At 44.0% G+C, this 144,179-nt stretch overlaps 3 protein-coding genes across 3 annotated transcripts; 2 read left to right on the top strand and 1 right to left on the bottom strand.

The window, feature by feature from the left end:
* Positions 1-36,440: 36,440 nt before the first annotated feature.
* On the top strand, positions 36,441-37,067 carry LOC132869231 (GTP-binding protein Rhes-like). The gene has a single exon (XM_060902572.1). The coding sequence runs from the start codon at positions 36,441-36,443 to the stop codon at positions 37,065-37,067; it is 627 nt and encodes a 208-aa protein (XP_060758555.1).
* Positions 37,068-40,152: 3,085 nt separating this feature from the next.
* LOC132868529 (phosphoribosyl pyrophosphate synthase-associated protein 1) lies at positions 40,153-106,279 on the bottom strand. The gene is made up of 10 exons (XM_060901474.1): positions 105,923-106,279; positions 63,495-63,547; positions 63,259-63,325; positions 62,247-62,419; positions 59,922-60,037; positions 59,786-59,841; positions 54,679-54,824; positions 48,266-48,336; positions 47,531-47,677; positions 40,153-43,767 (listed from the first exon to the last, which is right to left on the bottom strand). Exons 1-10 carry the CDS (start codon positions 106,003-106,005, stop codon positions 43,609-43,611), a joined length of 1,071 nt encoding a protein of 356 aa, XP_060757457.1. The 5' UTR covers positions 106,006-106,279; the 3' UTR covers positions 40,153-43,608.
* On the top strand, positions 83,163-89,203 carry LOC132868527 (uncharacterized). The gene is made up of 2 exons (XM_060901473.1): positions 83,163-88,701; positions 88,916-89,203. Exon 1 carries the CDS (start codon positions 83,191-83,193, stop codon positions 88,237-88,239), a length of 5,049 nt encoding a protein of 1,682 aa, XP_060757456.1. The 5' UTR covers positions 83,163-83,190; the 3' UTR covers positions 88,240-88,701; positions 88,916-89,203.
* Positions 106,280-144,179: the final 37,900 nt, after the last annotated feature.

Here is a 144,179-nt window from a genome sequence, read left to right as displayed (position 1 = left end):
GGCCCCATGAGGACAGTTGAGGGTTATACCTGTTAAAACTGTTAATATTATAGTCAGGCTGTCTGTTGTTGCCCAAATGAGGATGGGTTCCCTTTTGAGTCTGGTTCCTCTCGAGGTTTCTTCCTCATGTCGTCTGAGGGAGTTTTTCCTTGCCACCGTCGCCACAGGCTTGCTCATTGGGGATAGATTAGGGATAAAATTAGCTCATGTTTTAAGTCGTTCAAATTCTGTAAAGCTGCTTTGCGACAATGTTTATTGTTAAAAGCGCTGTACAAATAAACTTGATTTGAAAATTAAACAAAACAGCTCAAGAAAGCAAAAAACTCCAAACTGATTTTCAGGTTCAAAGTCACTCACTGAAATATTTCCAGTCCTCAAAAAATCAAAACACAGGTTCCAAACAGGTTTTCATATTCCAAAAGGCCACTCATAGATCAGAATAACCTCCACAGGCAAAAGTCCAGGAACAGATATAAGCAGAAGCAAGGTCAGCTGCTCATAATAGACAGGGACATAAATGAGGGGCGGAGCAGACACCCAAAAGCACATGGTACTTAAGTCTAGGTCACAACCAGACATACGATTTTTTTGGGCGTGCGATTTTTTTTTGTTCGTGGAGAAAGACGTGCGTTGGCTGTAAGTTTGTCTTGCAACCTGAAAAAAACCGTAAGCGCCCATAGAGTTTGTTTGACATGACAAAGAACCTCTGCAGCCAGTCTGCGGCCAGTCTACGGCTCGAAAATCAGCACGTCACACACGCGCCCTCCGTACGTTTCTTGCGTTTTTTGCACGTAGACTGGCCGTAGGAGCACATACAGCCAGTTGTGACCTAGGCTTTAAAAACAAACACCAGCACTACAGCAGCCACCCACGACAACCAAAATTACTAAGAGTTATACTTTTATTATTATGTCTGTAAACATGTGACTACCATCTTATTACAGCCCCAACATAGTTTTAAAAAGAGAAAGTGTTAATACTCACATTCACTCAGCAACCGCTGAGCTGTATTCGTCCGTGCTTGCGCTGACTGGTTGTTAGCATAATTAGCATGCTTGGAGGAAAAGTGCGGTTTGATGTTATATTCCTTTAAAACTGCAACGGTTTCTTTGCAAATAAGGCATACAGCTTTTGATCGGACTTCAGCAAAAAAATATTTAGTTGTCCATTCTTTATTGAACACCCTGCACTCACTGTCCACTTTTCTTTTTTTAGGACCACTCATTGTAAAGTTTTATCCTGTGTTCTCGAGATCATCAGTGGCACGGGCGCCAGAATGACTTCCATGGCACGCGCTGCACCACTCTGCAAATGTAATCTCGAGTGAATACGACTGATTGGAAAGACGGATCTCTAGAACACCTGTCTACGTGATAACACTGACGCTTATAGTTTATAGATCTGCTCAATCGCGTTTATATGATTGTCTTCAGCGGGCCGGATTAAAAACGCCAACGGGCCGGATGTGGCCCGCGGGCCGTAGTTTGCCCACCTCTGTTCTAGAGCAACATATGCTCCCATCCAGACGACATCTTTTTCAGGGAAGACCTTGCATTTTCCAACATGACAATGCCAAACCACATACTGCATCAATTACAGCATCATGGCTGCGTAGAAGAAGGGTCCAGGTACTGAACTGGCCAGCCTGCAGTCCAGATCTTTCACCCATAGAAAACATTTGGCGCATCATAAAACGGAAGATACGACAAAAAAGACCTAAGACAGTTGAGCAACTAGAATCCTACATTAGACAAGAATGGGTTAACATTCCTATCCCTAAACTTGAGCAACTTGTTACAATGTTGCAATTATTATAATGTTTTCAAAACTTAATAAGAACTACCTGTATATTTTACAGCAGTGGCACAGTGGTGTAGTGGTTAGCACTGTCGCCTCACAGCAAGAAGGTTCTGGGTTCAAGCCCAGCGGCCAATGGGGGCCTTTCTGTGTGGAGTTTGCATGTTCTCCCTGTGTCTGCGTGGGTTTTCACTGTGTGCTCCGGTTTCCCCCACAGTCCAAAGACATGCAGGTTAAGCTAATTGGTGGCTCTAAATTGACTGTAGATGTGAATGGTTGTTTGTCTCTATGTGTTAGCCCTGTGATGACCTGGCGACTTGTCCAGGGTGTCTCTTGCCCATAGTCAGCTGGGATAGGCTCCAGCTTGCCTGCAATGACCTGGTGACTTGTCCAGGGTGTACCCCATCTCTTGCCCATAGTCAGCTGGGATAGGCTTGCCTGCAACCCTGCACAGGACAAGCAGCTACAGATAATGGATGGATGTATATTTTACAGCTTAACTTTGTAGGAACCTGTCAAATACATTTCAGATTGTACTAAAATTCTCAACTGAGTTGACAGAGAAATAATTTATTGAATTATTTTGTCCAATGGACAAAACATATTATTCTCTTTCAGGAAATTTATTTCCCCAGGAGTCTAAACCACTAAACCTAATTAGCAATAGTAAAATACTCAGCATGAAACTAGGACTTTATATTAGAAACCTGCACAAAATGCACAGCTCTGCAGGCTGTCCTTTATAAGGGCTATATTGAACATGCTGCTCAGTGGGTTTTTTTTTTTTTTTCATTTTCGAGCTGCACTGAAAACAGAAGTAAATTTTACTCTTTACACCCAGGCCCTCTTGGATGGACATCTCTGTCTTCTTTTTCTGATAAAATAATACAAAGCATAAACAAGCAGGCAATATCAAACCCAAGTAAGAAATAATTGTGTGAATGGAAGCAATGGAAAAAAAAAACCTCAGCAACAACAAATAAAATCTAATTTTACTTCACCTCACTCTTACTTGCACAGTTTTCGGTTTATAACGGAATGCATTAAACTCCCACAATCCAGTGTCTGATTCTGCTCAAGGTTTCTTTTTTATTCAGTGCTGAGCAGTTTAATCTTTCCACTGTCTGTCTAGTTATGGATTTCTGTATACTGCTTTGTGACCATGTCTAGTGTTAAAACTGATATACAAATAAAATTATATTGAATAAACTGGATTGCAAACTACAATCACGCATGCTGTGCCAACTGTTTTACTTTCCTCATGTCTTTACGCCATGTAATTCAGCATGGCTACAGAAGGAGGCATAATCGAGTTATATTAAGAAAGTTTTTTGAACAAGGGCTATTAGTTAAATGTTCAAAGTAAAAGAGTGGATTAGTTTATGTATTTGAACAAGTTGTATGATTACAAATTTGTAAGAGGAATAAAATGTCAGGGTCATTCTTTTTTAATAAAAAAAATCAATCAAATGAATCACCGATTTTGAAAAAATGAATCAATCCAATTCCTGAGACATCTAAAATTCTATCAATCACCACAAGACATTGTAAGCACAATGCATTTCAGACTAAATAAATCAGTTATTATTGCACATAATGGCAATTTATTTGTTTTTCTAAAAATAAAAAATAAAAAGTTTTGCTGAACTCTGCCGAGTTCTGTCAGTGATGAGAAGGTGATTAGAGCAGATTTAGGGGTCTGAGATCACACTGAAAATCTGGAAAGAGACAGAAAGTTTTAGATTATTATGTATACTGAAAAGCATCTGATTTTCTTTGAGTCATACCCCTTCTTTTGAATCATGGAAACCCCATGGATTTGGTTTAACATGGATCATCAGGTTTTACACAAACGTTTGGAGTCCATGCCAGCTCATATTGTACTTTTTATTCAAGATGATGCTCATAATATAATTTTTCATTTGTATTAAATTAGCAATAAATGCAAAATGGAAGCATTTTCACTAGTGGTATATGACTTTTGGACCTCACTGTCCAAAAGTCTCATCTCATTATCTCTAGCCGCTTTATCCTTCTACAGGGTTGCAGGCAAGCTGGAGCCTATCCCAGCTGACTACGGGCGAAAGGCGGGGTACACCCTGGACAAGTCGCCAGGTCATCACAGGGCTGACACATAGACAACCATTCACACCTACGGTGAATTTAGAGTCACCAGTTAACCTAACCTGCATGTCTTTGGACTGTGGGGGAAACCGGAGCACCCGGAGGAAACCCACGCGGACAACATGCAAACTCCGCACAGAAAGGCCCTCACCGGCCCCAGGGCTCGAACCCAGGACCTTCTTGCTGTGAGGCGACAGCGCTAACCACTACACCACCGTGCCGCCCCTGTCCAAAAGTCTTATACCATATATCACTTTTTTACCATATACTTTTGGATCTATAACCTGTATATAATTTGTATGTTTAAACTGCAGTTCAGAAAATCTGCTCATTATCTTCAGTAAATCCTGTTTAGGAGTCAACTCATAATGCAACATGTACCCTACTAGCATGCACTAGTTTTCTCAGCCCTTTTTCTGGGTGAAGATTTGCTATTTGGTGCAGTCATGACAATATGCACATCTTCTGTGCAGTTGATACGATGAAAATCATTCTGACAATTAGTTTTGTACAAGGATTTGATTATCCAAGCCAAAATCCAGCAGTATGCATGAGATGCAGGAGTACATGTTGATACATACAAACCATAGAATGCACTGTAAAGGTGAATGATTCAGTAGGAACCAACAACATGGAGATAAAGGAGTGTGTCTACAAAGACTGCGCTTCTGCATACTGAGCCCATGTTGCCATGGCTCCCAAAGCCTCTCACTCACATGGAAATGTTGAAAGGTGTGTGTGTGTGTGTGTGTGTGTGTGTGTGTGTGTGTGTGTGTGTGTGTATAATGGGGTGCTGTGGATTTGTGTGCCTGCTACACAGTAAGGCTGATTAGCTTGAGTTACTCTATTCTTTCCAAATGCACACTAATTAGCGAGACACAGCTGTATTGAAAAAAAAACAGCACAGAAATCACATCTGTTTTTCTGTGGAGACAAATAATGGTTACAACACTACAATGAGTTGCAGTGGCACCTGTACTAAAGACTCTCTGAAACCAAGATTTAGAAGATTTAGGTTTTTGTGGTGATTGAGAATAGGCTAAAAACTATACATTCAGTGACCCCTGATCTCCATCTATTGGCCATTTTTCCAGATCATCCTATCAAAAAAGGTATAAATTTACTGTGTAGCACATCTGTTGCTATTCATAATGTGTTACTACCCTCTTTGACATACATCAATGGTCAAGTACCACCAAAGGACCACCACTGACCACACTTCTCAGCGCAACATTAACACTGACATGGTCGTGGCATGTTAATGTGTATGGTGTTGGTACGAATGCATTGTGCACCATAGTGGTGTCACATTTTTAAATACCGTTATGTCACTGCTGATTTGAGAATGGTCCACCAACAAAAGATATCCAGCCTACAGCATTCCTGAAAATGAGTAGTAATTGTCCCACCAGCCCAGGACAGTATTGCTCCTCACCATTTCCTTCTTCTTCCTGCTCATTTCCTGTTTTCTGTCTGCTTTCTGGTTTACACTTTATGTAAGAACATGTATTTCAGTCATTTGTTGTGAAGCCTTGCTAGTCTCTTGAGTCATGCAAGTTCTGAGTTGTGTTTTCCTCACTGCTTCTTCTGTGTATTGACATTTGTCATCCCATTTTTAACTATTCTTTGGATTACCATTTCTGTCTTTGATGATTGATGCCAACACTGTGTTTGACCATTGCCTTCTTTGTGACTCATTGTGGATTATGAGTTAATAAACTCTGCACAATGGTCCTACCTCTCGTTTTGTGTCCAGACCATTACACTAATGAAGGGTAGAGCGCAATTTACATACATTATATATGGAAAAATATGAGCTGTCTCAAGCTGTTTACCCAAAGGGAATCAATGCTGACCAGTTCTCCATTAAAGTCATTTCATTGCCAGTGATTCCCAATGAAATGAAAAGGTCCTCTGCCTCAATTGGTAAAAAGTATTATTCAGTTTTACCCACAAAATTAAATCTTTTTTTTTTTTAAGTTTTTTGGGGGGCTTTTTTCACCTTTATTATTGGATAGGACAGTGTAGAGACAGGAAATGAGCGGGAGAGAGAGACGGGGAGGGATCGGGAAATGACCTCGGGCCGGAATCGAACCCGGATTCACGGCACGGCGTGAATCCGGAAAATAAAATTAAATACAAATTAAATACAAAATTAAATCTGACCTTAACTTATTTATATAGGAATCGAGGATGACAAGAAAAATGTTGCCTGAAATGTCTGAGGTTAGCTGCATATAATTTGGCAGAACAATGCAACTCGTTTTGACCAAGGACATGAAAAGAGCTCTTTTAATTATGCACAAAACATCAGATTATTGAAATAATCCAATAATCTTAGTGTTAAGACAAATGTGTCAAGTTGTTGTTTAAGATTTGCATTAATGACTTTATTGGTTTTAATTATCCAACACTAATGTTTATGAATGTACAAAAGTATTATATTGTTCCTTGATGCACGATGTACTGTATAAAAACAACACAGTGCTTGTCAATAGTGCTACCTGCGCATCACAAACAGATGCAACTTAATTTTTTTTTTAAATGCACACATTTGAGATGCAATGTGACACAACTGGAAGCAGCTAATTAACCCCAAGTCCTTCAGGATGGCATCATTAATGGATTTGGGCTCATATGCATGAAAACCCTCTCCAGATATTGGTATTCTACTTCTACTACTTCTACTTGAGTCACTTCGACTAAAAGTGACCCTCTAATCTTTTGGCTCACAGGTGAAAGTACAGTATATCTGAAGCTTTGTACTTTTTGGATCAAACTGAGAAGCTCAGAGTGCTGAATATACTGCGAAAAGAAAAACAAACTTTTCACCACCCTCTTATTTCAAATATTGATTCCCTGCAGATTTGACTTTGTATATTTAAAATTATTAAAACAATTTTTGATGCGTCTGAAAATGTAACACAGCAAATGCCAAAGTAGCAGAGGAGATTTATTCTCTCCACTTGCACACCGCTATTTACAGAGCTCTTGAAAAGCCTTGTCCTCACAAAAAGCACATTACCCTGAACTCTTTTACTCACACAGTTCAACAAAAACAGTACAGTTTCTCTTGTGCATTAACCCAGACATAATCATTGCTGCCGTCATCATCATCACATAATAATGATAATAAAATAGCTAAAAGTATACAGTTTATGTCCACTAACCATACATTTAACAGTTATTCCACAAAATTGAGTTGCACATGAGCTGATAGCTGACAAGGCGCATAGCGCCAAGTCAGCTATAAGCCAGATACAACAAGATTTAGTGGAATAATTGTTTAATTCTATCCACATTCACTGGATTTTGAGAAACAGAGCATTTTTATTTTTTGCAAATTCAACAAATAAAAACTTTATACAAAATATCCAACAAAATAATTTCCACTTAGAATGTAAACAAAGTGGTGAAATGACTATCACTTTGTAAAAAATAATAATTCTTAAAAAATAAAAAAGCTAAGTTCTGACCATCAAATACTTTCATTCCATATTTTGCTGCTTTTTTTTTTTTGCATTTTTGGGAGTTTTGTTTTCAAGTAGAGTTTTTATTTCATCCTAAGTTGGTTCAGCAATATGCCCCGCCATTTTGTTTTTCTCTACTCAAGGTATATGAGCTGATAGCCTAGTAGTAGAGTAGCCAATCAGAACATGCGATTGCTTATATCCAGTGAATGTGGATAGAATAAAAATAAATAACCATACAGTGCCATGAAAAACAAACAGTTCCAATAAGTGGATCTCAGTCTTTCATATTACTGTGGAGGAATTTTGAACCATTTGTAAAGTTGCTTCCCCATGCTATCACATTACCTCCACCATGTTTGACTGTTATAATAATGTGCTAAATTTGTGCACTGCTGTGTTAGCGTTACACCAGAAGTAACAGGGCAAACGTCTGCCAAAAAGTTCCAAAAAAGCTTGAAGATCTGAAACAATTAATTGTGACAAATGTGCAAAAATAGAAGAAATCCCAAAGGGGGCAAATAACTCTTTTTACAGAACTGTATACCAGAACCATACATCAACATTTTTGTAAAATAAATTAGAGAATAACAGAGTTTTTCAAAAGGGAAGCAAAGTGCTGCTGAAATTGTAAGATAATTCTACAGAATCATAAGAACAAAAAATACATCAAACCAGAAAAGACAACAGGAAATTCAGAACACCAACAGCTAATTTGGGCGGCATGGTGGTGTAGTGGTTAGCGCTGTCACCTTACAGCAGGAAGGTTCTGGGTTCAAGCCCAGTGACTGATAGGGGGTCTTTCTGTGTGGAGTTTGCATGTTCTCCCCATGTCTTGGGCAAATTATCAAGAACAATTCAATTTTATATCACTGCTATGCAGATGATACCCAAATTTATCTTGCTCTATCCTGAGTCTTTCATCTTTTTTTCCAAATAGAATTACTTCTGTTTTATCTGTGTTCAGCTGAAGAAAATTTTGTGACATTCAGTTGTTGATTTGATCGATACACTGGTAGAGACATTCAAGGGGGGCCCTTGAATGTCTCTACCAGTGTATCGATCAAATCAACAACTGAATGTCACAAAATTTTCTTCAGCTGAACACAGATAAAACAGAAGTAATTCTATTTGGAAAAAAAGATGAAAGACTCAGGATTACCACTATTCTTGACACAAAGGGGATTAAAACAAAAGAAATGGTTAAAAATATTGGTGTTTTCATTGACAGCTAGCTAAACTTTGAGAGGCATATGAAAGCAATCACTAAAACGGCATTTTATCACCTAAAAAACATTTCCAAACTAAGAGGACTTATGTCAAAAAATTATCTGGAAAAACTTATACATGCCTTCATCTCTAGTAGGGTTGATTACTGCAATGGCCTTTTCACAGGCCTGCCAAAAAAAAACGTCAAACGACTTCAGCTGGTTCAAAATGCAGTAGCTAGGGTTCTCACACGAACAAAAAGAACAGAACACATTACTCCAATTCTAAGGTCCCTTCACTGGCTTCCAGTAAGCTACAGAATTGACTTTAAAGCATTGCTGCTGGTGTACAAATCTCTAAATGGTACAGGGCCCAATTACCTCTCTGATATGTTGCAGCGGCCTAACCCAATCAGATCTACCAGATCACAGCAGAAAAATTTACTGTTAAAACCTGTTGTTAAAACAAAGTGTGGTGAAGCAGCTTTTAGCTACTATGCAGTACAGCTATGGAACCAACTGCCAGAGGACATCAAAAATGCTCCTGCTGTTGGCAGCTTCAAATCTAGACTAAAGACCAAGCTGTTTTCAGATGCTTTCTGCTAAATTATTGATATTGCCATCTCTACATGTTTTAAACTCTTTACTTTTACAGTCTCTCCATGTTTTAAATTCTACTTAACTTTTATTCTATTTTATTCTGCTGTTTTTTTTAATTGAACTTTTATCTCATTTTATTATTTTATTTCTACTATTGTTTAATTCTTATTAATTTTCTTCCCCATTTATTTTATGTAATTTTATTTTCTATTGTTTACTGTTTTGCTTTTACTTCTGTAAAGCACATTGAACTGCCACTGTGTATGAAATGTGCTATATAAATAAACTTGCCTTGCCTTGCCTTGCATGGGTTTCCCCCACCGTTCAAAGACATGCGCAAGGCACCTAACCCCCAACTGCTTCCCGGCCACTGTGGCATAGCTGCCCACTGCTCTGGGTATGTGTTTGTGTGTTCACTGCTTCAGATGGGTTAAATGCAGAGGATGAATTTCACTGTGCTTGAGTATCTTCTTCTTCTTTTGGCTGCTCCCAGTTAGGGGTCATCACAGCGGATCTTTCGTCTCCATTGCTCCCTGTCTTCCACATCCTTCTCTACCACACCTGCCACTTTCATGTCCTCTCTCACCACATCCATGTATCTCCTCTTTGGCCTTCCTCGGTTTCGTTTGCCTGGCAGCTCCATCCTCAACATTCTCCTTCCAACATGCTCTGTATCACTTCTCAGGATGTGCCCATACCATCTCAGTCTCATCTCTCTTAGCTTAATTCCCAAGCTCTCCACATGTGCTGTCCCTCTGATGTGCTCGTTCCTTATCCTGTCCAACCTTGTCACTCCCATCGCAAACCTTAACATCCTCAACTCCACCACCTCCAACTTTGCCTACTGTCTCTTCGTTAAGGGTACGGTCTCCAATCCATACATCACAGCTGGTCTCACTACTGTCTTATACATCTTACCTTTCACTTTTGCTGGGACTTTCCTATCACAAATTACTCCCAAAATCCTTCTCCAACTGCTCCACCCTGCCTCTTTCTCACCTCACTAACGCAGTCCCCATTTTCCTGCACAGTTGACCCCAGGTACTTGAATTCACCAACTTTCTTTACGTCTATTCCTTGCATCTTCACTACACTCTCATCCCCATTCTCATTGATGCACATGTATTCTGTTTTGCTACTGCTCACCTTCATTCCTCTTCGTTCCAATGCATACCTCCATCTCTCCAAACCCAACTCAACCTCCTTTCTACTTTCACCACATATCACAATATCATCCACAAACATCATGTTCCATGGTGACTCTTGCCTCACTTCATCCATCAAGCTATCCATCACTATGGCAAACAAGAAAGGACTCAAAGCAGATCCTTGATGGGGTCCCACCTCCACCTTGAACCATTCAGTTGTTCCAACTGCACACCTCACTGCTGTTTCACTGTTTTCATACATGTCTTGCACCACTCTAATATACTTCTCATTCACTCCACTCTTTCTCATACAACCCCGATTCCAAAAAAGTTGGGACAAAGTACAAATTGTAAATAAAAACGGAATGCAATGATGTGGATGTTTCAAAATTCCATATTTTATTCAGAATAGAACATAGATGACATATCAAATGTTTAAACTGAGAAAATGTATCATTTAAAGAGAAAAATTAGGTGATTTTAAATTTCATGACAACAACACATCTCAAAAAAGTTGGGACAAGGCCATGTTTACCACTGTGAGACATCGCCTTTTCTCTTTACAACAGTCTGTAAATGTCTGGGGACTGAGGAGACAAGTTGCTCAAGTTTAGGGATAGGAATGTTAACCCATTCTTGTCTAATGTAGGATTCTAGTTGCTCAACTGTCTTAGGTCTTTTTTGTCGTATCTTTTGTTTTATGATGCGCCGAATGTTTTCTATGGGTGAAAGATCTGGACTGCAGGCTGGCCAGTTCAGTACCCGGACCCTTCTTCTACGCAGCCATGATGCTGTAATTGATGCATTATGTGGTTTGGCATTGTCATGTTGGAAAATTCAAGGTCTTCCCCGAAAGAGACGTCGTCTGGATGGGAGCATATGTTGCTCTAGAACCTGTATATACCTTTCAGCATTGATGGTGTCTTTCCAGATGTGTAAGCTGCCCATGCCACACGCACTAATGCAACCCCATACCATCAGAGATGCAGGCTTCTGAACTGAGCGCTGATAACAACTTGGGTCGTCCTTCTCCTCTTTAGTCCGAATGACACGGCGTCTCTGATTTCCATAAAGAACTTCAAATTTTGATTCGTCTGACCACAGAACAGTTTTCCACTTTGCCACAGTCCATTTTAAATGAGCCTTGGCCCAGAGAAGACGTCTGCGCTTCTGGATCGTGTTTAGATACAGCTTCTTCTTTGAACTATAGAGTTTTAGCTGGCAACGGCGGATGGCACAGTGAATTGTGTTCACAGATAATGTTCTCTGGAAATATTCCTGAGCCCATTTTGTGATTTCCAATACAGAAGCATGCCTGTATGTGATGCAGTGCCGTCTAAGGGCCCGAAGATCACGGGCACCCAGTATGGTTTTCCGGCCTTGACCCTTACGCACAGAGATTCTTCCAGATTCTCTGAATCTTTTGATGATATTATGCACTGTAGATGATGATATGTTCAAACTCTTTGCAATTTTACACTGTCGAACTCCTTTCTGATATTGCTCCACTATTTGTCGGTGCAGAATTAGGGGGATTGGTGATCCTCTTCCCATCTTTACTTCTGAGAGCCCCTGCCACTCCAAGATGCTCTTTTTATACCCAGTCATGTTAATGACCTATTGCCAATTGACCTAATGAGTTGCAATTTGGTCCTCCAGCTGTTCCTTTTTTGTACCTTTAACTTTTCCAGCCTCTTATTGCCCCTGTCCCAACTTTTTTGAGATGTGTTGCTGTCATGAAATTTCAAATGAGCCAATATTTGGCATGAAATTTCAAAATGTCTCACTTTCGACATTTGATATGTTGTCTATGTTCTATTATGAATACAATATCAGTTTTTGAGATTTGTAAATTATTACCTTCCGTTTTTATTTACAATTTGTACTTTGTCCCAACTTTTTTGGAATCGGGGTTGTACAATACCATAACTCATCTCTTGGCACTCTATCGTATGCCTTCTCCAGGTCTACAAACACACAATGTAGCTTTCTCTGGCCTTCTCTGTACTTCTCCATTAACATTCTTAAAGCAAAAATTGCATCCGACATGCTCTTCCTTGGCATAAATCCGTAGTGCTGTTCACAGATTGCTACCTCTCTTCTCAATCTCGCCTCCAATACGCTTTCCCATAGCTTCATGGTGTGGCTCATCAATTTTATCCCTCTGTAATCACTGCAGCTCTGTACATCTCCCTTATTTTTGTATATTGGGACTAGCACACTCTTTCTACATTCATTTGGCATTTTCTCATTCTCTAGGATCTTATTAAACAATCTCATTAGGAACTCCACAGCCGTCTCACCCAAAAATCTCCAAGCCTCAATCGGGATACCATCTGGTCCGACTCTTTTCCCAGTCTTCATTCTTTTCATGGCTGCCCTCACCTCATCCTTACTAACCAATTCTGCTTCCTGATTTGCTGTCTCCAATGAATCTAACCTTTTCTCTCTTGGATTCTCCTCATTTAATAAATCCTCAAAGTACTCTTTCCACCTTCTTAATACATTCTCTTTGTTTGTCAGCACATTTCCATTTACATCTTTCATCACTCTTACCTGCTGTACATCCCTTGCTTCCCTGTTTCTCTGCCTAGCTAGTCTGTACAGGTCTTTCTCTCCTTCTTTGGTCTCCAGTCTTTTGTACAACTCCTGGTATGCATCTGCTTTCGCCTTTGCTACCACTCTTGTTGCCTTCTGATTTGTCTCTCTGTATAACCACCCGCTTTCCTCATCTCTCTGATTGTCTCAATTCTTCTTTGCTAACCTCTTCTCTTTTATAATTTCCTGCACTTCTTTGTTCCATCACTATGTCCCCTTGTCTTCCTTCCTCCTTCCCGATGACCACCCTAGCACCTTCCTTGCTGCCTCTCTTACTAGTACAGCAGTAGTCTTCCAATCTTCTGGCAGACTTCCATGACCACTCAATGCTTGTCTCATTTCTTCCCTAAACTCCTTCTGATATTCAACATCTTTTAGTTTCCACCACTTAATCTTTGGCACCACTATTTCATGCTTCTTCTTTTTCACTTTCAAGCTCATCCTGCACACGACCACTTGATGTTGTCTAGCTACACCCTCCTGTGGCAGCGGGGGCGTGGTCAAGTGCCGGTCTGTGACAGGAGGGCGGAGTTGGGGAAGGTAAGTGGCAGAATCGCTACACCTGAGTGTGATTAACCTATGTTTTGTGTGTGTTCTCCCCAGTAAACCGCGCCCTACTTAAGGAGGGAGAGTGAGAGCGGAGGGGAGCATTGAGAGGAGACTACAGTCTGCGTGTGCGCGAGTCAGTCTCCGGATGTTTAAATTAAATGTTAGACTGAAAAGTTTGGCAATAAAAAGCCGTTGTGCATCCTGATCTCTGTCCTGCCATCTTCTGTGCTCCACCCACACATTGAACTCGCAACAGTGGTGCCGAAACCCGGGAAGGTGGAGCACCGGTCCTGCAGCCCCATGGAATCCTCCCCATTCGCGGACTTGGTCCACGCCCTCGCCACGGCTCAGCAGAGCCAGCACCAGGCACTCGTCATGCTCCGGAAGGAGCAGGAGTGCCACTTCGAAGCCCTGGTGCTGGCTCAGCAGGAAGACCGAGAGGCGTTCCGGCGCCTCCTCGCATTGGCGGGGTCCACCAGCGCCCCGGCCGCAGGCCCATCTCCCATCACCTTAACTAAGATGGGCCCGCAGGACGATCCCGAGGAATTCATCGCGTTATTCGAGCAGGTCACCGAAGCCTCGGGGTGGCCGATGGAGCAGCGCGTGGCGCGCCTCCTGCCCCTCCTGATGGGAGAGGCGCAGTTAGCCGCACTACAGCTCCCCGCTGACCACCGGCTGGCCTACGCCGACCTTCGCCGGGCTGTCCTCCAGCGCGTGGGGCGCACGCCGGAGCAGCAGCGCCAGCGCTTCCGCGCGCTGCGGATGGAGGAAGTCGGCAGCCCGTTCGCGTTCGGCCAGCAGCTCCGGGACGCCTGCTGGCGGTGGCTGAGGGCCGAAGATCGCGACGCCGAGGGAATCATCGACCAGGTGGCGCTGGAACAGTTCATCGCCCGCCTGCCCGCCGGAACCGTGGAGTGGGTCCAGTGCCACCGCCCGGCGTCGCTGGATCAGGCCGTAGGACTGGCGGAGGATCATCTGGCGGCTGTCCCGGCGGCAGGACAACGGATGGCAACATCATCTCTCTCCTCTTCTCTCTCTCTCTCTCTTCCCCCTCCTCCCGTGTCCCGTCCTCGCCCCATTCCCCCACCATGGAGGCGGGGGCCGGCTCCACCCCAGCCGGCCCGCCGCATCCGTGGTGCCCTCCCATTTCTCCCTTCTGTGTTTGTCTCTCCCCCCCCTCAGGTGAGTGACCCTCAATCCACAGCTGCAGAGGGGAGGCCCGGGCCGGTTTGCTGGCGCTGCGGGGAACCGGGCCACCTGCAGCAACAGTGTGCCGCGATGCAGGTGGGGGCGGTGGTGTGGATCCCCGACGCGCCAGAGGCTGCCCTCGATCAGGCCGGAGCGTATCACATACCGGTAAGTGTACAAGGGGCGACATATCAGGCGTTGGTGGATTCGGGCTGCAATCAGACCTCGATCCGCCAAAGCCTGGTGCAAGACGAGGCATTGGGGGGAGCACAAGGGGTGAAGGTGTTGTGTGTGCACGGGGATATTCACTACTACCCGTTGGTGTCGGTCCACATACGTTTCAGAGGGGACAAATCCATAGTGAAGGTGGCGGTTAATCCTCGCCTTACCCACTCTTTGATCTTGGGGACTGATTGGCCGGGATTTCAAGGGTTGATGGCACGCCTAGTAAAGAGTGGGTCCTGCCGGTTATCAGGGGAGGGTCCCGGTGTCGCTTTGGCTGGAGCTGCGGTCGCAGAGCCGTCTACGTCATCTCCGCGACAGAGTGAGGAGCCCCCGGCCCCTCCTCTTTCTATTGGGGAATCCCTCGCGGATTTCCCACTGGAACAATCGCGAGACGAAACTCTGCGACACGCGTTTGACCAAGTGAGAGTAATTGATGGTCAAACGCTCCAGCCGAACGCCACCCCGCCCTTCCCCTATTTTTCCATTTTAAAGGATAGGTTATAATGAGTGACGCAGGACACTCAGACGAAGGAGCATGTCACCCAGTTGTTAATTCCAAAGAGCCACCGGGAATTGGTATTCCAGCTGGCTCACTTTAATCCCATGGCGGGACACCTCGGGCAGGATAAAACACTCGCCCGGATAATGGCCCGATTCTATTGGCCGGGGATTCGCGGCGACGTCCGTAAGTGGTGTATGGCGTGCCGCGAATGCCAGTTGGTAAATCCAGCGGCCATTCCAAAAGCGCCCTTGCACCCCCTACCATTAATCGAGACCCCGTTTGAAAGAATTGGGATGGATCTCGTCGGGCCATTAGATCGGTCAACACGAGGGTACCGCTTTATATTGGTTCTGGTGGACTATGCAATGCGATACCCGGAAGCAGTGCCTCTTTGCAATATCTCCGCACGTAGTATTGCAGAGGCCCTCTTCCACGTCATCTCCCGGGTCGGAATCCCGAAAGAGATTCTGACTGACCAAGGCACCTCGTTTATGTCACGAACACTGGCCGAACTGTATGGGCTACTGGGTATTAAGCCGATCCGCACCAGCGTGTATCACCCACAGACGGACAGTTTAGTCGAACGGTTCAATCGCACCCTCAAGAATATTATCAAAAAATTCGTAAGTGAGGACGCACGTAACTGGGATAAGTGGCTCGAACCCTTGTTGTTTGCAGTGCGAGAGGTCCCCCAAGCCTCCACGGGGTTCTCCCCATTTTAATTATTGTATGGGCGTAAGCCGCGCGGCATCTTAGATGTACTGCGGGAAAATTGGGAAGAGGGACCTTCACAGAGCAAAAATGAAATTCAATACGTTATGGATCTGCGCGCAAAACTCCACACGCTCACCCACCTAACTCAGGAGAATTTGCGGCAGGCCCAGGAACGGCAAACCCGCCTGTACAACAAGGGCACGCGCCTTAGAGAGTTCACTCCGGGAGATAAGGTACTCGTCCTGTTGCCCACGTCGAGCTCCAAATTAATCGCCAAGTGGCAAGGGCCCTTTGAGGTCACATGGCGAGTCGGGGACGTCGACTATGAGGTTAGGCGACCGGACAGGGAGGGGGCGCTACAGATCTACCACCTCAATCTGCTAAAGCTCTGGAACGAGGAGGTCCCCGTGGCGTTGGTGTCGGTAGTTCCGGAGAAGGCGGAGCTGGGGCCGGAGGTCCAAAAAGGGTCATTGGCATCTCGCACCTCTCCGGTCCCCTGTGGAGACCACCTCTCCCCGACCCAACTCACGGAGGTCGCCCAGTTGCAGGCCGAGTTTTCGGATGTGTTCTCGCCCCTGCCCGGTCGCACCAACGTCATAGAACACCACATAGAGACGCCCCCGGGGGTGGTAGTGCGTAGCCGTCCTTATAGATTACCCGAACACAAAAAAAAGGTGGTTCGGGAAGAACTTCAGGCCATGCTCGAAATGGGCATCGTCGAGGAGTCCCACAGTGACTGGAGCAGCCCGGTGGTCTTGGTTCCCAAGGCCGACGGCTCGGTCCGGTTCTGTGTGGACTATAGAAAAGTCAACGCGGTGTCTAAATTTGACGCGTACCCAATGCCTCGTATTGACGAGCTGCTCGATCGACTAGGCACTGCTCGCTTTTACTCGACACTGGATTTGACGAAGGGATATTGGCAGATCCCCTTGACTCCATTATCCCGGGAAAAAACGGCCTTTTCCACACTGTTTGGCTTACACCAGTTCGTCACACTTCCGTTTGGGCTGTTTGGGGCGCCCGCTACGTTTCAGCGGCTGATGGACCGGGTCCTCCGGCCCCACGCCACCTATGCGGCCGCGTACTTAGACGACATCATCATTTATAGTAATGACTGGCAGCGGCACCTGCAACACCTGAGGGCCGTCCTTAGGTCGCTGAGGCGGGTGGGGCTCACTGCCAACCCGAAGAAGTGTGCGATTGGGCGGGTGGAAGTACGGTATCTGGGCTTCCACTTGGGTAACGGGGGCAGGTGCGTCCCCAAATTAATAAGACAGCAGCGATTGCGGCCTGCCCGAGGCCCAAGACCAAAAAGGGGGTGAGACAGTTCCTGGGGCTGGCTGGCTATTATCGTAGGTTTATACCTAATTATTCGGACGTCACCAGCCCGCTGATTGATCTCACTTAAAAGGGGGCGCCAGATCCGGTCCAGTGGACGGAGCAGTGCCAGCGGGCTTTCTCTGAGGTAAAGGCTGCACTGTGTGGGGGGCCACTTTTGCACTCCCCTGACTTCTCTCTCCCCTTTTTGTTACAGACGGATGCGTCGGACAGAGGGCTGGGGGCCGTTTTGTCCCAGCAGGTGGGGGGAGAGGATCGCCCAGTATTATACATCAGCTGAAAGCTGTCAGTGCGTGAGGGGCGCTACAGCACCATCGAGAAAGAGTGCTTGGCGATCAAGTGGGTGGTCCTCGCCCTCCGTTACTACCTGCTGGGGCGCTCTTTCACCCTCTGTTCGGACCACACGCCCCTCCAGTGGCTCCACCGCATGAAGGATGCCAACGTGCGGATCACCCGTTGGTATCTAGCGCTCCAACCTTTCAACTTCAAGGTGGTCCACAGGCCGGGGGCGCAGATGGTCGTGGTGGACTTCCTCTCCTGTCAAGGGGGGGGGAGGAGTCGGCTGCGGGCCGGACGGGCGCCCGGCCTGAGTCGGGCGGTGGGGGTATGTGGCAGCGGGGGCGTGGTCAAGCGCCGGTCTGTGACAGGAGGGCGGAGTTGGGGAAGGTAAGTGGCAGAATCGCTACACCTGAGTGTGATTAACCTATGTTTTGTGTGTGTTCTCCCCAGTAAACCGCGCCCTACTTAAGGAGGGAGAGTGAGAGCTGAGGGGAGCATTGAGAGGAGACTACAGTCTGCGTGTGCGCGAGTCAGTCTCCGGATGTTTAAATTAAATGTTAGACTGAAAAGTTTGGCAATAAAAAGCCGTTGTGCATCCTGATCTCTGTCCTGCCATCTTCTGTGCTCCACCCACACATTGAACTCGCTACACCTCCCCTGCCATCACTTTACAGTGTCCAATCTCCTTCAGGTTACCCCTTCTGCAGAGTATGTAGTCCACCTGTGTAGATCTTCCTCCACTCTTAAACATCACCCTGTGCTGCTCTTTCTTCTCAGAGTATGTATTGACTATTGCCAAATTCATCCTCTTTGAAAAATCAACCACCATTTGCCCTTCCATATTTCTCTCTCTTACACCATATCTGCCCATCACGCCCTCATCTCCTCGGTTTCCCTCGCCAACATGTCCGTTGAAATCTGCTCCTATCAGCATGCGCTCCTCCCTCGGTATACTTTCTACCACTTCATCCATCTTTTCCCAGAAAGACTCTTTCTCTTCATTCTCACATCCAACCTGTGGGGCATATGCACACACCACATTGATTACCACTCCTTGAATCTCCAACTTCATGCCTATCACTCTATCTGACACCCTCTTCACATCAATCACACTGTTGACCAACTCTCCCCTCAAAACAATACCAACACCATTTCTCTTTCCATCAACTCCATAATAAAACAACTTGCATCCATCTCCAATGTTCTTGGCCTTACTTCCTTTCCACCTTGTCTCCTGCACACACAAAATGTCCAACTTCCTTCTTTCCATCATACCTGCTAACTCTCTCACTCTGCCAGTCAATGTTCCCACATTCAGTGTTCCTACCCTCAATTCTAAGCTCCTTCCCTTCCATCTTTCACGCTCTCTCCTAACACGCCTCCCCCCTCTCTTTCTCATTCTCCATTTTGGCGCAACAGTAGCACACTTTCCACCGACACCCTGCTGACCAACAGTACCAGAGGCGGTTGTTGTTAACCCGGGCCCCAACCGATCTGGTATGGTATTTCTCTTTTCATTCTGCATGTTAGATTTGGCACAGTTTTATGCCGGATGCCCTTCCTGACGCAACCTTCTCCAATTTATCCGGGCTTGGGACAGGCACCAAGAGTATGCTTGTGCACCCCCAGTGGCTGGGTTACTGTGCTTGAGTATGCATGTGACAAATAAAGGCTTCTTCTTCTAATTTGGACATACATCTAAATTAACTCAAATCAGAAAGTCTAGGTCCTTCACTACAAAAACTAGGTATTAAAAAGTGGAAATACCTTGAATACAGTAAAATGTTTCTAGTATTTCTTATTAAACATTACAATAAACCAAATATAAGGTTTTACATTTACCAATTTCTAGCTTGAAATACTGTTGTTCTATTTGCAGATAGTTTTGCTCATTTTCAGCATTTATTTCTGCAACAAAGCAAAATTACATGCCACCAACTTTCCAACCATCATCTACACACCAGGGTTGTAGGTGAGCTGGAGCCAATCCCAGCTGACTTCAGGTGAGAGGCAGGGTACACCTGGGACAGGTCACCAAACAATCACAGGGCTAGTACAGAGATAAACAACCATACACAATCACACGGACAATTTAGAGTAGCCAGTTGATCTAATCCCCATGTCTTTGGGAGAAAACCCATGCAGACAAGGGGATTAGATCATGCAAACTTTATACCGAAAGGCCACAGTCATCCAAGAGAATCAAACCCAGAACCTTCTTGCTGTGAGGCAACAGTGCTAACAATTACACCACTGTGCCACTCTTGCCAAAGACTAAAAGAATATAATTCAAAGTGAATAAAAAAGTCTATCAATTGATTTTGTAAACTGATATAAACACAATTATTGTGTTTTCTTATTTGATGTTGTTTTTTGGGGGGCGGGGAGTGTTTGTTGTATTAATTTTTTTTGGGGGGGAGAGGCGTTTGGGGGTTTTTTTGTTTGTTTTTGTTGTGCATTTTTTTTTTTATTTGCTGTTGTGTATTTGGTTTGAAACTATAAGCTCAGTAGTTACCATTACAGCTCACAACATGGCCCATTTTTACGGCACATTACATGTTCAAACACATCATGGATTCTCAAACCCAAACACAGAGCCAGTACTGTCTACAACTGCATGTTTGCAATGACGCAAAAGCAAGGTAATGGGAACCTCCTCTTCAACCAGAGTGTCTGTTTGCTTTGGTGCTGTACGCACACCATGTGGGTCAGTCAGGTGGGTTTACTACGTGACTCAAATGTTTCAAAGGATCTTAACAGTAAATCTATAAGATCTGAAAAATATGTTCTAGTTCCCTGGATATAGATGTAGACTGATTTTATTATAATTTATACCATCAATAAAGCTTCTATTGAAAAGGCTTAAATAAATTATTTCATATTACACAATATTACAATGAACAGCAAATAATATATTGCATGAAATATAAAATAAATTATTATATTGCATTAAAATATTGCAAATTTTAGCCTTTACAAAAATAAGTAGATGGAACACTGACCATTTATAGCTCTTAATTTCATGATAAGGATATTCAAGGATAAATTACACTGGCAATATGCTTAAGATACATAAACACTGCAAGATCTGCAAGTACTAGAGATTATTTTTGATCAAGAAAATATAGTGATCAAAATAAATCTGGACAAACAACATGGTCCTACAGTGGTAGTTTTATGACCTCTATTAAAACATTTTCTGAAGTATTTTAAGGAATTCTAATCAAATTTGTATGAAATCTAATCAAACATTTTTGCTCATTAAAATGTATATGCATTTTGTTAAAACTATTCAATATGGTATAAAAATGAAGAAATAGGGATTAGTGTCTATTTTATAATATTACAAATTTAATATCAATACAGAAAATGTTCAGAAAATCAGAAATTAATGTATTTCTGATACATCAAGTGCATCTATCCATACAAATCAGCTTGAAAGTCTATAATGGAGAGTGAACAGCATGCCACAGTAAAGGCAGTGTGTGTGTGTCTGGGAGAAAAAGAGACAGAAAGAGTAAGTGTATATGCGAGTGATCGCACATTAGTGTCTAATATGACTCTTGCTCTGTCAATAAATTAGATAAGAAAAGATCTATCTGTGGTCTCCATGGTGATGGAGCATATAGGGATGAGTGGAGGGAAGTAAACACAGCCATTATGACCCAGCCAGCTACAGTGGTGCCTGAAAGTTTGTGAACCCTTTAGAATTTTCTATATTTCTGCATAAATATGATCTAAAACATCATCAGATTTTCACACAAGCCCTAAAAGTAGATAAAGAGAACCCGCTTAAACAAATGAGACAAAAGTATTTTTTTCGTCATTTATTTATTGAGGAAAATGATCCAATATTACATATCTGTGAGTGGCAAAAGTATGTGAACATCTAGGATTAGCAGTTAATTTGAAGGTGAAATTAGAGTCAGTTGTTTTCAATCAGTGAGATGACAATCAGGTGTGAGTGGGCACCCTGTCTTATTTAAAGAACAGGGATCTATCAAAGTCTGATCTTCACAGCACATGTTTGTGGAAGTGTATCATGGCATGAACAAAGGAGATTTCTGAGAACCTCAGAAAAAGCATTCTTGATGCTCATCAGTCTGGAAAAGGTTACAAAACCATCTCTAAATAGTTTGGACTCCACCAATCGACAGGCAAACAGACTGTGTACAAATGGAGGAAATTCAAGACCATTGTTACCCTCCCCAGGAGTGGTTGACCAACAAAGATCACTCCAAGAGTTAGTTAGTTAGTTAGTTAGTTAGTTAGTTAGTTAGTTAGTTAGTTAGTTAAACCCTTCGCCCCAAGTGGGGCATAAGTCGCTGATGAGAGAACGCCACTTCATCCTGTCCTGGGCCACCATTTCCAATTGTCCCCACGAATAACCCACCTGTTGTGCTTCTTGGACAGTTGATCTCCTCCATGTTGTTCTAGGCCTGCCTCGCTTTCTTTTCCCTTGTGGGTTCCACTTCAGGGCTTGGCGTGTGATGTTAGGTTTTTTTTTTTGTGTGTGTGATGTTAGTTACTGTCTTCCTCAAGGTATGACCAAGCCAACCCCACCCCTTAGCGGATCGCTATCTTGTTGTGGTTGAGGGGCTTGCGTGTCTCCTTGACCCGGAGAGCTATGCTGGCGGGAGCCTTGTGCTCCTGGTAGGGCCACCCATGCCAGACAGGTCAAAGGGTAGAGGCCAGACGAAGCGCGATCCACCTCTCCAGGAGGTTAAAAGGGTTGTCATAGGGCTAACTACCCCATACATAAAAACAAAAAAGTTACAGAAATGCTAAGAGGGAATACTTATGGAAACCAGGTTCTGGGAGAAGTAGGCAATCCGGCAGGATTGAATATGAAGCATGCTAGTGAAAGCCATCAGGAAGCTGGTTCGCGGACGACCCTTCTTTCGCCCAGGACAACGTCACAGATAGGCACATGGAACATCAGGACTATGTATGAAGCTGGCAAGACGGCCCAGGTGGCAGCTGAAATGAGACATTACAACATTGCAGTGCTGGGCCTGTGTGAAACCAGGTGGACGCAGGCAGGGCAGCTTCGACTTTCCACTGGAAAGTTGCTCATGTATTCAGGACATCCGGAGGACAATGCACCTCACTCTGAAGGTGTAGGGATGATGTTGAACCCAGCTTTGGCAAGATCATTGATGGAGTGGAATGCGGTCTCATCAAGAATCATTACAGCAAGATTCTTTGCAAAACCACGCAAAATTTTCAGTCACTCCAAGAGCAAGGCATGTAATAGTCGGTGAGGTCACAAAGGACCCCAGGGTAACTTCTAAGCAACTGAAGGCCTCTCTCACATTGGCTAATGTTAATGTTTATGAGTCCACCATCAGGAGAACACTGAACAACAATGGTGTGCATGGCAGGGTTGCAAGGAGAAAGCCACTGCTCTCCAAAAAGAACATTGCTGCTCATCTGCAGTTTGCTAAAGATCACATGGACAAGCCAGAAGGCTATTGGAAAAATGTTTTGTGGATGGATGAGACCAAAATAGAACTTTTTGGTTTAAATGAGAAGCATTATGTTTGGAGAAAGGAAAACACTGCATTCCAGCATAAGAACCTTATCCCATCTGTGAAACATGGTGGTGGTAGTATCATGGTTTGGGCCTGTTTTGCTACATCTGGGCCAGGATTGCTTGCCATCATTGATGGAACAATGAATTCTGAATTGTGCCAGCAAATTATAAAGGAAAATGTCAGGACATCTGTCCATGAACTGAATCTCAAGAGACCCTAAGCACACAAGTCGTTCTACCAAAGAATGGTTAAAGAAGAATAAAGTTAATGTTTTGGATTGGCCAAGTCAAAGTCATGACCTTAATCCAATCGAAATGTTGGGGAAGGAGCAGTTCATGTGAGGAAACTCACCAACATCCCAGAGTTGAAGCTGTTCTGTACGGAGGAATGGCCTAAAATTCCTCCAAGCGGGTGTGCAAGGCTTATCAACAGTTACTGGAAACGTTTAGTTGCAGTTATTGCTGCACAAGGGGGTCACACCAGATACTGAAAGCAAAGGTTCACATACTTTTGCCACTCATAGATATGTAATATTGGATCATTTTCCTCAATAAATAAATCTCCTCTCTCTCTCATTATCTCTAGCCGCTTTATCCTTCTACAGGGTCGCAAGCAAGCTGGAGCCTATCCCAGCTGACTATGGGCGAAAGGCAGGGTACACCCTGGACAAGTCGCCAGGTCATCACAGGGCTGACACATAGACACAGACAACCATTCACACTCACATTCACACCTACGGTCAATTTAGAGTCACCAGTTAACCTAACCTGCATGTCTTTGGACTGTGGGGGAAACCGGAGCACCCGGAGGAAGCCCACGCGGACACGGGGAGAACATGCAAACTCCGCACAGAAAGGCCCTCACCGGCTCGAACCCAGGACCTTCTTGCTGTGAGGCGACAGCACTAACCACTACACCACCGTGCCGCCTCAATAAATAAATGACCAAGTATAATATTTTTGTCTCATTTGTTTAACTGGGTTCTCTTTATCTACTTTTAGGACTTGTGTGAAAATCTGATGATGTTTTAGATCATATTTATGCAGAAATATAGAAAATTCTAAAGGGTTCACAAACTTTCAAGCACCACTGTCATGCCTATTTCATAGTTAACCTTTATTTAACCTGACCAAGAATTCATAGGTACCAGAAACAGTTAGAATACAACAATCCTTTATTATAAAGAAAAAAAATTACCATGACTTTAGATAGGCAGCACGGTGGTGTAGTGGTTAGCACTGTCGCCTCACAGCAAGAAGGTCCAGGTTCGAGCCCCGTGGCCGGCGAGGGCCTTTCTGTGTGCAGTTTGCATGTTCTCCCCGTGTTCGCGTGGGTTTCCTCCGGGTGCTCCGGTTTCCCCCCACAGTCCAAAGACATGCAGGTTAGGTTAACTGGTGACTCTAAATTGACCATAGGTGTGAATGTGAGTGCGAATGGTTGTCTGTGTCTGTGTCAGCCCTGTGATGACCTGGCGACTTGTCCAGGGTGTACCCCGCCTTTCGCCCATAGTCAGCTGGGATAGGCTCCAGCTTGCCTGCGACCCTGTAGAAGGATAAAGCGGCTAGAGATAATGAGATGAGATGAGATGACTTTAGATTCATTGTAACAGGTTTCTGAATTTGTAGTTCACAGTCAGCAGGCTCCTCCAGTTTCAACGAACAGAATTTTCAGTCAGAACCTTTGGCATAATTATAAGCACATGCCTTTGAATCATATCCTTGGACTATTATAAGCCGTGCAGACACAGTTTCATACTTTTTTCTGCTACTGTGCCAAATGTCTGCCTGACAGTAACCAAAGCCAACCATATGAAAGACCAAAGCATCTTGTTTCATTTAAATGGGTTCATAATGACTGTCAGAAGTGAATCTTTAAAAGTCAAATGAACATGGATTACTCTGACAGACATAGATAATGGATGCTGTTATGTTGTTAATTTATTCATTCACTCATCTTCAGTAATCACTTTATCCTGGTCATGATGGATCCAGAGTGTGTTTTAGGAATACTGAGTGAAAAGCAGCAATACACCTTGGGCATGACACACACACAATTCAATTCAATTCTTTAAAATTTATTTATTTATTTTTAACTGCAGAATCACCACACAGCATGGTCCCAATATGAGTGTCTGAGGGAGGAAAGGAGAGGATAAGTTGAGATTTATATGACCTCACCAAGAAAGTGGGTAGACAGAGAGAAAAGGACCAAATCATATGGTTGACTGTCAAATGTTGCTGAAAGGTCGAGAAGGATGGAGATTGATGGCAATTTGGCGATGAAATCACAAAGATTTTTTTAATACTTAAAATGTATTATAATTCAAAACACTTCCTCAGGAGTTAGATTAGTTAGATTTAACATCAAAACACTTTCTCCTGGGCGGCACGGTGGTGTAGTGGTTAGCGCTGTCGCCTCACAGCAAGAAGGTCCGGGTTCGGGCCCCGTGGCCAGAGAGGGCCTTTCTGTGTGGAGTTTGCATGTTCTCCCCGTGTCCGCGTGGGTTTCCTCCGGGTGCTCCGGTTTCCCCCACAGTCCAAAGACATGCAGGTTAGGTTAACTGGTGACTCTAAATTGACCGTTGGTGTGAATGGTTGTCTGTGTCTATGTGTCAGCCCTGTGATGACCTGGCGACTTGTCCAGGGTGTACCCCGCCTTTCGCCCGTAGTCAGCTGGGATAGGCTCCAGCTCGCCTGTGACCCTGTAGAACAGGATAAAGCAGCTACAGATAATGAGATGAGATGAGACACTTTCTCCTCCTTCTCCACTTCTTACTAGAATTAATATAATGATAGCATTGATAGCAATGTTCCATCCAAGGTTTGAAAGCTTTAATGGGAAGGTTGTCCACATAGCTATCAGGTCCCTCATAACTTAGGTGTTTTGAGAATTCAGGGCCTGTTATTTTCAGGTTACAATGTAAAATTTACATTTAAAAAAAGTGTGGATTTTTTTTCTCTGTGGAGGTTTCTAAGGATCAGGTAAAAGGTCATGTGGAATAAAGTCTCAGTAAGCCACACATTATCATTATCTACAGTATAATTACATTTGTTTTTCTCTTCTACCGAACATTCAAAATAAAGCACTGAACCACAGAGTTTCTGTTCATTATTCATGTCAAGGTTTCAACAAGAACCTTTTCTACAAAATTTTGTACTCTTCGATACAAAAATGTCATTTTGGGACCCATACTACAAACACTAATGTGTCCTAAATACAACAGGTATCTTATGGGTAAGATTCTGCACTTTAAATAGGTTTTATAGGTAAATTATGCTCAGTTTTCCAGATGAGTAAAATGTACAAATATGTACCTGAAAGGTAATCATTTGCAGCAGTAGCACTGGTATAAGAAACCTGTAATCTGGGGGGGAAAAAAAGATCTAATTCATAAAAATGTTGTTAACTATCCAAGGAAAAGCTGAGATATGCCTCATAGTCTCTCTCTCATTCATTTATATAATGAGAGAGAGAAAATCAGCCAACTGCTGATTTTCAAATCATATAAAATCAGCCGGGCGGCACAGTGGTGTAGTGGTTAGCGCTGTCGCCTCACAGCAAGAAGGTCCTGGGTTCGAGCCCCGGGGCCAGCGAGGGCCTTTCTGTGTGGAGTTTGCATGTTCTCCCCGTGTCTGCGTGGGTTTCCTCCGGGTGCTCCGGTTTCCCCCACAGTCCAAAGACATGCAGGTTAGGTTAACTGGTGACTCTAAATTGACCGTAGGTGTGAATGTGAGTGTGAATGGTTGTCTGTGTCTATGTGTCAGCCCTGTGATGACCTGGCGACTTGTCCAGGGTGTACCCCGCCCTTCGCCCGTAGTCAGCTGGGATAGGCTCCAGCTTGCCTGCGACCCTGTAGAAGGATAAAGTGGCTAGAGATAATGAGATGAGATAAAATCAGCCAACTGCTGGTTCGATATAACCTATTACCTGATGAATTTTTGCCAATACTAATGCAATACTAAGTTTTCCATACATAATTTCTGACGTTTCCCTACAGAGCCATGCATTGTCCAAATGCAATATTATAATACATGTCATCCACTCCCTTTTATTATTCATGCTTCAATATTGTGTGTGCTTGTAACACTGAACCCATAACCTGGAGACAACTGATAAGGAATTAGTGGCTCAACATTGGAAAAAAAAATACCCCACAGAAACATCACAGGTTGGCTTTAGGAGATTCTCCTAAAACTATATACACCCTTCAAGTGGGAGACTTGACCTTGGTCATCATCAAAAAAACCAGACATGTTTTATATTCATCTATTTATACTTGCTGTTTTATGGTGAACTTGGTTTCATCTAGCTCAACTCATGTAGTTTCAATTATCCACCCAAGAATGCTTCATATATCAGAATTATAAAACATGCCATTTCAGTGGTTCCCGTTTAGTAATTTGATACAGAACAATAAAATGTTTATAATGCTTTGGTGAGCTGCAGTCCTAATGTCATTATTGTTTTATTTTAAAAACAATAATTCAAAAGTAATAATAGCAGTGAGATTCTGGTGTAAAATCAACAGAACCACAGCAAGTGCAGTGAGAGAAATCTGTGAGGAAAAAAATACGTAAAGTCTTCAACAAAAAATTAGTTACTTGGTAAAAATTTATTTGCAAGTAACTTGGATATAATCATCTGTTTCACACTGAGGTTTAAGCAGGTGCCTTTTTGTAGAATGTATGATGCAATCATTTGTGATTTTTATGCAATTAGAAAATATCTGTGAAAAATCTATATAGTCTCCTCATAAATTAGATCAGTATAACCTGCTGTCTTACAGGAATGCAATGTGCAACAAGCTTACAACACAGTATTGTGTTTTATATCATCCTAGTCTATTTTTCAATAGCGGTTGTATGCAAATGCATGGGCACCCTGCCCAAATTACAGATTTTGTTGAATTTTGTTGATTTTTTAAATAAATACAACTACTATAGCAAACTATTTTAAAACAAATAATTTTGCTCAAATATTAATGCACAGTTACTTTGTATTTGATTAACTTTTAAAAAATGTAATTGTGTCATGTACAAAAGTTTGGGCACCTCTTTTTGCAGATATCACAGCTTGCAAATGGTTTTATAGCTAGCTAGGACTCTTTCTAGTCGTCTTTAATGAATTTTCACCCGATATTCCTTGCCAAAATCTCCTAGTTCTGAGATATTCCAGGGCCATCTTGTTTGCATTCAGCTGGATAGCTTTAGCTTGTGTTTCGTGAAGTAGTGTATGGTGGATTTTGAGTTATGTTTTGGGATCAGTGTCCTGTTATAGAAGCCAGTCTCTCTTTTCAGCTTCAGTTTCTTGACTGACTATGTCACGTTTGCTTCTGGACTTTGCTGATATTGGAATTGCATAGTAGAATCCATTCTTGCATCTACCTGGGCAATGTTTCCTGTGCTTCTGGCTACCAAAAAAAAAAGCTAAAACAATCAATCCACTTCCATGCTTAAAACTTGGCAAGGTGCTTTTCATCAAATGTTGCACCTTTGTTTCTCCCAAGTTCAAATTTTAGTTCATTGGTTCACCCCACTCATTTCTAAAATGGCTCTGGCTTATCTAGATCTTGTTTTGTCTACTATCAGATGTCGACTATTGTGATGCATTTGCAGGTAAGATTTCCTTCTGATGACACTTTCATGCAGATCATGTTTGAGCAAGCAATGCCGCGGAGTAGATTGGTGGTACACAATCTGTGTCAGCTAAAACTTCCTGCATGTTTTGGTGTCATGTTTGGGTTTTGCATTGCTGTGAGCTGGCCTAGTGATTAGCATGTCCACCTCGTGACCAGGAGCTCATGAATTCTACTCACAGTCGGGTCATAAAAATGGTACCTACTGCCATCTGGCGAGGCACACTGCAATACAGATGTGAGTAAGGAACCAAACTCTTGTGGTTACCAGAGGAACAGCCCCTTACTGTAACCCCAGCTACATAATAGGTGAGAGGCTGAGGGCTATGGAAACAGAGATCAGCATGGGAAGGACTCTGATTATGGCCAGTATACAGGTAGTTCTAACTGAAAGTTTTCTTTAGTCTTCCAGATATTGCCTTAGCTTCTACAGTTCCCCTAGACTGCTATTGTTTAATGATATAGTTTTATCAGAGTGTTTTTTACCAATATGTATAAGATTAAATGAGCATGGTATTGGGCAGATACCCAATACAAGTATCTATGCAACCCTAGTGGAACAAACATTAAAAAATACTTGAAGCCCACAAAAGACTTAACGTTGTTGAAGAGACCAAAGAAAGAGTGATTCTTTTCATCAGAGGAAGAGAAAGACAGAAAATTGGGCAATTTTCATAGACATTCATAAACAATATGAGGTGTGTGTGTAGGTTGTGTAAGGGGGTGCAAAGACTACCTTAGCAGTGACTCACAAGAAATTGGTTGCGTGAAAAAGCACCAACACTGCAAACAGGCAATATGCCACGACTGTCATTTTCTGTAATAAATTTGAATTTTCTTTTCCATCATAACATCCAGTCTACACAAAGCACTAATAACAATTTCACTTACCAAAGAGTATCTGATCAGTATTTTATCTGGCCATCAAGAGATTGAGTATTGCAGTTAGTCAGATTGTTCTCATCATACTGTGTAAGCTCGACTTAAGCCAACTCCCTACTAGGAACCCACTGGATACACATTCCACAACAGGTTTGCTGGATATTACTCATTAATGAGCCACCTAATTAGTGAATGAATAAAACTGTTCAGCAAAACTGTTCAGCAAGAAAAAAAATTAAAATCCTTCTGGATCTGTTCTCCTTCCTATCTTCTGTACATTTCTTTCCCCAACACTGTGAAGCTTTACACAGGAACTAACATGACAAGATGAACCACTGATGCTATTTGATGCCAAATGCCAGGAGGAGATTGATTTCACACATGGTGTGGAACAGATCTTAGTTCCCTTGGAGCAAAACTCAGAACACCATTTTTCAAGCAGAATAGAGATTTGCCTTCTTTTAAACTGCAAACATGTTCGATACAAACAGCCTCAGGGTCAGACAAAAAACTCAAGTGAGTTAAATCAAATTGTTTGAACCCCCAAAATTCCACTCTCTTCTTTTTTTTTTGCTTGAATGTTCAAGACCTAAATTTCAAAGTGGTGAATTTTATTTGAATATATTCAGATATGATCTAAAACTAAACCACTAAACCTTGATAGTAAATACTGACATTTCAAACTAGGACCATAGGACTGGACACACCTGTATTACCCCCCCACACACAGACAAGTCTCAAGTACAACCCCGATTCAAAAAAAGTTGGAACAAAATACAAATTGTAAATAAAAACAGAATGCAATGATGTGGCAGTTTCAAAATTCCATATTTTATTCAGAATAGAACATAGATGACACATCAAATGTTTAAACTGAGAAAATGTATCATTTAAAGAGGAAAAATTAGGTGATTTTAAATTTCATGACAACACCACATCTCGGCAGCATGGTGGTGTAGTGGTTAGCGCTGTCGCCTCACAGCAAGAAGGTCCTGGGTTCGGGGGCCGGCGAGGGCCTTTCTGTGCGGAGTTTGCATGTTCTCCCCGTGTCCGCGTGGGTTTCCTCCGGGTGCTCCGGTTTCCCCCACAGTCCAAAGACATGCAGGTTAGGTTAACTGGTGACTCTAAATTGAGTGTGAATGGTTGTCTGTGTCTATGTGTCAGCCCTGTGATGACCTGGCGACTTGTCCAGGGTGTACCCTGCCTTTTGCCCATAGTCAGCTAGGATAGGCTCCAGCTTGCCTGCGACCCTGTAGAAGGATAAAGCGGCTAGAGATAATGAGATGAGGCAACACATCTCAAAAAAGTTGGGACAAGGCCATGTTTACCACTGCGAGACATCCCCTTTTCTCTTTACAACAGTCTGTAAACATCTGGGGACTGAGGAGACAAGTTGCTCAAGTTTAGGGACAGGCATGTTAACCCATTCTTGTCTAATGTAGGATTCTAGTTACTCAACTGTCTGAGGTCTTTTTTGTCGTATCTTCCGTTTTATGATGCGCCAAATGTTTTCTATGGGTGAACGATCTGGACTGCAGGCTGGCCAGTTCAGTACCTGGACCCTTCTTCTACGCAGCCATGATGCTGTAATTGATGCAGTATGTGGTTTGGCATTGTCATGTTGGAAAATGTAAGGTCTTCCCTGAAAGAGACGTCATCTGGATGGGAGCATATGTTGCTCTAGAACCTGGATATACCTTTCAGCATCAATGGTGTCTTTCCAGATGTGTAAGCTGCCCATGCCACACGCACTAATGCAACCCCATACCATCAGAGATGCAGGCTTCTGAACTGAGCGCTGATAATTTGGGTAATCATCCTTCTCTTTAGTCTGAATGACACGGTGTCCCTGATTTCCATAAAGAACTTCAAATTTTGATTAGTTTTCCACTTTGCCACAGTCCATTTTAAATGAGCCATGGCCCAGAGAAGACGTCTGCGCTTCTGGATCATGTTTAGATACGGCTTCTTCTTTGAACTATAGAGTTTTAGCTGGCAACGGCGGATGGCACGGTGAATTGTGTTCACAGTTAATGTTCTCTGGAAATATTCCTGAGGTTTTCCAGCCTTGACCCTTACGCACAGAGATTCTTCCAGATTCTCTGAATCTTTTGATGATATTATGCACTGTAGATGATATGTTCAAACTCTTTGCAATATTACACTGTCGAACTCCTTTCTGATATTGCTCCACTATTTGTCGGCACAGAATTAGGGGAATTGCTGATCCTCTTCCCATCTTTACTTCTGAGAGCCGCTGCCACTCCAAGATGCTCCTTTTATACCCAGTCATGTTAATGAACTATTGCCAATTGACCTAATGAGTTGCAATTTGGTCCTCCAGCTGTTCCTTTTTTGTACCTTTAACTTTTCCAGCCTCTTATTGCCCCTGTCCCAGCTTTTTTGAGATGTGTTGCTGTCATGAAATTTCAAAATGTCTCACTTTCGACATTTGATATGTTGTCTATGTTCTATTGTGAATACAATCTCAGTTTTTGAGATTTGTAAATTATTGCATTCCATTTTTATTTACAATTTGTACTTTGTCCCAACTTTTTTGGAATCGGGGTTGTATAAACTAAATGGCTGGAGTCTGAATTGTTAACTAATTTTAGCAGCTCTTTTGTTGCAAACTATACAAAGAATTGCATGAGGCTTTTTAACCTTCTACTGAAGCTCGTGAATTTCTATCAAATCCAGCTAAAGTTGCCTATATTAAAGTTATTGCCATAGATCCTCTCTCTATCTAGATTTATCTAGAAGCACTGAACTGTAAAATATATCTACTTTTATCATAATGTACATGTAATTTTGGAAAGCCTAGCTTCTTATATTTAACTTGTTCTGCTCCCATTTGTCTTTGGACTTGATAGGTTCAACCCTGTTATTCAGCAATTCATGAGCACTAGCTTCTCATGTGCTTAATTTTAATCTTAATCTCAACTGTACTCCAAGAAAGTAATTAGTAATAAAAATCACTATGTAATAAAGTTTAGGGTAAAGTCTCAAATCCAAAATTATCTGTCAGTCAAACAGAACATATCCAAATCAAATCAAGTTTATTTGTACAGCGCTTTTAACAATAAACATTGTCGCAAAGCAGCTTTACAGAATTTGAACGACTTAAAACATGAGCTAATTTTATCCCTAATCTATCCCCAATGAGCAAGCCTGTGGCGACGGTGGCAAGGAAAAACTCCCTCAGACGACATGAGGAAGAAACCTCGAGAGGAACCAGACTCAAAAGGGAACCCATCCTCATTTGGGCAACAACAGACAGCCTGACTATAATATTAACAGTTTTAACAGGTATAACCCTCGACTGTCCTCATGGGGCCGTCTTTCACAGGAGTGGGGCGATAAAACTCTGACCAGACACAGGGCACCAGGATGGATCAAGCAGGTCCGAGGGGCAGAAGAGGCCAGCATCTCAATCCCAGGATCAACATGCAACTCAGAGGGACAGATGGGGGGGGGGGGGGGGGGGGGGAAGAGAGAGAGAAAGAAAACACGTTGTTAGGTATGCCCTAAAAATGACAAGTATTAAATCTGTGTGGTAGGCTCGCAGAGACGAGAGTCTTTACATCAGGCATAACACACAATGGCATGTTAATATGGTAAAAAATATATCATGACCTGCTCTGGCTGGATGCTTGATTGGGTGATGGGAGCACACTCCTCAGCAATGATGAGATGCAGATGGGACCCTTAGGCCTGGCCAAGACAATTCAGTTACATTCACCGGGTCTGGGACATGCGACAGAATGTCTGACGGCCGATTCCCTGCAGGCTACGATAGCCAGTCGAGGTCCCCACTGTCTCCACCAAAAGATTTCCTGTTGACTCCATGTAACTCAGAGGGACAGATTTGGGGTGGGGGGGAGGGAAAGAAAACACAGGTGGTTAGGTATGCCCAATGTCACCTGAATAAGTAGGAACAGTATACATATTGCACCGAGTACAAGCAGGGACTCTGGCAACTAACTATGACAGCATAACTAAAAGGAGAGAGCCAGAAGGTAACACAGGCATGAGGGAGCCCCGGGACATAAAGCAGCCAGCCACTACACCGTCAACAAACTCGAGTGAGCAAGCGAGTGGGGACTGACAGCATCCATACATCCCAGTTTACCAAAACACTCTATGTCTGAGGACCTTCCAGATCTACTCCTTTACCTCATAAACACCATTAACAAAAGGCTTGACTAAACAGATATGTTTTCAGCCTAGACTTAAATGCTGAGACTGTGTCTGATTCCCGAACATTACTTGGAAGGCTGTTCCATAACAGTGGGGCTTTGTAAGAAAAGGCTCTGCCCCCTGACGTAGCCTTCACTATACGAGGTATCAGCAGATAGCCTGCACCTTTTGATCTAAGTAGGTGTGGCGGGTCGTAGAGGAGCAGAAGTTCATTCAGGTACTGTGGTGCGAGACCATTTAGTGCTTTAAAGGTCAATAGTAGTATTTTATAATCAATACGAAATTTGATTGGGAGCCAATGCAGTGTGGATAAGACAGGCGTGATGTGGTCATATTTTCTAGTTCTAGTAAGGACTCTTGCTGCTGCATTTTGAACTAACTGGAGCTTGTTTATGCACTTATTGGAACATCCAGACAGTAAGGCATTACAATAATCCAACCTGGAGGTAACAAAAGCATGGACTAGTTTTTCTGCATCATGCAATGACATTAAATTTCTTATCTTTGCAATATTTCTGAGATGAAAGAAAGCTATCCGGGTGATGTTATCAATGTGAGTTTCGAATGAAAGACTGGGGTCAATAATCACTCCGAGGTCTTTTACTGCTGCACGTGAAGAAACAGAAAGGCCATCCAGAGTTACTGTGTAATCAGAAAACTTACTTCTAGCTGTATGTGGTCCTAGCACAAGTACTTCAGTCTTGTCAGAGTTAAGCAGAAGGAAATTTATAAGCATCCAGTGTCTAATGTCCTTAACACATTCCTCAATTCTATTAAGCTGGTGTCTCTCATCAGGTTTTGCAGAGACATACAACTGTGTGTCATCAGCATAACAGTGGAAACTAATACAATGTTTACGAATAATATCGCCCAGAGGTAACATATATAGAGAAAAAAGCAGTGGACCCAAGACAGAACCTTGTGGAACACCAAACTTTACCTCGGTACATCTAGAAATATCACCATTTATATCAACATACTGATAACGATCAGTTAGATAAGACCTGAGCCAGGAGAGGGCCATTCCCTTAACTCCCACAACATTTTCTAGTCTATCCAGAAGAATGGAATGATCAATGGTATCAAATGCTGCACTAAGGTCAAGCAACACAAGTAGCGAGACACAGCCCTGATCAGACGCCAACAGTAGGTCGTTTACTACTTTAACCAGTGCTGTCTCTGTGCTATGATGAGGTCTAAATCCTGACTGATACATTTCATGGATGTTATTCCTATGTAAATATGAGCATAACTGCTGTGCCACAGCTTTTTCAAGGATCTTGGAGATAAAGGGGAGGTTTGATATTGGCCGATAATTGGACAGCTGACAGGGATCAAGGTCAGGTTTTTTAATCAGGGGTTTGATAACTGCTAGTTTAAAGGATTTGGGTACATAGCCAATCATAAGAGAAGAATTTATTATTTTTAGAAGCGGTTCAATTACTCCAGGCATTATCTGTTTGAATAGATGTGTCGGTAAGGGATCTAGTACGCAAGTTGAGGCTTTTGATGTAGAGATTAATGAAAGTAATTCAGTTTCTTTTAGGGGAGTAAAACATTCTAACTGATGATCTGATACAGTTATATTGTTAACTACAAGGTCACTTTCATTGTCTAACCTTAAATTAGTAGTTTGAATTTTTTGTCGGATATTCTCAATTTTGTCATTAAAAAAATTCATGAAGTCGTTGCTACTACATACTGCAGATGTGCATGTGTTGATAGTGGACTTATTCCTGGTTAATTTTGCTACAGTATTAAATAGGAATCTAGGATTATTTTTGTTATCTTCTATTAGGGAGGAGAAATATGTTGATCTCGCAGCACTAAGAGCTTTTCTATACTTCAGGAAGCTCTCCTTCCAAGCTAATTTGAACACTACCAATTTTGTTTGACGCCATTTACGTTCCAATTTTCGAGCGGTCTGTTTTAATGTGCGAGTGTCATCATTATACCAGGGTGCTAATTTTTTCCTGTCCATATCCTGTCCATATTGTTTTCTTTGAATTGTATGTCATGGCACAGCAACTTAAGTACAGAATCTGAAGCACCAAAACGCATCTAGAACTCGTCACTCGCACCACTCCTGATTTGAGCATATTAATAACATTTTTCATTTGCATACTACTTTCAATTGGTGACAAAGTAAATGATGAGGATCCCTGCTGTAAAGTAATTGGCTGAGAGCTCAGGAGGAGCACAGAACCATGATTGAGAAAATCTATAAATAGAACACAGACACCCACAGACACAGAAGCACCTGTCAGCTGTGTGCCATGCATGACTGCAGCACATCTCAGTGTGTTTAATTTAGCAAAAACTGCTAAACAGAAATTGATGAAGAGCTCTACAAGCTTCTAAACACTTCAACTTATTTGATGAGGTTCGAACTAAATACTTGCAGGAACTATCCAGTTCATTAAGATAAAAGCAGCATTCAGAAAGCATGTCTCTAGATGTAAAGGAAAAGAAAGAGGTACGTCTGGTGTTCATGGGAGCTGCTGGTGTGGGCAAAACAGCTCTAATCCAGCGCTTCTTGCAGGATCGGTTCGAACCAAAGCACCGGCGCACTGTGGAGGAGCTCCACAGCATGGAGTACGAGGTGGCTGGCATCAAGGTGACTGTGCACATCATGGATACGAGCGGCAGCTACTCATTCCCCGCAATGCGCAAGCTCTCCATTCAGAATGGCGATGTCTTTGCCCTGGTCTACTCCGTGGATGACCCAGTGTCACTCGAAGCCATAAAAAGTCTGCATAAGGAGATCCTGGAGATCAAGAAGGACAGGTTCACACCGGTGGTGGTGGTGGGGAACAAAACAGATTGTAAGGGCAACAGAAGGGTAAATGCCGAAGATGTTGTTGCCACCATGGAGCTGGATTGGAACAACTGCTTCTTGGAAGCCTCAGCTAAAGAGAACGACAACGTGCTGGAGGTGTTCAGAGAGCTGCTGCAGCAGGCCAACGTGCCAAGTCACCTGAGCCCGGCACTGAGGCGTCGCCGAGAGACCTTCCCCAAGAACACAGGAGCACGGCCACCCATGAACAAGACCAACAGCTGCACCATGTCCTAAAATTCACAGGACAAAGGAGGAGGATCTACTGCAAACTCTTCACAACATTTTAAACCTTTCAAATACAGCATCATCATCATCTCAGTACTGACAATGGACAGGATGGAAACTGTTGAAAAGAAAGGAAAGGGAGGTGAAGAAAAAAACCTCAACCCTCAAATCGTGAAGGAAAGGCAGGAACTGTTGATCATTTGAAAAGAATGTTAAATTTCATGGCAATTCTTTTCAAACGTAAGTTGCACTGAACTTCTGAAGCTCTGATAAAATCTCACTGTCAAGTGTTAACCTGATGCAAGTGGACTCTGGTGGACAAGCCTTTAAAAAAAATATATCAATAAAAACTATAAGCAGGTTGTGTGGACTGTAGTGTAAGCATAAAATCCATTCAAATGCATTTTGTTTTGAAGTATGTTTGTATAATTTTTTTTTAATTAAAAAAAGTGCATTGGTTTATACGACATCATTACAACAATGTATTGAGCCATGTCCTTGGATAAGTATACAGCTCATAAAAAATATCCAGAAATGTCACGAAACTCATGTACTTTTGATATTCTAGATTTACTTGTGTCACATTTTTGTTTTGTTACTGTATGAAAATAAATATTTAAAATGATCAGATGTCTGACTGATGACTTAAAATCAATGAAACCTCACTGAAAAACATTATACTATTACTGTATATATACACTTTTATGCAATAATTTATTTTGTTTTGATAGAATATACAGTAGCAGTCAAAAGTTTGGACACACCTAGTTCAATGTTTTTTTTTCTTTATTTTTATTAATTAAGTGTCACTTCATGTCTTAAAGTGATGTCATTTTTCTTAGTTGAGCGGTTCTTGACATAATATGGATTACTACTATGTAAACTATGTTTCATATGCTATTCCATAGTTTTGATGTCTTCATTATTGTTTTACAGTGTAGAAAATTGTCAGAATACAGAAACACATATGCATGAGTAGGTGTCCAAATGTTTCACTGCTACTATACACATACATAGTCATGATGGGAACTTGAGATTATGTCCATCCATCCACTATACCACTTTTCTTACCATTTTCTAAACCTCTTTTCCATCCCCGCTGACTTTGAGCAAGAGGCAAGGTACACCATGGACAGGTCACGAATCCATTGCAGAGCCAACACAAAGACAGACGGCCACTCACATTCTCACCTATGGGCAATTTAGAGTAGCTAGTTGACCTAATCCGCATGTCTTTGGACTGTGGGAGGAAACCGGAGCACCCAGAGGAAACCCACACAAGAACAAGGAGAACATGGAAACACCACACTGAAAGGCCCCAGGCAACCACAAGGTTCAAACCCAGAACCTGTTTTCTGTGAGGCAACAGCACTAACCACTGCATCACTGTGTCACCCACTAAATTAGTTTTAATAACATTTCCAAAAGTATCATACATCAGCATTATAACCTAATTAACAGACAATGTCTGAAATCAATCCCTAGGCTAGTAGAATTTTCAGGATGAATTGCAGATTTCACATTTAAAGTTTTGCAATACATCAAAAAAGCCATTCTATTATCATATTACTAATACCAAGAGAAGAAAAGGAGAAAATACTAGTCAACTGATACTAGAAATCTTCACAAAGTTCTTGACCATACCGAATATGCTGAAATTATGAGAGAAGATATCTAGCAGTCTACTACCATCTAGTGGAAATTCATCCTCTTTGCATCTTCTCAGCTTGTGCTATGAATAAAGCTCTAATTGTTTTGTTAAAGCAGAAATAAAATGACAGGAAGGTCATGGTCTGTTAACCAAATGCCAACTTTCTCTTCTCCTATTCATAAAGGATGTTGTTTGGTTCCTATTGCTATTCTATACAGAATTACCTTTCAAATAAATTAATCTGCCAGTGGATTTTTTTTCCAAGGGAATTCTTATCCAGACAGACTTGGACATTGTAAAGTTTAATCATGTTCAATGCATTCAGACACACACGGACAGGTCAGGATGATAAATTTAGCATATCATTATTCACATACCAGTTTCCTTATAAACAAGTTGAGATAGCATGTACTACTGCTTTACTTCTGTAGTCACTAAAGCAACACTGCATCTTGTCCTTGCCGATGTGGTCAGATCCAGACAGACTGAGAAGACTGTCCACCTTCTGTATATATAAAAGTATATATTACTCTATACATTTACAAATATTCTACACAGTGTGCGCATGCTCTCACACTCTCACACACACACACACACACACACACACACTTCCCCTTTCCGAGACAAGATGTATTGTTCCCCCGAGCCAAAACAGGAAGTAATATTAATGTCAGTACTCTACTTCCTCTTAAAAGTCTGGTTAAAACACAGCTGGCTATCTGGTTTACCTGGGTCAGTTTGCATTTTGTGACCCGGACAGCTTGAGCCTACCACGCACAGGTGAGTCTTAAACATGGAGACAAAATCAGTTGCTGATTAGCAAGAACCTGAAAAATGTGATGTTAACATTGTCATTTTGACCCTGAATTCTTTAAATGGGTTTGAAAGAATATCAGGATTGTTGTAAACCTTGACCAGTTGTTAACCCAATATATCTGACTTAACATGTTGAGTTGAACTGTGTGTTGAAGAGTAACAAGAGATTCACCTTTCTGTTTTAGAATTGTTGTAAGGTAGCCAATGGCCTGCAAAATGTATACAAGTTGCTGTCTTTGCCCCTTGACTTGGTCTAAGCTCCTCAGTGTCCCCAGAGTTACCCTGAGGAGTTCTGAGCAAGTAAAGGGTCTGTGACTAAATCATATAGCAAGATCCCATCAGTGTCTAACAAGAGTGAGTGAATGAATTCGTTCAAAGTCTTAAAGGAGATTACACAGAATCAAGCACAAAATGTAAAACTTATACTATACGAAAAAAAATTACTGAGGTTGTACTGGAGAACAAATGAGTGAGGAATGTGATCTGTGAATCTGTTCCTGATGACTAGGATTATTCTGAACGGTTATGTGGCGATAATTCATTTGGGATTGCGTTACAGATCATATTTCTGAGCAAACATGTTTTTGACTCACATTTAATTCAATAAAGACAGTGATGCACTACAAATTCAAGCATTTTCTTTATTTACAAAAATATGGTTATAAAATCATGTACAGTGACATAACTTCACAAAAAAAAAATCATCTGTTCTGTATAGTTGGAATGCAGGCCAGATGAGTTGGGGAAACTGACAGATAAAGTACAACAAGGAACCAACTTTGAATATGGTTGCCAAAGCAACTGCTGTCTCTCTCACAGGGTCACACTCACTCACCACCTGCCTGAATGCCATCCAATAGGAATTAGTTCTGAACAGGAAGTGGAAGTGATGGGTGAGACATTGCAAATAATACTGTGAAAAGTGAGTAATGTAAAGAATTGTATTGTAAAAGATTAATTATAGCAACATTATGATCACATCAGTATAAACTATTAATGTTTGTAAAGTCTGAAAATGGCTCTACCCCACTTCCAAGATGCAAAATATAGGAACACAACAATAAACTATGTGACTTGGATTCAGAGATATGCAAGGTTTTTTCCTTGCAAATCAAACAAAACCCAAAAATAAATGCCGTTTGCAGATCACGGCAAGTGCCCTGATGTGCCCTCCGCGCATTTAAAAATTATAAATAAACCTTTATAAAATAACAGTGTATCCATTTTAAAAGTTACGATATTGCTAAAAAAATAGGCTTACCTGGCCGCAACCATTTGCACTGAAAACAGACACTTGTGATGTAACCAGTTCACTAATACACCACTGTCTTCGTTACACAGAGCCATCAAATAAAGGCTTCTAATTCAATTTAAAAACTAATAATAATAGCCAGGTGCCACTGCTCTCCCTCTGTGTCTGTGTTCGCTGCTTCAGATGGAGAAGAAAGAACTTCACTGTGCTGTAATGTACATATGACAAAGACTTCTCATTCTAAAAATCTAATCAGAAGTTTTCTGTAACCATGTGATTTTTGCTGTCAACAAAATACACAAGTCAACAGACTTCACTTTTATGAAGTTTATATCTCGCTTGGCTAGATAACATATATGCAGTACTGACACGGGTACTAGTAAACAGTGGTCACTGTCATAGCAACACAATTCTTGTCATCTAAAAAGATCGCTTTTCTCAGTGAATGAAAACAAGCAAAAGCATGTCACATAAAATGATCAATGTTCAGGCTTATTTTCACACCCAAATGCTTGACACTCGGCATCTTTAGGTTTGTTTACAACAATTTAGAAGTGATGTGTCCATGACCTCCACTAGCCTCCGTATGTCATGTAGGGTGTAGGTGACTTCACGATTTGTACTCCAAGCGCGATATTTGAACCTCAGAGAGAGAAAGAGGGCAACGCCCAGAGACATTGTTTTTCTTTTAAAATAAAATCTGTACATAGTATGCCGGCACAAATATGAACAAGTGTACACTAACACGTCTTGTATGGATATTATCTGTCAGTATAAAGGAGTTTAATTTTGGGTTTTGTTAATCTTTACATTTTTGGAATTAAGACTTAACCATTCTTAATAAACAAATCAGCATAGAGCATATGGATAGTTTTTACAGTTAGTTTTAGGTCATATTGGCTTTAGCATTAATATTGGACAATTTTATTAAAGAGCTTTCTGAAATCAACCAATACTCAAACTACAAACTGTTTTTAGCAAAACAGATTCTGAGCACATTCCTTTTTTGACAGACTACTTCAGCAAGCAAAAGATCATCATTCAAGACTCTTGCATATATGTATCAGGTATTGCTGCAGCCGTTTAGAGCTATATAGCTTCCAGTAGTGCACAAATGTAAGAGAGACTGCCTTCATATTGCAACAACTGTCGGTTCCTTAAATGCAAGTTAAATTTGTACTTCATCTGGCCTCAAACCGTTTGTTTCATACACAGACCGGCTCATAAGTGACAATTTTTTACTATTTTGCCTCTGTATACTACCACAATGGATTTGAAATGAAGTAATCAAGATGTGACCGAAGTGTAGAATTTCAACTTTAATTCAAGACATTTAATAAAATTATTGCATCAACCCTTTAGGAATTACAGCTATTTTTACATCGTCCTTCCATTTTCACAATAAGAAGGCTAAAAGGTCTGGAGTTCATTCAAAGTGTTGAATTTGCATTTGGTAGCTGTTCATGAGAACTTTCAATATGCAGTCCAAAGAGGTGTTGATGAAAATGAAGGAGGCTGTCATTAGGCTAAAAAACAAAAACACACATTCTTGTCAGAGAGATAGCAGAAACTTTATGAGTAGCCAAATCAACAATTTAGTACATTCTTAAAAAGAAGGAATGCACTGACAAGCTGAGCAACACCAAAAGGCCTGGAAGACCACAGAAGACAACTAAAGTTGATGTTTGTTGAATTCATTCCTTGGTGAAGTAAAATCCCTTCACAACCCCTAGCTAAGTCAAGAACACCTCTAGAGAAGGTAGGGCTATCCTTGTCAAAGTATACAATCGAGTGATGCCTTCATGAATGTAAAAACAAAGGGTTTACCTCAAGATGCAAACCACTGGTAACACTCAAGGATAGAAAGACCAGATTAGACTTTGCTAGAAATCTTAAGCAGCTCTGGAACAAAAAAGTCTTTGGATAAATGAAGCCATGATTAACTTGTACCAGAATGGCAAGAGAAGAGTATGGAAGAGGAAAGCAAGGGCTCATGATCCAAAGCACAGGTACATCTGTCAAGTACGTCTGCCAATGGAACTAGATCACTGGCGTTTACTGCTGACAGAAGTAGTAGGATGAATCCTGAAGTATATAGAGCTATACAACCTACACAGATTCAGTCAGATGTTGCAAAACTGATAAAACAGTGCTTCACAGTAAAGATGGATAATGACCCAAAACATACAGCTAAAGCAACCCAAGAGTTTCTTAAGGCAAAGAAATGGAATGTTCTTAAATGGCTGAGTCAGTCAACCCAAGTTAGCATGCTTTTCACTTACTGAAGACAGAAAGACCCACAAACGAGCAGAAACTGAAGGCGGCTGCAATAAAGACGGAGCAAAGCAGCTAAAGGGAGGAAACTCAGCATTTGGTGATTTGTGGAACCCACGGACTTCATGTGGTCACTGACTGCAAAGTATAAGCATCCAAGTATTAAAAATGATGCACATAATTGTTAGTTTATCCAATTATTTTTGAGTCTGTGTAGGCACTATGTAAAAAATGGCTGTAATTCCTAATTGGTTAATGAAATATATTTTTATTAAATACACTGAATTAAAGCTAAAATTCTATCACATCACTTCAATCACATCTTTGTTTTATTTCAAATCCATTGTGTTGGTGTACAGAGGCAAAATCATGAAAAATCACATCACTGTCCAAATACTTATGGACATGACTGTATATTTAAATAAACTAATATTATTGGTTTAAAGGCCCTTTTTTTTTTAGAAAATCATGGCACTCCTAGCACATGCACAAGAGGAGGAATCGCCTGCTCAATTCTTTGTAAAGACTTCCCTTCCACAGTAAGGTCAAAGCTAAGCCTAATCATCGACAGTGATGTTGCGGAAAAGGTAGGCCATGGACTCGCCATTGTGGATACGGCGGATGGCCTCGGCCAGGATCATGCTCACATCCACTGTCTTGATCTTTGGGCACTGCAGCTTCTGCACCTCATGTGGGACTGTGTTTGTCACCACCACCTATGAAAAATGGACATACACGACAGATTTTCAAACCAATTACAGTAGAAAATAGCATTACAAGTGATATTTTCAGCTCAAACATACAGGAACATACAGTTAACGCATTGTGATGCCTACCCTGATTCAAATAACAGAACTAAGTTTCTGCCTATAATGTCTAATAAGGTTGCAGATGATTGTAAAAGGATCCTAGTCCACTTCTCTATGCAGAACATTTTAAGTTTACATTCTTAGGTTTGTGGACTTCTGCCTTCAATTCAGACCACACATTTTCCACAGGAGTCCAGAGACTGACATGTCATTGCAAACTCTGACATCGTGTTTCTTTACACATTTGTGTTCAAGCATGTTTGGCTCACCATCCTGTTGAAAGCTATCCATTGCCATGTTTGAACTTCTTGGCAGAAGCAACCATGTTTCAATTCTGGTACTTAGCAGAATTTATCATCATCAATCTTCACAAGATCCAATGAACCTCCAGGCAGAAATCAGCCCCAAAGCTCCATCTCAATAGTTTAAGGTGCTTTTCCTTGTATAAACAAGTTTGATTTTGGTGTGTATGCCCAACTAGTTTTATTTTTGTCTCATCTGACATTAGCAATCATCTGACATGATTGCTCATGTCAATCATGGACAACACCTCTCACCCTCTACACAAAACTGTTGGTGCTCTGAGCAGCTGCTTCAGCAGCAGACTGTGCAGCTAAGCTCACAAAATGTGCTGACTGTAATTCTAATGGTGCTTGGCTCAGGTGCTGCACTTTGTGAGTTGCTTTCCAGAAGTGCTTCTTTCTTGCAATATTTCCAAACAACTGCTTGATATGAAAGTGATTCTGTAAATTCCAATCCAGGACTCTCAGGACCAAGGAAAAAGAAAAACAATTAAATATGCAAACTACCCAGTGTTGCTGATTAACCTAGAACAGCTTTCAGATGTTTGGAAAAAGGACAAGTACAGTGTCTTGCAAAAGTATTCATCCCCCTTGGTGTTTGTCCTGTTTTGTCACATTACAAGCTGGAAATAATTAATTTGGGGGGGTTAGCACCATTTGATTTACACAACATGCCTGCCACTTTAAAGATGATTTTTTTTTTTTGTGACAAACAATAAGATGAAAAAAACAGAAATCTGGAGTGTACATAGGTATTCACCCCCAAAGTAAATACTTTGTAGAGCCAGCTTTTACTACAATTACAGCTGCAAGTCTCTTGGGGTATGTCTCTATTAGCTTAGCACATCTAGCCACTGGGGTTTTTGCCCATTCCTCAAGGCAAAACTGCTCCAACTCCTTTAAGTTAGATGGGTTTCGTTGGCATACAGCAATCTTCAAGTTATGCCACAGATTCTCAATTGACCTGAGGTTTGGGCTTTGATTAGGCCATTCCAAGACTTTTAAATGTTTCCCTTTAAACCACTCCAGTGTAGCTTTAGCAGTACGTTTAGGGTCATTGTCCAGCTTGAATGTGAATCTTTGTCCCAGTCTCAAACCTCTGACCAACTCAAAACAGGTGTTCCTCCAAAATTCCCCTGTATTTAGCACCATCCATCTTTCCTTCAATCCTGACCAATTTTCCTGCCCCTGCATATGAAAAACATCCCCACAGCAGGATACTGCCATCATCATGCTTCATTGTAGGAATGGTGTTCTCAAGGCTGCTGGGCCATAGAAGATTCACGCTGCACGCTGCATGCTGCACGCTACACGTTCACGTGAAGAACCGGACCCTGGGCCATTAAACTTCATGCTTGGATGTTCACGTGTTGCGTCTGTTCTACTTTGACCGAGTAATACAACAATAACCAACAATATGGACTCTTCGGATGACGACGATTGCCTCATTCTGCTTTTACTGAGACAGAGGAAGAGAAAAAGGAACAGAATTTGGAGCCGAGAACACTTCCTTCTGAGAGAAACCCGTGGTGAATTTCACCGAACATTCTATAATCTGCTTGACAATCCCGATGAAGAACTATTTTTCAATTATACCATTCAATTATATTTTTTCTGAAGTTTTCCCCTGAAAGCATAGAGTTATCTCCCTAGACCCGTTCTGATTGGCTGGCGCGGCGGTGACCGCATGCATTGACTGGAATTTCCATCTTCACGCCTAGAAAAAAGTGTGCATGTTCATTTCTCGCTTCACGCGTGAAGTGTGCAGCGTGAACGCCGTTCTATGGCCCAGAGCAAGTCATGCTACGTTTGTCCACTTTTCTTTACACGCGTGTAGCGTGTAGTGTGCAGCATGCAGCGTGCACCTTCTATGGCCCAGCAGCCCAAGGTGATGGGAAGTGTTGGGTTTGCACCACACATGGAGTTTCCCATGATAACCAAAAAGATCAGTTTTAGTTTCATCTGACCAGAGAATCATCTTCCCTGTGTTTGGGGAGTCTGCCACATGCTGTTGGGCATACTCCAAAATATGTTTTCTTATTTGTTTTCCTTAAGCAATGGCTTTTTTCTGGCCACTCTTCCATAAAGCCCTGCTCTGTGGAGTGTGGCTTAAAGTGGTCCTGTGAACAGATACTCCCATCTCCGTTGTGGATCTTCGCAGCTCCTTCAGTGTTATCTTTGGTGTCTTTGTTGCATCGCTGATTACTGCCCTCCTTGCCCAGTCTGTGAGCTTTGGTGGGCGGCCTTCTCGTCAGGTTTGTAGTGGTGCCATATTCTTTCCATTTTGCTTTCATGGATTTAATGGTGCTCTGTGGGATATTTAAAGTTTGGGATATTTTTTTTTTTATAACCCAACCCTGATCTATACTTCTTCACAACTTTGTCTCTGACATGTTTGGATTGCTCCTTGGTTTTCATGTTGCTTGCTTAGTCATGTTGCAGAGTCAGGGTCCTTCCAGAACAGGTTCATTTATAGACATCATATGACAGATCATTATGGCACTTTGATTGCACACAAGTGGATCTTAATCAACTAATTATGTGACTTGTGAAGTTACTTGGTTGGACTAGCTCTTATTTAGGTGTTTCATACAAAAGGGGGTTTTGCACACTCCAGATTTCTGGTTTTTTTCTTCATCTTAATTATTGTTTGTCACAATAAATAAATAAATAAATAAAATAAATAACAGCACGGCACAGTGGTGTAGTGGTTAGTGCTGTCGCCTCACAGCAAGAAGGTCCGGGTTTGAGCCCTGTGGCCGGCGAGGGCCTTTCGGTGTGGAGTTTGCATGTTCTCCCCGTGTCCGTGTGGATTTCCTCCAGGTGCTCTGGTTTCCCCCACAGTCCAAAGACATGCAGGTTAGGTTAATTGGTGACTCTAAATTGACCGTAGGTGCGAATGTGTGTGTGAATGGTTGTCTGTGTCTATGTGTCAGGCCTGCGATGACCTGGTGACTTGTCCAGGGTGTACCCCACCTTTCGCCCATAGTTAGCTGGGATAGGCTCCAGCTTGCCTGCGCCCCTGTAGAACAGGATAAAGTGGCTAGAGATGAGATGAGAAAAAAAAAAAACCCACCCACCAGTTTGCACCTTTAAAATGTTGTAGGCATGTGTGCCAACCCCCCCAAAAAAATCAATTTTAATTCCAGCTTGTAATGCGAGAAAACAGGACAAACACCAAGGGGGATAAATAAAAGACACTGTATAAAGTTATCCCTTATAGAAATGCTCTCAATCAATTTCCATCTGCTGGCAGATTTTTCTCTTACAGGTAGTCTGACTCAGTTCACATGTAACTTGGTTATATGGGGAAATGACAACTTCTAAAAGTGAGCATAATGTTAAAAAACAGGGGAAAAAAAAGTGACCTCATCTATGGCAGACTCCTCAATGAGGCGTGGCGCATCGGCAGACAGCAGGCCATGGGTGGCCATGATATAAATCTTATAGGCTCCTCTCTCCTTCAGGATCTCTGCTGATGCCACAAAGTCTTCTACATCATCAATGATGTCATCCTAGATGAGGGTTTAAAACAAATACATTATACATTTACTTACACACGCATGGATCCAAACTATATCCAGACATGTCTACGGATCCAGGATTTTTTTTGTGTCTGTTCCCAACATCTGGATATATGCACTAAGATATGGTGCACTATCATACTGGATGTGACCAGTGTCTTTAACCGAGTGTGGATTAACTTGGTCTTCTGCAATGTCTTCTGCAACACCATGCCATTTACAAGTTCTTCAATGGTAATGATAACCATTTGAGAAACAGCAGAAGGCCAGGCCACAAATAATATGCCATATTTAATTTCTGCACATTCAAACAGTACAAAGAACATTAATGCTTGAAAAACTGGTTTGCCTGCTTTATCCCACACACCCCCATCATGTGACCTATAAATTGTTGCAATGTGTAATATGTGTGAAGGCTGACGTTGTTGCTAATAAACTGGCACATCAATGATGCACATTTGTAAAGCCTTCATCTCAGCTTTGGCCATGAAAAAGATCAGCAATGTCTGATAGTGGCATTAATTTGATATCAATAGTATAGTAAATACTCTAAACGATAATTAAGAAGGTGTATCTTACAACAATGATGGCGATGCGTCCTCCAACATCTCCTACCACTGTAATGGGTGGTTTCTCCTTGGCCATCATTACTAGAAAAAGAAATTTCAGCAGGTTTTCATTTCCATACTCAAAACAGGAGGTGGTGGAGAGGGATACCATCAAATGAAAAATGCAACCAAGTCGGTGTAGACGGAGTACGATGGATTCAAGCATGTATAACATTTGAACAGTAAATGGCTAAACTCATCCCTGAAATGTTCTTATACCACAGAGCTGTTGAACTCTTGAATCTGATTGGCCAGAAGGTATTAAATGTTATTATAACTGCATGATTCTGACAGTAGTGCCAGCTGTAACTCAAATGGCAATTTTATATTAATTGTTATTCTAATAAGTTATCGTTTCTATCCCTGTGTTTCAGGTGATGTACTATATAACTGCTGCCATTTTGAACACCAAATACAGGACTGCCCATGTTATTGTGTCTGTGCTTCAATAAGAAGATTCATTTTTCATTTATACTGATAATGGACGACCATAATAAAATCAACTCCATTCATCTTCAAACAGGCAGCAGACCCCTTCAGCTTAAATTCCCCATCATGAAAAACGTTTTTTCTTCTCCTGCTGAAACAACCTAGAATCCTTTATACACCTAGATATGAAGAGCAGGTAGGTTTGTGTGCTCATAAATGCTTTAAGGTAGTCTCGAGAATAGGGAGTGAGATGTGTAGGAGATAAATATAATTAGGAAAATTGCTAATTTAATTGTAATCAGCGTTTCAGGAAGAAGCTATATACACTTACCAGCCACTTTATTAGGTACACCCATACACCTGTTTTATGAAGTTACCTAATCGGCCTTGACAGCAGCACAATGCATAAAATCATGCAGATACAAATCAAGAGCTTCAGTTAACATTCAATTCAAAACATCAGAATGGGAAAAAATTGTGATCTCTGTGACTTCCACTGTGGCATGGGTGTTGGTGCCAGAAGGACTGGTTTGAGTAATTCATAAACTGCTGATCTCCTGGGGTTTTTACACAAAACAGTCTCTAGAGTTTACACAGAATGGTGCGGAAAAAAAAAAAAAAACAACACTGACAGTGACAGTTCTGTGGGTGGAAACATCCTGCTGATAAGAGAGGTCAGAGGAAAATGACCAGATTGGTTTGAGCTGCCAGGAAGGCTACAGTAACTCAGACACTCTTTACAACCGTGGTGAGCAGAAATGCATCTCAGCCTGCAACAGCAGACGACCACATAGGGTTCCACTCCTGCCAGCCAAGAACAGGAACCTTAGAATCAAGATCCAGTTCCTATTAAAGTGGCTGGTGAGTGTAAGAACACAGTCTGCTTTAAATCAACCATTTATTCTCTTCCAAAATAAGGTGAGTAATGGTTGTGTCATCCAAGGAAGGCAGCAAAATCAGTCCCAAATATGGTGGCCACAACAGAATAACAGTGCCTGAAACGCAAGGATAGTAACAGTTAATTTGTAGGGAATTGTATGGAGGTTGCACCACATAATCTAATAAAAAAAGGCTAATAATGAACAAATAAAAATGGTGAAGCTTTAACGAGACATTTAGGTAATATGTCATTTAGCTAACTGAGTCTTTTTAGCTAACAGAGTCTTGGGAGTCAGCACATTTGTGGCATTTTCTGTCAACATTATGTTCCACATTAAATGTAACTATAAAATCAGTAAAAGCATGGTGTGTCATTGATTAATATATAAAAATATATAATTTTATAAAATCGCTGTGGTATAAGAAGAATAAAACACTTCGGAATATGTTATTTTCAAATAAGCAAATCAACTCCACCTTGTGTTGGGCCGTGTCACACCTCCGACACGTATCATTTTCCTATAACAGTAGGTTCCATCATGTTTTATTCCTTAATGATCCTTAAATATCATTTGAAGAACTATCTAAACCCTAGTTAGTTCATAGTGCCTCACTATAGGGCACTTCAGTGGTTTCCTTTGATGGTTCCCATTTTACCCCACCTACAATTCTGGCTAAATTGTAGTAACGGCAAACTCATTGCAGCACATGCCATGCAGAAATCAAAAATGATTTTTTAATAATTCCAACATATCTAAATCATTGGATTGTATCCAAAAGGCTTCTGCACAAAGGTCTGTGCAGATAAGATGCAACGGATACACCTAGGATTGGTTACTAGCAAATATAAGCAAATCTGGCTGGAATTCACGGGCTGATCAATACTGCAGGGCCGTTCCCATTTGATATTCAAGTCTTCTGTCAGAGCAAAGGCACAGGAAGACACAACCAGCAAACACTTGCACACCTGAATAAGGTTTAACACACAGGGGCAGATTGCAGGCGCAGAGTGGTTAAAAAGTTAAACATGCCATCAACACATGCCTTTCAAACGAGCAAAGTACAGTAATTTACTGGATGGTAATACAGTACATTAAGTTGAGTGTGAAAAGGAATTTTAAAATGGTCTTTTCTTTTATAGTTAATTGTAAAGTACTCCAATTTTAATCCATGCTACTTTATTGTCACTACATCTAGGGGAAAATAAGATCAGTCTCATTTTAGGCTTGTGTTAAAGCAAGCATTTGTTACTTATATTCAAAAAGTTTTATAACTTCAACTCTGTCAAAGTATTGACCCATCCCACGTGACGTCACGACAAATGCGGCTGCTGTTTTGGACATGAACTACCAGTAGTCTACCACAGCCAACAACGAGGAACGACGGCGAAGCATCGAAAGGAATATAGCCATCAAAGAAAGTTTTTACTTTCAGCAAGACTTCCATCATGCCATTATATTGTTGTGCACCTGGATGTAGTAACCATCAACACACAAGGCAAGATTTATCATTTTATCGGATCCCGACAGATGCTGACCGACGGAGAAGACGGATGGTCTCTAAAATATTGACAAAATGATGTTTATTGACATAGCAATCGTGTGTAACGGGAAGCATTTGCATATCCGAAGTGTTGTGTTTACATCAAAGATAAAATAAACCGATATAACAACGACTGCTGCTGCCAGGTTGGGGACACAAACTAGTAGAAAGGAAGTGTGCCAACAGTGCCAACACACTTCCTTTGTGGTCGATTCTGCTTTAAGGTAAGATGCATTTAATTATTCGTCTGCTGTGGGTTTGGAATCGGTAGCCTGACCGATTCGTTCATGTTTGTGGTGCCATTTGTTTGTTGACGTGTGTTGAAATGGAAGATTGGCTGTTGACATGATTTCCAGTGATGCTTTGGTGCTGCTGTGGATCAGATGTGTTGAGTAGCCTGACTGTTTTTTTTTTTCCTTGCGTGTGGTATCATTGTTGACGCAAGGCTGTTTTTTGAACATGCCAATGTGGACACGATTTCCCCTGATGAGTTATGACTTCAGACACGATGCGTGTGTGGAGGTGTGGAGTCCGCGTGATATGTGCGCAAGATGGGCTCTGAGGCAAGCGCAAGCACCCCCCCAGGGAAAAAAAAGGGACCCCCCGAAAATATCGGCATAGTTCGAACACTGGGTTGGAGAAAGTAATGGCAAATAGTGAGTGCACAAACCATAGAAGGTAAACTGTACACAGCGCCAGGGCAGTGTGATGGTATGTCTACTTTTAGATTATGTTAGCTCATCAATGAACACACTCGTCACTCGACGAGTTTCACGTCTTTACGACGGATACTTAAATGTGTGTTAGGTATTATTGTTGCAGTCTAAGCAGTCATTGTAGCAGCTAGATGAGCAAGAACCGAAAGGGTCTGTGCCATAAACTGTTATTTCTTCACGTCCAAAATGACGGTCGCGTTTACGAAGGTCACGTGAGTGGGAAGGGTCAATAGGAGATGCTTACAAATGTTTCTAGAAATGTTCTTTAAAATTTCAGCCCATTATCAGAGAGGTTGGCTGTTTTTCTCTGCTTATTTCCTCAAGGTCATGTGTTTCCAAGGCCTTGCAGAGGTCTTGTTCCCAAGCAGCTACAAAACAATTAATCTAAATATCTAATCTACAGAGGAGTTCTCCACTAAGCAGGCATGACGTGTTGATTAGCAATATTGAGGCCAGATCAAAACCAAAACACATGTATATACAGTATTTCAGGTATTAAATGGCTCCATTTGTTCAAAATAATAATAATAATGGCAAAATATTCTGAAATGAATCACTTCATCTGAGGTTTCTCAAGCCTGACAGGAAGCACTCTGAAATTTAGAGACCTGTTTCAGCTTACAGTACTCAGACATAACTGCAAAGATCAGGTTCGTTTACAACCTGATTCACACTGTTAGATTTGTGATGACTAGACAATGAGAAACTTTCCAAAAAAAAATGATGCATGAAACAGGCAACATCAAAGAGCTCTGAATATATAAGAAATCTTCATCTTAATACAATGATGGAAAATTTATTTAGCATAGATACTGTAGCTACACAGCTAAGGGGCACAGAATGCTTTTGGCTGCAGGTATTGAGAGGCCTCAATTACTGCATGCATGCATAGAGGAACCATTTCAGTGTGGTCACTGCTGTGATCAGAAGCAAAGAGAGTTAACCATCATACTTGGAAGCTCTATGCCTGGGAACGGAGCTTGTTGCTTGCCTATCATCAACAAATAAACACCACATTAAATAACGTCCAAACAGACAGCTCATAAAACACAAAGACGAGAACAAGACTTCAGAAATCCTCAGAATCCGCTCCGAAATGAGCTAGGCTACTTTATCAGTACAAAAAGTACTGCTGTCAATACCACCAAGTCTGTAGATTTTAATCTTTTTATTTATAATATGTTTACTTTGTACACCATTACAATAGTGTCCCCTTTTTTCCCATGTATTTTGTGTGTTATATATACACCAAATCAGCCATAACATTATAACCACTGACAGTTGAAGTGAATAACATTGATTATCTCATTTCAATGGCACCTCTCAAGAGGTGGGATATATTAGGCAACAAAAGAACAGTTTTTGAAGTTGATGTGTTGAAAGCAGGAAAAATGGGCAAGCATAAGGATCTGCGCAACTTTGACAGGGTCAAATCGTGATGGCTAGATGACTGGGTCTGAGCATCTTCAAAATGGCACATCTTGTGGGGTGTTCCCAGTATGCAATGGTTAGTAGCTTCCAAAAGTGGTCCAAGGAAGGATCACCATGGGTGTCAAAGGTTCACCGATTCGCATGAGGCACAAAGGCTAGCCCATATGGTCCAATCCCACAGAAGAGCTACTGTAGCACAAACTGCTGAAAAAGTTAACACTGGCTAAAACAGAAAGGTGTCAGCATTAACTTTTTCAGCAGCTTGTGCTACAGTAGCTCTTCTGTGGGATTGGCCCATATGGGCTAGCCTTCGTGCCCCATGCAAACGAGCCTTTGACACCCATGACCCTGTCACCGGTTGTCCTTCCTTGGACCACTCTTGGTAGGTACTAACCACTGCATGCCAGGAACACCCCACAAACTGTGCCGATTTGGAGATGCTCAGACTTAGTCATCCAGCCGTTACAATTTGGCCCTTGTCAAAGTTGCTCAGATTCTTACGCTTGCCCATTTTTCCTGCTTCCAACACATCAGCTTCAAGAACTGACTGTTCTCTTGCTACCTATGAGATAATCAAATGTTATTCACTTCACATGTCAGTGTTATGGCTGAATGGTGTACAAGATATGGACTAGTGCAAACCATCTATGAAGCATCTGGAAAATATATTCTGCTGTAGCATTTTGTGATGTTGAATCCTTATAGCCAATTCTGGTCAATAATCGTAATAAAGCTAAACCTTGAGCTCATCAGTATTTTATGTTCTAATTTCTGGTAATGCATTGTTAAAGCTCTGTGTAAAACTGCACACCAAAAGAGATGATTCACCACCTGGAAAGTTTACAGAGTGTTATAAATTCAGCTGAGATTGAGATGGATAGAACCGATCACAACGCCTAGTGCTGGTAGAATCTCTCCTAGAGGTCCGTCTGAGAATTGTCCAAGTCCACATGACATATACAACAAGCACAAATGAAACAGAATTAAAGGTTAAGCAATAATAATTATACAAAACCAAAGCAGTAGTCCCAAAAGACTTTGTGAACAAGTTGAAATTTTTGGTTTTGGACATTTCCAATCATCAAAGGAACTAGAAAACGTTTTGTGCTTTAAATAATGCAAAACAATAGAAAAGGAAACTGTATTTTAGACAGTGCTTCAGAAACCCTGTTAGTCCTGAGATGCAGGCTTTTGCCCCATTATCACCACCCCATACTGCAGAGAAAGTATGTGTACTTAATATTTTGTAAATCTATATTTGAGCTTCATTTTAGACACTAAGCAGTGGCTCTGCTAATAGTCTTTTTGGGGAAAAACATCTATGCTAAGGCCTTGAATAATTCTGTTGCTCTGCAAGGGTTTATTTGTCTGTAATAGTGGCTCTTACATGGTAGTTCAAGGCCTGTTTGGCCGGTCGTGTTGCGCACGCAAGGAGGAGAGTGTCGCCCATCTGCCATGTCCGATTCAGAACACTGAGCCTCTCCATGAATAACAGCCAGGCCCAGACGCAGCCGCTCTGCATATGACTGAGCCCTGATCAGTACATACAGACAGACAGAGAGAGAGAGAGAGAGAGAGAGAGAGAGAGAGAGAGATCTCTGCTAGAACTGCTATCAGCTGCACATTAATTTCACAGTCAAATGTTAAATTTAAATACACTTAAGCTTAATCAGATTTGACACGTCTTTACATAATATGTACTAATTAAATGAATGTAATTAAACAAAAGCCTAATGGCATTAATTTTACACAGATAAGGAGTAACAGAGGCAAAGTCCTGTACACAAATACACAACAACCAGATTTCCTAAATATATTCTGCTATTATGTTACAAATATCAGCAAAACTTTCTTCTGCTCACTTTAGCAGACAAAAGAGTATAGGGTTTTTCAATATGCAAGTAAATATGCAAGGACCTTCTTATGCAAGTAATATAAGGAAACCTAAAATTACTGTGGATTCTATTTGGATTCTAAACACGTCTCAAAAACACCACAAGTCCATGACCAAATAGCCTTAAAAGGCACGTGTGCTCAAGCACACAATCACCTTTAACCCCATGTACTTACTTAGTAGTGGATATCTACTGTAGCCGCTTTATCCTGTTCTACAGGGTCGCAGGCAAGCTGGAGCCTATCCCAGCTGACTACGGGCGAAAGGCGGGGTACACCCTGGACAAGTTGCCAGGTCATCACAGGGCTGACACATAGACACAGACAACCATTCACACTCACATTCACACCTACGGTCAATTTAGAGTCACCAGTTAACCTAACCTGCATGTCTTTGGACTGTGGGGGAAACCGGAGCACCCGGAGGAAACCCACGCGGACACGGGGAGAACATGCAAACTCCGCACAGAAAGGCCCTCGTCAGCCACGGGGCTCGAACCCGGACCTTCTAGCTGTGAGGTGACAGTGCTAACCACTACACCACCGTGCCGCCTATATATATATATATATATATATATTTTTTTTTTTTTTGAGAGTTAAAATCAACCGTAAAGTTGGCATTTGAGTTGCCCCGCTGAGCTAACCATCCCTGAGTGCATGACATCACAGCAGGAACCGGTTTTAAGGCCAAGACCTTTTACAGCTATAGACCAAAGTCATATAAATAAAAATTTATAGTGAAAGTAAGAAATACTGTTACCGATTTGCTCAACTAAGACTGATTTGACATCATTGATTGTGGATTGACTCATTAAAACAGGATAGGCATTGTAACTTATGCAACATACATGTACATGCATGCATTTTTCACTGATAAAATGTAAAAGGCTAATTAAATAAATCAGATGAACTGAGACAATCACATTCTGAAGCAAATTAAATAAATCTTATACTGGTAACTTAAACACAATACAAGTTACATGTATTAATCTAAATGCAGGTAAACAACATGTTTTTGTTGTTTTATATCCAAATGAGAGTCGGAGCTTACCCGTCTGTGTTCTCGCTTCTTGAAGGCCGACCTTGTGACCGATTGTTTCAAAACAATCTGACTTTCAGTTGTTTGTTCAATTCTCAGTTCATTTGCTTCTTCCATGTAAGGGTGAGATGGCAGCAATATCCAGTTTAGAAATAAGACGGCTGGTCCACTCATTCTATATTTTGTCCATACGGAGTACTCCGCCATTACTGCTCAGCTTAGGCAATTACTAAAACCTGGGACGTCACCGGTTTTAGCAACAACCGTGGGGAGGTCACCATCCGAGCGAGGTCCCGTCCCGTCCCATCCCGGGTTTTAGCAACAACCCTCGGCTCAGGGAAGACTGGTGCAACTGAACTTTCCTTTTTAAAAAATAAATAAATAAATATAATAATACTTTCCTTTTCTTGTAGTTTTCTTTTTCTTTAATTGTTGGTCCGGCAGCCTCTTTCAATACGGGCTTATAGCCAACGCTCCTCAACAGATCAGAGGTTTTGTAGGAGTCTTCAGTAAAATGTGCAGAGCGGAGGAGACCACTTCGTAGCCGCCCAATGTGCCTGTGAACTTCTCACAAAACGCGTCCAAATCTTTGCAGTTTGAACATTCTTGGACCATAAATGCAATGTAAATCTACCTTCTGTCATGTTGCTGGTGGGTGCAGCAACATCTACGTGGCATGGCGATAAATTAGCTCAAAATGGAGGCTCGAAGCTGCAGTCAGCTCTGTGTTTTAGTATAGGAGAAATGGTGATGAGACCGATAGACTTCCTGCTGTGACGTTACGGACATCAAGGTCATTCACTCAGACCGCTACCTATATAAAATCACTTTAATCGTAAAAATTACTCATCTCATTATCTGTAGCCGCTTTATCCTGTTCTACAGGCAGGGGTGATAGCGTTCCGGCGCCGCGCCGGATTTCCGGCATACCGTGGCTGGGGAAAAAAAAAAAAAATCTAGTTCGCCCATTGTCCTGTGTCATTCTGAGATGCGCAGATAGACAGTAAAGGGAATTCGCATGATATGGAACTAGTGGGAAAAAAGTGCCGTCACGGCACGAATTAGACCCTCTAATTCGTGCCGTGACGGCACTTTTTTCCCACTAGTTCCATATCATGCGAATTCCCTTTACTGTCTATCTGCGCATCTCAGAATGACACAGGACAATGGGCGAACTAGATTTTTTTTTTCCCCCAGCCACGGTACACCGGAAATCCAGCGCGGCGCCACAACGCTATCACCCCTGTCTACAGGGTCGCAGGCAAGCTGGAGCCTATCCCAGCTGACTACAGGCGAAAGGCGGGGTACACCCTGGACAAGTCGCCAGGTCACCACAGGGCCGACACATAGACACAGACAACCATTCACACTCACATTCACACCTATGATCAATTTAGAGTCACCAGTTAACCTAACCTGCATGTCTTTGGACTGTGGGGGAAACCGGAGCACCCGGAGGAAACCCACACGGACACGGGGAGAACATGCAAACCCCGCACAGAAAGGCCCTCGCCGGCCACGGGGCTCGAACCCAGACCTTCTTGCTGTGAGGCGACAGCGCTAACCACTACACCACCGTGCCACCTGTAAAAATTACTATATTAGATTTATTGTTAACACTTAAAACTATTCATGTGCCATTCTTGAGGTCTCAAGGCATTTATAAACGAAAGTGAGGCCATGGCTCTGCATTATATGCTTTAAGGTTGTGGAAGTGTGCACACAGGTATAGGATTTTGAAAATAAATAAATAATTTTAAACTAGATTTTAACAGGATTTTTAAATAATTCATTTTAAAAACCTGTGATTTTTATATACCATGCAGTGTGGAGAAATAAGGCTGGCCCAGCGGACATTGACTGGTAATTTTCACGTTTGTCCATCTGCATTTCAAAAGCATCGGACCGGATGGCCAATAAAAAAAAAAATAATAATTCGAATGTGTTCGTCTGTTTCAAAGGCATCAAACCAGATGGCCCATGAAAAATTGTAAAGATATGGATCTAATCTACTTCTAATTTTCTTCCAAATGTTACACTGGGCAAATACTTTATGTCCTAACACGGCCTGTGAAACAGGGCCCCTGCAGACGAGACTTTAAAAATTCATAACTCAGCCACCAATGGTTCTAGCCCCGCCAAAATTTACAGGCACCTCCCTCTCCCCGAACCCTTTTGAACCAGCACAGTCACGGCCCACTATGACCCCACCTTGGACCGTTATTCACCCCCGAAACCCCCACACGAGCGCTGCTCATCGAAAACTTTAATATGAGCCCTGGCTCAAGCCAGCCTTTAAGAATTCTTTAACTCTGCCACCAATGGTCCTAGCCCCACCAAACTGTACAGACACATTTCTCTCCCCGAGTGGCACTCTAAATAAGACAATAATACAATAATAGCGGTCACTGTTTTTATTGCACGATGCATTTAAACTAGTGTTTTAGGGTTGACAGTATCTGATTGATCCAGTCGGTTGATTAAGAGTTCAGTTTACATGAAACTTTGCAGTACAGTATTGCTAAGGGCCAAACTGCCACTCAATGGTTATGTTATGTGCATTTTTCCCCCATTCATAATAAGAATGACAGTCATATGCTTTGGAGGATGTTGATTTATATTTTAGAGTTTTTATTTTCTTCCATTTTCCAAGTTCTAGTCCAGCAGATTTTAGTCTGAATGCCAAACAATATTACCATGTCTAGTTTTGAGTCATTTTAAAAGTCATTTAGTTAAGTTGCTTGGAATCTTGTACTCGAAATTTTAACTCTATTACGTAAGAATAGTTCTATTGTTAATTACTAAATTTCTTATAGACTTATTATAAAACATAGTACAAAAAAATCGTCATTGCTGATCTAATGTTTCATGAGTGTAGTAGATAGTACCTATATACAAAGTACAAGTAAGTTGTAACCAACTGGAACATCCTTGGCCCTCTTATTTTTTTTTCTAGACATGGAACTGACGTGTGTACTACTGTTTTCTACAAAAGTTTATAACTTTATAACTTTAAGCATATTTTTTTTTTAATCTTCTGACATTTTCTTGTAACTTATATTCAATTTGTAGTGTAATTAGCAACTAATGTCTAGTGTAATTTGGCCTTTGCAGATCACAAAAATGTGCCTGGAAATAGCGGAGAAGGCACCTAAAGCCCTTCAGCTGACCCCTGGCTGCATTGCTCTAGGCCTTTGGCCTGTCATTCAGACAGCCTGAAATTTGGACAGGCAGACAATATTTCAGACTCATCTGTCCTGTGACAGTCTACTTAAAACTCCTCCTTTCCCACACTGGCATGTATTATCTTTTGTCACTCTCCAGTTAAAAGAGCCTGACAGTAGTATCTGTAATATAAATTATCATTTTTAAAAAGGTTGGTTCAAGGGTATTTATAGACATTGAGCCAAAGGAACAAAATGTTGCTCCTTTATTTACTATTATCCAAATTGTATTAACAGTTATTCATTTTTATCCTAAATTTAGGATATTCCAACGGAACGCATTACATATTAAAAGCAAATTGTGAGCATTTACAGGCAACTAGGGATAGTAACAATACCTTTTAGCAGCAGACGGAGACTTCGCAACAATAATGGCATTTCTATAATCAGGGATCTAAAAGAAAATACATTTGACAAATTCACAAAATAGCCTTAGCAATTTAGCTAATAAAATGAATGTCAAAGTTAAATTACCTCTTCTTGAATGTACTGCAGAAGGAATGGAGAAGCACGCAGATTATCCACAGGGAAACTGAAGAAACCCTGGATCTCCTTCTGATGCAGGTCCATCGTGATGATGTGCGTCAAACCTGATTAATAGTGACATTTATAATGATTAAAGACTTGTTACAGGATCCTGTGAGAAAAATCTATATCAGTGAAATTAGTGCAACAAATAAACACTGAAGAGAAAAATAACTATTAAGCATGATTTTATTACACAGCAATTTTGTTACTATTCAACACAGTAACAGGGTTGCAAGCTAACAGTCCATATACTACAATTCTTTAATAGAGGAAAAATAATAAATTGAACACCATAAGCAATTTTCCCCTTAACCTTCAGGACCTTAGACAACTTGTAACATTTTTTTTGTTTTCTCCAATTTTACCTCTGCCAGCTTTGGTGAAGGAGGTTATGTTTTCACCTCCAGGTGTTTGTCTGTTCCCAACGTAACTCAAAGTAGCGAACAGATTTTGATGAAATTGAGGAAAGGTGGTCCATGGGTCAAGGAACAATTGATTAGATTTTGATGCAAATCCAAATATGTAGCATGGCATGTACACAACCAAGCACCCTGCTGGTATTATACAGACGATATCACACGGTTGTGCGAAGATATTAAGTTTATCTTCGAGTGGTGAATGTATATATCATAAGTGAGCAAGGCCAATGAGTGACATTTTTCAACACTTTCTCTTCACACCACCATGTAATGTTCTTTATATTATATGGAAACATGCACACACACACAAAAAAAGTTAAAATAATTTTTAATTTTGAACCAGTTCACCATTTTGACAATGCGTGTCTAGTAAGCAGGAAAACACTGGGAGTAACATCATCGGAGTAAAATATTGGAAAATATATCACTCAGATCTGCGATGTATTTCATGTGAAAAATGCGAGTTTTTCAACACAAGAAGATAAACTTCATATCTTCAAGCCAACGTGTGAGTTTCTTTTTTTTTTTTTATAGACACATTTCACAAACAAAAAGTGCCCAAATTTATCAAAACAATTCATCGATTTCCTCACAAGTGACATATTGAGAAATGTGTCATGGTTGCCATTCATATGAAACATGAGTAGCGCATTTCCCAGTAAAAACACTCATGTCAATATAATTGAATGTTATGATATGCAAAGGAGTGTTCAGCTCTCAAAACTCATATCTTTTGGGTTTTTTTTTTTTAAATGTTTTGTTAATACCACATAACTGACATCACACTTTCCCAAAGATTAAACTGCTTATTGCAGAACCAAAAACAGAAAATGTCACTTAATTGGAAGTTTACTGCACTACATGGCAGGTACAAAACTTTACTTCCTACATTATATAGCCCAGTGCACTGTATATAGTGCAAAACCGACAGTTTATTTTGTAGCATAAATAAAAACTGAGAAATAATATGACTAATAATAAGGTAATAATAATAATAATAATAAATTTATATAGCGCCTTTCAAGAAACCCAAGGACGCTTTACAATAGTAGACAAAGAAAAAATAAATAAATAAAAAATATAATAAGAAAAAAAATAAATAAAAAAAAAGGTCAAAAGTCCACCAAGTAGGGGTCAGGATGTAATTCCCGTGGTGTAGCAGCCACAGTCCCACCAAAAGGTGCACGAAAACAAATCCCACATCTCCAGCACCGCCGCCGCGACGCCATCAGCAACATCGCTCAGAACACCATGCCATGGATCCACACAGCGAGCAGAGAAGCTCCACCACGCAAAGCGCTGGTGTGTCCCAAACCGTCTGCACAGCCGCCGCGACACCACCAAGCAACATCGCTCGGAACATCACGCCAAGCGTTAAAGCACAGAGCGCTGGACAACCATGATGTAAAATGAGCAACGAGCTCACTGCAGTCCATAGCTGGGAGCGCAGGCATCACCCACAGCGAACCAAGACCTGGAGGGAACCGACGCCCAAAACTAGGTCCGGAGCTACACCACAACCGGTGGACAAAACACTCAAACATCAAACTACACAAACACAGAAAAAAAATAGAAAAAGAAATAAAATAAAACAAAACAGCTCCGGTGAGAAGCGGCAGCCAGAACGTGCACGACGTACTCTCAACCGGAAATGGAAAAGAAAAGGTGTATGTTTTGAGGACTTTGCTAAACATTTTTGCCAAATCCAAACCAGATTACTCACTTTCACACAACAACATAATGTGTTATTTCTGGACAGTTATGAAAGTAAGAAAATGGAGCAGAAAAACAAATGCAAATGAACTTCCGTGGGTTCTAGAAGTCAAAGGTATAATCACAGGCTGTTTGATACCTGCTTTGGCAAGCATGGACGCCAACAGTTTACACACTATGGATCCCCTCTTCCTCATCTTGCACTGTTTGCTATATGGAAAATAAGGGATGACGCCAATAATGTTTTTGGCGCAGGAGGTTTTGAGTGCATATGCCATGACTAGCAGCTCCATGATTGCTGTGTTAACATCTCTGCAAAACAAAAAACACACACACACACACACAGTATATACACAAGCCAATCGAATTATATTCTCAAAGTGGTTAAGCAGTATGGCAAAACAATAACAGTAAAATACTTCTACATGCAGAACTTGCATTTTGAAGTTACACTTCTGGTTGTGTAAACTGCTTAGGAGTTTGTGCATAAAATCAAACAGAGCAGTAACCAAAGGTGTAATAATTCAGAGATACCAGTAGTTAATCTATTCAAATTTTTTAGTACAAACTTTGTTGTAAATTTTTATTTTATGACTTTTGCATTTTAGAACCAGTACAAAAAAAACACTTTAGGAGTTCTAAAAATGAGTTTTCCAACACGAAATTAAATGTTACAGAAAAACATTTGTATGTCAGTAAAGAAAGCAGTACATTACATCACAGACCACTTTTCAGACAAGAGCATAATGAAGGCTGCTGAGTTTTGCTGCAAAAATAAGAAGTAAATGTGACAGTCACAGTCTCCAGAAGAACTGTGGCAGATCCTGTAAGAAGCTCAGTAAAACGTATACCTCATTTCCTTATAAAGCTGCACTAACTGTACCCAAGACTGCTTTTATTTTAAGTAAAGGGTCATCACACCAAACATTGACTTTTTCATGGATTATTGCTTACGGTATTTAACTTTTAATTTCATTTAACATTTTATTTTAATAACATTTAATTTAATTATTTTTGAAGGCATCTTTGCTCTACAGCATTTCATTAGATGTACCCAAGACTTTTGCACAGTACTGTACATTTAGTCTTTGAGAATGATGTGTCTTACTCTCACTTGCATATTCTAACCATATAGAAAAGATATGCCTTACCTTGGAATGGTCTGGATGATAAAGATTGTTTGGCCTCGAACAGACTCTTTGACATCAACTCTAGTTTCTGTAACAAAAAGATTACAATGAATTCTTGAAAGGAAAATGTAAACACCTTTAATTAATAGAGCTGAACTAAACAGATAGAGCTAGAGACAATTTATAAGAATAAAAAGAACGTCATCATGCCAAAGCCATGAATACATAAATCATTCAATAATGGTAATTGATTTCACCTCTGTTCGCCTCCTGGTAAACAACAGACTTGCCCAACTCCACTCCAAGACGCCTAAGGAGTCAAAAAGAAATCAAGTTTTCATTTGACTCCTGTAAAGTAGTTGAAGAAACTCTGACTAGCTAGCTGAATCAAGTCAAGAGTTTGCATGGTTAAATATATGCTAGCTCAACAGAGCTGTTTCAAAGAACATTCTAAAGATGCGACCATCATTCTAAGAAACATTTTGGTTCACCAGTAATAATTCGGCACGATGGCAAATTCTTATCTTTAGTACCATTTGAAGTGAATAATTGCCGGTAATAATTTAGAGCAATTTTGAATTCCTCTTGTCTTTGGTATATTCAATTGTGTCACATATCAGATGTTAAACAAACACAAGCAATAAGCCTTCCTCCAAAGTACGATGAAAAGCTGAACTGAAGCATCAAGATTTTGTTGCTGACGGTATTAAAGGTGGGGTATGAGATTTTTTCAGGAGTATTTTTTACCATATTGCTTGAAAAGCTCCTCACACCCATGTTGCAAGCAGTACAATAGAAGGTTTGACCCAAAACCAAAATATTTTAATCCAGTCTACAGTGTAAAATAAAGGAAAAACGCCATCCAATCATATCGAGGTACCACCTCAAAATGATTGGATACTGACACGTCAATCAGACTGAAGCCTGCGAGCAGCCCGTCCCTTCTGTGTGTGTGAGAGAGCGAGCAGAGTGTCACACAGCGCAGGATTTTCTCAGTGCACTCCCTCCAAACAACGGGGATTTACACGAAAACGGAAGGAGATATTCACAAAATTCTTTGACAGTGAGTGCCACAAGGATCTCCTGAACACACTGATGTAATTTTTTGTCTGTAGTATAAAAAATGAGGTCACTAGAGTGAGTTAAAAATGAGTGACTTTTCTTCCAAGTTTATAATGGCAGTCTATGGGGCTGCGCGCCTGTCCTCTCCTCACTTTCAGGCTTCTCATTCAAAAACGAGGGTTATGTATATAACCGCGGTTCTATGAGTTTCGGATGACCGCCAGAGGCGGTGCTTTCAGCACATGGATATCCATCACACGAACGTGCAGGTCGAGTAATAGTAACAACAAAGTCACGTGTGACCTGGGTGACGTCACCCTGTGACCCCGGCATAAAAGACCGGTAAACCCAGGAAGTGACCTCTTGGCAAATCTTCTCGTGTACACTCCGAGTGACTGCCAAGCTCTGGCGGTCATCCGAAACTCATAGAACCGCGGTTATATACATAACCCTCGTTCTATTTCGTTTCTACTGACCGCCAGAGGCGGTGCTTTCAGCACATGGATGACTAATACCAACCAGGTCATGAGGAGTGCCTACCCGTACCCAGTGATGCTGCGACAGGCCTGGAATGACAGCCGTCGCCACAGGATTATGTGGGACGACATTAAGACGGTAAAACCTGGTGAAGGTGCAGCTGGAAGCCCAGGAGGCTGCGCTGCATATGTCTGAAAGGGGCACGCCCTTCAGTGATGCCCATGAGGCCACCACGCCTCGTGCAGAGTGCGCCCTGACAGCCGGAGGAATCGGGAAGCCACTGTGCCTGTAGGCATGTAATATGGCCTCGACTATCCACTTGGATAGCCTCTGCTTAGAGAGTGCCAGACCCCTCGTTGGTCCTGTGTGGCACAGAAACAGGGCGTCACTCCTACGGAAGCCCTCTGTACGCGACACGTACACCCTGAGGGCGCGAACTGGGCACAAAAGTTCCGACCTCTCACCATGGCCCGCCTCGAACGCCGCAAGGCTAAGGGGCTGGTTGACGAAGGTAGCAGAGAGGGTCTTCGGGAGGAAAGAGGGGTTAGGCCACAGGGTGACCCCACTGTCGCCGGAGTGCCACTGCAGGCACTCCCCACTGACTGACAGCGCGTGTAGTTCCCCGACGCGCCTCGTCGATGTAATGGCCAGAAGAAAAGCAGTCTTCAGGGAGAGCCATGAAATGTCTGCCGTGAGCAGGGGCTCAGAACGGTGCGTCGCAGAGAGCCTGCAGCACCAATGAAGGTCCCATGTGGGTACCCGGCTCCGTCGGGGGGGGTCTCAACCGGAGAGCACCCTTCAAGAAACGTGCCACCAAGGCGTGGGACCCCACGGTCCTTCCCCCAACTCTGGCATGCTGAGCAGAGATGGCAGCTGCATAGACCTTGATGGTGGCAGGGGTAAGACCCTTATCAAAGCAGAGGCTGGCGGAACAGTCGAATGGTCGGCAGGGGGCAGCATGTAGGCTCCTCCCCCCGAGTTAAGCACCAGTTGGAGAAAAGCCTCCATCTGTTGGCATAGAGGGCATTGGTGGGGGGTGCCCGAGAGCTTGCAATGGTGTTGACCACTGCCGGCTCACAAGGACCTCGCAGGGGGTCCGGCCCTTCAGCGGCCATACCCAGAGCTGCAGATGGGCTGGATCCGGGTGCCAGATCTGCCCTCCCAGCTGTGATAGGTCAGTCCTCACTGGCAGGCACCAGGGGTCGCCGTTCAGAAGTTGCAGCAACTTGGGAACCACACTCGGCCCAGCCACCGGGGGGGCGACAAGCAGCAGCCCGTGGTGGTCCATCGCAACCCTGTGTAGGGTTGGCACGATCAGCAGCAGGGGGGGGGGGGGGGGGGGGGGGGGCATACAGCAGTTGCCTCGGCCAAGCATGCGCCAGCGCATCCTGGCCCAGGGGACTGGGGCCGTGGAGGCTGAACCACAGAGGGCAGTGTGTCAACTCCTGGCAGGCAAAGAGGTCCACCTCTGCCCTGCCAAAACGTTTCCAGATGGCGAGAACCACCGCTGGGTTGAGTCTCCATTCCCCGGGATCGGGGTCCTGGCGGGACAGCAGATCTGCTGCCCTGTTGGCAGTGCCTGGCAAGTACATGGCACGCAGGCTCAAGAGATGTCGATGGGCCCACCGCAGAAGTTGGCCAGCCACTTTCAAGCACTGGAGGGACTTTGTGCCTCCCTGGTGGTTGATGTAGTACACTACCGTAGCGTTGTCCGTCCGCACCAGAACGTGTCTGCCGGTCAGGCCTGGGAGGAAGTGCTGTAGGCCGAGGAACACAGCCCGTAGCTCCAGCACGTTGATGTGCTGCGCCCGTGCAGCACCGGGTGGAGGTGGAGACCGTTGAACCACCTCTGAAGCGGCGTAAGTCCAGAAGTCCCAGCGGGACCAGAGAGGAGGCTGCCGTAAGCATGCCCAGCAGGCGCTGAAAGGTCTTCAGGGCGAGTGACCTACCCCGTCCGAAGCGGCCAAGCAGTAGGCGGATGTTGTGGATCCTGGTCTGGGAGGGAGTTACCATCAACGACCTTGAATCCAGGTGCATGCCCAAGAAAGTCGTCTCCTGGCTGGGCACCAGCGAGCTCTTCTTGTAATTCACCCTGAGCCCCAGCTCTACGACATGCGAGAGCACAGTCGCGATGTTGGTGCGGGCCTGAGCTGCTGACCGTGGACAGACGAGCCAGTCGTCCAGGTAAGGCAGGACACGCAAACCCCTTGCCTGAAGTAGTGCCGCTGCCGCACACCCGGTGAACACACGGGGTGCCAGCGATATCCCAAAGGGCAGAACATTGAACTCGAAAGCCTGGCCCTCGAAGGCAAACCGCAGGAACTGCCTGTGGTGTGGCACAATGGGAGCATGGAAGTAGGCGTCTTTCAGGTCGAAGGTGACAAACCAGTCGCCCGCCTGGATGTGGTGTAAGACATCCACTGTACGCAGCATGCGGAATCTCATGGTCCTCAAGTGGGAATTGAGGGACCTCAGGTCGAGGATCGGGCGGATACCGCCGTCCTTCGGAACCAGAAAATACCTGGAGTAGAACCCACCTTGCTGTCTCTGCCTGTCGACGGGAGAGACTGCTCCTTTCTCCAGGAGGGTGGCGATTTCCTGCCGGGGGACGAGGGACTTCCCCGGATGGCTCACGGTGGTGTGTTTGACCCCATGAAACGTGGTGGACGGCGGCAGAACTGGATGCGGTAACCCTCGGTGAGGGTCACCAGCACCCAGGGGTCAACGCTCTCCAGCTTTGGAGCTGTTCGCTGGAAAAGCGGCCGACCGCCGGCGCGCTGATGTCAGCGCCGTCCAGAGCGCCCCCGTCGGTCACCATGGGGGCGACGAGGAGCAGACTGGGTGTAGGGGGCGGCACCGCGGGTCCGGGAGGTGGTGGGGCGGCGAAAGTCATCAACCCGTCTGGTCTCCTGGCGGGTGCGTGGCCGAGACAGAGTCGGTGTGGGCCCCCTGAAGGACTGGGCAGCATTGCCATGGTGGTGGGCCTGGCGGGGCCAGCGAACTGCTGTTACGCCTAGATGACCTGGGCACTCCGATCCAGGGCTTGCTGAGTGGCTTCGCCAAACAGCTCCCCGGGGACAACAGGGAGAGAGTGCAGCACACGCCGGTCGGGCTCGGCCAGAGGGGACTGTGCCCGCCATATCTGCTGGCGGCCGAGGGTGAGATACGACATCAGCCGGCCCAGTTCCCGCGACGAGTAGGCAAAGGCCTGGAGCCGCGTCACACAGCTCCCGTGATGCCGCGCTCGTCCCCTCCAGCGTCTGGGGGTCCATGACACCTGGCTGGCAGAAGGGAACTTAAATAGGGCGAGAACGCTCCAAGTAAGTAGCCCAAAATAAACTATCAGGTGGAAATAAAAAATAAACGACCGGGCGAACACACCCGTGGTCGGGAATATTAACAAGGATGGCGCCGTGCGCTACAGAACTGATAAACAGCGGCGAGAAACACCGCTTTAATTTAAATGAATGAAAACCGCTTACCTGAGCGACAACAAACCGGCCTCCAGCAGCGAGGACACGCCTCGGAGGGCTAGTCAGCTAACTCCACCGAGCGAGAGCGCTCAGCTTAACGGAGTAACAAACAATACGAATATAACACACAAGACAGCCGGCCCGTGAGCAGGCCGGAGACAAGGCTACACAAAACAAGCGGTTGATAATATTAACAAGGATAGGCACTGTGCGCCACAGAACTGATAAACAGCGGTGAGAAACACCGCTTCAATTTAAATGAATGAAAGCCGCTTCTCAATGTTGGGCATCTGCAGGAGGCCATAGGTAGGGGTGTCCTGCATTGCCGCCAGGGCCCTGCAGTCACTAGGGAGGTGGGAAGGCATCTAGGGTCCGCCCAACACCTCTGTAACTCCTCGATGTATGAGGCCGAGGGCGGAACAGACAACGAGGAAGGCTATGTGGGACCTCTGAAGAAAGCGCTCTGATGCTGGGCCACCGGGGCGTGTCCAACCCCAGACGGGCCAATGCAGCCCTCAGCGTTGGCTGGATGGATGAGCATCCGCCTTCCGACGCTGCCACGGTGCCATGGCTGGTGGCCTGGGAACCGGCCGGAGAGGTGGAGCCGTGACCATCGGACCCACCGCAGTCAAAGCTCTCCGAAGCCCGGATCGACAGTTCATCCAGGCCGCGTGCATCAACGGCCGGTGACAGAAGCGGTGGTGATGGTGAACAGTCGGGCTGCCAGGCAGAAGGGGTGGCTGCGGGAACACTGCCCCCTGTGGCGGAGGCTGAAGATTCGCCAGCAGGGCCTTCATCTCCTCCAGCTCGGTGGACATCACCTCCACCTTCTGAGCCTTAGAAGCGAAGACGTGTGGGGGAGCCCACGGCGCTTGCTGGGCCCCGCTGCTGCAGCCGACACCGTGTCCTGTCCCCCCGAGGCCCGGGGGATGTCAGACGGAGAATCCAGCCGAGCCAGCCTGGCGGTCCGCGCAGCCACGCTCAGGCACATGCAGTCTGCGCAGGCCATGTTCGTCAGCCCCTGCCGCAGGTGATCAATACCCAGGCATGAGGGGCACTCGCGGTGGCCGTCCTCCGGTTCGAGGGGGACCAGCAGTTGGCGCAGCGAGAGAAGAGGTCCATGACGCCTGGCTGGCAGAAGGGAACTTAAAAAATAGGGCGAGAACACCCCAAGTAAGCAGCCCAAAATAAACAATCAGGCGGTAATGAAAAATGACCGGGCGAACACACCCGTGGTCGGGAATATTAACAAGGATAGGCACCGTGCGCCACAGCACTGATAAACAGCGGCGAGAAGCACCGCTTTAATTTAAATGAATGAAAACCGCTTACCTGAACGAAAGCAAGCCGGCCTTCAGCAGCGAGGATACGCCTCGGAGGGCTAGTCAGCTAGCTCCACCGAGCGAGAGCGCTCAGCTTAACGGAGTAACAGCAATACAAATACAACACACAAGACAGCCGGCCCGTGAGCAGGCCGGAGACAAGACTACACAAAGCAAAGCGGTTGATAATGTTAACAAGGATAGGCGCCGTGCGCCACAGAACTGATAACAGCGGCGAGAAACGCCGCTTTAGTTTAAATGAATGAAAACCGCTTACCTGGGCGACAACAAGCCAGCCTCCAGCGGCGAGGACACCGCCCCGGAGGGCTAGTCAGCTAACTCCACCGAGCGAGAGCGCTCAGCTTAACGGAGTAACAATACGAATACAACACACAAGACCGCCGGCCTGTGAGCAGGCCGGAGACAAGGCTACATGAAATAAGGCGGTTAATAATATTAACAAAGATAGGCGCAGTGCGCCACAGAACTGATAAACAGCGGCGAGAAACACTGCTTTAAATTAAATAAATGAAAACCGCTTACCTGAATGAGGACAAGCCGGCCTCCAGCGGTGAGGACGCCGCCCCGGAGGACTAATCAGCTAACTCCACCGAGCGAGAGCGCTCAGCTTAACGGAGTAACAAACAATACAACACACAAGACCGCCGGCCTGTGAGCAGGCCGGAGACAAGGCTACATAAAATAAGGCGGTTAATAATATTAACAAAGATAGGCGCAGTGCGCCACAGAACTGATAAACAGCGGCGAGAAACACCGCTTTAAATTAAATGAATGAAAACCGCTTACCTGAATGAAGACAAGCCGGCCTCCAGTGGTGAGGACACCGCCCCGGAGGACTAATCAGCTAACTCCACCGAGCGAGAGCGCTCAGCTTAACGGAGTAATAAATCAATACGAATACAACACACAAGACAGCCGGCCTGTGAACAGGCCGGCGGCGAGGCTACAGAAAACAAGGTGGTTAATAATATTAACAAGGATAGGCGCCGAGCGCCGCAGAACTGATAAACAGCGGCGAGAGGAACGCCGCTTTAATTTAAATAAATGAAACCCGCTTACCTGAAGCGAAAACAAGCCGGCCTCCAGCGCTGAGGACACCGCCCCGGAGGGCTAATCAGCTAACTCCACCGAGCGAGAGCGCTCAGCTTACGGAGTAATAAATCAATACGAATATAACGACAAGAAGAAAAGAGTTGGTGGACTTAGCGCAGTTTCTTGGAGGATGCGTAAGCACAGCCCCAACCCTACGGGTAACGAAACTACCACAGCGCTTTGTCCAAATTTCAATCCAACTCGCAACCTGCAAACGCGAGAAGATGTAAGAGGTCACTTCCTGGGTTTACCGGTCTTTTATGCCGGGGTCACGGGGTGACGTCACCCAGGTCACACGTGACTTTGTTGTTACTATTACTCGACCTGCACGTTCGTGTGATGGATATCCATGTGCTGAAAGCACCGCCTCTGGCGGTCAGTAGAAACGAAATAGAACTGCAAATCCTATCGTGTAGGTAGACACATTGTGTGAATCAGGGCAAGTGTGGCTACTACTTTTGAGAAAATTGTGTGGAATGAAAATTGGGGCTGAAAACAGTTTAAATGAGAAAGTTTGAGCTATTTTTCCAAGCTCTCTACACTCTGCTCCACTGGTGTGTAACGCAATAGACACCCATTATAAAGGCTGATTTTCTCAGGCTTTATAAGGGGGAGGAGGGGTGGAGACGCGGGGGGTGGGAGCGTTTCTTTTCAAAATATGGCTTGCGGGAACCGTTATTCCAAAATCTCATACCCCACCTTTAACTTCGACATGAAATCGGCATGCATGTAAACAGAACTGAAACCACTCATACTTCGTAGCAAATCACAAAAACATAAGTTTCGCTTCTCCTATTTGTTATATTTTGGCTTTTGTTGATCTTTTGAAGAGCATCAGAATTTAATAAAGCTCTTTGAAACAGAATTAAGAAATTCTTGTAATACCTGCTAAACTCAGTGTTTTAGCCCCATGGCAACATCCCTAAAGATGGGACGAATACACTGGGGGCTAAACCACCATAAACCATCACGAGTTGCAGGACTAACACATTTTTAGGAAAGCATGCTATCCACAAGGATCTGTGCGCTGTTCCTGCAAGCAATGATTATTTTGATCTTTCCTCACAGCATCGTTTGTTGCACTGCGTCGCCAAAACGTGCTCACTGTGGATTAGCTGCAAGTCTAAAAGCCTTTCAATACACTATTTTTCCATATGAATCTTCATGGCCAGGCTTGCAGTACATCCAGAATCTACTCTAGGACCACAGGATGCCAAGGCAGGAAATACACCCTGGATGAAATGCAACGCATCGCAGTGCATCATGCATACACACATTCACACACTCATTGACACCTAGGGCAATTTAGAGTTGCCAATCCACCCACCAGCACTGCTTTTTTTTTTTGCAAAAAATGTCATGTTGTGCTGTATTTGGATGTAAGAATCAGCGACAATTCAAAAGCAAGAGAACAAGGGATTGCTTATCACCACTGAGAGTTCTAACATTGTAAGTGATTTAATTTTGAGAGAGATTTTATGAGGATGTTACAGCTGGGTTACCAGTAGCCACTGGCAAGGCAAGACTGAACATAAAGTGATTTGGGGTGTGTATCAGCACTGCAACAGAAAAGCTGCAGGAGTGGACATTTCTTTCTTTCAAGTGGGAGTGTGTACATATGAAAATCATGGAACCATCACTAATATAAGAGCTGCTGGTGCTCATGTGGCACTGTGTGATGCATTTACTGCTTTCATTCATCATCATTAACCACTTTCTTTTGGGCAGGCTCATGGTTTAACTGACCATTTTGTTTATATTTTGACAAATATAAATCAACTAAATTCATCAGAACACATTACAGGCAGGTTAAAAATACATAAATAAATAGATAGAACTCGACGCCAACAGCGTCGATGGGGATGCCTCCGCCTGGTAGACTACACGCCTTATTAAGCTGCGATTTGGGGATGGACATTTGACCTCACAGTAATCTTGACCTGTGACCTTTTAACCTCAAAATCTAATCAGTTCATGTTTGTCCCCAAATGCACAAATGGTGAAAGTTTGGTGAAATGACCTCTGCCTTTTTGATCTCAAAATCTAATCAGTTCATCTTTGTCTCCAAATGCACAAATGCTGAAAGTTTGGTGAAATTACTTGTATTAGCTTTGGAGATATTGTGTTCACAAGGTGTTCGGACAGACATTTGACCTCACAGTGACCTTGACCTTAGACCTTTTGATCTCAAAATCTAATCAGTTTATCTTTGTCCCCAAATGCACAAATGGTGAAAGGTTGGTGAAATTCCTTTCATTTGCCTTGGAGATAGTGTGTTCACAAGGTTTTCGGACAGACACTTGACCTCACAGTGACCTTGACCTTTTGATCTCAAAATCTAATGTTTATCTTTGTCCCCAAATGCACAAATGGTGAAAGTTTGGTGAAATTCCTTTCATTAGTCTTTGAGATATGGTGTTCACAAAGTTTGGGGATGGACATTTGACCTCACAGTAATCTTGACCTGTGACCTTTTAACCTCAAAATCTAATCAGTTCATGTTTGTCCCCTAATGCACAAATGGTGAAAGTTTGGTGAAATTCCTTTCATTAGCCTTTGAAATATCGTGTTCACAAGGTTTCGGGACGGACGCACGCACGGACGCATGCACAGACAGACGGACAACCAGAAAACAATGACTCCTGCACCTTACGGTGGCTGAGGCATAAAAATGCGTCCCGGAGTGGATCAATTACTTAAACTTTCAGCAAGATTAAACAGGGAGGGGTATGCACACACCTCTGCCTTAAAGGAACAGTCCACCGTATTTCCATAATGAAATATGCTCTTACCTGAATTGAGACGAGCTGTTCCGTACCTATCCGAGCTTTGCGCGACCTCCCAGTTAGTCAGACGCAGTCAGACGCGCTGTCACTCCTGTTAGCAATGTAGCTAGGCTCAGTATGGCCAACGGTATTTTTTTGGGGCTGTAGTTAGATGTGACCAAACTCTTCCGTGTTTTTCCTGTTTACATAGGTTTATATGACCAGTGATATGAAACAAGTTCAGTTACACAAATTGAAACGTAGCGATTTTCTATGCTATGGAAAGTCCGCACTATAATGACAGGCGTACTAACACCTTCTGTGCGCTTCGGCAGCGCATTGATACGGAGCTCAGATATCAATGCGCTGCCGAAGCGCGCGGAAGGTGTTAGTACGCCTGTCATTATAGTGCGGACTTTCCATAGCATAGAAAATCGCTACGTTTCAATTTGTGTAACTGAACTTGTTTCATATCACTGGTCATATAAACCTATGTAAACAGGAAAAACACGGAAGAGTTTGGTCACATCTAACTACAGCCCCCAAAAAATACCGTTGGCCATACTGAGCCTAGCTACATTGCTAACAGGAGTGACAGCGCGTCTGACTGCGTCTGACTAACTGGGAGGTCGCGCAAAGCTCGGATAGGTACGGAGCAGCTCGTCTCAATTCAGGTAAGGGCATATTTCATTATGGAAATACGGTGGACTGTTCCTTTAAGATATGTGCAATTATTCCCTGTAATGCCAGGATCAGACTACATGATATTTTTGACTTTCATGATTGTCTAATCTGACATGGTGACTATCATACTGCCATAAGTTCTTGCCATGTTTTGGTCAGGAGACTGGCAACACTATAACCAATATGACCACGATCAATCAATCAATCATCGCTCACATCCCGAGTGCTGTCAGGGAGAAGGGTCAAGAAATTGTCAATCATACCTACAGAAGGAACATTAATAAACATGTCATTGGAGTTGTCAAATTATGTGAGAAAATACTAAACATTGACATGCAAGACTTTTTCGTCAGGGTGTCATGGGTCGTCCCAGACGCTACATTGCTGTTTCTCAATTGTATCACACTACAAGGCCCGTTCATTGTTCCTAGCATTCATATTCGGGTTTGACACTGGAAACTTGTCAGCCACGACAAAATCGGGTCAAAATCAGGTTGAATTCATGTAGTCCGATCGTGGCAAAGTACATGTGTTTTGTCCATTATCTGGAAGGGCTCCACAGCGCATCCATTACCATATCAGTGTCACTGCTATGTTATTGATGGATGTAGAAAATAGAGGGCTGATAATTCTGTGTGATAAACAAACAGGCTACAGCTAGCAATTTGTACATCTACAAAATAAGCTATATTGCAGGTTTACCTTATAAACTAACCAATGAAACAACTTACAAGTCAGATATGCCTAATAAAGTGAGTGTGTATAGTAATCAAGTATACCATGCACTGAGAGGCTCCGGTTGAAATTATGGATTCTCTGAGTTAACTGGTATAGTATTATTATCTGAGAAGCACAGCCCTATGCCAGTCACTGGAGAGAATCCATAATTACCCATGCCTCTCAGTGCATGGTCGTCGTCTTCTTTTGGCTGCTCCCGATTAGGGGTCGCCACAGCGGATCTTTCGTCTCCATTGCTCCTTGTCTTCCCCACCCTTCTCTACCACACCTGCCACTTTCACGTCCTCTCTCACCACATCCATGTATCTCCTCTTTGGACTTCCTCATTTTCATGCGCCTGGCAGCTCCATCCTCAACATTCTCCTTCCAACATGCTCTGCATCTCTTCTCAGGATGTGCCCATACCATCTCAGTCTCATCTCTCTTAGCTTAATTCCCAAGCTCTCCACATGTGCTGTCCCTCTGATGTGCTCATTCCTTATCCTGTCCAACCTCATCACTCCCACTGCAAACCTTAACATCCTCAACTCTGCCACCTCCAACTTTGCCTCCTGTCTCTTCGTTAAAGTGCACCTGACACCAAAAAACATGTTAATTTGTTAATTTCCGCCATATTGAGTTGAATAAAATGACATTTACTTCATACATCACGCGACAGAATAGTAAGAAACATCGTTTTGAATGGCCCGCCACACAGATAAATCGATATCACGGCGAGCCAACCCACAGCCGAGGAAGAAGGCGGATATGACGTCACATACAGAACCGCTGACAGACATTTTCTCAACTTCTCGTTGTTCACCAGTGCTTTGCAAGTTAATATTTTTGCGTCTGAATCGTTTATTTTGGTGAATATGCCTGCTTGTTGTGTGGCTGGATTTTGCTCCAACACCAGGGAAGCCGGGTATAGTCTGTATACCTTTCCCAAGGATCCCATCAGATGCGAAGAGTGGGCAAAACAAGTGCGCCGGACACAGAAACTGTTTAAGTATCAATATTTATAACAATGATATTTTCATTTGAAAACAGACCGTATCTTGGGAGGAAATGTCAGGATAGCTTTGTGTATAAAATCAGTCTATCATCTAAAATTTCCAATCACTGACGATATTAGTGTAAAGTAGGGCTGTGCGATATGGGAAAAAATGAATATCCCGATACATTTTCTCCATTTCACGATATATATCTCGATATATTTAAATCTCCTCTAAAGGACCCCATGAAATCTAACTTTTACTCTTTACTGTTTTCACTACAATCCCTGCAGATTAAATAACATTCTTGGTTAACTTTACAGGTGGTTTTCAACAACATATTTTAAATGTTCATGCTAGTGATTAATCACAATTGAGTTGAAATAAGACTATTTTTATTCAACAAAGATGTGGCACAAACTGCAAAAACAATCTTGAAAATTGCAACAAAGGGGCAACACAATATAGAGCTACTCAGAGCTCAAACCAATAAAGTGCAAGCTCAACACTGAGAAAGATATTTAGCCTAAATAAGAAAAGTGCTCATTCATTAAATTATTTTAAAAAATAGATCTCCAAGCTATTAACCTGACTACTGAGAACTACTGGAACATTCACAATAGAGAGAGAGATTTTGGGAGAGAAGAGAGAGATCTGCAAAACATCATTTTTCTCTTTGCACACTTTTGAACTGAATGTTTTCTGGCTCTGCCTCTCAGATGTGTATAATTCCGGTATTGACTTCTCTGTAAAATGTCTGCGACCAGGCAACTCGTATTTGGGATCGAGTGTGTTTAGTAATTTTTGGAAGCCTGGTTTTTCCACTATACTAACTGGGATCATGTCTTCGGCAATGACGTTCGTGATCGCATCCATTATAGCTCTCCATCTCGGACTCGTTTTCTCATATGGGGGGGCTTTGGAGAACGAGGCCGCTAGGGTCGTTTGTTTAGCTTGTGGGGGGTTTTAGCTCGTGGGCAAGTAGTTTGGAGTTTAAGAGACTCTTCATACTGTACCGGGTGAGTTTCAGGTGATGGAACATATTTGTCATGCTGCTGCCTTTCGTGATGACAGGGTTTTTTTTTGCACACTTTACAAACTGGCATTTGCTGTTCCACGTCCTCCTCGCGATATCCAAAAAATGCCAGTTGACTGACCCCTTACTAGTTCTTTTAGGAAGTAATTTGTCGCTGAAATTGCCAGAGCTTACACGGTAGCCTATGCAACACCAGCGATTGCACGAACTGAGTCAGCACTGTAAACCGGAACCAGGAAATCTTCCGGCCGGCAGTGTTGCCAGATACTGCTAACGTTTTCCAGCTCAAAATATGTTCAAAACCCGCCAAAATGCACTTAAAACCGCCCAATCTGGCAACACAACTGAAACTAGAAAATCTTCCCGGAAGTTCCTTTCAGCACCGAGATGTCACCTGGGATTGGTTGGCGAGTGCGTAACGTTATTGTTTTCTTTACCCTTAGGCAGCCTCTCACGTTACTGCCTGAGGGACAGAAAGAAAACCACCGGAAAAGGTTTTAAACAAACACAAGTCGGAAGACAACCATAAAATACTCGATAGTTACAATATAATAAATTTTATGTATCGCACACAGTTTTCGCGATATATCGAGTATATTCGATATATCGCACAGCCCTAGTGTAAAGTAGGAATTTCATGAACATGTCCAGATTGAATGAAGTATAGGTTTTATTTACATGTAGTATACAGAGCCTTTGGTCATGAAAATATAATGAAAGATACTCCCAAATTATTATACGCAGTAATCCTGTTATATCATCACAAATTACAGACTGAATGAAGCCTGAGGTATTATTCACATGTACATAATATTATAGTATACAGAGTTCAGTAAAGTTGGAAAGATATTGGCAGATTCGAACTTCCGGGATCAATAACTCTTAAAGGGCTGATGACACGAACATGACTCTATGCAATTTCTTAAATAAACTATACAACACGGCAAACATGTTAGATTTCTGTTATAATTACGTGAAAAGAAGCTGTTACGCGAATATCCAACTTTTAATTGCACAGCGCAAGAAAACTGGGTCCGTGGCTCGCGGCCATGTTGTGACGTCAGCGGAAGAACACGCTGCGGTTCACTGGCTGTTCTACTCAATGGAAATGGCGCATGAAAACGCCGGTGAACTTTCTAGTGTTAGCTCTTCAACAACCAAATACTGGTACTTTAAGCAGTGATCATGATGGCATGATTTTATCTGATTTTAAATAAATGAGACTGATAATAATGTGAATGTTCACAACTAGTACATACAAACTCTGCAGCTTCTGATTCAGCAGCTGCGTCATACTCTGCAAAAACATCAGCAAGAACCTACAATATAAATAGAAATGCAATACACTAAGCTCAAATGACTTTTGGACAGTATAATTTCTAAATTTTTTCTACATATTCTTGAAGTCGGTCATCGGGGTACTTGCTACCGTTCCCTAACAACGCATGGCAAAGGGTAAAGTGTAGTGTTGCTACGAGTACTTGCTAAAGCCTCCGGTGGAAGATCCTCGATGTGCTGATAAGACATACAGTTCTATATAACACACAAGTGTCACGATAATCACAAAACAGATGCAAATTATTAAAATACCTAATTTTTAAGCAATCATGTGTTGATCTCTTCCGAACAGATTCTATGATAGCCTACCCTCTTTACCCTTTGCCTCTCGTTGCTAGGCGGCAGTTACATGAAAGCTGCAAGCTTTCACAAGCAAATACATGACTGATATCACGCCGACTTTATGATTACATTTATGATTATCATGAATGTGTACTCTATGAGCGCTCTGGAGCGAGTGACTTCCAAGATGGCCGCGCAGACCGCATGGTTACTATTTTTAGCATCATGTCGGAGCACTCGATAGCTCTACATACCTTTATCTTATGTCGTTTCTCAACACATGTTCTGACAGGAGGACTGTCTTTGGAGGAGTTGGCTTGTCCCAGGCAACTGCTGGATCCGGCATAGCTACTAGTAGACCCCCTCCGGAATACTGTAGGCACTGCTGATGGTAGCAGCACACGTTTGTGCTGAACTGAACACCCAAGAGATTCCTTTAAGCTGGGAAGGGTGTCAAAACAATCCAAATCGAAGTGTTCAGAGCACAGGACGGATGTTGGTGAGGGCTCCCACTTGTCACGAGTGCGCCTGACTTGCCTCACCCACTTCGCATGCAGCTCGGGATCTCTGGGAAACTTGAATAAACTTACCCCATCCTTGTGGGTTTTGGAGCAAAAGCCGGCAACACAACGCGAAGGCATAATAACTATATATATATTAAAAAATGTATAATAAAAATACTAATAATGATAAACTGAACACCTGTCGCATCAACAACAAACTGGTAAGTGAGGAGGAAGATTCTTTCGCTGACGTCATATAGCCCCTCCTCCTCTTTCGTCTCCTGGGTGCTGCAGCCCCGTCAAATTTGCCCAAATAGCCGCGTTTATCATAACTTGTAAAATAGCCGCCTTCGTGAATTAATATATGGATCATTGGGAATTACTTTTTATGTTATAAAACATCGCCAAAGATGTCAAAAACGTGTTATCAGCACTTTAAGTGAAACGTTGTTAAAACACAAAGCACGCATATTTTCAACCGTAGTAAGATAGACAACGAGCTACAACCTAACTTTCATCAAAACAAGCCATCCTCAGAGCCACACCAACAACATTAGTGTTTACGTGCAGCCGGCTGTGAGAGCAGCGCGCAGGGACCGTCTACAAAGTGCAACACTGAAAAGAGACATTACAAAAAAATATTCAATAACTTCACTATGATACAGTGTAGTGTCACCAAACTCACTACACACTTCATTGATCCCCTACAGATTACACTACAACACTTATTTGGACAAATAATGCATTTGTCATAATTTCCGGGAATTTTTAATGGGAATATTAAATCAATAACTTCACTATGATACAGTGTAGTGTCACCAAACTCACTACACACTTCATTGGTCTCCTACAGATTACACTACAACACTTGTATCATAGTGAAGTTATTGATTAATATTCCTATTAAAAATTCCCAGAAATTATGAAAAATGCCTTTCTTTCAAACCAAGCATTGTAGTGTAATCTGTAGAGGATCAATGAAGTGTGTAGTGAGTTTGGTGACACTACACTGTATCATAGTGAAGTTACTGAATATTTTTTGTAATGTCTCTTTTCGGTGTTGCACTTTGTAGATGGTCCCTGCATGCTGCTCTCACAGCCGGCTGCACGTAAACACTAATGTTGTTGGTGTGGCTCCGCGGATGGCTCGTTTTGATGAAAGTTAGGTTGTAGCTCGTTGTCTCTCTTACTACAGTTGAAAATATGCGCGTTTTGTGTTTTAATAATGTTTCACTTAAGAGTTATTGATCCCGGAAGTTCGAATCTGCCAATATCTTTCCAACTTTACTGAACTATATACAGAGCCTTTGGTCATGAAAATATAATGAAATATACTCCAAAATACTTATTATATGTAGTAATCCTGTTATATTGTCACAAATTACAGATTGAATGAAGTCTGAGGTATTATTCACATGTATTCTGTGTCCGAGTCAGAAATCTCACCTTCTGCAGGCAAATCGTCCAGATACGGCTCAAAACGATAAGGAAAAATGCCACCCACTGCTTCGTCTTCATGTAATCCGACATGTCCAGTGTCAACCTCAAAGACGGCCTCAGTTTCTGAAGACTGGTCAGAAAATCGCTCTGTTTCGTCGGCCATAGCTGCATAGAAGGCCGAGCAGTCGTTCTGCATGTGACATCACGGCAAATATGGCGGCCACTGACAGCAGCTTGGTGCTTGGCCAGACTGATGCAGCTGCGCACAAAGAGTTTCGTTCTGTTGGTGGTTAGTTCCATCATGGAAGTGATCAGTGGTGTTTGTAGTTTTATTACAGAAACCTATTTTAGAACATAATTTTGCTGTCAGGTGCACTTTAAGGGTACGGTCTCCAATCCATACATCATAGCTGGTCTCACTACTGTCTTATACAGCTTACCTTTCACTTTTGCTGGGACTTTCCTATCACAAATGACTCCCGAAATCCTTTTCCAACTGCTCCACCCTGCCTGCACTCTCTCACCTCACTATCTCAGCCCCCATTTTCCTGCACAGTTGACCCCAGGTACTTGAATTCACCAACTTTCTTTACGTCTATTCCTTGCATCTTCACTACACTCTCATCCCCATTCTCATTGATGCACATGTATTCTGTTTTGCTACTGCTCACCTTCATTCCTCTTCGTTCCAATGCATACCTCCATCTCTCCAAACCCAACTCAACCTCCTTTCTACTTTCACCACATATCATAACATCATCCGCAAACATCATGTTCCATGGTGACGCTTGCCTCACTTCGTCCGTCAAGCTATCACTATGGCAAACAAGAAAGGACTCAAAGCAGATCCTTGATGAAGTCCCACCTTCACCTTGAATCATTCAGTCGTTCCAACTGCACACCTCACTGCTGTTTCACTGTTCTCATAAATGTCTTGCACCACTCTAATATACTTCTCATTCACTCCACACTTTCTCATACAATACCATAACTCCTCTCTCGGCACTCTATCATATGCCTTCTCCAGGTCTACAAAACACACAATGTAGTTTTCTCTGGCCTTCCCTGTACTTCTCCATTTGTTCTGTTTAATGCACTTCTACTGATTTCTGATGTGGAATTCGAAGGTTTGAACTGAAGTTATTGTGGTGTATATTGCCACCTTGTGGAACTGGCAGGTATCGTTTAAGAGCAATGTGCTGCGTGCTTGCGTCATCAACGTGCGACTACGAGTGAACAGAGCGGGATGCTCACCTTTCCTTGGCTACGTTAAGAAGACCGTGTTAATTCTTGTTCTTTAAGTTTCAAAGATAGCTTTGAAGGCATCGTCGGTAAGTTTATATAGTTGTGACATTGTGTTATTAAGCAGAAAGGTCAAATACAAACGTGTTCTTTGAATTATACATTTTATTTGCGAAATGTTACCGCGAACGCATCACTTGTAAGGAGTCAAGCCAGTTGTTACCAATGATGTAAATTTATCTTTTTACCGTCACTAGTTGTTACCCAATTCTAAATGAGTTGTATCCTGTGATTTTCATTCAGTTTTACCCTACTTCGATGAACCATAAAGAAGAAAAGAAATCGGAAAACTTTGTCTGTGTGGTTTTTATCGGAGAGGCGTTATCTGGCTGTTAACTCTGGCAAGGCGCTGGGGCTGGACAGCACAGTAAAACGACGTCTTCGGCGGGCTAATCTTCGCGCTTGGAAGAACAAAGGACTTCGTGGGTTCTACGCATCCAACGGAATCACCACAGCACAACGTCTCAAGTAAGCACAACGGGAAAAGGTTAGGATGTCCGTACATGCTTCGAACTCAGGATCTGTGAAAACGAGATCTAATGCCTCTTGTTCGTCTAAAAAGACTTCAAGTTCCTCTGCTAGCAAACTTGCTGTTGCCACAGCCCGCGCAGAAGCAGAGGCGGCAAAGACTGAAGCAGCATTCGCTGCGCAAGAGAACGAACTGAAATTAAAACAAGCAGAATTAGAATTGGAAAATAAGCGTTTGGAAATTACATTGGATAAAGTTCGACTTGAAAAACGAGCTGCAGCTACAGCAGCCAAAGCAGATGTATTAGAAGCAGCAGTGCAAGAGGAATGTGAATGTTTCAGTGACATTGATGTTCCGGCTGATGACTCACGAGCCCGCACCAATGACTATGTGGAAGGGGTGATTAAGAACACTCCAGCGGTGCAAACAGGCAGTGCTCCCGTGAGCATCACAGATGTTCAGGCACCTGAATATACACCTACTGTCACTTGTTACCACACTGTAGGCCCAAATGGACTGCCCCCACAGCAGAGCCGTGCACAGCTCAATGCACAGCACACCCAGACAACAAATTCCCCCATACAGCAAGGCATTACAGAACATTATGTGCGACAACCACAGCCCCCTGACCGCACGCCTATAATGGCAGCTCACTCTGAGGCAGCACATCAGCCTTTAGGAAGCCACTATGGTGACACCGCTCATCACATGCCCACAATGGCATCTAAATCCGAAATGGCGCACCAGCCCTTAGGAAATGGCTACAGTAATGCTGCACACAGCAAATCAGTAGGCAATCCCTCCTCACATGCAAGCGCTGCCCACCAGCACCACGACCCTGTGTACGCTCAGTTTAATGAAAATAGTGGAATGTCAGACTTTGTGAGATTCATGGCCAGACGCGAGCTCATTTCCACTGGGCTTACGCAATTCAGCGACCGCCCTGAGTGCTTCAGAGCATGGAGAGCTTCCTTCATGAACTCTATTAGAGACCTTAACCTGTCAGCTAGCGAGCAGCTGGACCTACTGGTTAAATGGTTAGGCAAAGACTCGGCTGAACATGCTAGGCGCATAAGAACTGTGTATGTGAATTATCCAGAGTCTGGGCTTAAGGCTGTATGGAATCGCCTATATGAGTATTACGGCGCACCAGAGGTGATTGAGAGCGCTCTGCTCAAAAGATTAGAGGACTTTCCCAAAATACAGAACAAAGATGGGCGAAAACTCAGAGAACTGAGCGACCTACTGATGGAGATACAGGCCGCCAAAGCTGATGGGGAACTGTTTGGCCTTAGCTATCTAGACACGCCCCGTGGAGTTAGCCCAATTGTGCAGAAACTGCCATTTTACTTGCAAGAAAGGTGGCTCACACAAGGTTTCAACTACAAGGAGCAAGTCAGGGCCCCCTATCCCCCATTTAGCTTCTTTGCCCACTTTGTGTGTCAGCAGGCGAAGATGCGCAACGACCCCAGCTTCATGCTGGCTGCCCCCAACAATGAACAGCCAGGCCATGGCAAGCCTGCACCTAAGTTGGAGACTAAGAGAGCAGTAGCCGTTCTCAAGACTGCAGTGAACCCCAGTGACACTCTCACATCCTTTTTTGAGTCGCCCACTACAGACAAGCCTGCCAGTAGAGTGGACCCAGCCAAACATTGCCTGCTGCACAACAAGCCCCACCCGCTACACAAGTGCCGCGGGTTCAGAGACAAGCCTATAGAGGAGAGAAAGGCACTCTTGAAAAAATATGGAGTGTGCTACAAATGCTGCAAGGCCATACACTTGGCAAAGAACTGTAAAGACGAGGCGAGCTGCACAGAGTGTGGAAGCAGCATGCATATCGCAGCGCTGCACCCTGGGCCAGCTCCGAAAGCCAACAGCCCTGCGGACCCTGCACCGGAGAATGGCGGGGAGACCACCGTCTCAACTTCGTGCACCAAGGTATGTGGGGAAGGCGTCCCAGGGCGCTCCTGTTCGAAAATATGCCTAGTGAAGGTATACTCTGCCACTCGCCCAGATGCCGCAGTCCGCATGTATGCCATATTGGATGAACAAAGTAACCGTTCGCTGGTGCGGTCTGAGTTCTTCACTGTTTTCAATGTCTCAGGGCATCCCTCTCCGTACTCCCTGAAAACATGTGCAGGAACAATAGAGACTGAAGGCAGACAAGCACGCGACTTTGTCGTAGAACCACTAGATGGCAGCGTGGCTCTCCCACTGCCACCACTGATCGAATGTAATGAAATCCCAAACAATCGCACAGAGATTCCCACACCGGAGGTAGCCTCCAGCCACGATCACTTGAAACACCTGTCGAAACACATCCCAAACCTCGATCCACAGGCACACATCTTGCTCCTATTAGGCAGAGATGTAATCAGAGCCCATAAGGTTCGAAGACAAGTAAACGGCCCACATAACGCACCCTACGCCCAAAAGCTGGACCTGGGCTGGGTGATCGTGGGTGACGTGTGCATAGGAGACATGCACAAGCCCTCTCTTGTCCATTCTTACTACACGAATGTGCTGAGAAACGGGCGCCCCTCTCTCTTTCAGCCATGCCCGAACAGCTACACGGTGAAGGAGAGATACAGCGACACTGAACCCCCCTCACACTCCCTCCTGCACAGGAGCAGTCACGCTAGGGCCACGCAGAGCGCTTTAGACAGTGACGAGTTTCAAACAACCAAGGACGATGAGGCCGAGGCACCCTCCATAGAGGACTTGCAGTTCCTGAGCATCATGGACCAGGGAGTCTACAAGGACAAGGGAAACAGCTGGGTGGCCCCCCTGCCCTTCAGAGTGCAGCGACCGCAGCTGCCAGGCAATCGTGCTCAAGCACAAGACCGCCTCAACTCACTTCAGCGCTCTTTCCAAAGAAAGCCTGAAATGAAAGAACAATTTGTCGCATTCATGGAGAAAATACTACAGAATGGACACGCTGAATTGGCCCCCCCACCGAAACCTGGCGAGGAGCACTGGTACCTCCCGTGCTTCGGGGTTTATCATCCAAAAAAGCCCTCACAGATAAGAGTAGTGTTCGACTCTAGTGCACAGCACAAAGGACTGTCTCTAAACCAAGTGCTCTTAACCGGACCAGACCTTAACAATAGTCTCGTCGGTGTCCTTCTCCGTTTCAGGAAAGAACGAATTGCCTTCTCCGTGGACATACAGCAGATGTTCCACTGTTTTAAGGTCAAGCCTGGGCATCGAAATTTCCTCAGGTTCCTCTGGTTCGCAGACAATGACCCAGACAAAGAGATTACAGAATACCACATGAACGTACATGTGTTTGGAAACAGTCCCTCCCCTGCCGTGGCGATTTACTGCCTCAGACGCGCAGCTCAGGAAGGCCAGAGCGAGTACGGGGATGATGCACAGCAGTTCGTAAGCAGAGACTTTTATGTAGATGACGGGCTGAAGTCCCTTCCTACAGCCGATGAAGTGATCAGTCTGCTCAAAAGAGCACAGAGAATGCTGGCCTGCTCTAATCTCAGACTACACAAGTTGGCCTCGAACAGCAAAGAGGTCATGGAGGCCTTTCCATGCGAGGACCGGGCCACAGATCTAAAAGACCTCGATCTGGCTGCTGATGACCTACCAGTGCAGAGGAGCCTCGGGCTACACTGGGACCTGGAATCAGACTGTTTCACTTACTGTGTGGAGGACGAGAGAAAGCCATTCACCCGACGTGGAGTCCTCTCTACAGTGAACAGCCTGTACGACCCCCTTGGATTTGTGTCTCCAGTGACAATTCAAGGAAAGGCACTCCTACGCGAACTCGCCACCGACTCACCTGACTGGGACGCCCCACTGCCCACTGAAAAGGAGAAGCTGTGGGACGACTGGAGAGATTCTCTCCAAGAACTACAAAGACTAAGAATCCCCAGAGCCTACACTTGTGTGTCCATGTCCACAGCCGAACGAGTGGAGCTTTGCGTCTTTTCGGACGCATCCGAAAAGGCAGTCGCTGCAGTTGCATACCTAAAAACTGTAGAGGCAGATGGCCGATGCCACACAGGACTGATTTCAAGCAAGGTGAGACTCGCACCTCGCCCAGAACACACAATACCCCGCTTAGAGCTATGCGGAGCAGTCATGGCAGTGAACCTGGCAGAAACCATCATGTCTGAAATTGACATCTCGTTTGATGCAGTCACATTTTATACAGACAGCAGGATTGTACTCGGCTACATCTCAAATGAGAAAAGGAGGTTCTACGTGTACATCAGCAACCGAATCCAGCGGATCAGACGAAGCACCCTACCACAACAGTGGAGATACGTGCACACAGAACACAATCCTGCAGACATTGCCACACGGTCAATCCCTGCAGGCCGGCTGAAAGACACTATGTGGTTCACTGGGCCAGCCTTTTTGTGTCAGCCTGACGACACGCCTGCTGAACAGACTTTTGAACTCTTAGACCCAGAACACGATCCTGAAATCAGGCCACAAGTGACCACACTCTCAACCACAGTGCTCCCTCACCTTGGCTCACAGCGCTTCAGCCGCTTCTCACGCTGGAGTTCGCTCACAAGAGCCATTGGGGCACTAATCCACATCATTCAGTGTTTCAAAAGAGACCGCAATGAAGGACAGTGTCAGAAATGGCATCTTTGTGGCTCACCTGTGGCAGTGAATGTTCTTAATCAGAGTGCAGCGGTCATCATTAGGGCCGTACAACAGGAAGCCTTTGAGAAAGAACTGCAGTGTGTCACATCTGGAGCGAACATCCCAAAGAGCAGCCCACTCTGGTCCCTCGACCCCTTTCTTGATCAAGAAGGCCTGCTGAGAGTGGGGGGACGTATTGCTGCTGCTGACTTGGGGTCTGACGAAAAGAGACCTCTGATCTTGCCTGGGCGCCACCATGTAGCTACCCTCATCGTGCGCCACTTTCACGAACAGGCACATCATCAGGGGCGCCATTTCACTGAGGGCGCTATCCGATCTGCAGGCTACTGGATACTGGGGGGCAAGAGGTGCATCAACAGAGTGATCTTCGAATGCGTCGTCTGCCGCAAACTTAGAGGAAAATGTCAAGTGCAAAAGATGGCTGACCTGCCGCCAGACAGACTCAGCGCTGAACCGCCCTTCACCAACGTCGGGATGGACGTATTCGGGCCATGGGCTGTCGCTGCACGGCGCACAAGGGGAGGATACGCCGAAAGTAAGAGGTGGGCTGTTCTCTTCACTTGCTTATCTGTCAGAGCCATACACATCGAAGTTATCGAGTCCATGGACTCGTCAAGCCTCATTAATGCACTCAGAAGGTTCCAGGCTATCCGGGGCCCAGTAAAACATTTGCGCTCTGACAGGGGGACAAATTTCATTGGGGCTTCCACAGACCTAGAAATCCCCTCCAATGCTGATGAGAAAGCAGTAGAGAGATTCCTCTCTGACCAGGGCACCACATGGACTTTTAACCCCCCGCACTCCTCGCATATGGGAGGTGTTTGGGAAAGAATGATTGGTGTCACACGCCGCATCTTAGATTCCATGCTCATGCAAATGGGATCCGCCAAACTCACGCACGAGGTGCTCACGACCTTCTTAGCCGAGGTCACCGCAATTGTGAACAATCGTCCACTTGTACCTGTGTCCACCGACCCGACAGATCCATTCATCCTCACACCCGCATCACTGCTGACCCAGAAGGTAGGCCCTTGCCCACCTCCGCCTGGGAATTTCGACCAGAAGGACTTATACAAGCAACAGTGGCGCAGAGTCCAAAGCCTGTCTAACACGTTCTGGGACAGGTGGCGCAAGCAGTACTTGACTACACTGCAACCCCGCAAGAAGTGGTCATCGGACCAGCCAAACCTCACAGAGGGAAGCGTAGTGCTGCTGAAGGACATTCAATGCAAGAGGAACGACTGGCCTCTCGCCATCATCACAGCCGTGTACCCCAGCAAAGATGGACGGGTACGCAAGGTCCAGCTGAGAGTCGCCAAGAAGGACGGGACTAAACTTCTTCTTAGGCCTGTGCACGAACTGGTCTTCCTAATCACTCCTGATAAACAGTGAGCGACGTCTCAACCATCGTCATGTGACGTATCCTTTACAATACAATGTGATGTTGAAAGAATGTTTATGTAAAAAAGAATAAGGAATGCACTATGTCGATTGAATGTATAAATTGTTTAATGAGTTCATTACGATTTCAGGAAAGGACATTTACAAAGAAAAAAAAAAAAGGAATAAGAAGAGTGAAACCCCCTGGGTATCAGGCGGGGAGTGTTCTGTTTAATGCACTTCTACTGATTTCTGATGTGGAATTCGAAGGTTTGAACTGAAGTTATTGTGGTGTATATTGCCACCTTGTGGAACTGGCAGGTATCGTTTAAGAGCAATGTGCTGCGTGCTTGCGTCATCAACGTGCGACTACGAGTGAACAGAGCGGGATGCTCACCTTTCCTTGGCTACGTTAAGAAGACCGTGTTAATTCTTGTTCTTTAAGTTTCAAAGATAGCTTTGAAGGCATCGTCGGTAAGTTTATATAGTTGTGACATTGTGTTATTAAGCAGAAAGGTCAAATACAAACGTGTTCTTTGAATTATACATTTTATTTGCGAAATGTTACCGCGAACGCATCACTTGTAAGGAGTCAAGCCAGTTGTTACCAATGATGTAAATTTATCTTTTTACCGTCACTAGTTGTTACCCAATTCTAAATGAGTTGTATCCTGTGATTTTCATTCAGTTTTACCCTACTTCGATGAACCATAAAGAAGAAAAGAAATCGGAAAACTTTGTCTGTGTGGTTTTTATCGGAGAGGCGTTATCTGGCTGTTAACTCTGGCAAGGCGCTGGGGCTGGACAGCACACCATTAATGTTCTTAAAGCAAAAATTGCATCCGACGTGCTCTTCCTTGGCATAAACCCGTACTGCTGTTCACAGATTGCTACCTCTCTTCTCAATCTCGCCTCCAATACCCTTTCCCATAACTTCATGGTGTGGCTCATCAACCTCTCAGTGCATGGTATATTTGATTTATATCCCTCATCAAAAAAATTCCAAACTAAAGTGTTAACAGCACAGAATTAAAAATAAACCTGAAAAAAAATTATATATTAGGAGGTCTAACTCTGCCTCACTAGGCATGATCATGATACGTAGCTCTACACACAGAAATGCTCGCGGAGCCACAGCTGTGACTCGAGTCAACCGTATGGACCCTTTTCAGTCACGTGACCTTCGTAAACGCGACCGCCATTTTGGACATGTAGTGGACTTCGGCTCAAGTCGGTTTGAATGCGAGGAAGGCGACAAACATAAAAGAAAAAGGAGCGAGATGCAGAAAACTGTATTTACTAGTTTACTGTAATTATGATCTGGCAGCTATTTACACCGGATCCAGTCTAAATAGCTGCCGGAGCCAACGTCCGGCCGGGCCGCGAGCGAGCGCGCGCCAGCTCCGGCCGGGCCGCGAGCGAGCACGCGCCGGCTCCACAGCCGCCGGCTCCGGCCGGGCCACGAGCGAGCGTGCTCCGGAACCTCGGACGTTGGCTCCGGTGGCTATTTACACTGGATCCGGTGTAAATAGCTGCCAGATCATAATTACAGTAAACTAGAATGGAATGTTAACAGCAATGTAATGCCTTTTCTGGCTAATTTTATTCGTCTTACCTCCAACAAAGTGGTCACTACACAAGCGCTGGTATGCCGCTATCCATCTTCTCCGTCGGTCAGCATCTACCGGGATCCGATAAAATGATAACCCTTGCCTTGTTTGTTGATGGTTACTACATCCAGGTGCACAACAACATAGTGGCATGATGGAAGTCTTGCTGAAAATAAACACTTTCTTTGCTGCCGTTCCTCAATGCTGGCTGTGGTAAACTACTGGTAGTACACGTCCAAAATGGCGGCCGCGTTTGTCGTGACGTCACGTGAAAAGGGTCCATAGCTTGAAATTGTGACACCTATTCGTGGTAGGTACAGGATATACCATGACTGCCTCACACCATATCCATTTTTAATTTTTTTTTTTGTCACAAGACATGTTGCTTAATCAATGGTGGAACTATGTTATGGACACGTGAGCCATCCTTGGCCAATCCCTGCACTGGAATTTTTTGACAGTCTAGATCAGTGTTTTTCAACCACTGGGCCGGGTCGCAAATTTTTTTCAAGTTTGAAGCCAAATACTAAATAGTTCAGGCTGTCATAGTGTCCTGAATACGATAGCTGGTTTGCCGAACACTTTTCAAGTGGAATAAATACATTTGTGGGTAAATTAAGAACAAGCCTTATTTTTGTCACATTCCTCCTCTGCATTTAACTCGCGCACATGTGCACACACAGAGAGAGAGAGAGAGAGAACACACACAGAGAGAGCATGCAGAATAAATAAATACAACCGCGATTCCAAAAAAGTTGGGACAAAGTACAAATTGTAAATAAAAATGGAATGCAATAATTTACAAATCTCAAAAACTGATATAGTATTCACAATAGAACATAGACAACATATCAAATGTCGAAAGTGAGACATTTTGAAATTTCATGACAGCAACACATCTCAAAAAAGTTGGGACGGGGCAATAATGCCGCTTTTCCACTACAAACGCGGCTGAGTCGGGCTGAGCCGTGCCGTGCTGAGTTGGACTGAGTCGAGCTGAGCGGGGCTATTGGAGTTGCATTTCGACTACAACCGCGCTGAACCGTGCTGGCTGGAAGTGGGTGGACACATTGGGTGGAGTTAGCGAAAGTGGGTGGACATCACGTGATGTCGTTAAGCGGCGCAAACAGTGACATCAGTGATCTTTTAAGCGGTAGTCTCACAACCCGGATAGTAAACAATAAACATGGAGGACATGGAGTCACTAGTGTTGCTGGTCTTGGTGCTGTGGCTGGTCTTGGTGCTGTGGCTTGTTGTCACCAACAACGCCAACAGATACTGGCAAGAGCGTATAGATGAGGCGAGCCACATAAGGCTCCAGAAATTTTCGTAATTCGTAATTCTTCTTCTTCCGGGTTTACGGTGTTTACAGATCCCAGCGTGCTCGCGGGGCGTGTGTGGGCATGTGAGGACACTCCTCCTCACCAATCAGCACACAGGGGAGTGTCTGCTCACGCCCCTAGCCTCACTCAGCTCGGTTTGGCTCGCTTCAGCCCCACTCCAAAACCGTGCGAGTTTTGGGCGCTAAGCAGGGCTGAAGCGAGCCGAGTCGTGCTGTTTTGAGATAGTCGAAACGCGAGCCGTGTCCGGCTGAAGTGAGCTGAAGCGAGCTGAAAAAGGGTAGTGGAAAAGGGCCATAAGAGGCTGGAAAAGTTAAAGGTACAAAAAAAGGAACAGCTGGAGGACCAAATTGCAACTCATTAGGTCAATTGGCAATGGGTCATTAACATGACTGGGTATAAAAATAAAAAAAAAGAGCATCTTGGAGTGGCAGCGGCTCTCGGAAGTAAAGATGGGAAGAGGATCACCAATCCCCCCCCAATTCTGCGCCGACAAATAGTGGAGCAATATCAGAAAGGAGTTCGACAGTGTAAAATTGCAAAGAGTTTGAACATACAGTATCATCATCTACAGTGCATAATATCATCAAAAGATTCAGAGAATCTGGAAGAATCTCTGTGCGTAAGGGTCAAGGCCGGAAAACCATACTGGGTGCCCGTGATCTTCGGGCCCTTAGACGGCACTGCATCACATACAGGCATGCTTCTGTATTGGAAATCACAAAATGGGCTCAGGAATATTTCCAGAGAACATTATCTGTGAACACAATTCATCGTGCCATCCGCCGTTGCCAGCTAAAACTCTATAGTTCAAAGTAGTAGTCATATCTAAACATGATCCAGAAGCGCAGACGTCTTCTTTGGGCCAAGGCTCATTTAAAATGGACTGTGGCAAAGTGGAAAACTGTTCTGCAGGGTGTCTACAGGTTTGTCCAAGTTAAATTTAAGACTTTTTAAGACCACGTTCCAAAAAAAATTAAGACCAAATCTAAAGTCACGCAAAAACGTACTCTTTTGAAAAAAAAAAAAATATATATATATATATATATATATATATATATATATATATATATATATATATATATATAATTTAATGTAACTTATTGTTCTTGTAAACATTCACCAGAAAACACTATTCTAGTAGAAGTACTTCATTTCTTTTCCTTGACAGGCATTCACACACTCAGAACACAATATAAGGATCGGATAAACTTGTAACTATGTGACAATCAGAATGCAGTCACAATGTTTGAATCCAAGGCCATCCTTAAAAAAAAAAATCTGTTTCCTGTCCACCGGGTGAGCAAAAAAATTTTCAGTAGGGAGGGAGGGATTTTTTTTTTTTAATGGATGGATAAGAAAATCGCAATGCTGTGTTTGCTTTTTCTTTCAGTACTTTTTTATTACAAAAGCAGACATTTAATAATATGACAGTTTAATCAACTGAAACTTGTACAAAAACTAAGTTAGCATTTTAAACGCTGACTGCAACATTTGCAAAACTTTTACAAAAGGTACTTAAAATGTCCGACACACGGACTTTTTGTAGTTCTAAATCGATCGTTAGGCCTAGTTCGGATGAAATTACACTATTAAAATGATCACTGAATGATTTGTTTTTCTGAATCTTTACTATTTTGTTGTTCGCTAGAATACCATTTTGCGATTTCACACTTAAGCAAATGTTTGAAAACTCCGGATCTCCTTCCTTCATGGTGGCTGCCATTTTTTTGTGCCGCACGGCGCATGCGCAGAGCTGATTCGACAGGGCTTTCCACAAGCGCCGGCTGCCGGCCATACAGCCGACTACACAATTAAGTCCAGCCGGCTACTTTAATGACTATTATTTTTGTAGCCCACAGGCTCTAAATATTAATTTTCGATTTTAATAAAATTAAATGTTTATCTAACGGACTGACAATAATGTCAAACTGAACCGCACTCATTTAAGTTGCGATTCGCGCTGTTTGTACCGATAATAACCACAAATTCCCCGCCGACTTCATTGATCAAGGGAGAGTAACTCATCCACGGCCCCAACATGCGGTGTGCGCACGCGCACTCGGCGGAGGCAGTAGTGTGTTGGGGCCGTCGGAGGCGACATCAGAGGGAACAGAAGCAGAGATGACGCTTATTTTGTCTCCGGTAAACCAGTCTTCTCTCGTTCAATTACGTGCTGGCATCAAAAGACACCGTTGGTTGTAAATGAAACCAAACTGAGTCGTTGGAGTGTATTTGCATACACAAATGGAGAAATGTTCGCTGAGTGTTTAACTGTGTAGTCGCCACTGCAGACCGTTGTCGTTGTTAATTCATAGCATGCTCAGTTGCGTGAATGTGTCATGCACCGAAAATAAGATTTACAAGCCAGGAACGCCTCATGATGCAATACGCAAGAAAAGAAAGAAGATTTACTGCCATTTTACTTTGTATTTGAGTAAAGTGAATAAATAAATGGTCTGTGGAAAATACATTTAATCCTGGGAACTGCATGCACAGGAGTTTATTATTAGCGATGCAGTGCTATGCATTGCAAACTATTGACTCCCATATAGGGAGCAAAGCACAGCAAACTCTTGTTCTTCCGTTTTTCATCTTCTGTACAAATTTCAATTTCAAATAACCCAATAACCGTACATCGCACACAGACAAACAATACATCAAAACGTGCGGCTCGATCGGACTCGCTATTAGGGCTGGGTATCACCAGATACCTCACGATACGATACTATGGCGATATTTTGCCCACAATAACGATATCACGGTACAGCGATTCTGCGATAATCGATATATTGCAAGAAATTTCAACCACATCACGATATCTGTGTCACTGAAGAAAATCAGAATTTATTGACCACTGTAAAATTACATTTCACATACATAACTACACACTCTTGCCAGACATATATTTGTCTCTATTCCACTGCTGGCAAAACCAAGAGTTGCTTCACTACAACATACAGAAAATTCCCATTTCTGTGCTAGTATTATCAACTTTTCTGTAAGCATGGACACATCAGTGCTGCTTAACAAGCAGAATCAAATTGTTTTATGAAAACTTAAAACTTGCACTGCAGACTGCACATACATTTCAGTGCTAACACTAATATCAATTTGTTCTTTGTAAACTTGAGAACATATACCTGAGAACATTTAACTTGTGCTTATTTTGCAGGAACAACACACTGTCTGAAACACATTGAAAAGTGCAGTGTGCAGCTTAGTCTCCTACTGCGCATGCGCGAAGCCTACTGCGCATGCGCAGAACACATGAATTAGCAAGTTCTCATACAGACCGGTTTATTATTCAAAACAAGGCATTACAAATTATTTGACTCGGCCAAAGACTCGACCAATACGCACAAAACATCAAAATCGGCAAATGCGTGAAATACTCACCAATTTTCTATCAGCCCAGCTGATCGGTAGAACAAAACTACTGTTGAATTTTCCTACCCTCCTGGATTTCGCGCATGCGCAGTAGGCTTGGTAGGACAAATCCAAGAGGTAGGATAACTTTACAGAACAGCGGCTCACTGTTTTTTTCTCCTTTCCTTTGGAATCCAAAGTGCCTCCAAACATCTGCCTTAAAGTTCGGCGGCGTCTCTAGGTTTACGTTAACAGCCATGCTTGCTTGTTTTTTTTCCCTCACTGAAACCGCCGGGGAAAAAAGAGAAGACGAAGAGTGCCTTGCAGTGAGGGAGCGGCACAGCGACACCTCGCGGAGCGGAGGTGCAGAAGTCGTACTGGATTTACAACCCGTCTGAAACATGATTTATTATTCGAAAAAATATCGATATTCAAATTTTGAGTATCGATATTGAATCAGAAGACAAAGTATCGCGATATATCGCCGTATCGATATTTTTGCACACCCCTACTCACTATGCTATTACTTTGTTCAGCATTCTACGATTTTTTTTGCGACGTAGTCGCGAAAAAAAATCACACAAAATTTCCCATTCATTTTCTATGGAATTAATTTTTTAAAAATCGCACATTTTCAATGTTTTTCAAATATTCGCTGCTCTGGCATGCTTTCACCTAGAGACATGATTCAAACTTTAAAATGGAGACAAAATTCTCCTGTGTGGATCTGGCATTCAACTTTTTTCCTAGGTTCTATACGTTTTGATCAGTCACAGATCAAACACCATGATCAAATCTGGAGAAATTCAGACTTTATAATGGGTGTCTATTGCGTTACACACCAGTGGGGCTCAGGAGTTTAGAGTGCAGGCAGCCTGAAAAAAAAAGCTCTAACTTTCTCATTTAAACTGTGTTTTCAGCCACAATTTTCACTCTACACACAATTTTCTCAAAAGTAGTAGCCACACTTGTCTTGATTCACACAATGTGTCTACCTGAGCGATAGGATTTACAGTTTTTGAATGAGAAGCCTGAAAGTAAGGAGAGGACAGCCGCGCTGCCCCATAGACTCCATTATAAACGTGGCGGCGCTTTTACTGCAAAATCAGAAATGTCACTTGTTTTTAACTCGCTCTAGTGTCCACATTTTTTACACTAGGGACAAAAAACTTACATCAATGTGTTTATGAGAGCCTTATAGCGCTCAATGTGCAAGAATTTTGTGAATAGCTCCTTTCGTTTCCGTGTAAATCAGCGTTGTTCGAGGAGAGGGAACTCTGAGAAAAAGCGCTCTTTGCTTGTCATATTGTGTCTCTTCCCTGCACCTGCATCGTTACCAAGGCGACGAGCTCCACTCAGGGAGCAGAGAGGGGAGGGGCTGCTCTCTCTCTCACACGATAGGACTTACACAACAGATCAGGCACTGAGTGGTTGTCAAGCACGCGTGTGTCTAGCAACCGGTGGATTCGGAGCCTGCGCGGTATAATTGTGAGCATCAAAAACGATTAAACTTTTTCCCCATCCAAAGTGTACCACATTTTAATGATATGACTGAGTAAAATCTCCATAAATTTGAGATTGAAAATTTAAGACCACGGGGTTTGAAATTTAAGACTTTTTAATGGCCTTATTTTAGGAAAATTAAATTTAAGACTTTTTAAGGACCCGCGGCCACCCTGGTTCTGTGGTCAGACGAATCAAAATTTGAAGTTCTTTATGGAAATCAGGGACGCCATGTCATTCGGACTAAAGAGGAGAAGGACGACCCAAGTTGTTCTCAGCACTCAGTTCAGAAGCCTGCATCTCTGATGGTATGGCAGTGTTTCCCACACATTGACGAGACTATGGCACCCTGCCATAGTCTAATTTGGGCCGCCATAGTCTCAGTCCGCGCCCGCACGGCGACACTGACGCACCCGGCCTGACATTGCATGCGTTGCCTATCTGAGACAGCGCGAGGAGACAACTCTGATAAGCTACATCCTGTCTGCATAGATGTTAAGGTAAGTTTATACAACTTTATGTAGCCTTTGACACGATTGAGAAGGTGACATTTAGGCTACGCTATTGTGCTTTATAGGCGTATGGAGAGTGCACTGATGGATGACGTTAAGTGTATTGTTTCAGTAAAATTACTTTGTCCATTTCGTACTGGCAAACCTACCTTTTCTGTAAGGCAACAGTAGGCTATTTTGAGGCAATATTAGTTAGCCCTACGTAGTTATCTAATTCGTCAAATTAACATCATCCTACCAGGATCAGGTCGTTTCCAAATTCGCCGGCAAAGTGCTTCCCGCTTGACATTGTATGTGCGCAGTCTATCCAAGTGATGGAGACGTGAAGTGACAGCAGTGATAAACTAATCTAGGTCTGCATGTACATGTTAAAAGGGAAAAGTAGTCTATTCTAACAGAGAGCGAACTTCGATGCCACTTTTGAGAATTAGTGCTAGTAGCCTTAACGCAATTTGTTACTGGTGAGACGGAAGACGTTAAATTATTTTTAGCCTTTTCTAATAGGCTACCTTCTAAAGGTGAAGCTATTAGGCCACATAATTAAGGGAATGTAATGTTAGTTACCTACTTAATTAAATTAACTTCTTGACTCGAATTTGATCGTTTTCAAATTTACTGATGAAGAGTGTTTCTCCACTAACGTAGGCCTTAATGCAACGCGTTGAATGTCAGGTGACGATGTCAGCCTTATTGTAGACGCTACAGCTGTAACAGAAAATCTCTGATCCTTATTAAACTGATGCTAAATTTGTTTTGTTAATTCAGATCATGAGCATTTTGAATTATTTCAAAAAGAGGGATCGAAATTTACCTCAGGATGAAGAGGTAGTGACTGAGGTAGGCCTAACATCAACTGCTTGCTGTCTTTGTCAGGATGTCAAATTGGTATAACACTCCTAGCAAGTGAGTGTGATGAATGGGGGCAGATATACCCATTACTCAGCAGCGATTGCCCTTGTTGTGCCAGTGTCGAGCGTGAATTGTGAAAGAGACTTTTCCACAATGAACAGGGTAAGGACATCTGCAGGCAAACCAGTGATGTGAATTTCAATTTACATTTACCCATTGTTTTTATGCTCAAATCCCACCCAAGTTCAATCTCACCTTCACTTAATTAAATATTTCAGAGTGAGCTCTACAATCACATGACTCATTGTAGTAACAAGTTGTTTGCCATTTTAGGTCAAAACAGACCTTCGTAACAGACTGCAAGGAGAGCACCTGGCCACCTGCTTGAGGATTTCCATTAACGGGCCACAACCAGAAGATATAAATTATGAAAGGGCACTCGAACTCTTTTTCAGAGATGCCTACCCCAAATTTTGAATTTCAGTATTCTTGAAAACATTTTTCAGTATTTTGGAATGACTTTCAGTAACATTAATTTATGCGCATTTCCATTATAAAGAGGTGTATATACCAATATGTTTAACATTTAAATTATTAAAAAGTACTGTTTTGTGTGAATTGAATACACAAAACACGAGCAGACATCTCAATTGAATTTCCACTCAACAAACTTCTAGAGCATACAATTTCTCACATTTTTCTAAATACAATAGTGTTCCCTGTTTGCAGACATTACGGTTGACTACCAATAATTGGTATTGAATGTAACTCCTCAAAAGTATTATATTATATTGCCTGGCAAAATGTTATACCTGTTAACGGATTCTAATAAAATAAAATAAAAAAATTCTTATTTCATGCCAAAGAGAGTCCGACATTGTTATCTTAATGTCCCAATATATAAATACTTCAGCATAATGCTTCAGAAGAGACATTGAATAAAATGACATTTATAATTGTATTTAAAACAGTGGAATGATCAATTTTTTGCCACAATCCCAACAACACTAATCAAAATTCTGTTTTTGATCATACTACATGTACATTTGTACTTGCAACACTGAAAAGACTTTGAATTAAAGAAGTACAGCCAGTGTTTGATATTTCAGTGAATAAAAATCATACATGTAAAAAGAAACTGAATAAGTTTAACTCACATTTCATGGCACTAATTGGCAAGTTCAACTCCAAGCATAGGTCAACCATCACCGCTTCAGCACGTGTCACGTTCCGTGTCTTTTCATCCACAGATTTCGTAAAAAACTGCTGGATACCCCCAGATTTACTTTCCGCCTGACTCGCCATTTCAGCATACTCCATATGTTTTTTTGGAGTTGACATGCTGCCTGCAGTCATCGCGACCACCATGAGTGATGTTAATGTCAGTTCTACACAGTTTGCAGTGCGCGTATCCATTGCCCTTTTGACTGGGTGTAATGCACGGCCATTCTACCGTATATCGTGGGAGGAACACCTGAGACCTGTGTTTCACTTGTCCCGATATTGAGCGTTTCATTTCCACTATTGAGAAGCAGCACCATGCATGTGTGATGTCGAGTGAAAATACCGCGCATTTGTTCGCGCTATCTGCGCATGTCACGCAGAGCATGCGTGGCTGTCGTAAAAATAAATAGCTGTGAATCGCGCATGGATTGAAAAAGTCGCTTGTACATTTAAAAACGACTCACTGGATTTTTTTAAGACTTTATAATAATTCCGTACAGAATAACACTGTTTGCCGTAACATCCTATTTACGTAACTTTTCCATACAAAATACAGCCAATCCGTACTAGTAGGCATCTCTGCTTTTTCTCAAAGCCAAGAAAAATCAAATGCACAAGTGCATTACAAGTCTTTGTAAATAGGACAGGCATTTGTCAGGGTCACTTTTGACATACAGCAGAGCTAGAAGTCCTTGTTTTGTAGGAGTTCAGGGTGTGAAGTATTGAAGGATTTTTGGTTTGGTTTGGTTGCTATCTGTAATATGTTCTTCTTGTAAGACTGCCCTCTGTAGCAACATGCTAAAATAAAACACAAGGTGCATAACCAATACCAACGAATTTGCTCTTTGTTAGTCTTAGTTTAGCAGTATTAGTAGGCTAAACAACCCCCGCGCACCCCTGCAGTTCAACTGGACACGCGCGGCATGCACGCCCCCCCCAATGGGCTGCCCCCATAGTCTCCAAAATTTCTGTGGGAAACACTGTATGGGGTTGCATTAGTGCGTGTGGCATGGGCAGCTTACACATCTGGAAAGACACCATCAATGCTGAAAGGTATATCCAGGTTCTAGAGCAGGGGTGTTCAAATTGATCCATAAAGGGCCGTGTGGCTGCAGGTTTTCATTCCAGCCATGCAGCAGCACCCTGATTTGGCTTATTCAATCAACTGACACACCCACCCTTTAATCAAGGGTGGGTGTGGCTGCAAGTATTTGACTGTGTGAAGACAGTTCAGTTGATTGAATGAGCCAAGTCAGGTGTGCTGCTGCATGGCTGGAATGAAAACCTGCAGCCACACGGCCCTTTATGGATCAATTTGAACACCCCTGTTCTAGAGCAACATATGCTCCCATCCAGGCGACGTCTCTTTCAGGGAAGACCTTGCATTTTCCAACATGACAATGCCAAACCACATACTGCATCAATTACAGCATTATGGCTGCATAGAAGAAAGGTCCGGGTACTGAACTGGCCAGCCTGCAGTCCAGATCTTTCACCCATAGAAAACATTTGGTGCATCATAAAACGGAAGATACGACAAAAAAAAAAAAAGAGACCTAAGACAGTTGAGCAACTAGAATCCTACATTAGACAAGAATGGGTTAACATTCCTATCCCTAAACTTGAGCAACTTGTCTCCTCAGTCCCTAGACATTTACAGACTGTTGTAAAGAGAAAAGGGGATGTCTCACAGTGGTAAACATGGCCTTGTCCCAACTTTTTTGAGATGTGGTGTTGTCATGAAATTCAAAATCACCTAATTTTTCTCTTTAAATGATACATTTTCTCAGTTTAAACATTTGATATGTCATCTATGTTCTATTCTGAATAAAATATGGAATTTTGAAACTTCCACATCATTGCATTCCGTTTGTACTTTGTCCCAACTTTTTTGGAATCGGGGTTGTACGTTTGTGGGTCAAGTATAAGGATCTGTGATGCCTGCTGGAAGAGAAAAGCAGGACGGACTGAGAACTGAGCAGTTTGTTTACACCCAATACTAAAACTTGCAACATCCTAGCAACCATCTCAAAGCCGCAGACAAAAAGCCCAGAAACTCCTCCGTACCTGGGCAAAAACGATACAGGATTTATCTTGTGTCCTGCTCCCCAGATCTTTAACCCAGCAACATATAAAAAGTTGTATGCCTCCATGCTCTTCCAGGCTTTCATCTGTTTGTCTGTGTAGAACGAGGAGGTCTGCAGCACCAGGTAGTTTGGGAACTCAACAGATGGATAGTTTTCCAACTCATAATGAATGAATGAATGAATGAATGAATGACGACATCTATGAATAAATTCTAATAGAACAGATGAGCCAAAATAATTGGGGATCTTTTTTAATGGGCCTCGACTCGTTACACAAGTATGAATAGGTGAGCCTCAAAGTAGAAAAGGTTGAGAACCCTGGTCTAGATAGTCTGCCTTTTAAGTTACAGAAAGTTGTTGTTGATTTTAGATTATGATTGTTATCCTACTTGCATCTCTTATTCATCATTTCCAAATACCCTGTACTCGAGTTGAGGGGGGATGGGGGGGGGGGGGGGGGGGGGGGGGGAATGCCATCCCCCCCGGAATAAAAAATGGTCAAAATCATCCCCCCTCTAAAACGGGCATCCCCCCTCCCTTCCCTTGAGCAATTTTATCAATAAATGTGGACATTACTTCTATTTAACATTGGAATTAGAAATGCCATTCCACGTAGCTTTGCTGAAACTGAGCATACAATAAGCTACCGCGAGAGAGGGCACGCGCAAGGGAAGCGTTTGAGGAGGTGACATTCAGTTGGGGTTCCGTTATTTTTTATTTCATTCGGCGTCAGTGACCGCAGCAGATTGCAGCATCATGGCCAAGCGGAGTGGACAGCAAGACCTAAGCAAGTTCGGATTTAAGATCGCAAGAAAAAACATTTCAGGAGGTAAGTCAAGAGTTACGAATATCAGTCACACTTTCTGTGAGCCCACTATCATGCTGTAAAGTTACCGATATGTAGCCTAATTTGTGGGCGGCAGATAACAACACAGTGTCGTTTATTTTAGCCTTCCTGTTTTGAATAACACTTTTTGTTGCCTGAAGAATAACAAACGAATGTCCAGGCTGATTAAATTAATGGCCTTATACAAGAAATCAAAGCTAACATGAACCTGAGTAAGGCAAGGCAAATTTATTTATATAGCACATTTCATACACAATGGCAGTTCAATGTGCTTTACAGAAGTAAAAACAAAAACAGTAAACAATAGAGAAATAAAATTACATAAAATAATTTTATTTTTATTCTAAAACAATTAATTAAAAGAATTAAAAGAAATTAAAAGAAAATAATAAGAATTAAACAATAGTAAAAATAAAATAATAAAATGAAGTAGTAGTTCAAATAAGATGAGAGAAAAAAAAAAGAACCCAGCAGAATAGAATAAAGAATAAAATAGGATAAAGTTAAAGTAAATTTAAAACATGCAGAGAAGTAAAGATTATAAAGAATGTAAAGAAGACAATATTAGACAATATTAATTATTTAACAGAAAGCATCTGAAAACAGCTTGGTCTTTTGAAGCTGCCAACAGCAGGAGCATTTTTAATGTCCTCTGGGAGTTGGTTCCATAGCTGTACTGCATAGTAGCTAAAAGCTGCTTCACCACACTTTGTTTTAACAACTGGTTTTAATAGTAAATTTTTCTGTTTTGATCTGGTAGACCTGATTGGGTTAGGCCGCTGCAACATATCAGAGAGGTAATTGGGCCCTGTACCATTTAGAGATTTGTACACCAGCAGCAATGCTTTAAAGTCAATTCTGTAGCTTACTGGAAGCCAGTGAAGGGACCTTAGAATTGGAGTAATGTGCTCTGTTCTTTTTGTTCGTGTGAGAACCCTCGCCGCTGCATTTTGAACCAGCTGAAGTCGTTTGATGGTCTTTTTTGGCAAGCCTGTGAAAAGGCCATTGCAGTAATCAACCCTACTAAAGATGAAGGCATGTATTAGTTTTTCCAGATCATTTTTTGACACAAGTCCTCTTAGTTTGGAAATGTTTTTAGGTGATAAAATGCCGTTTTAGTGATTGCTTTCATGTAACTGTCAAAGTTTAGCTCGCTGTCAATGAAAACACCAAGATTTTTAACCATTTCTTTAGTTTTAATCCCTTTTGTGTCAAGAATAGTGGTAATCCTGAGTCTTTCATCTTTTTTCCCAAATAGAATTACTTCTGTTTTATCTGTGTTCAGCTGAAGAAAATTTTGTGACATCCAGCTATTGATTTGATCGATACACTGGTAGAGACATTCAAGGGAGGCATAATCATTAGGTGAGAGAGCAAAATAAATTTGGGTATCATCTGCATAGCAGTGATACAAAATTGAATTTTTATTGATAATTTGCCCAAGTGGGAGCATATAAAGGTTGAAAAGTAATGGTCCAAGAATCGACCCCTGGGGGACACCACAGGTCAAGGACATTGACGTTGAGGAACAATTTCCCAGGGTAACAAAGAAGCTTCTAAGTATGATTTTAACCAATTGATAACTTTACCAGTCAATCCAACCCAGTGTTCAAGTCGATATAGCAGTATGTTGTGATCAACAGTATCAAAAGCTGCACTGAGGTCCAGTAATACCAGGACCGATGTTTTGCCTGCATCAGTATTAAGACGCATGTCATTTATAACTTTAATCAGTGCTGTTTCAGTGCTATGATTGGCACGAAATCCTGACTGAAAATTATCAAAACGGCTGTTTGATATCAAGAAGGCAGTTAATTGATTGAAGACAATTTTTTCCAGGATTTTCCCGATGAATGGTAGATTTGATATTGGCCTGTAGTTATTTAACACTGAAGGATCCAGATTATTTTTTTTAAGAAGGGGCTTTACAACAGCTTTTTTTTAGGGACACAGGAACAACGCCAGTCTCCAAGGATGTATTTATAATTTGAAGCACATCTGTAATTATAAGATGAAGAACAGACTTAAAGTTGGTGGGCAGAATGTCCAGTTCAGATGTTGAGTAAGCTATCGATAGCTGGCTAGACTCCAAACTAACATTCATTATGATAGCTATCATAATGAATGTTAGTTTGGAGTCTAGCCAGCTATCGATAGCTTACTCAGGTTCATGTTAGCTTTGATTTCTTGTATAAGGCCATTAATTTAATCAGCCTGGACGTTCGTTTGTTATTCTTCAGGCAACAAAAAGTGTTATTCAAGACAGGAAGGCTAAAATAAACGACACTAGCAGTTTTGAAGGCTTCATTGCCTCATTAGAGAGCCGGTCACAACATGTAAGGCAGAGCAGGATTGGTGTAGGACTCGACAAAGTGTCTGCTAAAATGCAGCTTTCTTTTTCTTCATCATAGGCTCTTCTTCTGTCTCCTCAATGGTCCTTTTCCCCTTTCCAAAGAAACTTTCCAAAGATGCCTGCTTTTAACTCATTTTGCTAGCTTGTATCCAGTATGTATCAAAGTGCTGGTATGCATCAAAGCAAAGTATCAAAGTATCCAAGGCAGCTCCTTGGCAACCGTCAACATTAAGGTGTCACGTGACCTAGATAACAGCGGGAATCAACGTTACAGAAAGAATCCGGTCATTTTTCAAAGCTCAAATCCTCGTTCAGAAAATAAATAAATCAGAAATAACATTATAATTATATTTAATTAAATTAAAGTTCTGCAGTCCTCCAACTGGCCAGATGGATGTGGAATCCGTTATGCCAAAAAGGAGATCCAGGAACTCTGCTCCTTTTTCAATCTTAATGACGAAAGACAAATTCAGAGAGGGATGAGGGAGTATATTGACATGGTCACAATTAAAGCTGATGCTGAAATAAAGCCACCAGAAGAGCTTAAACCCCTCCTTCAAGCTGTGGACACACTCGTCATCTCCACAGCTGAATGTGAGCGTGGGTTCAGTCAAATGAACATTCTAAGAACAACTCGAAGCTCCCTAGAAGTAAGAAGTATGTCAGCGTTGCTTTTCATCCGGTGTGTTGGCCCTCCATTGACACTGTTCAAACCAGAGGTGTATGTCAAATCTTGGCTTCAACACCATTGCTTAGCTAATGATCCAAAAGCAAGAGGAAAATTGACCACAAAAAACATGATTATGAAAGTCTTTGGAAATTTCTATGAGGTAGGAAAGCCATGAGAAGTAAAGCCATTTCTTTGCCCACCTTCACTCCCCCACAAAGGACTTTTTTTGGTCTTTTCTTTTCCTTCCATTAAAATAATAACCAGTATGGACATGTATAATTTGCATTACTCATAAGAATAAACAATAATAACAAAAAGGAAAAACCAAAAAAATGCATAATACCTCAAACATCTTTTAGGAAGTTTAGTCTGATTTACAATTTATTGTTGCTTGTTTTAGCTTATTGGTTACCTACCTACCTCTGTATTTAACTCAATGTTCAGCTTTGAATAAAAATTATATTGACTTGATATGAAAAGATTCAGTTATTCATTTACGTTGCCTGCTGAGGTTTTAATAAATTATTTACCAAACAATTTAAAAGGAGCCTACCATGACTATGAAGTTACACTTCAAATTTGTCATCTGCATTTCACCCTAATATGATGAATGTGGTAGGTATGTCAGCCAGGAGACTGACTAAATATGACACATGGCATCCACACTGTGCATGTTTTACAGTAAAATACCAGTGTATTATGTTTTTTACAACAATAAAAAGGGTACACAGTGTGTACTACACACTTTATCAGCACAAAATACTGTATGTCTGGTAAATGAACAAGGTCCACAGACCTACGTTGTGTGCAAACCCTCCTAAAAGCAAACCAGTTTCCCACCGACGGACCGACCGATGGGTCGACACGCGACTAAAAATTTCACCATCCCCCCTGGTTTGATTTTACAACTCGACCACTGCAAATACCATCTCATCATCTCTAGCCGCTTTATCCTTCTACATGATATCCTTATTTGACATGGATATTCTGTTTAGCTGTGTTGATGTTCAAACAAGCAAACAAACTCCGAAGCTTAGCTAAACGGTTAGCTAGCGAAAGGGTCACAAAGGTGATAAAGCAGTTAGCTTGTTCTCAGGAATGACCCAGGTTTATCTGAACTCACAGATTAAACCACACACTTGGCTAGCAGCCCACGTTAGTATGACAGTCCATTAGCTATTTAGCTACGGGTTATTAATTGTTAATAACGACAGCGGCAGCTCTCTAACAAGCTCAGTTAGCTAATGTTAGATTCGCCAGTGCTGTCCTATAACCTACTCAAGGAGTGTACTCTGTGTGTGTGTGTGTGTGTGTAATAACAGGATACATACTCCGTGATCTTTTTCGCCAGCTCGGTGCATGAGGCGGTGGAGTTAGCAGAGAAGACGCGATAACCGCTTTTCGGCACGTTCATTCTGAATAATAGTAAACGCCTTCTAACAGTATACACTACAGACTGTGGTATTTAATCAGATTGGTAGAGGAGGAGTTTCTCTTTTTTTTCGCTTTACTGCTGAATGCGACAAATCCAGTTATTAAAACTTCAGAATAACACTAGAACAAGAGCTTTAACCAGCACAACCATCCAGTCTCAAGAGTCCTGTTCCTGCGTTTACATTCAGCGGTTTTGTGTTTCCAAACAACCAATCGCTTATTATTATAAGGGGGGTTTTTTTGTTTGTTTTTTCTTCTTCTTCTATGGCGTTTTATGGCAGCTGGCATCCAGTTTGTTGCATTGCTGCCACCTACAGTGTCATTCCATTATTACACTAGATTCTCTGAAGGAGTCCTGCGTCCTTTAGATATTTTAAAAGCCAACACTTTCCCTTCCCAGTTGATCCCATTTCTAAAATTGTTCCCACTGACACTTCTTTCATGCCCACTTTCCTGAGTTCTGTAAAAAGTTATTGTCTTTCTCTACTGTATTTCTCACAGGCAATAAGAACATGATGCACTGTCTCAAGCTGTTGACACTCTAGGCACAGACCATCCTGATGTTTTCCTAGCAGGAAGAGAGTACTGTTGAGGTAAGTATGTCTAATTCTCAGCCTAGAAATAGTGACTTCATCCTTCCTTTTCTACCCTCCTCTTTTACAGGTTACTGAATCAGTCACTACTAGCTAATGAGAATAAATGTCTCCCCTTACTCTCTTGTTCCCAGCACTGCTGCCACTTCAGGTTTACTTGTTTCCAGACAATACACTTGCCTTCCGCTTTGGAAAGACTAACATTGATGTCAATATTTTCTTTTTTCACTGCTTTTTTTGCTAGCCTATCCACTTTCTCATTTGTTGGAATACCAATATGTGCAGGAACCCACATCAATGACACCTCAATCCTTTTCCTCACGACTTCTCTAATAGCCAGAAGGATGTCATAAATGAGGTCTTGCCGACTCCTGGATGAGCCTGTCCCAATACTACGCACAGCTGATACAGAGTCACTGCACACCAGTACTTTCTGATTATTTATCTGAGTTGTCCACTGTTAGAATAGCATACAATTCTACTGTGAACACACTCAGGAAATCTGATGTTCTCTTCAATGAGCTAATGTTCCATCCTTGGACGATAAAAGCTGCACCAGTAGCGTCTGTCTCTGGGTCCTTTGACCCATCAGTAAAGATTAAAATGTGGTCTTGGTATCTTTCTGCTACCTGGATGTGAAATGCACTAACTAGATCCCCAGTGTTACTCTCTGCTTTAAACTCAAGTAGATCTAAATCAACTTTGGGTACCTCCAGCTGCTACAAAGGAACAGTAGGCCACAACACAACAGGAAAGAAAACTTTGTCATGTACTGCCAGTTCCTCAGCTATTGAGGTATTTCACCTGATGTCACAGGGTCACGTGACGCCCCGGTGTCCACCATTTTGGACGGCAAGCTAGCTAATGTCAACAACAGTAGCTAGTATGTTACTGTAGCAATATTTACGTTCAGTCATTTGGATGACTGTTAAAACCTTTCAGTCTCAAGTTTTTCCTTTACTGGATTTACTAGTTTACTGAGCTAGCGCGCGATGGCTCCCGGCTTGGCCGGAGAGCGCGCGATGGCTCCCGGCTTGGCCGGAGAGCGCGCGATGGCTCCCGGCTTGGCCGGAGAGCGCGCGATGGCTCCCGGCTTGGCCGGAGAGCGCGCGATGGCTCCCGGCTTGGCCGGAGAGCGCGCGATGGCTCCCGGCTTGGCCGGAGAGCGCGCGATGGCTCCCGGCTTGGCCGGAGAGCGCGCGATGGCTCCCGGCTTGGCCGGCGAGCGCGCGATGGCTCCCGGCTTGGCCGGCGAGCGCGCGATGGCTCCCGGCTTGGCCGAGCGCGCTAGCTCAGTAAACTAGTAAATCCAGTAAAGGAAAAACTTGAGACTGAAAGGTTTTAACAGTCATCCAAATGACTGAACGTAAATATTGCTACAGTAACATACCAGCTACGATGTTGTTGACCCTAATAATACAGTTCTTGGTCATTGCCTGGTAACAGCAAATTTATAACAGGCCATGTCTCAACAGACTAAGAAGTTATTTCAATGACATTTAATAACATTTTGTTTATCCTGAGGACCGAAAGTAAATGAAAATGTGAACAAACCTTAGCTGTAATAAGATGGCGACCACCGGCTCCAGGGACGACCCGCTGATGTAGGCATGTTACCCAGCCTGACACAAAATATTTGTAGGCATCCAAACTCGTATACGCTTTCAGATCAATACCTGTGTATGGCGATGGGTTTTTAACGACATAGGTATACAGATCATGTGGGCCGAAGTCAGGTAAAGACAAGGGCTTCGTGTACTTCCGTACGTCAGTGAACAATCCTGGTGGAAGCAGGTAAACGTCGTTCTCTAAGCCTGCTAACCTCAATTTTTGCAAATACCTCTCCCTCTGCTCGCCCTGTAAATGCCCTACGTCGCTGGATAGTGAAGGTGTTTTCTGCATCTCGCTCCTTTTTCTTTTATGTTTTTCGTTTGTCGCCTTCCTCGCATTCAAACTGATTCGAGCCGTGCCGTCCAAAATGGCAGCGTCACATGACTTGGTCACGTGAGTGAAATACCTCAATAATGTCACTTGACCACAAATAGCTTGACAATTCTGCCACCTCTCTCTCCCAGCTTGGCTGACTCACTGCTTTAATTGGATGATTATCTGTTTGACCCTTCATACTTACCCAGTAATTAGCCTGCAGTTGCTTCCTGCGGAGACTAAGTGGCATTTCTCCTGCTTCAACTAGGAGCGCACACACAGGAGCTGACCTCACAGCTCCTGTGCATATCCTAAGAGCTGTAGATTGAACTTCATCTAGCCAGGACAGAACTGATTTGGAAGCAGACCCATATGCCAAGCTACTATACTCCATTCTTGACCTTATCAGGTATACATAAATTTGTTTTAAAGAGGCCATACTTGCTCCCCATTCGGTTCCAGCTAGACATCTCATTAAGTTCATGACCTTTTTACACCTGTCAGTCACTCTCCCTATATGGTGCCTCCATGTAAGTCTTGAATCAAAAAAATACTCCCAAGAACTTAAAGTTTTCCACCCTTTCCAGATCCTTGCCATAAAGGGACACTTTTATATTCTCTCCAATCTTCTTCCTTGTAAAGAACATGATTTTGGACTTTCCAACAGAGAATCTAAAGCCCCACTACCTTCCCCAACCTTGTACTTGAGTTACACCTTCTTGTATTTTTCTCACAATAAAATTAACATTTCCCCCCTTTTCCATAGACTTCCGTCATCTGCAAACAGTGATTTTCCAATCCCTGGTTTTTTTTTTACCCCGTCTTCTTTTTTAAACCCAGGCTTATGTTGCGACTAGATACAGAATTTCTCTTCACTGCCACCAGGAGGTTTGGAGAACTGAATACAGCAAGCAAGACCAGATATGAGTTTATCTCATCTCATCTCATTATCTCTAGCCGCTTTATCCTTCTACTGGGTCGCAGGCAAGCTGGAGCCTATCCCAGCTGACTACGGGCGAAAGGCGGGGTACACCCTGGACAAGTCGCCAGGTCATCACAGGGCTGACACATAGACACAGACAACCATTCACACTCACATTCACACCTACGGTCAATTTAGAGTCACCAGTTAACCTAACCTGCATGTCTTTGGACTGTGGGGGAAATCGGAGCACCCAGAGGAAACCCACGCGGACACGGGGAGAACATGCAAACTCCGCACAGAAAGGCCCTCGCCGGCCACGGGGCTCGAACCCGGACCTTCTTGCTGTGAGGCGACAGCGCTAACCACTACACCACCGTGACGCCCCGATATGAGTTCAGTGGACAGATATTAGAACCAGAACCAGCATCTGGTTTATTGGCCAAGTATGTTGACACACACAAGAAATTTGATTCCGGCAGTTGGTGTCTCTCTAGCAATACAGGAGGTAAAGTGTGAATATATGTAATTTATGTATATGTAATAAGAAAAATGTATATACATGTATATGTTATGTACACTATAAACAATATAGACATTACACAATATGTAATCTACAATAACTTGTATACAATAGACATAATATATAATAACTATATTATACACAATATGTCTAAAAAATATGTATTATACAATATCTATCTCATCTCATTATCTCTAGCCGCTTTATCCTTCTACAGGGTCGCTGTTAGGGTTTTGCTGGGATTCGAACCTGGTTCGTTGGTGTGATAATCCAGCAAACCCCCACTAGGCCACCAGGGGGATGACTCAAATGCAGAGGCGTGAGGCGGAAGTAGAAAAAGAATCAAAAGGTTTATTTAAACTATATACACTATATACAGGGCAAAACAAAAGACAAAAAAAAAAACCAAAGAGTATAATCCAAAAGAAAAGCAAAGTGCAAAAATACAAAAGCTAAGAAGATCAAAAAACACAGTACAAAGGAAACTGGAGATAAACATAACAGCACAAAGACTCCGTGACAAGAGGACTGAACTCAGGGGTATAAATAGACAAACTAATTAAGGACACAGGTGAAGATAATTAGGCAATTAACACAAACTCAAAACACAGGAACAGTGGCGGCCTCTAGAGGCCAAAATGAACACGACATGAAAAGGAAATAACAGCGGCCTCTAGAGGCCAAAACAGTCCTAGTCCTAACAGGACCCCCCCCTCTAGGAGCGTCTCCTGACGTTCCCAGGGCGATCCGGATGGGCCGAATGGAAGTCCCGACATAGTTCTTTATCAAGGACATCCCGAGCAGGAACCCAGCAGCGCTCCTCAGGACCATAGCCCTCCCAGTCCACCAGATATTGCAACCCGCCGCGGACCCGGCGGGAGTCAAGCAGGCGATTCACAGTGAACACAGTCTGCCCCTGGAAGATGCGGGGGGGTGGGGGGTTCCTAGGGGCAGGGGCATACGTAGACGTCAGTACGGGCCGTAACAGGGAAACATGGAAAGTGGGGTTGATCCTCAGAGTCCGGGGCAACTGGAGCCGGTAGGAGACAGGGTTCACCCTGCGCACCACCTTGAAGGGGCCAATGTAGCGAGGAGCAAGCTTGCGGTTCTCCACCCGCAGTGGAAGGTCCTTAGTGGACAGCCAAACACGCTGCCCAGGGCGGAAAGCGTGTGCAGGTCTTCTATGGCGGTTGGCCTGAGTCTGGTTGGTTCTGGAGGTCTGTATGAGGGTCTTCCTGACCTTGCTCCAGGTCTTGCGACACCGTCTCACATATTGGTTGACCGAGGGCACCCCCGCGTCCTCCTCCTGGTCCGGGAACAGAGGTGGCTGGAACCCGAATTGGCACTGGAATGGCGACAGCTTGGTGGCCGATGACTGCAGGGTGTTGTGGGCGTACTCCGCCCATGGCAGCCAGGTGCTCCACGATGTCGGGTTATCCATAGCCAGGCCTCGCAGGGTGGTTTCCAGGTCCTGGTTGAGCCTCTCCGTCTGACCATTGGACTGTGGGTGAAACCCAGAGGAGAGGCTGGCAGTGGCTCCGATGACCTTGCAGAACCCGTGCCACACTCGGGAGGAGAACTGGGGCCCTCGGTCTGAGACGATGTCCTGTGGAAGACCAAAGACTCGGAAGACATGATTAAACAAAAGTTTCGCAGTTTCAAGAGCAGAGGGGAGTTTGCACAGTGGTATGAAGCGGCAGGCCTTGGAGAATCTGTCAACTAAGACCAAAATGACCGTGTTACCTTGTGACTCAGGGAGACCCGTGATAAAGTCGACTGCCACGTGGGACCAGGGACGCCGGGGAATGGTCAGAGGATGCAGGAGACCCTGGGGACGCTGTCGTGGGTTCTTGGTTCTGGTGCAAACCTCACAGGACAGGACAAATGACCTTACTTCCTTCTCCATGTTAGGCCACCAGAAGCGTCTTTTCAGGAAGTCCAGGGTCCTTCGAGCTCCCGGGTGGGCGGTGAGAGGGGAAGAGTGACCCCACTGGAGAACCTTGGCCCGGGCTTGATGTGGGACGTACAAGAGGCCTGGTGGCCCCGTCCCAGGACCGGGGTCCTGGCGTTGGGCTCGTCGGACAGCCTCCTCAATACCCCAGCGGACAGGGGCCACAATCCGGGACACAGGGATAATAGGCCCGACTTCATTCTCCCTGTTAGTGGCAGAGAACAGTCTGGACAGTGCGTCAGGTTTGGTGTTCTTGGAGCCGGGGCGGTATGAGAGGGTGAAGTCAAACCGACTGAAAAACAGGGCCCACCTAGCCTGTCGAGGGTTCAGTCTCTTGGCTTGCTGGAGGTACTCCAGGTTCTTGTGGTCAGTCCAAACCAGGAATGGATGTTGTGCTCCCTCCAGCCAGTGCCTCCACTCCTCAAGGGCCAGTTTGACCGCTAGCAGTTCTCGATCCCCCACATCGTACCGGGACTCAGCAGGACTCAGGCGGTGGGAGAAGTAAGCGCAGGGGTGCAGCTTTCCTTCCGAACGTTGAGAGAGCACCGCGCCGACACCACTGTCCGAGGCGTCCACCTCCACGATGAATGGTTGGGAGGTGTCCGGGAGAACCAGAATGGGTGCCGTGCAGAAGCGGTCCTTGAGGTCTTTGAACGCCTTTTCTGCCTGAGGAGACCAGCCATAAGATCCACCTGTCCCTTTGGTGAGGTCTGACATGGGTGCTGCCACAGAACTGAAGTTCCTGATGAACTTGCGGTAGAAGTTAGCGAATCCTAAGAACCGCTGAACCTCCTTAACGGACTTGGGAGTAGGCCAATCCCGGACGGCCAGGGTCTTGGCAGGGTCCATTTGGAGTTGGCCTGTCCGTACAATAAATCCCAGAAAGGAGAACTCGGGAACATGAAATTCGCATTTCTGGGCCTTGGCGAACAGATTGTTCTGTAGCAGCCTCTGGAGAACCTGGCGGACATGGTGGCGGTGCTCCTGCACGGTCTTGGAAAAGATAAGGATGTCGTCGAGGTAGACAAAAACGTATAGGTTAATCATGTCCCTTAAGACGTCGTTGATTAGGGCCTGAAAAACAGCTGGTGCGTTGGTGAGTCCGAAGGGCATCACCTGGTATTCGTAGTGCCCAGACGGGGTGTTAAAGGCAGTCTTCCACTCGTCTCCCTGTCGGATACGGATGAGGTGGTATGCGTTCCGTAGGTCCAACTTGGTGAAGACGGTGGCGCCTTGGAGCAGGTCGAAAGCTGTGGACATCAGCGGAAGGGGATATCGGTTGCGCACAGTGATCTTATTCAGGCCCCTGTAATCAATACATGGTCGGAGCCCCCCATCCTTCTTGCCGACAAAGAAGAAGCCGGCTCCAGCAGGTGAAGTGGAGGGTCGAATAAACCCAGAGACCAGGGCATCTTTGAGGTATTCCTCCATGGCCTTGCGTTCTGGCTGAGAGAGTGAAAACAGTCTGCCACGAGGAGGGGTAGTCCCAGGGAGCAAGTCGATGGCACAGTCGTAGGCCCGGTGCGGAGGAAGAACGGCGGCCCTGCTCTTGCTGAATACCTCCTTGAGATCCCAGTACTCTGTGGGAACTTGAGATAACTCGGTGAGATCAGGGGGCTCGGCAGGAGACACAGGAGAGCTAGAGAGCAGACAAGAGGCATGGCATGCAGGGCCCCATTCCACAACCTGGCTTGTTACCCAGTCTATGCGAGGGTTGTGGCGAGTAAGCCAAGGAAGGCCTAGAATAACTGGGAACTCAGGTGAAGGAATCAGGTGCAGGGATATTTCTTCCTTGTGACCTTGAGACTGGAGGAAAACTGGAGAAGTAACTTGGGTGACTCTTCCATCACCTAACGCTTGGCCATCGAGGGCAGACACAGACAGTGGGACTTCAAGAGGTGCAGTCGGAATATTGATGCTTTGGGCGAAGTGAATATCCATAAAGTTCCCAGCCGCCCCTGAGTCTATCAAAGCTTGACAAGAGTGGACAGACTCACCCCAGGAGATGGAGACCGGGATGTAGATTCCTTGGCCAGGGAGTCCGGGAGAGAGGGTAGGCCCCGTCACAACCCTCCCTCGGCTGGACGGGGCGGTCCTTTTCCCAAGAGTTCGGGACATGATGCTCGGAAGTGACCAGGCTTGCCACAGTAGATGCAGCACTTGTCCCTCCTTCTGCGCTCCCTCTCAGATGCGGAGAGGCGAGTACGACCCACTTGCATGGGTTCTGGACAGTCACTGAAGGAGGTAGACGGTCTCCAGGTAGAGGTAGGGAGGCTGGGGGGGCTCAAGGCTTGGTGGCGTTCTCTCATCCTGTTGTCCAGACGAATAGCATGTGAGATGAGGGTTTCGAGGTCACTTGGGCATCCAATAGAGGCCAGACCGTCCTTGATGGGGTCAGACAGACCATGGTGGAAGGCTGACACCAGGGCAGTCTCGTTCCATCCACTTACTGCTGCGAGTGTTCGGAACGAGATGGCGTAATCTGCGACGCTTCCTCCTTGCCGGATGGACATGAGCTTTCGGGCTGCGTCGGTACTGATGTCTGCCTGATCGAAGACCCGAAGCATCTCTTCAGAAAACAGCTGGAAATCAAAGCACTCAGGTCCCTGTCTTTGCCAGATAGCAGTAGCCCAGGCTCGCGCCTTACCAGCTAATAAGGTGATCACAAAGGCAATCTTGCGGCGATCCGTAGTGTAGGTGGTAGGCTGAAGCTCAAAGGTGAGTTGACACTGGGTAAGGAACTCTCGGCACTCACTGTGCTTGCCGTCATACCTCTGTGGTGCAGGAAGGCTGGGTTCGCGAGGTGAAGAAGGCAGCATTGCAGGAGGCACTGGAGCAGGAGTGGGAGCTGGATCAGGAGCAGGAACTGGATCAGGAGCAGGAGATGCAGGCAGAGATGTCAGCTGTGCCAGGGTTTTCCCAATTTGCTGAAGCAGTTCCTCGTGGCGAGCGAGGGCCTCACGTTGGCTGGTGAGCGTACGTCCATGAGCGTCCATGGTCGCTCCGAAGCGTGTCAAAGCTGCCATAATTCCCTGAAGGTTGGCCGGGTAGACAGTTGAAGCAGCCTCTGCTGAGTCGGTCATGACGGAGTCTTTCTGTTAGGGTTTTGCTGGGATTCGAACCTGGTTCGTTGGTGTGATAATCCAGCAAACCCCCACTAGGCCACCAGGGGGATGACTCAAATGCAGAGGCGTGAGGCGGAAGTAGAAAAAGAATCAAAAGGTTTATTTAAACTATATACACTATATACAGGGCAAAACAAAAGACAAAAAAAAAAACCAAAGAGTATAATCCAAAAGAAAAGCAAAGTGCAAAAATACAAAAGCTAAGAAGATCAAAAAACACAGTACAAAGGAAACTGGAGATAAACATAACAGCACAAAGACTCCGTGACAAGAGGACTGAACTCAGGGGTATAAATAGACAAACTAATTAAGGACACAGGTGAAGATAATTAGGCAATTAACACAAACTCAAAACACAGGAACAGTGGCGGCCTCTAGAGGCCAAAATGAACACGACATGAAAAGGAAATAACAGCGGCCTCTAGAGGCCAAAACAGTCCTAGTCCTAACAGTCGCAGGCAAGCTGGAGCCTATCCCAGCTGACTACGGGCGAAAGGCGGGGTACACCCTGGACAAGTCGCCAGGTCATCACAGGGCTGACACATAGACACAGACAACCATTCACACTCACACCTACGGTCAATTTAGAGTCACCAGTTAACCTAACCTGCATGTCTTTGGACTGTGGGGGAAACCGGAGCACCCGGAGGAAACCCACGCGGACACGGGGAGAACATGCAAACTCCGCACAGAAAGGCCCTCGCCGGCCCCGGGGCTCGAACCCAGGACCTTCTTGCTGTGAGGCGACAGCGCTAACCACTACACCACCGTGCCGCCACAATATCTATCTATAATCTAAATATCTAAACATATGAGCATTAATCCTTTTTGCCAGACAGTGTCATATGCTGCTGTGAGGTCAGTAAAGACAGCACCTGTTTTCACTTTCCATTCATAGCCTGCTTAGCTCCTGATTATAGACTGATCGGAGCGATCAGTCTTTAATAAAACATATAACATACAATATATATATTATGCATTAAAACTATCAATAATATACAATATAATATACAGCATACATAGTGTATTCTATCAAGAATATAAACAGCACACCATATACAGACAATATGCAGGATATTTACAGACAAGACACAATATACTAGTCAGAGTGCATAGAGTGCAGTAAGGTAGTACACAGAGCCTAGACTTCCAGCAGACATGCATGGAAACTACTCAAAAAGCTAGAGCCATATGATTCCATACCCAGAGAACAAAGAGCTCCTATCAGTGCAGACACCGTAGCCAAACAAATAAAACGACGCAGTACCCACATGCCAAATCACACTTTTGAAAAAGCTGCCAGATTCGAGTATCAACACCTTATAAATACTAGCAAAGAAACAGGGGATACCAGTGCAGCACCAATAACCAAAGAAGTAGAAGAAGCAATTAAAAAGCACAAAACTAGGCAAAGCAGCAGGGCCCGATGGAATTTACCCAGAAATGATCAAACACCTCGGCCCTACAGCAGTCTTCTGGCTCACCCAGGCCCTATCAAGACGCCATAGAAAAATCTGACTACCCCAAAATATGGAAACACGCCGTAGTCATAGCAATATTAAAACCAGGAAAACCAGCAGATGACCCAACCAGCTACAGATCTACTTTGCTGCTGCTTCAAACTGCTGGAGCGCATTATGCTCACATGACTGTCACCTCTACTTGACCCTCACATCCCCCTTGAACAAGCAGGGGATACAAAGAGGGATACAACAGAACAGGTCCTGGCACTCACATCATACATTGAAGCAGGCTATGAATGGAAAGTGAAAACAGGTGCTGACCTTATCGACCTCGCAGCAGCATATGACACTGTCTGGCAAAAAGGATTAATGCTCAAACTTGTTGGAATCAAGTGCAAGAAAACTCTGAAACTCCTACACAAAATGACAGGGCCCAGAACATTCCAGGTGTGCCTAGGAAATGATGTAAGACAAGGAAAATAAGGAATGGCGTCCCACAAGGATCAGTCCTTGCACCAACCTTGTTCAACATCAGTGACATATCCCAGACACAATCACTCAAGTTTGGATATGTAGATGAACTGGCCATCGCTTATCAGTTCAACAACATTAAAGAACTGGAAACTGTGCTAAGTAGAGACACTCAAACAATCCATGCTTTTTTCAACACCTGGTATCTAAAAATCATAGACGTCGCCAGACCCATTTTAGGGTAGCTCCAGCCACCCTATCTTATGGCAAAGCCACCCTATATTTTTTGCCCTTTTTTAAATTATTTATATTTTTTTTTCCCCCAAAAAAACAAAGGCAGTAAAGCACTGAACATGAGCCATCAAGAACACAAGTTAATCCGAACAACAGTTTCTGCTTGCTTATTTATTGTCAGAGGTGGGCGAAGTACTCAACTTCAGTACTTAAGTGAAAGTACAGATACTACTGGTCAAATGTTACTCCGCTACAAGTGAAAGTTGCATGTTCAAAACTCTACTTAAGTGAAAGTACTGAAGTACTTGCTTTAAAAAATACTTAAGTATTAAAGTATAATTTGAAATTGCATTTGTTTCTTATACTTAAGAGGTATGCCTGACTAGCTTGTAGAAGCTGCAGAATAAGGAACAATAGAATGTTACAGAATGAAGCAATCCAAATGAAATAGAAAATGTTTATTTTCCATCAATACTGCTCATTTAAAATGAAAATGGTGATAACATTGCCCATTAGGCACAGAATCATGGGTCATATTTGAATTTGTTATGCATATACCTATTGTGTACACAAAGGCTGAAATGCATCCCTATGGAGAACACCACTTTCAGCCTGAAAACTGACACTATTATCCCAGCGGTCACCGACTATAAAACTTGAAATTTCACCAACTTAACCAACATAAAAAATTAAAAAGGCATATTGTTTGTTTATTGGCAAGGTCTAAGAGTAAGATCTGTTTTTGATTTTTTTGGGGGATTAAACGGATTAAGTAAAACAAAAAAACAAGTGCCAACTAATGACAAACAAAAAAAATCCTGCCATCTCCATCAACTCTGCTTGAAGACAGGAAAAATGTGACCTTTTCAAGGGTCTGTAGCAGATATACATTTGTGTACTGGCTGTATAAATCAATGTACATTTAAAGTGGTTTGACATTTAAACTAAACAGACAGCTGTTAATGCAACAAACAATTTATCACATGTCCAACAGTGACAATCTACTCAACAGGTAGCCATTTAAGTAAACAGAACACACATGGCTAGTGTTTACATTATAGAGTCAGACGCATCAAATCTCAATTGTCAAGTCAGTCGAAGTTGTAAAAGTCCTTATTCAACTTAAGCAGAAGCTGATTCTCAAAGTTGCGGGAGCTGATGGCTGCCCGCTTTGGCCTGAAGATCAAGCCAGCTGCACTAAAAAGCCTCTCACAAGCTGCAGAGGCAGGCAGGGCTGTGTTCAATTTAAGAGACAGGCTACATACAGCAGAATAAGCTGTTAACATGGTCACACCCTCAGCTGTACATGTAAGGTATGCATCGAACTGTTTGATAGTCTCCTGTGTGTGCGTGTGCCTGATATCTGAGAAAAAATCCTCTTCATCAGAAGCGCTTGAGGAGTCTACAGGGTGAAGGCCTTCGTCATGGTCGGGAAGATGCTCCTTGATGTAACCAAGGCCTAAAAAAAAAAAAAAAAGAATCTAGGTTCACCATATTTTATCATTACATCATGGAGCTAAACTATGCAAGTTAGTTTCAATGTTTCAGAGTAGGCAAAATTAGGACATTTAGAACATCTTCCTTACCAAGCTTGAGGATATTCTCATCAGTAGTCCAGGAGGTTTTGAACTTTGGGTTAAGAATGGCTGCTGCAATAAGCTCCGGATCACACATCATACCGCCAAAACGTTTGCTCAAACCACTCAGAAGGGCATCCACAAGTGGCTTGCAGAATCTCAGTGATGGCTTCATCTTCTCAAGCTTGGTGATGATGGTGGTGATTGTGGGGAGCAGCCATCCCATTTGAACATCTTTTTCACCTTGCAAGATGTTGATGGCCTTTGCAACTGGGCTCATGGTGGTGGCGTATTCACTCAAAAAGGCCATATCAGCCGGACTGTACCTAACACGCAACAAAATAAAATTTACCCTCAGATTACACATGAATTAGACTTAAGGTGCCCTAAGAGATCCTGCATGATGCCACTTTTGTCAACGTTCCACAAAAACACCTATGCTACTCAAAATCATGCTGCTAAAGTAGCCCCTTAACATTCCACGTACCTCCAGCGGGACGCTGTAATAGTCGCTGAAAACACTTTACTATAGCACTACACTACTACGACAGTACAGAGAGCCTTTAGTAATACATTACAACTTCGTCATTGCCATTCTACTAACAGCACATTTATTACAGGGGCAGAATCTTAAGGGGTTAACTTTGCTCATGCCCACCCATCCGTAGTGCATGCTCACCAACTTACAGCCCCTGTGCTGTCTCCTGAGACCAGACTTTCACAATGTGTTCAGGGGCAGATAACAAGCTAAATCAAGAGAAATGCCTATGATTTGAGACAAAAAAAAAAACGTGCTAAAAACCATGCAAGATCTCATAGGGCCCAAGTTATAAAGTGGCCCCCCACACAGTGCGGCCTTTACCTCAGAAAAAGCTCGCTGGCATTGCTCCGTCCACTGGACCGGATCTGGTGCCCCCTTTTTAGTGAGATCAGTCAGCGGGCTGGTGACATCCAAATAATTAGGTATAAACCTACGATAATAACCAGCCAGCCCCAGGAACTATCTCACCCCCATTTTGGTCTTGGGCCTCGGGCAGGCCGCAATTGCTGCAGTCTTGTTAATTTGGGGACGCACCTGCTCGTTGCCCAAGTGGAAGCCCAGATACCGTACTTCCACCCGCCCAATCGCACACTTCTTCGGGTTGGCTGTGAATTGAATTTCGTTTTTACTTGGTGAAGGTCCCTCCTCCCAATTTTCTCGCAGCACATCTAAAATGCCGCGCGGCTTACGCCCATATAATAATTCAAATGGGGAGAACCCCGTGGAGGCTTGGGGGACCTCTCGCACTGCAAATAACAAGGGTTTGAGCCATTTATCCCAGTTACGTGCGTCCTCACTTACGAATTTTTTAATTATGTTCTTGAGGGTGCGATTAAACCGTTCCACTAAACCATCCGTTTGTGGGTGATACACGCTGGTGTGGATCGGCTTAATACCCAACAACCCATACAGTTCGTTCAGCGTTCATGACATAAACGAGGTGCCTTGATCAGTCAGAATCTCTTTCGGGATTCCAACTCTTCCACGTGGAAGAGTGCCTCCGCAATACTGCGTGCTGAGATATTGCGAAGAGGCACGGCTTCCGGGTATCGCGTTGTATAGTCCACCAGAACTAATATAAAGCGGTACCCTCATGTTGACCGATCTAATGGCCTGACGAGATCCATCCCAATTCTTTCGAACGGGGTCTCGATTAATGGTAGAGGGCACAAAGGCGCTTTTGGAATGGCCGCTGGATTTACTAACTGGCATTCGCAGCACACCGTACACCACCTACGGACATCGCCGCAAATCCCCAGCCAATAGAATCGGGCCATTATTCGGGCTAGTGTCTTATCCTGCCCTAAGTGTCCAGCCATGGGATTAAAGTGAATTAATCCCATGGCTTCCGAATTAAAAGCTGCGTGACTAACTCTTTAGTTTGAGTGTCCTGCGTCACTCGGTATAATCTATCCTTCATAATCGCGAAGTAGGGGAAGGACGGGGTGGCGTTCGGCTGGAGCGTTTGACCATCGATTACTCTCACTTGGTCAAACGCATGCCACAGAGTTTCGTCTCGCGACTGCTCTAATGGGAAATCCGCGAGGGATTCCCCAACAGAGAGAGGAGGGGCCGGTGGCTCCTCACTCTGATGCGGAGATGATGTAGACGGCTCTGTGACAGCTGCTCCTGCCAAAGTGACACCGGGACCTCCCCCTGTTAAATGGCAGGACCCACTCTTCACTAAGTGTGTCATTAAATCCCGAAATCCTGGCCAATCAGTCCCCAAAATTATAGAGTGGGTAAGGCGAGGATTAACCGCCGCCTTCACTATAAATTTTTCCCCTCGGAAAAAAATGTGGACCGACACCAAAGGGTAGCTGTGAACGTTCCCGTGCACACACAACACCTTCACCTCCTGTGCTCCCCCCAATGCCTCGTTTTGCACCAGGCTTTGGTGAATTGAGGTCTGATTACAACAAGAATCCACCAACGCCTGATATCTATCCCCTTGAATACTCACCGGTATGCGATATGCTCCGGCCCGATCGAGGGCGGCTCCTAGCGCATCGGGGATCTGAACCACCATGCCCACCTCCATTACCATGCACTGTTGTTGGAGGTGGCCCAGCTCCCCACAGTGACAGCAAACCGGCCTGGGCTTCCTCTCCGCACCAGTGCTCTGGGGCTCACTCACCTGAGGGGGGGGGGGGGGGGAGAGACAGACACAGAAGGGAAAATGGGAGGGCACCGCGGGTGCAGCGGGCCGGCACAGGTGGCGCTGGCCCCCGCCTCCGTGGTGGGGGAATGGGGCGAGGACGAGGCACAGGAGGAGAGGGGGAGAGAGAGAGAGAAGAGGAGAGAAGAGGCTGTCTGCTGACCTGCCGTCGGGACAGCTGCCATATGGTCCTCCGCCAGCTCGACTGCCTGATCCAGTGACGCCGGGCGGTGGCACTGGACCCACTCTGCGGTTCCTGCTGGCAAGCATGTGACGAATTGCTCCAGTACCACCTGGTCGATGATCCCCTCGGCGTCGCGGTTGTCGGCCCTCAACCACCGCCAGCAGGTGTCCCGGAGTTGCTGGCCAAACGCGAACAGCCAGCCGACTTCCTCCAAGCGCAAAGCGCGGAAGCGCTGACGCTGTTGCTCAGGGGTGCGCCCCACACGCTGGAGGACGGCCCAGCGGAGGTCCGCGTAGGCCAGCCGGCGGTCGGCGGGGAGCTGTAGCGTGGCCAGCTGCGCCTCTCCCATTAGCAGGGGGAGGTGGTGCGCCGCACGCTGCTCCACCGGCCACCCCGAGGTCTCCGCGACTTGCTTGAAGAGCATGATGAATGCCTCGGGGTCGTCCTGCAGGCCCATCTTTGTTAGGGTGAGGGGGGACGGGCCCGTGGTGGGAGCGTTGGTGGATCCCGCCGACGCGAGGAGGTGCCGGAACGCCTGACGATCTTCTTGCTGGGCCAACACCAGGGCCTCGAACCGCTGTTCTTGCTCCTTTCGGATGGTGACTACCGCCTGGTGCTGGCTTTGCTGGGCCGTGGCGAGGGCATGGACCAGTTCAGCGAACGGGGAGGACTCCATGGGGCTGTTAGGCTTCTGCGCTCCAGATGTCCCGGGTTTCGGCACCACTGTAGCAGTTCTACCAAGGGGTGGAGCACAGAGGATGGCAGGACAGAGAACAGGTTGGTAAAGCTCATGTTTTTTATTGCCACACTTTTCAGTGAACATAAGCAAGTACCACAGACACACACACACAACCGGCGTCTGGTTCAGGGATGAGCTCCTCTGCTCTACGCTCTCCCTCCTTAAGTAGGGTGTGGTCACTGGGAAGACACACACAAACACAGGTTAATTGACATCAGGTGTAGTGATTCTGCCACTTACCTTCCCTGACTCCGCCCTCCTGTCACAGACCGGCGCTTGACCACGCCCCCGCTGCCACAATTACCTTAGTGCCATTTAGGTAAGAACAAGATTTCATAACAAAAAGAACATAAGATTGCACATAATAACCTGACTTAGCTTATTTTCTGACTGTACTTTAGTGCAAAGGTATAACAGTGGTACACAGAATACACAAAATTAAGTTTTTAGTTTAGTCAAGCTTCCATTGTCCATCACTCAGTGCTTTAAGTAACTGGTGGGCTGATGCACCCTTTTTAGTGAGACAGTCTGCAAGCTGGTCTTTTGTGTTGTTCCACAACACACTCTCAATCTTCTTCATTTGGACAAGTTCTTTGATGCTGCTTATCTCCAGACAAAGTTTTTTCTCAGAGACAGACTTTGTAGACTTAAGTGCATCAACAAGTGAATGGTTATCAGTCACACAGATTATAGGTGGTGTGTGCACAGTACCACCTGATGTCAGTTCAGAGAACAATGTAGCTAGAAAGATTGCATTGTCTATTCCATCAGACATTGCCAATGTTTCTCCAGCAAGTGTGCTTCGCGCAACCCTCTTCAGTCTCCTTGACTGCCAAGAGAGTGGGGAAAATTTACCATCTTCTCCTATCAAAACAATTAAATGTCCAACTTGAGTGCCTCCGTCTGAAAGATTTCCAAAGGAAGCATCACTAAACACGACAATCTTGAGAGCACTCTCTCTTCCCAAGTGTTGAAAGTTTAGTGTTATTTTCTTGGACTTCAGCTTACTCACAATTCTGTTTGCCTCATGAATTGTTTGTACTGTTGCATTCTTGATCATAGAGGCTAAGTTGCTGGCATCAAACATTACATCTGGCCTGCTTTGCCTTGCCACCCAGAGAATCTGGCCTATTTTTTGACCTTAGTTGATCCTTTTCCTCTTCATGCAGAGGGGAGTCCTGCTTGACAGCTCATGAAGGATCCAAGTGTATGGGCTGCATGTGTTGGATGTAATTCTCCTGGTGAATCTGCACAGTACTATTAACAGTCACAAAGTCCATTCCGACATAGCAGAAACGATCGTGCTCTTCTCGTCCTACTTGAAAGACTGACCTGAGGTGGGGTGTCACTGTTTTGGAGAAACTTTGAGTGCCTCCCCATATGAAGTCGTCGACATGGCAGGCTAGTACCCCAGTCACAGCACAGTCTTTGTCAGTCCAATAGAAAACAGTGGGGTCTACTTTGGACATTTTGCCTCTTGCTTCCAGCACTATCTCTTTCACTCTGTTATACCAGAATAGTGAGGCATCTGCCAAGCCGTACACACATTTCTTGAGCTTCCATAATGTTTCTTTGCAGCCTGCCTCAGGGGGAGGCCTGATGTAAATGTCACGTGATAGTTCCACTCACTGTAGGAATGCAGCTTTTATGTCCATGGAATGTAGTGTCCATTGTCTTTGACAGATAACAGCCAAAAGTAGTCAAAGGGATTCTGTGGCACATGTCGGTGAATCTTTCTGTAGCTCTGACACTTTCAGCTCTTCAAAACCTCTTGCCACTAACCTTGCTTTTGGTACTATCCCAGCAGATATCTCTTTCAGAGTGCATACCCATCGAGTGGTAATGCTCCTTTGTCCTTTATCCTGAACAACTTAAACACATTATCACTCCAATTTTTTATTTCTTCTTGTTTAGCTATGTCAAATGACACATCTTTTGTTATTAGCACATCCTCATTGTTATCCGTGGATATAACAGGGGGCTCTATCTGAAGGTCGTTCAACTTTGATATATCAACTGAATCAGCCTTGCCCGCAACATTGCTTGGTTCAATATATCGTAAATTGTACCAGCTTTTGTATTTGCCTGTAGCTTTACCTGCTCGACCAAGAACTTCTGCTCTATGTACAGTCCCGCTATGGTTGTCTCTGTAATTCAGAATTTGTCCTGTTTTCAGACAAGCGTCAGCTCTCATGTCATTTTGCATCCCTGTGTGATCATCTACTTGATGTGTTTCAGTCTCCACCCCTGTTGATACTCCTCTTCCTGTGTCATCCATGTCACTGTCAGCATAAGTGTTTTTCTCTGCAGCAGCAGCATCATGATCCACATTATCAGCAGCATCTGTCAAGTTTTGTGTCTGTTCAAAGTTTGTGGTACTTTCTGAACTGTCATTCACAGCTTGTTGTTCATCAGCTATGTCTCTTTCTTTCATAAGTCTTAGGTAGTGTACCCTAATACAGGTACCACCATGCCTGACAAATACCACTGCTCCATCTTGGCCTATGACAATGCCCGGTCCTTTCCACTCTGGGCAATCTGCTCTCTTGTAGTACACCTTGTCACCCGTTATATCTCTCATTAGTACTGCGTAGCTGTTTACGCAGTGCTCTTCTGATTCTCTCAGAACACTCTGCCTCAGTAAATGCCCTTCTTGCTGCATGCAAGGCAAAGATGTGTTTTGCTACCCACTCACTTTTTGTGCTGCCCTCCAAGGCTGGTGGTCTGTCAGTCAATACCGAAGGCAAGTTAGGGTTCTGTCCATACACCAACTGATGAGGACTGTAGCCATGAACATTTTGCATGGTATTCTTTGCCATACGAGTAAGCACCCAGTCCAATGCAATGTCCCAGTCACAGTTGTTGCTATTTCTCAGTTTCTTTATGATCTCTGTCAATATGTGATTGTGACACTCACAAAGTCCATTACTCCAAGGGCTGTATGCAGCTGTTGTTTTTGCTTCTACTAGTGTATGGAATCAATTTTGTGCCTAAATGTTCATACAATCCTTTTGAAATATCAAACAAAAATGACAAATCAAAATACAAAAAAAACAAAAAAAAAGTCATTTTTTTTAGACTGGCAAACAAATTATTCGTGTAATCGTGCAAAATATCAGTCTATTACTCTTCAGAAACCTTTTATTTTTGTTGTAGGTGCATTTGGGTAATTGAGTGATCAATCTCATTAAATCTGAAGGTTAATGATTAAAATTGAATCAGTCTCATTTGAATCATTTTCAGTGAATCATTTTCATTGAATCAGTCTCATATTATCATTAAATCACTCATGGAATCAGTCTCATTAATCAGTCTCATTAATTAATACCATTAATTTTGGTGCTTAATAATAAATTACCAAACAGCTAAATTATGGTATATTCCAAATTATTATGATCACTTACCATATTACATAAATCATATGCACCTTTTAGAATTCTTTGGAGATTGGGGACTTCAGAGATATTGGAACACAAACACACAGTTTCAATAATAAATGAATTTATTATAACAAAGATAAAAATGGATAATGGCAGTTGAAATATATACAAACAGTGAGATGTGTGTGTGTGTGTGTGTGTGTGTGTGTGTGTGTGTGTGTGTGTGTGTGTGTGAAAGGCCCTATGGCCTGAGCAGAAGGCTAGCGTGGGATGCTAGCTAAGGTATGTTTGTGTGTGTCCACGTGGTGTAGGGATCACCACGTGGGATTTGAGGAGAACAAAGGAATTAGCCTTTTGTGGCTAAGCTAAGACAAAGGGAAGCTAGCTAAGGTGTGTTTGTGTGTGGGGAGAGAGAGAGACCTTGTGTGTGTCCTACAAAAAGGATTAGCTCTGGTAGCTAACTCCACGTGTGTTTGTGGGGGAGGAGTTAACCACGTGGTAAGGCCTATGGCCTAGCAAAAGAAATAAGCTAGCATGGGATGCTAACTGAGGTGTGTTTGTGAGGCCAGGTGAGGCCTGTGACCACGTGTTTGTGTGTGTGTCAGGCCTGGTGACCACGTGTTCGTGTAGGCCTAGATTAACCCTTTGGTGACTGACCCCTTGAAAATCGTTCCTCCAGGAACGATGACGTTTCACTTGTCAAGACAACGGAAAAACTAAAATACAAAAGAGAAAGATACGTCACAATGCTCTTGTGCACAAAACAAAATGCTCTTGTATTTTAGTTTTTCCGTTGTCTTGACAACTGAAACATCATTGTTCCTGGAGGAACGATTTTCAAGGGGTCAGTCACCAAAGGGTTAACCTCGTGTGGCTAAGCTAAGACAAAGGAATGCTAGCTAAGGTGTGTTTGTGAGAGGCCACGTGTTTGTGTAAGCCTAGATTAGCCTTGTGTTTAGCGAAGGCAAAGGAAAGCTAGCTAAGGTGTGTTTGTGAGGCCTGTTGAGGCCTGTGACCACGTGTTTCTAAGTAACAAAGGACTAGCCGATAGCTAACCCACTAGCTCATAACAATACTGAATCCACTGAAATCTTGATGTGGTCAAGATGTGATAAGGAAATTAAGTATGTTAGTAAGGAATAAAGAGAAGTATGCACAGCCTATCTATTAAACAATTGAGAGCACAAAATTAGAACAATTCAACACGTTGCATGTCTACAGTGTAACAATTAAACATTCCAGAGTTTAAATTCACACTAGTTCAATAAAAGCTAATTCCTAAGACTAGGTTTTGCCCAAATGCCAAGTCTTACTCAGTATCTTGCCTCTAGCAAGATTATGAAGAGATGTTCCGAGACTTTTGGAGTTTCGCCATTGTGGAGCACGTGAGTCGCTTCCGTGAGGTGCAGAGAACTTCTCGGTTCGACGCGTGGTCGCTCGTGATGAAAAGAAAGGTCTCTGATTAAATACTGTGTACAGCTTTCGAGTTAAAAAGGATCCAGTCGCTTCTTAACTTTAAAATAACTGCCTGGGCTGCAGTAGTACGTACTTATAAGGAACAAATGAAAAACCGGTTGTAACTCGAGCTGAATTTGAAATCGCGCGATCTTAGAGTCTACCGTGGCCAAAGGTAAACAAAGAAAAGCGCGAAACTCTGATTCTTGAGGAAAAGAAAAGAAAAGACGTCTGTTCTTGGGTTTGCTCGGCGGAGCAAACGATCCTCCCTGTGTCCGTGTTGAATTAACGGCGCTGAAAGAGGAGGAGCTAGGAGTTTCCGGGTTTCTTATGCTTTCATGGAGGATGTGACGTTGGTGATCCCGCCCACGCGTGATGTAGGTCAATGCGGAAGTTGGCTGATGTGAAATGTAGTTTCTTAAAAAGACAGGCTGTATGTACCTACATTGTTCCGCGTCTTTCTCGGTTTTGTTTGACAATTTATTTTGGTTGCGATTCCAGCTTTCTCGTTTGCACTCCCTGACTTTTTGCTTGCAGTTTTGGCACAAACTTCACGTGTGAGTGGGCTGTCCAGGAATGCATTCCCATTGGGTAATTTGTGTTTGACTGACAGCTACGCTCAGCGATTCCCCCGGAGGCTGTTGCGGCCATTTCCTACTCGGATTTTGGCGGACTGTTTGACGAGTGACCGATCCATTGACGGTAAACAAGGATCGAGTGGACTTCAGTGGCGACTATGATATTGAATTTACACTTTGTTGAATTAATTCAATATCATAGTCGCCACTGAAGTCCACTCGATCCTTGTTTACCGTCAATGGATCGGTCACTCGTCAAACAGTCCGCCAAAATCCGAGTAGGAAATGGCTGAGCATAGCTGTCAGTCAAACACAAGTTACCCAATGGGAATGCATTCCTGGACAGCCCACCCACATGTGAAATTTGTGCCAAAACTGCAAGCAAAAAGTCAGGGAGCACAAACGAGAAAGCTGGAATCGCAATCAAAATAAATTACGTCAAACAAAACTGAGAAAGACGTGGAACAAAAATAAAAGGTTTCTGAAGAGTAATAGACTGATATTTTGCACGATTACACGAATAATTTGTTTGCCAGTCTAAAAAAAATGGACTTTTTTTTGTTTTTTTGTATTTTGATTTGTCGTTTTTGTTTGATATTTCAAAAGTATTGTATGAACATTTTGGCACACAATTGATTCCATACTAGTGCATCTCAAAAAATTAGAATATTGTGAAAAATTTCAATATTTTCCATCAGTTATTTAAGAAAGTGAAAATGTTATTGTGGCAGTGGGGGCGTGGTCAAGCGTCGGTCTGTGACCGGAGGGCAGAGTCAGGGAAGGTAAGTGGCAGAATCACTGCACCTGAGGTTAATTAATGTGTTTGTGTGTCTTCCCCAGTGACCGCGCCCTATTTAAGGAGAGAGAGCGAGAGCAGAGGGAGCTCTCTCCCCAACCAGACGACTGATGTGTGTGCGTTAGGCTTGGGAAGATTCACTGATGCACATCGGAAAATCGATACGACCTGTTAAGATGCAGTTGCATCGATTTGCAAACGTCGCATCGGAAAAAAATGCACATAAACTCGAGATGCATCGTATCTAAACTGTCTGCATCGATATAAACCGATTAATATCTTAATTTAATACATATAATGAATAAATTATAACATAACAGTTTAGAAAAGGGTCTGGTATTTCTGGGTTTCATCTCTCTATCTCTCTCCTACTCAAGTCTTGGCTCAAGTCTCGCGCGAATAGGCGGGTCCAACCTAGCTTTCGAATAGGATAGAGGCGGAAAGTCAGCCAGATAGCGGTTAACATGGAGGAAGACAAAACAGACATTGTTCATTCGGTGGTGGGTTTCAAGTCTAACGTATGGAAAGATTTCGGGTTCTACAAGCGAGGGGGAGAGCTGGACAAGACAACGGCCATATGTAAACTCTGCCGTGCAGAGATAAGATACACAGGCAGCACAACGAATTTGGTTGCACACCTGAAGCGGCGACACAACATCCCCCAGTCCCCGGCTACGTCAGTGACATCTAGCAGTGCTGCAACACCTTCACGTGAGCCAAGATTACTCCAGTTTTTTCCGTCACCTCTGGCAAACAATTCTCCCAGGGCAAAATCCATCACAGACGCCTTATCTGGGTTAAATGTTTGAATTCAGTAGCCTGAACTGTTGCTCTCTTGTTATTACCATTTGTTCATAATTGTGAATCATTTTACATTTGGAGGAAAATGCAATGAGTCCCTTTGTTAATGTTTTTTAAGTTGTTATATTGGAGGGAATCTCCTGGCCTCAATCTTTTTTTTTAGTAGCCCATTTTATTTGTTTTACCTCCTGTATAAACTTAATGCACTTTTGAAAGCTTAACCTGGAAACATAGTATTATGTAGGTCTTGAGTTGTTCTACAACATGCACTAAAGAGGAATCTTAATTTTTGTTTAAGGTTATACTTATACTACAGTTCCAGAGAGACCTGTAAGCACTTTATGTTGTACTTCCTGTGTTTCAAAATAAAAGGCACAGCTTTAATGCTTCAAGTGCCATAACTTGAACTACTCTGTATTCCATGGTGCACTATTCTTCTGCATTGCATCGTATCGAATCACATCGTATCGCACTGGACCGCATTGTATTAGAATTAAATCGTACTGTATCGCACCGTATCGCAGCATGCGGGAGAATCGTATCGCATCTTAGCACTGGCAATTTCATTAATCTTGAATGTATCGAATCGTTGGCAGTGTATCGAGATGCGTATCGTATCGCTTTGATTATGAAGATTCCCATCCCTAGTGTGCGTGTGTCTGAGTGTCTGGGAGAGTGTAATGCTGAAAAGTGTAACAATAAGAAGAGTTTTGTGAACTCAGTGCTGGCCTGCCGTCCTTCTGTGCTCCACCCACCCATACGAACTGTCACAGTGGTGCTGAAACCCGGGAATGAGCACAGAAGAGAACAGCCCCATGGAGTCCTACCCCTTCGCAGACCTGATCCACGCCCTCACTATGGCCCAACAGAGCTAGCACCAGGCGCTGCTCGCCCTCCGAAAGGAGCAAGAACAACGGCTCGAGGCCCTGGTGCTGGCGCAACAGGAAGATCGTCGGGTGTTCCGGCACCTCCTCGCGTCAGTGGGGTCCACCAACTCCACCGCCGCGGGCCCTTCCCCCCTCACCCTAACAAAGATGGGCCCGCAGGACGACCCCGAGGCCTTCCTCATGCTCTTTGAGCAGGTAGCCGAGACCTCGGGGTGGCCGGTGGAACAGCGCGCGGCACGCCTCCTCCCCCTGCTAACGGGAGAGGCGCAGCTGGCCGCACTACAGCTCCCCGCCGACCGCCGGCTGGCCTACACGGACCTTCGCCGGGCCGTCCTCCAGCGTGTGGGGCGCACCCCGAGCAACAACGTCAGTGCTTCCGCGCTTTGCGCTTGGAAGAAGTCGGCCGACCGTTCGCGTTTGGCCAGCAACTCCGGGACGCCTGCTGGCAGTGGTTGAGGGCCGACAACCGCGACACCGAGGGAATCATTGACCAGGTGGTACTGGAGCAGTTCATCGCGCGTTTACCAACAGGAACCGCAGAGTGGGTCCAGTGCCACCGCCCGGCATCACTGGATCAGGCAATCGAGCTGGCGGAGGACCATTTGGCGGCTGTCCCGATGGCAGGACAGCAGACAACCTCTTCTCTCCTCTCCTCTCTCTCCCCCTCCTCCTGTGTCTCCTCCTTGCCCCATTCCCCCACCATGGAGGCGGGGGCTGGCGCCACCTCAGCCGGTCCGCCACACCCGCGGTGCCCTCCCGTTTCTCCCTTCTGTGTCTGTCTCTCCCCCCCCCTCAGGTGAGCCCCAGAGCACTAGTGCAGAGAGGAAGCCCGGGCCGGTTTGCTGGCGCTGCGGGGAGCCGGGCCACCTCCAACAGCAGTGCTCGGTGATGGAGGTGGGCACGGTGGTTCGGATCCCTGACGCGCCAGGAGCCACCCTCGAATGGGCCGGAGCATATCGCATACCGGTGAGTGTCCAAGGGGATACATATCAGGCGTTGGTGGATTCTGGTTGTAATCAGACCTCAATCCACCAAAGCCTGGTGCAAGACGAGGCATTGGGGGGAGCACAATTGGTGAAGGTGTTGTGTGTGCACAGGGATGTTCACAACTACCCTCTAGTGTTGGTTCACATTCTTTTTTGAGGGGAAAAATTGATAGTGAAGGTGGCGGTTAATCCTTGCCTTACCCACTCGATAATTTTGGGGACTGATTGGCCGGGATTTGGGGAATTAATGAGTCATCTAGTGAAGAGTGGGTCCTGCCATAGTTTAACAGGGGGAGGTCCTGGTGTCGCTTTGGCGGGAGCAGCTGTCACAGAGCCGTCTACGTTATATCTGTGTCAGAGTGAGGGAATCCCTCGCGGATCTTCCATTAGAGCAATCGCGAGACGAGACTCTGCGGCATGCATTTGACCAAGTGAGAGTAATCGATGGTCAAACGCTCCAGCCAAATGCCACCCCGTCCTTCCCCTACTTCGCGATTATGAAGGATAGATTATACTGAGTGACGCAGGACACTCAGACTAAAGAGCGAGTCACGCAGCTTTTGATTCCGAAGAGCCACCGGGAATTGGTATTCCAGGCGGCTCACTTTAATCCCATGGCTGGACACTTAGGGCAGGATAAAACACTAGCCCGAATAATGGCCCGGTTCTATTGGCCAGGGATTCGCGGCGATGTCCGTAGGTGGTGTACGGTGTGCTGCGAATGCCAGTTAGTAAATCCAGCAGCCATTCCAAAAGCACCTTTGCGCCCTCTGCCGTTAATCGAGACCCTGTTCGAAAGAATTGGGATGGATCTCGTCGGGCCATTAGATCGGTCAGCACGAGGGTACCACTTTATATTAGTTCTGGTGGACTATGCAACGCGATACCGGGAAGGAGTGCCTCTTCGCAATATCTCAGCACACAGTATTGCGGAGGCGCTCTTCCGCGTTATCTCCCAAGTTGGAATCCTGAAAGAGATTCTGACTGACCAAGGCACCTCGTTTATGTCACAAACACTGAACGAACTGTATGGGTTGTTGGGTATTAAGCCGATCTGCACCAGCGTGTATCACCCACAAACGGACGGTTTAGTTGAACGGTTCAATCGCACCCTCAAGAATATAATTAAAAAATTCATAAGTGAGAACGCACATAATTGGGATAAATGGCTTGAATCCTTGCTATTTGCAGTGCGAGAGGTCCCCCAAGCCTCCACGGGGTTCTCCCTGTTTGAACTGTTATACGGGCGTAAGCCGCGCGGCATTCTAGATGTGCTGAGGGAAAATTGGGAGGAGGGACCTTCACCAAGTAAAAATGAAATCCAATACGTTATTGACCTGCGCGCAAGACTCCACAAACTCACGCAACTAACTCAGGAGAATTTGCGGCAGGCCCAAGAACGACAAACCCGCCTGTACAACAAGGGTACGCGCCTTAGGGAGTTTGCACCGGGAGATAAAGTACTCATACTGTTGCCCACATCGAGCTCCAAATTGGTAGCCAAGTGGCAAGGACCCTTTGAGGTCACACGGCGAGTCGGGGACGTTGACTATGAGGTGAGGTGAACGGATAGGGGTGGGGCGCTACAGATTTACCACCTCAATCTGCTCAAACTCTGGAATGAGGAGGTCCCCGTGGCGTTGGTATCGGTGGTTCCGGAGAAGGCGGAGCCGGGGCCGGAGGTTCAAAAGGGAACATTGGCATCACGTACAGGGTCTTTTACTGCAGCAGTAAAAGACCTTGGAGTGATTATTGACCCCAGTCTTTCATTCGAAACTCACATTGATAACATCACCCGGATAGCTTTCTTTCATCTCAGAAATATTGCAAAGATAAGAAATTTAATGTCATTGCATGATGCAGAAAAACTAGTCCATGCTTTCGTTACCTCCAGGTTGGATTATTGTAATGCCTTACTGTCTGGATATTCCAATAAGTGTATAAACAAGCTCCAGTTAGTTCAAAATGCCGCAGCAAGAGTCCTTACTAGAACTAGAAAATATGACCACATCACGCCTGTCTTATCCACACTGCATTGCGTATTGATTATAAAATACTACTATTGACCTTTAAAGCACTAAATGGTCTTGCACCACAGTACCTGAGTGAACTTCTGCTCCTCTATGACCCGCCACGCCTACTTAGATCAAAAGGTGCAGGCTATCTGCTGGTACCTCGTATAGTGAAGGCTACATCAGGGGGCAGAGCCTTTTCTTACAAAGCCCCACTGTTATGGAACAGCCTTCCAAGTAATGTTCGGGAATCAGACACAGTCTCAGCATTTAAGTCTAGGCTGAAAACATATCTGTTTAGTCAAGCCTTTTGTTAATGGTGTTTATGAGGTAAAGGAGTAGATCTGGAGGGTCCTCAGACATAGAGTGTTTTGGTAAACTGGGATGTATGGATGCTGTCAGTCCCCACTCGCTTGCTCACTCGAGTTTGTTGACGGTGTAGTGGTTGGCTGCTTTATGTCCTGGGGCTCCCTCATGCCTGTGTTACCTTCTGGCTCTCTCCTTTTAGTTATGCTGTCATAGTTAGTTGCCGGAGTCCCTGCTTGTACTCGGTGCAATATGTATACTGTTCCTACTTATTCAGGTGACATTGGGCATACCTAACCACCTGTGTTTTCTTTCTCTCCCCCCCACCCCAAATCTGTCCCTCTGAGTTACATGGAGTCAACAGGAAATCTTTTGGTGGAGATGGTGGGGACCTCGACTGGCTATCATAGCCTGCAGGGAATCGGCCATCAGACATTCTGTCGCATGTCCCAGACCCGGTGAAATGTAACTGAATTGTCTTGGCCAGGCCTAAGGGTCCCATCTGCATCTCATCATTGCTGAGGAGTGTGCTCCCATCACCCAATCAAGCATCCAGCCAGAGCAGGTCATGATATATTTTTTACCATATTAACATGCCATTGTGTGTTATGCCTGATGTAAAGACTCTCGTCTCTGCGAGCCTACCACACAGATTTAATACTTGTCATTTTTAGGGCATACCTAACAACGTGTTTTCTTTCTCTCTCTCTCTCCCCCCCCCATCTGTCCCTCTGAGTTACATGTTGATCCTGGGATTGAGATGCTGGCCTCTTCTGCCCCTCGGACCTGCTTGATCCATCCTGGTGCCCTGTGTCTGGTCGGAGTTTTATCGCCCCACTCCTGTGAAGGACGGCCCCATGAGGACAGTTGAGGGTTATACCTGTTAAAACTGTTAATATTATAGTCAGGCTGTCTGTTGTTGCCCAAATGAGGATGGGTTCCCTTTTGAGTCTGGTTCCTCTCGAGGTTTCTTCCTCATGTCGTCTGAGGGAGTTTTTCCTTGCCACCGTCGCCACAGGCTTGCTCATTGGGGATAGATTAGGGATAAAATTAGCTCATGTTTTAAGTCGTTCAAATTCTGTAAAGCTGCTTTGCGACAATGTTTATTGTTAAAAGCGCTGTACAAATAAACTTGATTGATTGATTGATTGATTGATTGATTGATTGATTGATTGATTGATTGACGTACCTCTCCGGTCCCCTGTGGAGACCACCTCTGCCCTACCCAACTCACGGAGGTTGCCCAGTTTCAGACCGAGTTTTCAGACATGTTCTCGCCCCTGCCTGGCCGCACCAACCTCATAGAGCACCACATTGAGATGCCCCCGGGGGTGGTAGCGCGTAGCCGCCCTTACAGGTTACCCAAGCACAAGAAAAAAGTGGTTCGGGAAGAACTCGAGGCCATGCTCGAAATGGGCATCGTCGAGGAGTCCCACAGTGACTGGAGCAGCCCGGTCGTCTTGGTACCCAAGGCCGACGGGTCGGTCCGGTTCTGTGTAGACTATAGAAAAGTCAACGCGGTGTCTAAATTCGACGCGTACCCAATGCCTCATATTGATGAGTTGCTTGATCAGCCAGGCACGGCTCGTTTTTACTCGACACTGGATTTAACAAAGGGTTATTGGCAGATCCCCTTGACTCTATTATCCCGAGAAAAAACGGCCTTTTCCATGCCGTTTGGCTTACACCAATTTGTCACACTTCGTTTTGGGCTGTTTGGGGTGCCCGCTACGTTTCAGCGGCTGATGGATAGGGTCCTCCGCCCCCATGCCACCTATGCGGCCGCCTACCTCGATGACATTATTATCTATAGTAATGACTTGCTGAGGCACCTCCAACATCTGAGAGCCATCCTTAGGTCGCTGAGGCGAGCGGGTCTCACAGCCAACCTGAAGAAGTGTGCGATTGGGCGGGTGGAAGTACGGTATCTGGGCTTCCACTTGGGCAATGGGCAGGTGTGTCCCCAAATTAACAAGACATCAGCAATTGCAGCCTGCCCGAGGCCTAAGACCAAAAAGGGGTGAGACAGTTCCTGGGGCTGGCTGGCTATCATCGTAGGTTTATACCTAATTATTCGGATGTCACCAGCCCGCTGACTGATCTGACTAAAAAGGGGGCACCAGATCCGGTCCAGTGGACAGAGCAATGCCAGCGGGCTTTTTCTGAGGTAAAGGCTGCACTGTGTGGGGGGCCACTTTTACACTCCCCTGACTTTTCTCTCCCCTTTTTGTTACAGACCGATGCATCAGACAGAGGGCCGGGGGCTGTTTTGTCCCAGGAGGTGGAGGGGGTTGATCGCCCAGTACTGTATATCAGTAGGAAGCTGTCGGTGCGTGAGGGGTGCTACAGCACCATTGAGAAAGAGTGCCTGGCGATCAAGTGGGCAGTCCTCGCCCTCCGTTACTACCCGCTGGGACGCCCTTTCACCCTCTGCTCGGACCACGCGTCCCTCCAGTGGCTCCACCGCATGAAGGATGCCAACGCGCGGATCACCCGTTGGTATCTGGCACTCCAACCCTTTAACTTCAAGCTGATCCACAGGCTGGGGGCGCAGATGGTCATGGCGGACTTCCTCTCCCGTCAAGGATGGGGGGGAGTCGGCTGCAGGCTGGACAGCTGCTTGGCCTGAGTCGGGCGGTGGGGGTATGTGGCAGTGGGGGCGTGGTCAAGCGTCGGTCTGTGACCGGAGGGCAGAGTCAGGGAAGGTAAGTGGCAGAATCACTGCACCTGAGGTTAATTAATGTGTTTGTGTGTCTTCCCCAGTGACCGCGCCCTATTTAAGGGGAGAGAGCGAGAGCAGAGGGAGCTCTCTCCCCAACCAGATGACTGATGTGCGTGCATGTGTCTGAGTGTCTGGGAGAGTGTAACGCTGAAAAGTGTAACAATAAAAAGAGTTTTGTGAACTCAGTGCTGGCCTGCCATCCTTCTGTGCTCCACCCACCCATACGAACTGTCACAGTTATTTATTATAGACTCATTACATATAAACTAAAATGTTTCAAGCATTTTTCTATTTTAATTTTAATCAGTATGGCATACAGTACAAAAGCATAAAAAAAACATCTCAAAATATTAGAATATTTCATTTCGAGTTTGAGTAAAACAGTATGAACACAGTGTATCTCTCGGTCTAGTTCAGTACACACAACCACAATCATGGGGAAGACTGCTGACTTGACTGTTGCCCAGAAGATGATCACTGGTGCCCTCCACAAGGAGGGTAAGCCACAAAAGGTCATTGCTGAAAAGGGTGGCTGGAAAAGGTGCACAAGCAACAGGGATGGCCTCAGTCCTGAGAGGATTTTCAAGAAAAGTTGATTCAAGAACTTGGGAGAGCTTCACAAGGAGTGGACTGAGGCTGGTGTCAGTGTATCAAGACCCATCACGAACAGACATCTTCAAGAAAGGGGATACAACTTTTGCATTCCTAATATCAAGCTACTCCTGAGCCAGAGACAATGTCAGAAGTGTCTTATCTGTGCTAAGGAGAGAAAGAAATGGACTGTTGCTCAGTGGTCCAAAGTCCTCTTTTCAGATGAAAGTACATTTTGCATTTAATTTGGAAATCACGGTTCTAGAGTCTGGAGGAAGAGTGGAGAGGCACAGAATCCAAGGTGTTTGAAGCCCAGTGTGAAGTTTCCACAGTCTGTGATGATTTGAGGTGCCATGTCATCTGCTGGTGTTGGTCCACTGTATTTTATCAAGTCCAAAGTCAACACAGCCATCTACCAGGAGAGTTTAGAGCACTTCATGCTTCCATCTGCTGATGAGCTTTTTGGAGATGCTGATTTCCTTTTCCAGCAGGACTTAGCACCTACCCACAGTGCCAAAACTACTACCAAATGGTTTGCTGACCATGATATTACTGTGTTTGATTGGCCAGCCAACTTGCCTGACCTGAACCCCATAGAGAATCTATGGGGTATTGTCAAGAGGAAGATGAGAAACATCCGACCCAAAAATACAGATACGCTGAAGACCACTATCAAAGCAACCTGGGCTTCAATAACACCTCAGCAGTGCCACAGACTGATCACCTCCATGCCACACCGCATTGATACAGTAATTCATGGTAAAGGAGCCCCAACCAAGTATTGAGTGTATAAATGAATATACTTTTCAGAAGCTGGACATTTCTGTTTTGTAAATCCTTTTTTTGATTGATCTTAGGGAATATTCTAATAATTTGAGATTCTGGATTTCTGATTTTCATGAGCTATAAGCCATAATCTTCAAAATTAAAACAAAAAAGGCTTTAAATATTTCACTTTACATGTAATGAATATAGAATATATGAAAGTTTACCTTTTTGAATTAAATTATGAAAAAAGGAACTTTTTCATGGTATTCTAATTTTTTGAGATGCACTAGTATGTTAAAGTTTTCTGCCATATCTCTAACCTCATCATTGTTAAACTCTCCTCCATTGTCACTGAACAGCTTCTGCGGTGGGCCATGCACACTTATCCAGTCATGAATGAAGTGTTTAACAATTTCAGGTCCTGACTTTGTGGTTAGAATGCTTCCTGCACTAAATCGTGTAAATTGATCAATAATGTGAAGATACCACAGACCTGGTTTCAGTTCATGAAGGTCCATTGCCACGATTTCATTGTGCTGAGATGCCAGCGAAAGACCAACAGCAGGCCTAGGTTTCATCTTACTGTATTTTTGACATGTCTCACACTCACTTACAATTTTCTCCAGTATGATGGCACATTCTGCATCTTTTGTGCCTGAACTAGACAGAAGTCTCAGCAGTCGCTCGGCAGAGGCATGACCAAACTGTCTGTGAAGTTTCAGTAGCATTTTTTGTTTTTTAGCTTTGTTCATGTGTTCTGTGACAGCCCGTATTTCCTCGTCGCTGCATTCATTCAAAGAGCCACATCCAGTGGCCACAAGGACAGAGTCATCACTTTGAGTAGGTTTGCCTTCAGTGTCCTTAATATTCACACAATAATGCCCAGAGCTTGTAAAGTCCAGTTTGACTGGCTGATTGAACATCACTGCACTGTCATTTTCCATGTTGAGAACATTCCCTGCTTTTTTCATGGATGACTTGCTTAAAAGCAGTGGGATCTTTGCTGGGACAACTTCAGTCTCTATGTTGCACTTTGTTTGGCCAATCTTAGCAGGAATTTTCAGTTTTCTGATTGAGTGGACCACTTTTCCATCCCCAAACTTGAATGGTCTCCTACTGTGTTGCTCTGTTTTTCTCATATTTTCCGATTCACTTTTACTTAGTCCTGTGATATAGCTATCAAGCCATTCTTCTCCACACACAGTGCGTGTGCATGCAGTGTCTATTATTGCAGAACCAAAACATTCTGTCAGAAATATTTCTGCATCAGTGGGTGTCTCTTTAGTAAAGAGAGTGATGTTACACTCATCAATGTCATTAGCTTCAAGGTCTTGGGTTAATTTTACTTGCTCACCCTTGTGTGGACAGTCCTTAGCCCACTGGAATGTACTTTGGCAAATAGCACATTTTGATCTACGTCCGTACTTGTCCAAAGGGTTAGTGCCTGGCAGGGGTGTTTTTGACTGTTCACCTTTTGACCACGACTTGCCCCTCTGGCATTTTTGTTCAGCTGTGACATATGCAACGTCTTGGTTTATTCCCATCACTTGGGTAGACGTCTTCCCTCCAAATATCCGTTTTAGCGCCGACTTCATTGAAGCAAATGTTAAATCCGTACATGCCGTCAGCGCCAACTGTCTGTCTTTCACATCTACGCATGCTGTGTCAAGCAACTTAAAAGCTAACACAGCATTGGGCAATTCCATCTTGTACTTTCGCATCCTTGAGTAACACTGCTCAAATTCAATGATGTGGTCAGTCATTGTCACGTTACTATCTCTCTTTATCTGGTCGAAATTTGAGTATGCTTCATAAGTAATGTCTTTTTCTTCTTTCAGAAAAAGTTTGTCCAGAGCATTTAAAAGAGTGGTCATACTAGTATCTTTGTTTAGATCATTGATGGGTAACTCCATAGCCGTTTCTCGCGCTCGACCAGTGAGCCCCAGAGCAACTGCGAGGGCTTGCTTCTTCTTTCAAAGATCCGTAACTCTTGTCCACATTTCCACTTCATTCTTTCAACTTTAGTATGACTTCCCTTCCTTGAAGGTTGGCGGAACTTTATAACTTTCAGCAGCCATCCTCTGCTACCAATGTTAACTCAATGAAAACACCGTGTTTCCTTAACTCCGTTTAATGTACTGTCACTGCCATGTTCACTCATACAACAACAACAGTAGTTCCCCCAATTACCACATCCGGTATGAACCAAAATCAAAGTACCAAAACCGGAAATACATATGTGGCAGCGGGGGCGTGGTCAAGCGCCAGTCTGTGACAGGAGGGCGGAGTCAGGGAAGGTAAGTCGCAGAATCACTACACCTGATGTCAATTAACCTGTGTTTGTGTGTGTCTTCCCAGTGACCGTGCCCTATTTAAAGAGGGAGAGCAGAGAGCAGAGGAGAGCTCATCCCCGAACAAGACGCCAGTCGTGTGGGTGTCTAGTTGAAAAGATTGTTAAAACTGAAAAGTATAGCAATAAACGCTAGTGTTGAACCTGATCTCTGTCCTGCCGTCCTCTGTGCTTCACCCACCAACACTGAACCGCTACAACATATGGCCCTTTTCCACTACCCTTTTTCAGCTCACTTCAGCTCGCTTCAGCTCACTTCAGCCCGACACGGCTCGCGTTTCGACTACCAAAAACCAGCACGACTCAGCTCGTTTCAGCCCTGCTTAGCCCCTAAAACTCGCACCGTTTTGGGGTAGGGCTGAAGCGAGCCAAACCGTGCTGACTGAGGCTGGGGGCGTGAGCAGACACTCCCCTGTGCACTGATTGGTGAGGAGGAGTGTCCTCACATGCCCACACACGCCCCGCGAGCGCGCTGGGATCTGTAAACACCACAAACCCGGAAGAAGAAGAATTACGAATTACGAGAATTTCTGAAGCCTTATGCGCCTCGCCTCATCTATACGCTCTTGCCAGTATCTGTTGGCGTTGTCAAGCCACAGCACCAAGACCAGCAACACTAACGACTCCATGTCCTCCATGTTTATTGTTTACTATTCGGGTCGTGAGACTACTGCTTAAAAGCTCACTGAATCAGTGACATACAGAGCATCGTGGACGAGTTCGCGGAGCGCAAGGCTCGTCGTATGCCCTTCAAATAATGCGCGCAGTAGGCTATTGATGTTTTATTATGAGCCATGTACAGTATGTCGCCTAATGTTTTTTTGTTTCTGAGTTACATGCTCGTTTGAAGGACTTAATGTACAAAATAACATAGTTGCACCCCGTAGTGTTGAAATTGGTAAACACAGTGCATTCAGTGAGGTTTGCACCGCCCTCCTTTTATTTCTGACTCTTCCTGTCACCACTCTGAGCGCTCATTCGTATGCCCTTCAAATAATGTGCGCAGTATAGGCTATTGATGTTTTATTATGAGCCATGTACAGTATCCTAATGTTTTTTGTTTCTGAGTTACATGTTCGTTTGAAGGACTTGATGTACTAAATAACATAGTTGCACCCGGTAGTGTTGAAATTGGTAAACACCGCAGTTGCGGACATTTTGTAGCCTAAAATGATGTTATGATAAGCTTTAATAAAGGGTCCGGTCATTTGCCCCGCCCCCAGCCCGGCTCTGACTTGTTCCGCCACTGTCACTGATGTCACTGTTTGCGCTGCTTAACGACATCACATGACGTCCACCCACTTTCGCTAACTCCACCCAATGTGTCCACCCACTTCCAGCCAGCACGGTTCAGCGCGGTTGTAGTCGAAATGCAACTCCAACAGCCCCGCTCAGCTCGACTCAGCTCGACTCGGCACGGCACGGCTCAGCCGCGTTTGTAGTGGAAAAGCGGCAATAGTTAACACATCTTACCTAGATTACTTTATCTGTTTCAGTCTTTACCTATTTGTGTCCCCGATAGTCAATTTAGAGAATGGGATAAGATGAGATCATGTTTTATCTGGAATGGCAAGGCTCCCAAAGTGAGGTATAAAACTCTACAGCTGCCTAAGTACAGTGGGGGGATGGGCTTGACAAGACTTAAAGATTATTACTTGGCAGCTCAAATAAGACCACTGTTGCTCTGGTGCAATAATGACTACTCTGCAAAATGGAAAGATGTGGAGTTGTCACTGTCAGACAGGCCTATACAGAGTTTATTAGGAAACTCAATGGCAGTTAAACAATATGATATCCAGAGCCAGTGGGTTGGATTTTCTATAGAGGTCTGGTTTGGCCTGGTAAAACAACTTAACATTCAGAAAGAAACACGAATTTTAATGTGGCCAACCCATGATCCTGACTTCAGACCAGGTACAAATGATGGAGGTTTCACTCAATGGGCGAGAAAAGGACTCTCCACACTATGCTTACTACAACCCCGATTCCAAAAAAGTTGGGACAAAGTACAAATTGTAAATAAAAACGGAATGCAATAATTTACAAATCTCAAAAACTGATATTATATTCACAATAGAACATAGACAACATATCAAATGTCGAAAGTGAGACATTCTGAAATTTCATGCCAAATATTGGCTCATTTGAAATTTCATGACAGCAACACATCTCAAAAAAGTTGGGACAGGGGCAATAAGAGGCTGGAAAAGTTAAAGGTACAAAAAAGGAACAGCTGGAGGACCAAACTGCAACTCATTAGGTCAATTGGCAATAGGTCATTAACATGACTGGGTATAAAAAGAGCATCTTGGAGTGGCAGCGGCTCTCAGAAGTAAAGATGGGAAGGGGATCACCAATCCCCCTAATTCTGCGCCGACAAATAATGGAGCAATATCAGAAAGGAGTTCGACAGTGTAAAATTGCAGAGTTTGAACATATCATCATCTACAGTGCGTAATATCATCAAAAGATTCAGAGAATCTGGAAGAATCTCTGAATCTTTAAGGGTCAAGGCTGGAAAACCATACTGGGTGCCCGTGATCTTCGGGCCCTTAGACGGCACTGCATCACATACAGGCATGCTTCTGTATTGGAAATCACAAAATGGGCTCAGGAATATTTCCAGAGAACATTATCTGTGAACACAATTCACCGTGCCATCCGCCGTTGCCAACTAAAACTCTATAGTTCAAAGAAGAAGCCGTATCTAAACATGATCCAGAAGCGCAGATGTCTTCTCTGGGCCAAGGCTCATTTAAAATGGACTGTGGCAAAGTGAAAAACTGTTCTGTGGTCAGACGAATCAAAATTTGAAGTTCTTTATGGAAATCAGGGACGCCATGTCATTCGGACTAAAGAGGAGAAGGACGACCCAAGTTGTTATCAGCGCTCAGTTCAGAAGCCTGCATCTCTGATGGTATTGGGTTGCATTAGTGCGTGTGGCATGGGCAGCTTACACATCTGGAAAGACACCATCAATGCTGAAAGGTATATCCAGGTTCTAGAGCAACATATGCTCCCATCCAGACGACGTCTCTTTCAGGGAAGACCTTGCATTTTCCAACATGACAATGCCAAACCACATACTGCATCAATTACAGCATCATGGCTGCGTAGAAGAAGGGTCCGGGTACTGAACTGGCCAGCCTGCAGTCCTGATCTTTCACCCATAGAAAACATTTGGCGCATCATAAAACGGAAGATACGACAAAAAAGACCTAAGACAGTTGAGCAACTAGAATCCTACATTAGACAAGAATGGGTTAACATTCCTATCCCTAAACTTGAGCAACTTGTCTCCTCAGTCCCCAGATGTTTACAGACTGTTGTAAAGAGAAAAGGGGATGTCTCACAGTGGTAAACATGGCCTTGTCCCAACTTTTTTGAGATGTGTTGTTGTCATGAAATTTAAAATCACCTAATTTTTCTCTTTAAATGATACATTTTCTCAGTTTAAACATTTGATATGTCATCTATGTTCTATTCTGAATAAAATATGGAATTTTGAAACTTCCACGTCATTGCATTCTGTTTTTATTTACAATTTGTACTTTGTCCCAACTTTTTTGGAATTGGGGTTGTAGTTGAAAACCAGAAATTTATAGATTTTAAAACCATTTCAGACAGATATGGCCTTGCTCAGCAAGATTTCTATAGATACCTCCAACTCTGGCGTTATTTCGACAAGAACATTAAAGGACTTATACAGGAAGATTTATCAGGTATTACCAAAATGTTTGTCAAAGCCTATAATACAAAACTGTCCAGAAAGATTATTGGTGAACTATACAGACATATAGCTGAATTAAGAGGTCACTCTTCAAACTATATTAAGGTGAAATGAGAAAAAGAACTGGGAACTGTAATTACTTCCGAAGACTGGACAAATATAATAAATACTCAAATTACTACTACAGCCTCACAATTGTGGAGGGATTTTTCCTGGAAAAATTGCATTCGATTTTTTATAACACCAAAACAAAAGTCTAAACAGACAGGACTACAATCCACATGCTGGAGAGGATGTGGACATAGTTCGGCAGATCACACACACGTATTCTGGAGCTGTCCCATTCTTAAACACTTTTGGGAAGGAATTCAAAGTGTTATGAGAG

This window comes from Neoarius graeffei, chromosome 20 (genome assembly GCF_027579695.1).
Source record: "Neoarius graeffei isolate fNeoGra1 chromosome 20, fNeoGra1.pri, whole genome shotgun sequence".
Taxonomy (NCBI): domain Eukaryota; kingdom Metazoa; phylum Chordata; class Actinopteri; order Siluriformes; family Ariidae; genus Neoarius; species Neoarius graeffei.
The sequence above is the reverse complement of the archived record's forward strand: the minus strand, read 5'-3'. Positions and strand labels throughout refer to the sequence as shown.

Bases quoted from the DNA above. Each gene is read 5' to 3' on its own strand.
- LOC132869231 (XM_060902572.1), top strand. From the start codon at position 36,441: ATGTCTCTAGATGTAAAGGAAAAGAAAGAGGTACGTCTGGTGTTCATG.
- LOC132868527 (XM_060901473.1), top strand. From the start codon at position 83,191: ATGAACTCTATTAGAGACCTTAACCTGTCAGCTAGCGAGCAGCTGGAC.
- LOC132868529 (XM_060901474.1), bottom strand. From the start codon at position 106,005: ATGAACGTGCCGAAAAGCGGTTATCGCGTCTTCTCTGCTAACTCCACC. The intron at 63,548-105,922 runs GTATGTATCCTG...TTGACTCCTTAG, and splicing joins CTGGCGAAAAAGATCACGGA to GCGTCTTGGAGTGGAGTTGG. The intron at 63,326-63,494 runs GTGAAATCAATT...TTTTTGTTACAG, and splicing joins TTACCAGGAGGCGAACAGAG to AAACTAGAGTTGATGTCAAA.